The sequence below is a fragment of the Brachyistius frenatus genome, unplaced genomic scaffold, assembly GCF_029030835.1.
Source record: "Brachyistius frenatus isolate BFR_SWC_R1_liver_20210118 unplaced genomic scaffold, ASM2903083v1 Contig_168, whole genome shotgun sequence".
Classification (NCBI taxonomy): Eukaryota; Metazoa; Chordata; class Actinopteri; family Embiotocidae; genus Brachyistius; species Brachyistius frenatus.
The window spans coordinates 298,209-442,387 of NW_027210767.1; the positions used below are offsets into that span (position 1 = coordinate 298,209).

The 144,179-nt window shown below is 42.6% G+C and overlaps 4 protein-coding genes across 7 annotated transcripts in view; 2 read left to right on the plus strand and 2 right to left on the minus strand.

Annotated features, from left to right (window-relative positions):
• The first annotated feature begins 1,186 nt into the window (after positions 1-1,186).
• On the plus strand, positions 1,187-5,848 carry LOC138631895 (uncharacterized). Of its 2 annotated transcripts, none has more exons than XM_069717087.1 (8): positions 1,187-1,357; positions 2,215-2,336; positions 2,622-2,760; positions 3,802-3,923; positions 4,234-4,344; positions 4,428-4,534; positions 4,683-4,773; positions 4,895-5,848. In XM_069717087.1, the coding sequence occupies exons 1-8, from the start codon at positions 1,261-1,263 to the stop codon at positions 5,009-5,011; spliced, it is 906 nt and encodes a 301-aa protein (XP_069573188.1). In that variant the 5' UTR covers positions 1,187-1,260; the 3' UTR covers positions 5,012-5,848. The 2 variants fall into 2 exon arrangements, with proteins under 2 accessions (XP_069573188.1, XP_069573189.1); XM_069717088.1 differs by having other exon boundaries at positions 4,898-5,848.
• An 832-nt stretch (positions 5,849-6,680) lies between these two features.
• Positions 6,681-10,530, plus strand: gphb5 (glycoprotein hormone subunit beta 5). 3 transcript variants are annotated; one of them, XM_069717090.1, is made up of 4 exons: positions 6,681-6,894; positions 7,096-7,148; positions 8,387-8,585; positions 9,913-10,530. In XM_069717090.1, the coding sequence occupies exons 2-4, from the start codon at positions 7,120-7,122 to the stop codon at positions 10,102-10,104; spliced, it is 420 nt and encodes a 139-aa protein (XP_069573191.1). In that variant the 5' UTR covers positions 6,681-6,894; positions 7,096-7,119; the 3' UTR covers positions 10,105-10,530. The 3 variants fall into 3 exon arrangements, with proteins under 3 accessions (XP_069573191.1, XP_069573193.1, XP_069573192.1); XM_069717092.1 differs by having other exon boundaries at positions 9,916-10,530; XM_069717091.1 differs by lacking the exon at positions 6,681-6,894 and having other exon boundaries at positions 7,051-7,148.
• Positions 10,531-25,764: 15,234 nt separating this feature from the next.
• kcnh5b (potassium voltage-gated channel, subfamily H (eag-related), member 5b) lies at positions 25,765-119,291 on the minus strand. The gene is made up of 13 exons (XM_069717077.1): positions 119,059-119,291; positions 110,540-110,663; positions 107,070-107,176; positions 105,736-105,864; positions 98,874-98,989; positions 94,112-94,504; positions 83,618-83,775; positions 81,542-81,813; positions 68,772-68,971; positions 64,644-64,703; positions 62,872-63,064; positions 49,596-49,792; positions 25,765-27,672 (listed from the first exon to the last, which is right to left on the minus strand). The coding sequence occupies exons 1-13, from the start codon at positions 119,129-119,131 to the stop codon at positions 26,572-26,574; spliced, it is 3,123 nt and encodes a 1,040-aa protein (XP_069573178.1). The 5' UTR covers positions 119,132-119,291; the 3' UTR covers positions 25,765-26,571.
• A 16,157-nt stretch (positions 119,292-135,448) lies between these two features.
• The window catches only part of ppp2r5eb (protein phosphatase 2, regulatory subunit B', epsilon isoform b), a 34,256-nt gene continuing 25,525 nt past the window's right edge, over positions 135,449-144,179 (minus strand). The window contains exons 4-14 of the mRNA XM_069717055.1: positions 143,760-143,861; positions 141,409-141,501; positions 141,118-141,248; positions 140,119-140,178; positions 139,809-139,917; positions 139,479-139,532; positions 138,666-138,716; positions 138,459-138,578; positions 138,236-138,363; positions 137,337-137,438; positions 135,449-136,677 (exon numbers count right to left, since the gene is read on the minus strand). Of these exons, the coding sequence (XP_069573156.1) occupies positions 136,578-136,677; positions 137,337-137,438; positions 138,236-138,363; positions 138,459-138,578; positions 138,666-138,716; positions 139,479-139,532; positions 139,809-139,917; positions 140,119-140,178; positions 141,118-141,248; positions 141,409-141,501; positions 143,760-143,861 (1,050 nt within the window). The 3' untranslated portion in view covers positions 135,449-136,577. The remainder of the gene's footprint in view (positions 136,678-137,336; positions 137,439-138,235; positions 138,364-138,458; positions 138,579-138,665; positions 138,717-139,478; positions 139,533-139,808; positions 139,918-140,118; positions 140,179-141,117; positions 141,249-141,408; positions 141,502-143,759; positions 143,862-144,179) is intronic.

Here is a 144,179-nt window from a genome sequence, read left to right on the forward strand (position 1 = left end):
ACACCATTTCTGTAGTCTTATATCTGTTGAAAATGCTAGTAGACACTTTTCTGTGTGAACCTGAAGGCACCATCAAACCGGCTTTGTCCAGTCTTTATTGTAGTGGCAGCTTCAGAAGCATCAACAAAAAAATACATCTAAAAAATAAAATACAAAATTGAGAAGCAGTAAAAAGCTTGTGATCACGTTTTCACTGCAAGTGTGTTTGTACGTTGGATATGACATGTAGCGTGTGTGTGTGTGTGTGTGTGTGTGTGTGTGTGTGTGTGTGTGTGTGTGTGTGTGTGTGTGTGTGTGTGTGTGTGTGTGTGCATGTCTGTGTGAACTGAATCAGCAACTCAGCAAACTGCTGACCAACACTGAGTTTGGGAAACAACAGCCTGTGTGCGGTCCACTTCACAGCTGCAGGGACTCTTACATGGTAATAAACTCTGAAATAGCCATAAAAAATAGTGCTGGAGGAGTCCCTATATGATTAGAATCGCAATTGTATTATTTTTAGAGTTAAGATCATGATTTTTTTTGATAAATGTTTTAAAATATAATTGCTAATTGCACCAATTTACCAATACAGAAGACGAAACTCAACAAGAAATGTGATGGTGCCTGATACAGGACCGATGTCGATCACTGCCTACCCGCTGAGACTTGCATGCACCTCACGAGATGCACTTCATACTTTGTTGTTTGATCTTGAAAAATTCAATTTCATACATTTTATACTGACCCACTGTCACCTTAAAGTCAAGACATACAGTCCAACAAAAATATTTTTTAAAGCAATTTTCTGTTCATTTTTCAGATGTTTCTGAATAACATTTCATTTTTTTTAGTTAATGTAATCCTAATGTATTACAACAGAGTATTATATAAAATCAAAGATTTTTTTTAAAGCATTTTATATAAGTTTATGACAAGTAAACCATCATTTTTTTTTGTTATCAATAAAGTTTAGTGAAAAAAATTCCCAGTGTAAAGGACGTCTAAACGTTTCAGAGGGAAAAAAAAGAGCATTTTAAGTTTGAATCTAAATGTCTTTGGTAATTCACCTGTAGTTACGTCATAATTAAAAAGTGCCGTTACTATAAGAGGAGATTTCGCGTTAAAATCTCGCGTTGACGGCGAAAGTATGAAGCGTTAATTCTTCAGGCTCCACCTTAAATCGCGGGCACGTGTCTGTTGTGCAGCCTTGAACACGGAACCAGAACAGCTTGTTCACGGGTCTTCTGGCATCTCGCTGACTGGATTTCTGGCTGTAACATGAATTTTTCTGAAGCTAAATCCGAGCTGAAGCAGCTGCTGAGCAGAGTGAGTCCGGCTGAGCTCCCGAGGCTGCTGGACTGGATGAGAAACTCGGGTAAACATACCTGCACGTGCGCTGGCGCTTGTTGTTGCTGCTGATGCTGCTGCTGCTGACTGGTTTGACTAGGCTTCACTGGAGGACTGTTTATGCACATCGTGTGGCATTTTTTTTTTTTTAAATACGATTTCAAAAGTTATTGTCAACAAAAACGCAATGCATTCACCAAATTAAAGAAAAACGAAGGCATTTTTTTTTTTGCCGTAAACGTGTCTCCAGTATGTTATAATTATGTCTTACTACATCATAATTACGATAATAAGTATGGAAGTCTAATTTTAGGCACGTCGAATTAGCTCATATGAATTCCTTTTTTTGCATTACGCCTACGGATGTACAGACAGCAACAACTGGATTACTGTTACACTGAAGGAAACCTAAAATCAGGAAGGTTAACTCGCAGCTTCTGCAGCTTCTTTGCCTATGATTTTCCTGCAGGTTTATTTAGTACATCCTTGAAATAGTGATATCATCAGAAAGTGGGAGACACACTAAATCTGAACATACGTGTTCAGTATGTGAGTGCAGATCTGACAGAATTGACAATACAATTTTTTTTTTAAATGGAACCCTTGCAAGTACATCTGTATGGAGAGACATTGCAATCAAAATGGTCACAAATGTGTATCTACGAATAAAAAATAAGATTTAAAAACATCTACAACGATTTGTTTTATTTTTGGTTTTTCATAAATGCGTCTTCCAATATACACACAAACACCAAGCAATTTGAACATATGTAAAACTCCTAGAAATGTAAACACACGGTTTAGATAAGCTGCTGTGTGTCATTGTGACTACGTTACCCAGAAGGCTGTGTGTGTGTGTGTGTGTGTCTGTGTGTCCTCCTGCAGACGAGCTGGACAACGTGCTGGTGGACAACAGGAAGGTGATGCTGCAGAACATTGCAGAAGACCTGAGAGCCAGTCTGCCTCTGGACGCCATGTTGCCCTCGGAGACCGCCGCCCACCACAAGGTACTGCCTCGCACTGCATAAGACTTCAATAAAGACACAGTGTCATATGATTATGACATTACATTTAGCTGACACTTTTATCCAAAGCAACTTACAACACGCCGTTGGTACACAATCGGGAGCAATTTTTTTAGGGTTCAGTGTCTTGCTCAGGGACACTTAGGCATGTGGACAGGAGGAGCTGGGATTGAACCACCAACCTTCCAATTAGTGCACAACCCACTCTACCGACTGAGCTACAGCCTCCCATGATGATGATGATGATGATGCCCATGTCTGTTTCAGATGCAGCAGCGGTCGCGGCCGACGGTCCACGTGGACAGCTTCCTGTACGACGATGAGCAGGTGGACTCACTCTGTGAAGAGGGAGCCATGAGTCGGACCTACTGCCTCGGCTGTGGATCCCACCAGACCGCACCTCTGGGTGGGAACACACATACTTGTTAGTTTTTAGGTCCATTAGGATCAGAAACAAAACAAAATACAAACGAGTCAGAGTCAGTTAGGTCAGGTATGATACGGACAGGTAGAGGTGATAATATAATAATAACACAGAAAAACCTTATTTATATCACACCTCTCGAGGCACAAAGTGCTTTACAAAGAAACAGGGGAACAACTAAGATGATTAAATACAAATTAAGTCTAGTCATTTTGTTAAAGTGCACATATAAGTCAGGCAACAACTGCCCAAAGTGCTGCACAACATTAAACATAATTAAAACATTCAGGCTGAATTGAAACACTGAAGCCTTTAAAGGCAAAAAGAGCAACAAAACAAAATAAATGAGCAGTAAATAATCAAATTAAAATGAATTGGAATCTAGAAAGGCCATTGAAAACAAATACGCTTTCAATTATGATATGAATAAACCTATAAAATAATAAATCATTTAAAATAAAAATAATTGCCTGCAGCTTGATGATATAGCAAGCCCCTCCCCCAAATTGACAGGACTAGTTCTTTAGGTATTACATTACATTTCACTTAGCTGATGCTTTTATCCAAAGCGACTTACAACATACCGATGGTACACCATCGGGAGCAATTTAGGGTTCAGTGTCTTGCTCAAGGACACTTAGGCATGTGGGCAGGAGGAGCTGGGGAGGTGCATGTTTTTTTGGATGGTGGGAGGAGGCTGGAGCACCTGGAGAGAACCCACGCAAGCAGAGGGAGAACATGCAAACTCTTCACAGAAAGGCCCAGGACCGGATTTGAACCTGGAACCTTTTTGCTGTGAGGCGACAATGCTAACCACTGCACCACTGTGCCTCCCTATGTATGTGACGTATGAACCTCTGGCTGTCTGAATTTGTGTCGCTGCAGTTCAAAACAGAAATAAAATAATTAAAAAAAACACCACATTAACACGTCACCAAGGTCAAACACTGGACTTTCTCAGCCTCGTCCAGCTGCTGCAGGAATTTACCTCTGACCACATGCTGTCGTCTTCTTCTCTTTCAGACTTCATCTCTCACTCGTTCTCCGTGTCGGAGCTTCAGTTCCTGTTCCAGAACGTTCTTCCAGACCTGAGCGGTCGGACGCTGGTGGACGTCGGCTCCAGACTGGGAGCTGTGCTGTACGGGGTCAGACACACACACACGCACAATGACACACAATACATCAAAATTCATTTCTGAAATATGTACAAATAAAATAATCCAAAATAACATTAAAAACTCCTGAAATAAATAGAGAAAATTAATAACTGTTCTTTAAATAAATAATAATGAAGCGGTTGTTACAAAAATAAGAAATAATTAAAAATAATAAGAAAACAAACCATCTAGGCCTCAGAAACCTTTAAAGCAATGAAATTCGTTTTTTTAGTTACACGTGTTGTGTTTATTGTGTGTGTGTGTGTGTGTGTGTGTGTGTGTGTGTGTGTGTATTCAGGGCTACGTGTACAGCTCGGCCTCCCAGCTGCTCGGTCTGGAGCTCAGCGAGGACTTCGTCAGGCTGCAGAACGACATGCTGCACAAATACGGGATGGCCAACAGAGTTCAGGTTTGTCTCTCTGAACGCCGCTCGACGACAGCACGGTCACACAGTAGAACTCCTCGGTAGAAACCCATTTCTACTGTCCGCAGGTCCTCCACGCTGACGTCTGCAGGCAGGACGCTCTGCTGCACGGCGCCGACGTTCTGGTCATGAACAACGTCTTCGAGTACTTCATGGAGCCCGGCGAGCAAATCAGGTGACGATACGCAAAATCCACTCTGAAATCCAGACTCTACTGCACAATAATAACTTTAATAAAGTGAAATAAAAATGAAAAAAATAAATAAATATGAAGAGACTGGATAAAGCCCTCTGTGTGTGTGTGTGTGTGTGTGTGTGTTCAGAGCGTGGCGGTTCATCATGCAGACCTTCAGGAGGAGAGGATCTCTGCTGGTCACTGTTCCCAGTCTGCAGGACAGTCTGAGCGCTCTGCAAGTAAGACTCACCTGGATTCATAGCTTTTGTGTAACAGGTGATGTCATAAGTGATGTCATGGATTTGGCAAGGCACTAAATCACCTCCTGGATAGTCCTCAGCGTTTCCTGTTTGTGTCCAGCAGGAGGTGCTGAAACCAGGCTGGGTGGAGGAACTGCCCGTGGACTACAACGTTTACCTGGGCAGAGACACAGACCCGGACGCTCTCAGACAGATCCACCTGTACAGAGTCATGTGACCTCACGTGACCTCAGACTGATCCAGCTGTACAGAATCATGTGACCTCGGACAGATCCACCTGTACCGGGTCATGTGACCTCGGACAGATCCACCTGTACAGGGTCATGTGACCTCAGACTGATCCACCTGTACAGGGTCATGTGACCTCACGTGACCTCAGACTGATCCACCTGTACAGGGTCATACATCTGCCCGTCATGTGAACTGGTCTGGACTCGTTTGACGTGGACTGCGCTGGACTAACTCCAACCAAACAGATTCGCGATCTGGTTTGAACTGGTCTGGACTGGTTTAATTTAATCAGAGTCCTGGTTCCTATGATGTCACTATGGTCCCACTGTGTCATGGAAACAAGGGTTTTATCAGGTTCAAACCAGATTTAACTGGTACGAGTTGGTCTGAGTTTGTTTATTGATTATTTAGTAGATCGAATTAATTGTTTCTTGTTTCATCATGCTTCATTTCCCACCTGAGGATCAATAAAGTTTTTATGTTTTCTTTACAAAGTCTGTGTTTCCCAAAACAATATCCTATATACAAGGTGCAACGAGAGCCCGCATCCATAGCGACCAAAAACTACCTGATTTAACTCTGGTAGTAGTAGTTTGGAACAGAGCCAATGCTTTGCTCATGGATGTTTGCTCACGGAAAATATATATATCACAGGTGACCACCGGAGGTCAGCACAACATCAGAACACAATCAGGCCTGCAGGAAAAACCAACAGCAAGTCTGATGATCGGATCAATCCCATAAGCATGTTCAAGAGATCAAACAACTGTGTTGGAAATGATTAGAAACAGTAACTTTATACATCAATAAAATGTTAAACATTGTCGGGCTCCTTTTTCATTTGGCGTCAAACCAAAATGTGCCCACAGCGGTGCTGTTGCCGTTCTGCTTTGCAAATCAATCCACAAAGTTCCTGTCAATAAATGTTCATCGAGATGCGGTCGGTCGAAGAATTAGAAGTTAAACAGAAAATTCTCAATGTGGTTCCAGAACTTTTTTTTTACAATTGTAAACTAACACAAAGCAAGGAAACACAAAAACAAACAAATGAAAAACATTGATATAAAAAAGTGAAAAAAGAATACCCATCCAGGCTGAAGGCAGCATGACTGGCGACGTATTTTTTTAAGAGTAAAACCTCAAACGAGGGAGAACGTTTCGGTTAGTTTCATTTAGCTTGTTTTTAAATGACCGGAAACGTAATGATTGTGAAAGGCCTATCTGAGGGCCAAATATCTTTCCACGTGTTTTGTATTTACGGGCTCCTTCTCTCACTTGTGCCGCAGTACAAAGTGTCTCCCCGCCATCGCCCTCTTATGCAAGACGGAGTTCTGCTCGGCCGGCTGCACAACGCTGCCTTCAGGGCCTCGCCGACCGTGGTAATATGTTGATGAGGCGCTTACTCACCCAGATCAATTCAGCCACATCTTTCTCATGTCTCCACATCTCCCTCCTGCCGTCGTCTTCCGGGAGGGCTGAGTACTTCTCTGTGTCGAGTGAAAGCTGGAGTGATTCTGTGGGTGAAGGCATGTCATGAATGCCAAACAAAGAGAGAGTAATTAGACAAAGTGGCAGAAGGAGGCAAAGACAGTCAGCGCAGCAGCTCGGGGGGGGGGGGGGGGAAATCACTGCAGCCGGCGTGTGAGGACAGGAGCGAGGTCTGTTTCCTGGAGCCGGCTAATTGAGGCTCAGGTAGGAACCGTGTTTGAGTGTGTTTGTTCCCCTCTCTCTTCCACGCGAATGGCTGCGAACAAAAGGGCAGGCTCTTTCCCTAATCAAACTAATGGAGTGGGAAGAAGCCGGCGGCAGAGCGAGATGGGCAGTGGCAGGCAAGGAGGGCCTCCGGCGGAGAGGAAGAGGGAGACGGAGGTGAGGACTTTGACACGGGATGATAAAAAGCCGCGGCTCGTGCCGTCACACCCATTAAACAGATGGTCCCATCTGAGCCATCCGGAGAGTAACTTCGGAGGAAAAACTTTACGCCTGAGCGTTAAAAAGTACGAGTGGCTGCTCGTAAAACTGCAGATAAAACGCGCTAAAACTTACTCTTTTTTTTTTTTTTTTGGTCAGTTTTGATCCCAGACGGCGGCTGAGATGACCCTTCAGAGGAAAAGCTCCCAGCGGTGAGTGAATACAGAATAATCTTTATTGATTATAACGACTCAATGGGACATAATAAACCCTGAAGGTCGGCCTGGGTATTGATCCTCTGATGAGTCTGATCACTGATTAGTCAGACTGTAGGCTTCGCTTTATGACTGTTTGACTTACTGTTTAATTAGATAACTTCGATTTAGACTGACATTAGGACCAATTATATTTTAATTTGATTTTTTTCTTGAGAGTTTTATGATCACGTGTATCCTCATGTGTTGAATTGGCTTAATATTCTTTAACTTCTTCAATTCGGTTTTTTTTTTTGTTTTTTTTGCTTAGTTTGTCTTTAATATCCATCTGACTGCTTTAATTCTGTTTGCTGCTGTACACCACTTTATTAAACTTTTGTAGGATTTAGATATGGTCTATAAATAGAATAGACTTGAGCTCATTTACATACACAGTCCTAAAAGAAGATCAAGAGAATCCAATTTAACAAATGAGGCTATAATATTATACTTGGTCATTTTTTGATTGAGAGAACAATCCAAAATTAAATGAGGGGGCAAATATCTGTGAATTTCAAAGACTAGCAGCTAATTTAAAAGAGTAGAAGTGCTGTATTTTGCTTTTCTCGCTGCGGCTATGAGGAAATTGAACCTGGTAAATTGTGCTCATATGTTTCTGATCTTGTATAGAACGTCCTGATTGTGGTCTTGAGGAGTCAGATGGTCCATCATGATAACATCAAGACTGAAATTGGAGTCAGGTTATAAATAGGAAGTCCTCAGATTAAACAGATGGGGTCCATTTGAGCTGAGAGTTGAACGATTTTAACGTTAACAGCAGCCTCTATTAAAATCTACAACCTTAGATTAAATACAGGATTTGAATGAAAGTAGAATTCCTGTTTTTAAATTTTTTTGAAGGATTTTATAGGAAGCTTTAAATAATAATTTACAGCCACAATTTAAAAAAAAAAAAATTTTACATCTTCAATATGACTCCTTTACAGTGACAGAACAGATCTCAGCGCGAATTCACATAGAAGATTTGAATAATTAAGAAAGTCACGAAATTCTGAATATTGCTGATTCCACCAATATAATGTTCTTTCTTTATTGCTTCTGGCTTCATGCCAGTCGAGATTAAGCCTCGCATCTTTTTCTTCAGGCCTATCTGTACTTAGAACCTGAGAGTCTGCCTCTTTCATCTCAGTTTCCCCTTCACAATAAAAGACTTTCGTGCGCGTGTCCCCCCTCAGGAGGCTCGTGCTCGCGCTCGCCTGGTGTCTGCTGTGGAGCTGTCTGCAGCCGGACTCACTTTCGCGCGTGTCGGCCGTCAACCTGCGGCGTTTCATCGGCTGTGCAGTGCGGGAGTTCACCTTCCTGGCCAAGAAGCCCGGCTGCGGGGGGCTGCACATCACCACCGACGCCTGCTGGGGGCGCTGTGAGACCTGGGAGGTGAGGAGAGGGGAGAGGGGAGTGGAAACGTGATTACAAACAAATCTCACAACTTTACTCGAAAGAGAAATCCTCCTGCTGTTTGTATCAGCTTACATTTTTTTTTTTTTAAAAAAGAGAAGAAGATGGACGGACAGAGACATAGACGGACAGACAGACCAGAGATGGAGAGATGGGAGATCCCAAAGGAGAAAATTAGTTTTCCGTTTCCTTCCTCCACATGGAGGTCAGCGCAAGGTCGGATTGAGCTCTCAGACAGATACAGTAGACGCACAGGGCTAGAAATATGTGAGCTGTGTTTTGAAAGAAAAAGAAAGAAAAAAAAAAATTCTGTGCGTGTTTCCCACACCAAGATGTAATCACTGCGGTACACGCAGTAATGAGAGGAATGTCTGAAGTGTAAATCGTCCGTTAGGATGAAGGAAGACGGAAATTGAGTTAACGCTCTGCAGGAAAGGAAAGCGGGAGAGAGGAATCCGGAGATTGAAGTGACAGCAGCGGTTTCTCTCACAATGCCTCTCAAGTGCATAAAAAGACACAGTTGGATCTCATAAGTTGCTGTATTCTGATTACAAAAATAATAAAAAAAAAATAATAAAAAAAAGCGCAGTGACATCTCAAGTTTCATCCGGTACACTGTATTCAGTGACAGGAGGCATTAGGCAGCTCATGATTCTCCCTGCGCTTATTACTGCAGTGGAGCTGGTGTGTGTGTGTGTGTGTGTGTGTGCGTGCGTGCGTGCGTGTGCGTGCAGCTTTGCTTTGTTAGACTCCTCGGATCCCCCCTCAGGGAGGAGACTCATCTTTCTGTCTGCTCTACACCACACAGAGGTCAGCGGAGGGAGGTGATGTCTTGCTTTAAAGACAGCGGAGGACGGTTAAAGCTGTGAACTTTGGGTCAAAGGACGGTTTCTAACTACAACTTTAGGATTCATACTCTTGACTTCTGCGCATTCAGCTGAAGTTGTGATTCAGAGCGAGTTATATTACAGCAACGGAATAAGATTAAATTCCAGGAGGCAACGACAAAAGGCTTTGCAGACGCTTCACGACTCTTTAAACATGGCTCGCTAGAAAACAGAGGTTCGCTGGCAAACTGGATACAAGCTCTGACTGTAAGTAAAAATAGACGTAACCTCTGACTCAAATAGACTTCCATTTAAAAAAAAAAAAAGCATCAGCTTTTTTCTGAGACAGCCGAGCGGTTCTGTCAAAACAGTAAACCAAGTTGAAGATGTCCAACATGGCAACCTGGTAGATTTGAGTGAGAAGAGAAAGAGAAAAATACCAAATGTTTTTTTTTTTTTTTTTTTCATTTTTCTTCCAGAAGCCGGTCCTGGAGCCTCCCTTCATCGAGTCCTACCAGCGGGTTTGTACCTACAACGAGACCCGTCTGGTCACCGTGAAACTGCCCAACTGCCAGGGCAACGTTGACCCAGCCTACACCTACCCTGTGGCCCTGAGATGCGACTGTGGCGTCTGTCTGACGAGCACCACCGAATGCATCACCTCCGTGTGAAGCCCGAACAGGCGGATACTGATTTAAAAATACCTTTTGCTAGCAATAACTACATACTTATTCTTGAACTGGACACTGGTCAGCCGGCAGAAATGCTCTCGTATGAGTTCTCTGCTTCACTACGAGGCAAGTGACTCAATCCAAAGAAGCTGTTTATTCAGCCCAGTGTGATGCCAAAGCGTGTAATACCTCCAACAGTCCACTGGGAGGACACTGTCAGCGTCATGTCGACATTTATTTGGCTACTTAAAGGGTGCACAAGGGTTAAACTATTGAAATATGTCACCAACTTTCCTCTGCAACTTCTCTTTATAAACAAATCGCTAAGCCTCGCAACTGCTGTAATTTACATAATTGATAATTAAAAGCCAACTAGTGGTCACATCATCAAACACTTTTTTATCTGAGGTTTGAGGCCAAACTTCCTGCTGGTTACTCATCAGTGGTTGGGAATAAAAAAAATAAAAAAATAAAAATCTCTTACGAAGTGTTGTCGTTCATGTGATTTCCAAGCAGAACAGGGTTTAGCTCACATGTCCAAATATAAGGATATAGATAATAAGGATATCCACTAACAGTGAAGCTCGCACACATCCACTCCACATACAGACAGGTATGTTTACAGATCCTAAAAACAAAAAAAATGCTTTCATCGTCAATACTTTACATTTCCAAACTTCACACGGTGTTGGGTCACCTTTGCCCAAAACAAACTCCAAAAAAATGAAGGTCATTATTGAGGAGTGGTTATCTGAAATATTCATTATCATTAAAAATGAATGTTCAATTCAAAATCCATCACTTCATTAATATATATTATATCATACTCTTTCAGTTAGTTTCGGACACCGAGATTTCCTTTACAAACTGCGTGTTGTTACGGGATTAAACCTGTGACCTTCAGCCATCAGGTCAGGATATCACAATGTCTCAAAGATAATCATTACGTCGTATTACTGCTGTATTTTTAGAAGCTGGTGTCAGATTATTTCTTTGTTTGGTTTTCCAACACAAACTGTACGCTTACAAATGAAATCATTATTTTCGAATGGCTTTATTCATGCACCCAATTTCTGCTGTTTATTTGCATCCGGGTCAAAAGGTAAAAACTAAAATATGACGTAGATGTGAATTATGTACTTCATAATTAATTCTACGGACCTTAATTGTCCCTGCTGGTTTTCCATCATTCTTTAAAAGGGTCAAATACGTAGGATGTTTCGTTTAAAACATTAAAGAATTAACTATAATTACCCACAGAATATGAACACGCAGCAGTTTTGTCGTCTTGTCACAGATGTCTATGTATTGTGTTGCACAGGTGTCGACGGGAGTTAACCAGCTAGCCGCGGCCCGTCCGGTCTCGTAACACCACTTTGTGCCACAAGAGGTGATAGTGAGTCACTGTAACGTAAAAATAAAGAGAGGAGGAACGAGTGACATATTCTAACTGATGCGTTCAAATGGAACTCGTGAGAATTTTTTTTAAATTTTGTAGAAGCCCACAGGAGCAGTTTGCATAGCCATTCACAAAAAAAGAGGAGGGGGGGGGGCAAAAAGGCACAAACAAACAGCGGAGTGAGTGAGCGTGCCGAAGAGGCTTTCAACGGCGAAGATATAGTGGAGAGGTTAAAAGGAGAAGCAGAGGAGAGGCTAGCTGTCTGGGCGGCGGGCTCTCCTGAGACCTCTGTTATCTTCAACGGCCCTGACAGGAGAGTCACTCCAACGACCCCCGCTGTCCTAATGGTTCCTGACATTACCACTTCCTCCTCTGGCTGCAGGCGGGTGGGGGGAGGGGGTGCGTGGGGAGGCGGGGAGTTGTAACAGCACTTGGCAGGAGAACTACAGTATATCGCAGGAGCTGAGGAGGAAGGAGGAGGAGGAGGAGGGGGAGGGGGGAGGACCATCAACCAAGGTTCCTAAACCTGAGGTCTGCTACTTCCTGAGGGAGGCTCACTGATTCATTCATTATGAAACGAGTCGCCTAAACTGATCGTTTTTTTTTTTTTTTTTTTTTTTTTAAGGGGTAATTCAGGTCTTAACCAGCCTAGTGTTCCCAGACCACATCCCTGTGTGGATCATAGTAGACTGTATGTAAAAGCGGACATAGAAAAATGAAGCCACTGCAGAGGTGCCTTATACTGCAATACCGCCGAGTACCTTTTAAAGCGAATCGATTTTTTTTTTTCCACTTGTCATTTTGGTGTTGCTGGCTAAAGTCACTCCTTCTTATTAGTTTTCTGGCGATACAGCTGAAAATAATCCTGTCATTAATTTGAAAATAAGCCTCAAGTAAAGATGTGTTTTTGGGTACGTGTCTGTTTGATTGACAAGTCCGTGGTGCAGTCAGATTTCCGCTATCGGTGGGCGGGATGTAGTATCATCAGGTGTCCGATCAGATCGAGTCAGATCCACCGCTCGCTCCCTCCCAGCTCGTCCAAATAAGGTCACTTCCTGTTCCAAACTGCTCCGAACTAGCAAGATGGCGACGACCAATATCCAAACTACAGCCTCATAGGCAATTCAAATATAAATAATATAATATAATACATCAAATATCCAAACTAAATACTTTCACATACATTTTATCTTGACTCAAATGGTATTCATAAACTAGCATTTCAACTGATGTCAAATTGTGTCTGAAAAACATTTTGATTGACACCGTCTTGGCCAATCAGAAATGAGTATCCTCCCTGGCCAAGGCATCTCCAACAGCGTTCAATTTTTGTCACTCATAAGCAGCCGTTTGGGATAAAGAGCAGGTGAGCTGATTTTGCAGTCGAGCCTTCAGGGCAGTGTCTCCTCCATTGTCTGTGTAACAGCCTGACAGGTTCTGAATGGGGTTATGAATTATCCAGCGGCTCCTGCCGAGACGGCGGCGTTTGGAGGAGCTGTGATGAAGCTGCGATGGAGAGAATGTCAGAGCAGCTTTGTTGGGGTGAGGTTTTCCTTCCGGGATAAACTTCGGCTGAGGTCATTATGGCCTTTATTAACACCGACACGTAATAAAATGGAGGCGGCGTGATTGAAGGCTGATTGATGAACTTGCTTTTGCTAGAAAAAAAATACATCAGCGCACAGCAATTTTTCCAGCTGTGGAGTCAAGAAATGAATGACAGGAAGCGATTCATGTTTTTGCTTTCCTTGTTGGTTTTGAGCAAAGGAAATAGGTTAGGTTAGGTTAGGTTAGGTGGTTACTTTATTAATCCCCAAGGGGAATTTTTTTTTTCGCTACAGCAGCATATAGGAAAGCAATAAAATAATAATAAAATAATAAAAAGCAATTAAGTAACAGTAAAAAAAAACCCATTAAATATAAAATGCACAGTATATACAGTATATACAGTACAGTATATATATATAAAATACATTTGAAGGTACTGGAAAACCTTTTACTTTTACTCCACCGTATTTTAAAGGGTAGTGTGTTGTTCCGTACATGTGGGACGGATTAAAAGACAATCATTTATTTTCCAACAGCTATTTTGGAGAAAAACACTTTTTGAGAAAGGGAAACATGTGACATTGTTGGGAAAGTATCTCTGAAATCTCATCGTCTCTGAAGCAATTCAAAATGCTTTACGACGCATGGGGATTGAGTAAAGAGTAAAATATTAAAAAGCTGATATAAAAAGCTCAAGATATAAAATTCAGCGCGGTAAAAAAAGGAGTAATAAATAGCCACTAATTTAATAATAATTAAAAAAAAGTAAAAGTGCAGCTTATGTATTGAATCAGTAAAGGAAGGGCTGGAAAAAGACAGTTTTTGAGTGCTTTCGACGCAGCTCTTCCTCCCCACCTACCTCCCTACATTAGAGCCGCTCGCCCACTGGATACAGTCTGTCAGCCCATCAGCCCTAAATACCATTGACGTACACTGTAACTGTAACCGTGAGGGGCGGCGGTGGGGTCGCAGCACGCCCACCTCCTCTGCAGGAGATAAGACAATAACGCCGCGACAACATCGGGAGGTCACGCCACTGCCGCGACACCACTCTGTTAAACCATTACATAATCTCATTCAGACACAGATCGGCAGCGAAAGCAGTTTTAAAAAAATTTTTTTTTATTCATTTATTTATTTTATTATCTGTATGGAGAGTCGAGCTTCGTTTCACAGCTGCTAACAATTAAAAGCAATCAAAAGTAACACAGAACAAACGTGTTCTGGCAACATCTTCTCATCAAGTGTAATTTAACCGTGATAATAAATCGCATGCTGCTCAGTCATTGCGTGGCGAGTATCAGCTAAATGTATGTCTCCAGATGTGCAACAGCGTCCCTCCTCTTCCCGGCCTTTGCTGGTGCTTTGCTTGCTTTTCTTGGCGCATTACCATCACATGTAAATAGAGTGAAGTCGTTGGCAGTAGTGTACACTGTAGTGTCACCCCCGGTGCACGTGCACGGTAGTCCTTGGGCGTTGGCACGAGAACAAACAAAAAACAAGTATTCACTCATGCAATGTTGCTCCAACAGAAACCTTAAAGTATGAATATGGAGGCCGCAGGCGATTAGCCTAGCTTAGCTAAAACCGCGTAAGTTGGGGGTAAACAGCTGGCCTGCTTCTCTCCAAAGTGTCAAAATACATCTATCAGCGCCACAAAAGCAAGTACCAAATGTGTCTGTAAAAATTCAGGTCAGAGTCCGTGACCACACCAAGAGTTCTACCTTGATTTGTGGGGTTTTATTTATACCGATTAAAGCTGAGCACTGACTTTTTCCTCGCCTCCAAACACAATTATTTCAGTTAGCTCTGTTAAACTGAAGGAAATTGTTACGCATCCATTCAATGATTTGTTCAATGCACTTATTCAGGGTCTACACGGGATTATAGTCCGTTGCTGATGTGGTTATGTAAATTTGTAAAATTTTCCATCTGCATAATTACGGGAACATGTATTGATGTTTTCCATAATCTAAGTAGACGTTGAATAGAAGAGATCCCCACAATGGAGCCTTGGGGAACTCCAGATGTTATTTTTGACTGCTCAAATTTACAATTACTTATAGTCACGAAGTAGTCCATCTCCTCAGAGTAGGACTCAAACAGGTTCAGTACCAGTGCCAGCAGGCAGATGAACAAAATGTGAAGAAGAATAGTTACCACAGTTATAAAATGCAAATTGTTTACTTACTTAGTCATGTTGTTTTCCAGCCAGGGCTCGCGGAGCACCCCCATACTGAGATGACGGTGATGATGGCTCAGCAGGGTGAAAGGCTTTAGATCCTGAATGTGCCCCTGTCTCCTCTGTTTTCACCTCCTCCTGATGATGTAATCCACTGAAATCAGACAAACGTCCTTACAAGCACACAGCAGAGCCCGAACGCATGCAGACACCACAACCAGAAATACACACACACACTCACAGACACACAGACACACACACACACACACGCATTGTCTTTCCCACTCTCAGATACACACTCTCACTTCTGTCCAGTCCAGAGGAGTATCAAACCATCTTATGCAGTTATTTAAAAGGAGGAAAAAAATAATAATCAAAGCACCGTGCTTAAAATAACCACTTACATTAGTAAAAAGTAGATTTAAATTTTAACAGCAAAAATATTAGACTGTAACAACCCTATATTCTACCTGAATTTATCCTGTATTGCCACTTTTCCCCTTTGTTCCTCCACCTACATGTCGGTTTCTGTTTAACCCAAACTTCCCCGGGGATCAATTAAATCGTTACAGTACATCTCATCTTATGTGAAAGTTTGGATTTGTGAACGCGAAGAACTTTACATCCAAGAGACACGAGAGTCTCGTTTTCCTAAAGGTGTTTGTTTTGATGTTAGAGGATCTAAACAAAACAAGCTGTGGCATCAACCAAGAAAACAAAGCAACAGGATTATTTTCAATAAATGGAAAATTAATTTTAGACTCCAACATGATAGATGTTTTTGTTTTTTCTTCTTCTTTACTGATCTTTTCCTAGTCGTGCAAACCTTTTTGAAGTTGCCCAAATCAATGACCGGATTCAATTTTGAATCCGATGACCGGGTTCGCCCACGGGAGGGGGAGGAGGGGGGAGCATTTTCTATTAAAAGTCCAATTTCTCACAAAGGCTTCAATATCCAAGTGAACTCCGCAGGATTATTAAAGGTTATTTTATAAACCCCGGCTTTTACAACAGTGTTTCCTCCGACAGGAGCAAAAGGGGAGGGAACGGACAATCTGCATCAAAACACGTTTCCCCCTCATAAAGCTCTGCCGGCGAACTGCTTGTTATCAAAGTAATGTTCACGTGGAGATGTTACAGTGCCTGATAACCGACAAGTCGAGGGACAAAACGAGCGTGTTTGTAGCTTTGAATCAAAGCAGCTGACACGTTACGCCAAGCAGTGTTATCGTAGGGGCCGTGCAGTCTCGTTAAAGGTTCTCTTCAGGGTGAATTTGGACGACGAGAGGCTCTTTTTTTTTTTTTTTTTTTTTTTTTACCTCCAGGGTGTTCTTCCCTTTACATGATTTGAATTTCCGTCCTCTGTGAAAGAGGAAGAGATTGTCCCAGTTTGGATGAACTTGTTTTGTTTTGCATTTTTAATGTGAGTTTTCTGGCTGTTATTTCACAGGTCTTATCTCATGTTTTGGTGGCTGAACTTCACCTCAGAGGTTTTTTCTCCAGATGCTGCCTTTGCGAACTGATGTTTGGTGCCAGGAGCCGTCTGACGCGTTTCCCTCTCTTTAAAAAAAAAATCTCCAACAAGAATAAACTTTAAAATCATTCCTCAATATTTTCTTTATGTAAAATGTCTGTTTTATTACAAAGACTTTTGCCTTGTGTTGTTTAAGTACCAGGATGTATTACTTTTTTTTTCTCCATGCATCATCCAGTAGTTGTGAGGCTTCTTTATTAAAGCTTAAAGAATAATCTTTGGTGGCTCACAACACCAGCTAAATTAGATATGAGGTGTTATCAAAAAGTTTGGGAATTGTTCCTGTTGTGCATGAATGGAGTGCAGCACAGCAATGTGCATGGTGCAGAGGGAAGCTGTACATTTCACGAGTAAGTATTCCAAGTTATGTCACTTGATCAACATGAACACCTGAGTGACACGCTGTTTTTGTAATCGCGTCAAACTTTAGAGGAACAGGAAGAAGTCGCAGGGGGCCAAATTCGGTGAGTAGGGATGCAGGGAGCTTGACAAAGCATCGACAGGAGCGCCTACCATTGGAGGCATTCAACTCAACTCAGTTCAAGTCAACTTTATTTATATAGCGCCAAATCACAACACAGGTTATTTCAAGGCACGTAACACAGTAAAGTCCGTACAGCAGAACTTTACAACATCATACAGAAGAACCAACAATTCAACAATTCCCACATAAGCTAGGAGGCAAAAACTCCTCTTTAAGGGAGAAAAACCTCCAACAGAGGGAAGGAAAAACTCCCTTTTAACAGGAAGAAACCTCTGACAGAACCAGGCTCAGAGGCGGGCGGCCATTTGCCTCGACCGGTTGGGGTTGAGAGGAGAGCAGAGATTCAGAGCACATCTCACATCGGTAAGAATCCCTGGGATAGAGTAAAGAAGATGCTGATGGGATTATATGCCTCATCCAGCCTGGGAACGCCTTGGGATCCCCCGGGAGGAGTTGGAAAATGTTGCCCGGGAGAAGAATGTCTGGGCTAAACTGCTCGACCTCCTTCCTCCCTGATCTGATAGGCTGGAGAAGACGGATGGAATCAGACTTTTACTGGAAAACACTGATTTGGCTTTGGAAATATAGCTTTACAAATACTGAGTGAAACCAACATCTAAAGCTGCTGAGTCACACAAAGACAAACTAAAATCACCAACACATCATGACTGACACTGAAAAGAAATACAACTGCGGAGTAAATGAGCTTCTAACTACGGGAACTCAAGAGCTGTGAATTGGGAGCGCAAAGCCTTTCACACTTTGACTTCTCACCGGCAGCAATTAAAGATCTGTTCCAAGAGAATCTGCAGGAGCATCCCGAGCTGACGGGTGTCAGTGTGGATAAAAGAGTGCGTCTCCTCTTCTATTTTTAGGAGCGACGGAGGAGACGCTAATGGGTATAAGCATGTGCTCAGTCTTGGCACCAAATTGAGGCTCGGCTCTTAACTTTCGGAGACAGCGGGAGGCTTCGTGCGTCCGGGCGGAGCCGCAGGTGAACCGGCTGCAGCCTCAGCGCTGCCTCGACAGGCTAATTTCTCCTCTAGTGTTTCCTTTGGCTCACCGTCAGCACACACCATCCACAGGAAACTAACCGTGATAATTCTACTGTCTGTCGGTATAATTGGCCGGCGGCGATTCAGAGCCTCTCAGACCATGAACGGTCCCTGAAGTTGGAGAAATGCCTGATTGGATTAGTTGGACAGATTAATGGATGGGAAAGGAAGGAAGGAAGGCAGACTAAAATGTATATTTGAAAAAAGAAAAAAAAGCTGAAATAACACAAATCACAGCAGGCACTCATTGTCTGTCCACACCTCTAAATTGTCAAAGTTACCGTAATGAGATTCTGTGGCGTTAACTTGGGACTAAAGATGATTTCATTTTACATTGATCCTCTTAAACAGCATCAGCCCCCAATATGAATTCTGAGCACAAGGAGAAGAGGAGGAACAAAGAAGGAGAACAATGACTATTAACAAAGGTGTGGAGAGAGGTTAAACTGCAGGACAGGAAGAAACGTACAAGACTTGAGGTTTCCAAAGTCCGTGTCTGACTCCTGACAGAATAGTTAGCGTTGTTAAGAAGTGGAACCTGCTTGTGTCCTCTGATCTCTGTGTCTCACTGTGGGTGGAGCTCAACCTCTGCTGCACCGACCCTGTGCAGAGCAGACACCAGGAAAGGCAGCGAGGGGAGGCTATTGCATTTCAACATCAGTTAAGATTACATGTCAGGGATTCATTTGTCTCTTTCTGACCGGTTTGTTTTTACTCACCACAGCTCAATAGGACGGTCCGGGTGCTGAGAAGCTCCAACTCCTGCAGCTGCCAATAAAAGATCAGTAGAGGTTATTGATTACTTAAATGTTCCTGTTGAAAAGTGAGTGCAGAGTTTCTAAAAGCGGAGAAACAGACAGGAAGCCCATGTGAGAGTATCCCAGACAGATGTTTATTATTCTGACACTACAGCTCAGGTGTGCACCTGCTCAACAATACATGAGTCAGTGTGGGATTTCAGTGCTGCTCCGACAGTACGGCAGAAACTGTTCACATTCTGGCAGAGAAAAAAAAAATATTAAAAAAAAATCTTTCCCAAAGGGCCCTGTTTATTAAAACCATCCTACGTTTTATATGACTGAATCGGAGCGGAAGATGAGTTTGATGAAAAATTAATCCCGCTGAGGAAAATCCTGCAGGTTGATAAGTGAAACAATTCCACCGCTATCGAAGGAAATTACTTCCACTCCTTTTAGACTCATCTTGGATGCAATATGCGTAATCGAATCGAGCCACAGGATAATTTCAATAAATGAGGACCTTTGGTCGCGCACACCCGTCCCCAGATTGGTGGATTGGTGGTGTCGGTCGGTCGGGAGAGCGTGATGGAGTTACAGGACGGGAGATCAAGGAGAGGTGCGAGAGATCAGAGGGGCGGAGGTGGAGGAAACCCCAGAGGAGAAACACAAAGAGATAGACCGGGACCTCCTGCCAGTATAAAGGCTGAAAGTGATGAAGAGAAAGAAGAGGAGAGAGAAAGGAAAGGACTCCTCAGAAGAAAACTATCTCTGCTCCCAGTGAAAAGGCTTGGAGAGCAGAGGGGTCTGAGGGAAACGGGGTCGTTGTACATTCAAGTGGCAAAGCCGGAAAAAAAAAATCCTGTGCTGAAAGGTGTGTGCGTGTGTGTGTCTTCAGGGCTCCGATGACAGGAGGAGCTGCCCTTCACTCTTCACTGTCAAATTAATAAAGACGAGGATGAGCTCGCTGCTGCCCGTGTCTCCTCAACCTGACAGGTCACCGAGTTTCCAGGCGGAAATTCGCTGACAGGAAAACTGTCTAACTCTTTGCAACCCCCCCCCCCCCTCCCTACCCCCTCCCTTTCCGGAGTTTCATATCGGAGAACAGATTCGCTGTTTTTGCAAATCTAAAACTAAGAATTACTTCTTCAAGTCTAATTTTAGATTTTAAAGTTACTCAGAGCTCCTCCTCGAGGCTGGCTGCTGAATCCAGACTGAGAGAGGAACGTGTTAAAATGATCACTGTTCATTTTTAGGGAACTATGATTAACATGAAACTAAAAAAAATAAAGTGTGTGTCGTTATAGAATGGTTCCGATTCTTGTGGTGCAGAAGATGGAAAGTTTCTTCTAAGTAAAAAAAAAACAGTTTCTTCTTCATTTCTGACACTAGACATTAAGCCACAATGTCCTTTTTGATGCTACCACTGAAGGCGCCAAAGTACCACATCTACAAACAGTAGTTCAAATAAGAGCGCGGTGAATAATTCAGATCCCTCCGGGGAAATGCAGTCTTGCAATCGCCATAAATAAATCTAATTCAGCCAAATTTTGGCAATTTTTCCAGAACAAATTCTCTGAACAGAACTTCTGTTGATGGTACTACAGCAATAAAGAAAGTCTTCCAAAAATAAAACCTTTTTTTTTTTTTACCTCAACAATTCCTGCAATTTTCCCAGAACATTTCACAAATTACATCGCAATTTTTGAGGAGAGCCGCCGCAAAATCAAGTATTTTTAATCATTACAATCACAAAAAAACTCGGCAAAATCCTGGAAGGACCGATAATTTGCTCTTTTTATAAAATAATAGAAATCACCGTGATCCAATAGTACATGCTGATCCGAGGTGATTTACTGCCTGCAGAGTTTCTCCTCCTGTTCGGGTAGGAGCACCGTTCAAGAACAACATTACTGCTTGTTCCAGTTTTGCCAAACTACTTTTCCCTCAGCAGCTGATTATATTCTTTAAAATGTTACTTTCCAGCTACTGTTTACTGCAGCGCAAGCAGCGAAGGCGGCAGAAAACCTTTTTTCAGATGGACTCATCTGATGCAGATCTGCAGACTTCTGCAGGAGTTTGGGTTACACGTGTAACAAATCAAACCATTTTCTCCCGTAAACCTGAGTTTTTATGCCATTAATGAATTTGATTTCAACATTCACTCCTGCTCTTAATTAAAAAAAAAGAAGACTTAAAGCAAATTTTTGTTAGTTTGCGTGAAAACAGTGACTCGACAAATATGTGCTCCCAAAAGACAGGAAAGGTACGATGTTTTGCTGTGTTTGTACTCGTGTTGCAAAATGAGGAGCTGCTGTGGTGTTGTCGTGTTAAAACGGTTTACATGTCTGAACCGTGAGGCTTTGTGCTTTGAAACGATGTTCAGTTTGTCAAATTTGCTAGCAGCAGAATTCTTCATGCTGCCGACAGTTCAGGGGTTTAAAACAACTCAATAAGCTGGGAATTTATGACAGGACCTGAAACATCCTTCATATATATGCGCATCTCTATTGATCTCTCTCAGGCTTGCTAAGCTTGCTAAGCTGAACAGATATTCCAAATATTTTCACAGTTTTCCCACCTTGTATTGTGGCTCATATGATTTTAAAGGAAATCTGCAGAGACTTTGTGAGGAAATATATTATCTAAAAAAAAATTCTTTTAGAAAGAATAAATCTGTGATAGTTGGTAATTTGTGTGTCTGTTGCAGCCATAATTGCTCCCACTGTGTTAGAAAAAGTGATTTTTTTGGTTTCCCAAAAAGCTTTTTAACATCAGCAGAGAGGAGTCTGTTGGGGGGAGGGGGGGGGGAAGCCACCGTGAGCCAAAGTATAAAACCCTCAAACTACCATCTGCACATCTACAACAATACAAGCCGTTTTCGGCTCCATGTGGCTGAATGGACTGGTTTACTACAGATTTCCTGCTGTGTGATATTTGGTGGCCAAAAGATGGCCAGAACTTTGTGTTCCATGTTTAAGATTAGAAATCATTTTTGACTGAAGTACCCCAGTTTGATATGGTTAATGTCCGAGTCTGTTCCTGATTATTCTTTTATAGTTTTGAATACTCAAAGAATTGTATTTAAGCCATTCATGCAATTTGAATGAGAGAAAAAGTCCCAAGTGACTCACAAAACTTTGTTTGTTCACAATAAATCGAGTTATTTCTTCTAATATTAATTTAATTAGCCCAGGCAGCATGTGAAGGTCTGTTTGATCCAGACTGTTTGACTGCTGAGTCCGTGTTGATAATAAATTCAATAAAAATGACGAGATATGTCAGCTTCGGTCCGTTAGCATGTAAACTTTGAACATACAGTTGCTGATATGTTGTATGTTGACTGACGTGCTAAATGGGAGTCAATCTGAAAGAAAACCGAATATGTCCAGAATTCGACGTGAAGCTCATTGAATTTAAGGTTTGAAGGAGGTGATGGAACAACAGTGAATTTTGGTTTTATGCATTTAGCAATTTCCTGGAAAAACGCATCCAGGAAATGGACGGATCCTTTGTATCCGCTGCTGGGTCACGGTGGCAGCATGTCGAACGGGTTCGTCCAGACCTTCCTTTCCCTAGCAGAGTTTTCCAGCTCCTCCTGGAGGATCCCGAGGTAATCCCAGACCAGATAAAATATGTAATCCCTCCAGCAACTTCTGGGTCTACCTACGGGGTCTCCTACCAGTTGGACATGACCAGAAAACCTCCAATGGAAGGCGCCGAGGAGGCATCCAAATCAAACACCTAAACCACCTCACAGCCGGCTCCCTTCGACGCAGGGGAGCCGTCGGGCTCAGCCTCGGAAAATCTGATAAGGAGCGCAGATCAGCTGGTAAATCGAAATAAAGCTCCCCGTTCAATAAATTGATCTGTTAGAACGCCTGCTAGCCTGCTAACGCCGCACCGATCTGCCTGTAATCTGTTAATTTAAGTGTCCTGTGTGGTTGCCGGATGAGTAACTGATATATTTAAACGCCCCTCAAAACTCCTGTCTCCCTTATTGTCACTATGTAAAAATTCGTTAAATAGCGAGAATCAACTGTTGCATAGCTTTGCGTGATATTTGATATAAGTGAAATGTCTGTTATAAGTGATATGAAGCGTGCTGCTCTTCACAACTGCAGTGGTAGCCACCGTCAACGATCGTTCCTGCCGCATTGCTTTTTTTTTTTTGGGGGGGGGGGCAAATTACACTGAAAGTGCTGCTGAGGTGCCCCTGAGCAAGGCACTTTTACTCCCTGTTTCTCGCAAGGGCATGTGCTCAGCGGCCGGCAGCAATGAGAGAACAGAAAAAGAGTGCGGAGAGGAGAGCTCGCAGCGGGCGACTGACTGGGTGTGAATAAGGTCGGTGCAGAAGATGGGCTGGCAAAATTTTAAAAAAAACCCTCCCATTTAAAGAAAATGTGGTCGTTTGTACAATAGAAGCTATTAAATTCGGTTCATGACAAAACCACATTTACATATAGTGTCAGGAAGCTCACAGCCGACTTGTTTCAAACTGCCAATTAGCATCATCAAGTTATATTTTCTCATGATTTTCCCGGTCTGTTGACAGCGCAGAGAAACAGATCCGAGTGAGTCAGCATGTCTGACATCATGCGAGGCGACGGGCGGATGGAAAATAGATGTTTACATCATCAAAATGTAAATGACATCAATGTTTACAAGAATGTAAATCTCAAACAGCCCTCGTAATGTAACCAACCGGGTTCATTAGAGTGATAAAGAACTGCTGCCGTTTTCTATCATTATTCATCGCACCGATTCCTTTTCATGCACAGGATCAGACGGAGAGGTGCGCTGTGATTTTGTTTCATCGTGTTGAAACCAAAACTCTCAGAAGTGTCGATGGGCCTTGAAAAGTCCAGTCAGGCTGTAGGGTGCAGTTCTCCAAATGAAGTGTGTACCTTCGCGAGGATGGATCGAAGTTTAAAGACCGCTTCTGTTGGGCACGAACGGACTGCAGCACCTTGAAGCACGACGGAGAGGGAAGGCATAACCCTCACGAGCAAGTATACCAAGTTACGTCTCTTGATCAACATCAGCACCTGAGTTCCAGACGTTTTTGTGTACGTGAGCATTTGCAACTAAAACTCAAGCAGGGAAACATCAGATTTTGTGAGATGTGACTTGGAATACTTCCTCGTGGAAGTTATTGCTCCCTCCAGCTCGGTGCACGTCGCTCTGCTGCAACGAACAGTCACTGAACTTTGGAGTTATACATATTTAAGTAGAAGCTGATGAAGGCAACGACCCCGACGACCAAACTGTCATGCAGGGCGTCATCTAAACAGGGAAGATCAATTCTGACGTGTAACGTCTGAAGCGTTGGTTTAAAAAAAGTAAAGGATTGGATTCCACCGGGGGTCGGACCTGGCCGCTCGTGATTCCACCAGATGTTTCAGAAGAGTCTCTCTGCGACGCTTAATTAAAAGTATTTTGCGTAGTCTATTTTTGATGGAAGTCGCGTCAAGCTGCACCGAAGCAGATCGGACGGGCAGGAAGAGCCGAGAGGAGCCGCTCAATTTTCACAATAAAAGACTCGTATATATCGTATATTTTATCGTGATCGTATATTACATCATTTACAAGAAACGTGTTCCTTCTCCTGCGAACAGGCACTGTATGTGACTACAACACAGCAAACTGTGTCCAATTTTGTCTGCAGGCTTCAGTACAATATAGCAACGAACAATAAACAGGAAACAGACAAAAAGAGAAACAAAAAAAAATCTGGTGAAGTCAGGAAGTCGCCTAAATTAGCCGGACGAGAAGCTTTTCAAACACTTTGCGGAGAATGAAGGCGTGCGGACGGCATTGTGGACCCGAGCCCGGTGGAATCACTGGTAAAGCAAATGGTTGCGCTTCGAAAAAAAAAAAAAGGTTGTGGTTCCGAAAGCTCCCTTAAATCTACCGGTTTTCCATCCTGACGTCTAGCGCGTGTTGGATTCGTTTTTCTCTGATTGCGGCATGTAAAAATATAATCTGGTTTTCATCTTTTCGCCTTTTTAAAAAAAAAACTTATTATTTTCAGCAACACTTTCAGTTTGATACAAATGAGCTGAGATGAGCAAAACCTGCGTTCATCAGCCCGCTGAGCCCCGTTCACTCCCCCCCACACGGAGCTCATTTATAACCAAATGAAGCTTTCTGATGGCCGTTGTGTTCTTACCCTTATTATTGCTGCCGTATCAAATACAGATCCTTCGTGTGTGTGTGTGTGTGTGTTAAGCACTGCGGAGCATAGAACTACTCCTCTCTGCATGCGGATCTAGAAAAACTGACATCATATAAAGTAGCGTACTCCATTTTTTTTTTTAAATCACTCAAGCTTTTTTTTTTGCGGCGAAAGCTGCTGTCGATAATGGAGCTCGGAGCGGGCCGCAGGGAGAGACGCTCGCTGGTTAAGACTGCCGTGTGTGTGTGTGTGTGTGTGTGTGTGTGTGTGTGTGTGTGTGTGTGTGTGTGTGTGTGTACGCGCGTGCGTGCGCGCTGTGCCGAGGCTGTGGGATTACATGTCACTGTGCTGAGTGGACTTTTATGTGAACTAAACTCCCGTGTCACCCCCCCTTTCCCCCAAAGCTTTCTTGTCATCCCTGGCTTTACCCCCCCCCCCAAAAAAAAAAGTGCATCCTGCCATCCCTGATTCATGCAGAAGAATGGAAACGAAAAAAAAAAAAAAGAGAAGGAAAAACTCATTCACCATCATGATAAAGAAGGTAGAATATTCTGGCGGCGTACCCGAGCGATGCATAGACACAAAGAGGAGGAGTCTAACGAAATAAACGTTTCAGGATTTACCAGACACCGAACTGAGGCCGAGGGCGTTTCCGTAATCAAAAATATATAAATCATCATAAGAAGCGTTAATTAATACAAAAAACATAGCAGAAAAAATTCCCTCCCTGTTTTTAAGGGATGCTGCTTCATCACACGTAGGAAATCTGTGTTCATCGAGGGCGAAGTGAGAGCAGTCAAACTTCAATTTCATCTCACAGGCAAACAAATAAAAGAGCTTCTTCTCTATCTCTAAATAATCCATGCACGGTCCCTCTGCCAGGAAAATAAAAACCCTCTTCCAGTATTTATAGTGCTACCAGTATGCAAACCCTGAATGTCCACATAGTAAATTATCACTGAAAAATATTCATATGTACAGCGTACCTCGATAAAATGTCTCTTTAAATTCGATTTGCATGCAGTCAACTGCATATTATACAGGCAATAAGTACGTTCAGTTGTTTCTTTGGCAGGCCAGAATCCAGCTGGACATGCATAGAGAGGTATGTACAATCAGAAAAACGACAGGTCCAGATCACGGAGGAGCGCGTACTGAACTCTCACGTGATCCGGAGACAAAAATCAGTGTGCAAACGTTAAAGAAGCCAGTTTGTTTGTTTGTTTGTTTGTTTTATCTCGGAGAATTGACACCAGTGGTGTGACCGGTACGTGACGGAGCGGGATGCTTTAGAAAAAGTAGGAATCGTGAGCCACAGCTTCACTCTCGACACCACTGGCTCAGCTCTCTTCAAAGCCCGTCGTCCTTCTCTGAGTCGGGAGAGACGGGCCTGGAGACGGTGAAGATGTCCTGACGTTGGATTTTGGTTTTGGGCGTGGTCGAGGCGGGCGGCGGCACCGCCCCCGTGGACGGCCGCCTCTTCTCTGACAGCAGTTTGATGATCTCGGCCACCTGACCCTCCAGGGCGCCGAGACGGCCTCCCAGAGTCTGGATGTCCCCCCGGAGCTCCAGCCGGGTGTCGTGCAGCGCCGCCTGCAGGGCCTGCTCCGGTATGGGGCAGAACGGGTGAGGGGACCCCGCTCCTCCGGGGAGAGGGCTTTGGAGGAGCGGGGTGACGCCGGCGGGGGTCCGCGCCTCCCCCGCCCGGTCGATCCGCAGCTCGCTCTTTGTGATGCCGCTGTCGCAGGAGTCCGTCTTGCGGAGGGGGTTGCTGCTGGACACCCCGCCCTCCTCCGCGTCCCCGCCTCCTCCCGCTTCCTGACCTTTGCTGTCCTGAGAGAGCATCTCCACGGAGACGGCCTTGACGCTGTTGTTCAGCCCCTCCTTCCTGGCCTCCACTGGAGCCGTGTTGTTTTTCAGGCGCATCCAGCCGCTGGCCTTGGCGGCCGGCTTCGCCAGCACCGGGCTGCTGCTGACTTTGAGCCTGACAGTCTGCTCGCCTCCGCCTCCGGCAGAACTGGGCTGCAGCTCCATGATGTCACAATTGTTCTGCTTTGCAGGCGGCTCGCTGGGATGGCTGTAGGCCAGTGAGCTCTGCATGGGCGTGACCTGAGACACGGTCAGCACGCTGCTGCTGAGCGGCGCTCCGTTCTGCAGGGAGTTGTGGGGCCGCTGCAGGCTGAGCGGCAGCGAGTGCTGCAGGCTGGAGTGGCCCAGCTGCAGGGTGTGCGGGTGCAGGTGCTGGTGCTGCTCCACCTGCAGCTGGTTCTTCTCCAGGTCCAGCTGCGACGGCGCCGCGGCTCCCTGGTTGCGGAGCTCCTTCTGCTGCTTGAACTTCTGGAAAAGCTTGCGCACCGGATGGTCCTGCGGGATGGTGAGCTGCACCTCGTTCTTCGCCCGCTGCCGCTCCTCTTCCTCCTTCTTCACCTCGCTGATCTTGCGGAAAATGATCTGCAGGGAAAAAACACACAGAAATGAACAACACGCTGCTTATCAGGACACTTCATATGAATACTATGAATAATAATTATTTGCCCTGAGCATTGCACATTAATCATTGGAGATAAAGTCTTTTTTTTCTACAACAATGAGGAAAAAAAAAAAAAAAGAGATGAAGATTTATTATTGTGGAAATCTGTCAGTATGTCAAAACATTTCCAGTTGAGAACATCTGCATGTCACGTTCTGTCTGCAGGGCACTCAGGTACGGCAAAGTGGAGCTGGCTTCTGCAAATCTGTGTTAAATTATCCATCGATGCTCACACACCTCCCCCTGTGTTATTCAGCCTCAGTCTGGCGCCAGGCTCGCCTTACACACTAATTACATTGGGAATGACAGAAATCCCTGCCAGCCATCCAACTGGCTATTTAAGTGTTATTCCTGGTTAAAATGATAACCTCCCGATGGGTGGCACGCTGAGTCGATTCTTTGGGTTAAAGAAGGAAGCGAGGGGAGTCGTCCACCTCGCTGTCCGTCCATAATCCACCCAACCATCCACATCTTCCTCCTAAACTCCCTCCTTTCATGCGGTCGTCTGCTGAGAGCTGCACCGAGCCAACCCGAGCAGAAGAGCAGACGAGAGGAGGGGGGAGACCGAGATGTCCTGTCAATCATCCCGAATCTCCACGGCTACCTGGAGGCATAACCCGAAAGATTAACACTTTTAATTAAATCAAGTTTTGACGAGCAGAGAGTTGTTTGATGGAAAGTAATTGAAAAGTTATCACGGGTGTTTTTTTTTGTTGTTTTTTTTTCTTTTTTAACTCGTCTCCCGCAAAGAACAATGAGTCCACTGTCTCTGCATGCTAATCAGTACATGAATCTGTCAGAACATGAGCTGCCGACGTTGGCGGGATCAAATCTGATAAACCTCCAAAGTGCATCTAAACATCATGATGAAAGGTACAAAAAAAAACAACGTGCAGGTTGAAGAAACAAAAGAAGGTGAAGATGGGCCGGCTGAAGTTCTGGCAGGAGTTGAAGTGGCAGTCAGGATAGAGGTGCAGGAAGGAGTTGAAAGTTAAGAAGTGGAGTAATATTCAGATTCACAGCATTTTCACATCTTGAAGTCCGAACTCAGGTTCATGTTTTTATTACATTGTAAAAATATGATCCGGTTAGTTTAAGTCTCTCGCAGCAATTTTTTGAGAGCACCATATAACTTTGCATTAATTACCAATGTCCTGTCATTGTCAGTTATGTCCTGACATCATCCCCTACGTCTTGTTGTCATCACCAATGTGGCTGCATCTTGCTACACTTGACTTTAATTGGTTTGTTGACAGACGTATCTGAAATCGGCGTGTTGTCAGTCCGGCCGGGAGCCTTTTCCATTTGAATGGAGAAAAAGGAAAAAACAAATTCAGTTTGTTGCCACCATACTGCTATTATAGTCTCACTACCAGCACTTTTCCCTCTTTTTAAATTTTTTTTTTTAAGCTAACCTTTGATTTTTTTCGTCAGACCAAATTACAGTTAAATCTTTTGCCTCTCCGGCTCATTTTTACTTCTCTTGTGGTTCCTTTTCTTTTTTTCTTTTTCTTTTTTTTAATGGCTGACGATAGCCTGACTTAAATTCCTGCATCTGGTGTTACCAGACACAAATTCACTATGTGAATATTTTGGTCTGGCGAATCCTTCATTGGGAATCACTCGCATCGTTGACCGGAGACTTCGAGTAATGTTGAAACTACTGGACCAGCCAATCAGCATGGACCACCGCATGCACCGAAAATCTAACCACTGCTCCAACAACATTCAGGGAAAAAAACAACCCGCTTGACTTCAATGTCATCAAATCGAGCCACTGACGCTGGTCGCCGATTGGCATGTCGTTAACGCAAGTAGGATTTCCAGACTACAATCACAGTGAAGAATCCCGATTTGTGTGGTTATATTTGCACAGTTGGGGAAAATTCTAACTTACTTTGAACATGTGTGACTCAAACTAACATTCAACATGTGGAACCAGACTCGAGTTTGTAGGTCGGGACACGCAGTCGTTCAGCCAGGTAATTATTCAAACAATGGGCTTTGTTCAGAGTGCTGGAACACCATTAACCCGGTTCAGTTCGATGCCACGCTGCTGCTTTTCTCAGCTGTGAATCAGCTTTTCGACACATTAGTCATTTATACAAATCCATCTCTACACAGACCGACCTGCCGGGCACAGATTTTAAAAGGCAGAAAACGGGTTGGCGTGACGGCAACGGTTGGCTGAAAAGCTGCTAGGACCACGTGGCGGCAGGTCGAGGAGCCTGACTCGCTTCTCGCCGATCACCCCGATGACCCGCTTATTCAGGCAACATTATGTCTGTTTGACAGCCGGCGCTCACACACGGAGCCTCATTCACGTTCTAAAGTGGCCGTCCACCGAGACACATACACAGAGAGTAACCAGGCAGTTATGAATAATGCTGCTGAATGGCTGCCTCTCTTCAGTGTCAGCGAAGAGTCGTGGAAAAAACGTTGAGATGGATAAATGGCTTCTGCCGAGGCACTCGGCTGAACAGCTGTCAAATTAACCCGGGGAGGCCTTTCAAACGATCGCCCCAAAGAAACACAGAAAGTGTCGTGCGAGATGTGCACCCTCACAAAAATCTGGTATGCAGACTGGTTTCAGCTTTGGAAGAAAGTTTGACACGAACTAATAAATCAAATTACATCACTAATATGTGAAGCCCTTAGATGACATAAAATCTTTGACCTAAATAGGTTGTGCAATTAACATTTATTTTATAGTTGCTGCAAAATGAGCAGAGCTGGATTCGATTTGCTTCTTTGAGAAGCTTCTAAAAAAGCAGTCTAACATTTATCCTATATGTATTTTAGTTCAGGATTTTTGGGGGCATTTTCACGACATCTTTTGAAACTTTATCTGTCTTTAAAGACTTCTCCTTTGTGGTTCATTTTTTTTAATCTAAACTGATTAGATTCATTGCGTTTAACAGTAATAAACGCAGTGTGGTCAAAGAAAAGGCCTGAGCAGAGAGTTATAAGTCAATGAAGTCAATTTAATTCGATTTTCGATTGGTCTAAGTGTGATTTTTAGGCCCTATAGCAAGGATCTTGTACACCAGCATGTGTAGCTTTGCGCACTTCGAGTATAGATTTAATATAAGCTGTATTTAATCACTGATGAGGCCCAGAATGAAAGCACCGTCTAGAGACACAACAAATGCAACATTATGTTTACGAGGTGCCCTAATGCACGTTAGGCCTGATTAAATATTGAAGAGCAGACGGAGCGTGTCGGGGTTTGTTCAGCGTTTCACGGAGAGACGCTGGTCGGGCTGAGTAATGTCGTCATTTTCCTCGGGTCATGATATTCTGACAGCAGGGCAAGAATAAACATTACAAACTGTAAAACTACACAGACAAACACAGAGGAAAGAGAATGTAGAAAGAAGGAATATAATACATAAAAATAAAAGCAGAGAGTGTGATACAGTATATAACGCAGTATGTGCTAATTGTATGCATGCTGTTGCTTTGTTTTGTCTTATAAATGCTGATAGTGCACACCTGTTCTGCTGAATTGAATTGCGAGCATGATAATAAAAGAAAATTTGAATTTTAAATAAGAAAGAAACGCACAGACGTTTACACTGTTCGGATAGATAACGAGGTAGAGAAGAGGAGACGACGAGGACTAAAACTTAAAAAAAAGAGGACGATGAGAAGAAGAAAACGTGACAAAAAGGACAATGGGAGATAAATGGGAGATAAATCACTGCAGAGCAGCAAGAAAGAAATACAATTTACGATCTCATAAAGAAAGGCCTGAAGAAGCAGAGACAGGACAAGAAAATATGGACAAACAACACAACAAAACATGGAGAGAAATATTGAGGCAGAGACGCAAAGAGAAAAGGAAGCTCGAAGAAATTATCAGTAAGTTTTGGTTTCCTTTCGTTTTTTGTGTTTTGCACTCCAGTGACACCGTATCGTGTATTCTGTGTGTGCATGAAAGTAACGAAATTCATCAAATCAAGTTATTTTAAAGAAAAATGATCGAGTTATTGCTCCTCACCCCATTTGGAGGACATTTTTTGCTTGTTCGCAGAATATTCTATGTTGTTTCTTGCTGGGGAATTTAACTGTAAACGATGACTCCAGAAGCTGCAAACCTCTATGATGATTCATTTTTGAGCTCCGACAATAACGTGGGATCTTCAGCAGGTTGAGAGGCGTAGTGCGACTTTTCCTCTGCTTGTATTTTTCAAGGAAAAAAACATACGCGTTACACTGAAGATTGGCCTGAAGAGATAAAAAAAAAAAAAAAAAGGAAAGAAATCAGTGTGTATTACTCTGAATGTGACCAGAAGAGGAGGGAGCGAGGAGGATTTCTGCCTTCTTATCCACCAAACTCAATATCAAACGTGGCCTGCAAGGAATTTGCTGCAAAGCATTGTGGGTCATGATTACCTCCAGCCTTTTCTCTCGGGCCACTTTTTATTATTAGCTGATGTCATTCTCTTCCATCACTCTCGCTGCGCTCCTGAAGGAGGGAAATCTGAGCGGCCCCGTCACCGCTGATGGTTTCTTGTTTACGCAGAGCTGCCGGCCGTCACGGGGCGCTCTGCCCCGCTCATTCATCACCGTCATCACGTAGCGGCTGTGTGCAGGTGTGGTGTGTGTGTGTGTGTGTGTGTGTGTGTGTGTGTGTGTGTGTGTGTGTGTGTGTGTGTGTGTGTGTGTGTGTGTGTGTGTGTGGACGTGGCGAGAGCGAGTGACAGAGGAGCACCATTAGAGAGGAGTGTGACTCGTTTGTGTAAAAGGTCACATTCAGATAGACCGGTAAAAAAACAAAAAAAAAACGACATGGCGGCAGAGCAGAGGAACGCCGACGCACACTCTAACCCTGCAGCCGGTCTGACGACGACGTTTGAACCCAACTAACACAAAGACAGAACAAAAATGGTGATCTGAAGTCAAACTAAGGCACCTTTCTACTAAATGTTATCCGCTATTTCAAGGGACGACTACAAACTTTTACATCTATAAAGTACTCAGAAAAAAAACCATGTACAGTTGCACGACAATTGTGGATGAAGATCATGTGACAGGATCAAAATTCAACATCGATTTACTAGTTTAAATGTGTCCTCTTTCAGAAGTGAACTATAAATGAATTAACTAAATAATCACAGTCAAAGGTTTTCATCACCGTAACGAGAGACTTTCATTTCACGCTTCTAAATACAGATAGAAACTTTTTTCATTTCCACTTTATTGCCAAATGAAATGAGTTGACAGTCTTCGGTATGAGCCTGCCTCTCAGGGAGAAATCCTATTTGGTGCTATGAACATGGCAAATGAAGAAATAAAGACCATGTTATTGTAAAAGCATCACTTCTGCAATACAGTACTTAGATCTTTAATCGAATGCTATTTCAGTGTCTTATGAACTTTAATTGTAAAAATCAAGAAGACATTGAGGCTCAGTAAGAAGAAAACTTTTCGATCTGATATTAGAGGCAGCAGAAGAGCAAAAAAAAGGGACAACTCAGGGGACTGAGACTATTTCTGAGCTGTAAGCAGAAGAGAAGTGGAAACTCTGAAGGATTAAAGAGGTTGACATGTCTGCAGTTTAACTTTAATTCATTTAAAATTATAATTCCTTAGATTCTCGTGAAAAGCAAAGCTGTTTTTAGTTTTCTGGTGTTTTTCCATTCAGTACAGCACTTTCCATCGTTTCATTCCCACTCACACACACGATGGGTTTCCAGGAAGCAACGAGGCATTTGATGCAATTTGATCTTTCTGATATCACTCAGTTTTCACACTTCGCTCTGGTTCCACTCTGTCAGAGCTGGATGTGAAAGTTACTGATCATGTTCACCCACCCTGGTCGTCCAGAAACTGTTGAAACTGATGTCAGTTTGACCTCACTGTGGAAGAATGTATTGTTCGGTCTCACAAAAAAACAACAACCATCCATTAGTACATGAAAAATCTGATTATCAAAGTTCAAACAAGACATTTGTTTAATTCAAAACACTAAAACAAAAAGCAATACAAATGGTGACAGCTTCAATTGTTTTAAAAATGTTTATAAAAATCGTCTTCGTGCAGCATGAAACTAAAATGTTACAAAATATACATAGATTCCTTTGTACGAGATGTAACCTGCACAAGTTAAGCTCTTGTAAAACAATAATGCTGAAGCAACATTTGCTACTGCAATCAACCGGAGAAACACAGTTTGGCTTTTATTGTGAAGCAGTCAAAGGAAGAGGAAGTAATCGTCTCCAGGTTTACTGCTGACACAATAAATCTACAAAATAAGACGACGGGTTTTTCTTCAGTGGAGTTTTTTTTAAAAATATTGACAAAAGCGATGGAACTAGATGGACGAGCTGCACACGTCCAAACCCAGCAGCGTGGAGGACTTAATACTGACTGAGATCTTTACTTAAAACAGCAGTTTGATTGGCAGTTCTGTAAAACTGATTAAACCAAGCAGCAGCTCCAGTCGTGTTACCACCAGGAGCTACAGGTTAGCCACAGTTTTTTCAACTGAATGTTTGGCTCCTTTCAGCTTTTCAGAGCCCAATCGCAACTTTCAGCTCATTTGTTTTGATGCCAGCTTCATCGTGTTGTTGAGTGTTCGGCTACAGCGCCTGCAGGTGTTTGCAGAGAAAAAGCTCGACAAACAGACTTTACAAGAGAGAGCTTAAAAGGAACTCTCCACGCTGCACGTTGACGAGCACGGATTACATTGTAATGTCGAACATTTGTTTTCGACCTCTCGTTTTAAACCAAAGTCTGGACGGGAGTTGGCTTTGAAACAGGTGTGGGAGGTTTTCTCACCGGCTAACCTACCCGCCTCTGCAATCTACGGTTAACATCTTTCTTCATTTCATTTCATTTGCATGTTTTCAAAGAAAACTCTCTGTCGGCTGATGAATGTGATGGAGCGTTCAGCGGCAAAACTCGAGCTGGTAAATACAAAAGAACAGAGCTGAGAGACAGAGAATTGGACCCCAAATGAATGGATAATCCAGGGCTGCTGTGAGCAAGCAGCTGTTCGCAAACCTGTTGCTGATGATACGTGAATGTTGTGTGTTTCAGCTGCTGGACAATAAAGGCTGCTGCAACGCCCTGAGTCAGCGCGCCTCACCATTTAGGTGCAATGAAGGTGAAAGGTGCGTGTTTGTCTTCCTCCTTGAAGGACTCATTACGATCAAAATGAGAATCAAAAGCTCTGTTAAATCTCTTACTTTCTGCAGGTGCTGATGTAAAAAGAAATATTTATAATTACCAGCAGGACATTTGCATGAAGCCAAAGCCAGCTCAGCACGCTGAAACTCCAAACTCCGAACTCTCCCGTCTGCAGCCGCCAGCGAGCAGTCGGTCAAACAGAGTAAATTATGCAAAGCACGCGCGCAAGAGTAATAAAACATGATCTAAATGCAGCGGAGGCGTTTCTGCTTTGATCCCACATTAGCGGCGGCTACACAATAAAAAAAAATTTGAAAAAGGTTTGCGCAGCAGAAAGTGGTGCTTTAACAGCTCAGATTACAAGCCGCACACAGCCGGCTGAGTTATAGGCGGTTTATGTAACTCAAAAATCAATAAGCAGGTTTACGGCTGGTGGGACGGCAACGCAAATCTAAAGAGGCCGAGGCAGACACACATGAAGATGGATTACAGTTCTGATAATAAAAAATAAAAAAAATCAGAGAAGAAGTTTTTATAGTCTGCTGATAAACAGAAGAAACATGACGCTACAGTTTCTTTGATACGATAAAGAGCCTCTCCAGAGTGGTGGGTGGAGATAGAGGCGGGGCCTATTTGCATATTCAGAGATCAACACATAATATATGAAGGCGAAGGTGTCGAGTTACATTTAAGAGCGTAAAGGGGTTTCTAAATATGTCATTTTTGATAATCGGGGAGGAGTTTTGCAGATGTCCCAATTAGGCTTTTTTTTTTGGCACCGACACCAATCCAAGTCATTTAATATGGAGTATCTGTCAATACACTTTTAATTATGTAGATAATACAGCTGTACAGTGCACATTTGAAGTTCATTAACCTTTTAATAAATCAGTCTGATGAATGTGCCTGACATTTTTTTACCTGATCTGTACATATCTGTAATGTATTAGGAAACAATTACCAGTAAACAAACTGTTCCTAAATGGGGTTTTTTTTTAAACTATTTTTTATTTTAATTTTATTTTTACAAAATAACCTATTGTAAAGAAATGAATCATTTTCTATAAAAATTCATGTTGCAGCCCGGTTCTTTAGAAGTGGCCCCTTGAGACGCAGGAGTCACCATGACAGGTGGAAGTCGAGTAATTACTCAATACACAGTGTTTGTGTGTGCCCTTTAATCCTGAAAAGTGGAGGAAATAGGACGTGTGTGTGTGTGTGTGTGTGTGTGTGTGTGTGTGTGTGTGTGTGTGTGTGTGTGTGTGTGTGTGTGTGTGTGTGTGAGAGAGCATGTATACAATATGTGTGTGTGCACTCAATCCTGTGCTTGATTAAATTCTTTCTGTTGAGCTGTAGTTTACACACACACACACACACACACACACACACACACACACACACACACACACACACACACACACACACACACACACACACACACACACACACACACACACACACACACACACACACACACACACTTGCAGCAGCCAGAGTGATGGATAGACGCTAGATTGGCTCCTGCAACAATAGCTGGATTGAATAAAGGGATGCGGACCGGACCGGGCTTGTGTGTGTGTGTGTGTGTGTGTGTGTGTGTGTGTGTGTGTGTGTGTGTGTGTGTGTGTGTGTGTGTGTGTGTGTGTGTGTGTGTGTGTGTGTGTGGGCTGGATCTGACTATTGACTGCGGTCCTGCATCCACGAGAAAATGAAATAACAATGAGAGCGAGCGACGGGAGGCGACACAGAGGGTGAGACGTTCCAGCTCCGTTCTGGCAGCATCGAAAGAGCTCGAACCATAAAGCTCCTAAAAATAGCAACAGAGAGAGACGGCTGGGCAGAAAACAAGCCTGCAGAGGATCTGAGCTGAGTTTAAGAGACCGCCTGGTCTCAGTGTCAGGTACACACACACACACACACACACACACACACACACACACACACACACACACACACACACACACACACACACACACACACACACACACACACACACACACACACACACACACACACACACACAGGTAGTTATTATAGCCAATGTGAGCTTAATACTTCCAAAACGCACACATTAAATCTAAATCTCGTGTTTTCCACAGGTGGAGACTTATGAAGTTCCTTTTTTAATGCAGCATAAAAGACAGTTTTTAGAGCAAAAAAAACCTCCTGATTGTGTCACATTTAGACCTTTTTGGTATTAAGTCAAAACCTTTTGGTTGCGAGTTTGGTTTGACGTAACGGGCGGGATCTACGCTGATGGACGAGACAACAGTTTCTATTGGTCGGTTTGATTGGATCCACAGCATGGCTATACACAAACAACCCTCTCACTGCCACTGTCGAACCACAAGACTGTGTGTTAAGTGTCATGGAGGTCAGTTCACAATATGTCGGACACGGACGGCTGCCATCTTGACATGAAGCCCCTCTGTGGGTTTGCATTATGCACACTTTGTCAGAGACATGTTGGCTACGGTTAGCCACTCGTGTAACAGTGTGAATGAACTCCACCGAGGTACTTTAACTTGACAATGTTAGAGTAGAAAATAGAAAAATTATGAGAAAAAGCTGACATTAAAAGACGTTATTTCATCCTTAAGACTGTTAGTGGTAGCCATGTGTGGAAAATGGGCATTACATGAACTATTAACCAACATGGGACACGTTAAAAATATATCTCTACATGGGAAACCATCCGAGAGTCCAATCAGTACAAGTGCACATTTAAAGAGTTTTCAAGTTTACGATCCATCTGCACCTTTCCAAACACAGTTTCTCAGAGACTTTTTAAAAGGTGCAATACGTAAAAATTAAGCTGTCTTGTAATACCATTTAGTGCCTGCGGAGGCGATAGTGAGTCAGAAAGTGTTATCATGAGATGGGACGGGTTGGGGCTAGCTGGTTAGCATGCTAACTTCAGCAGACGTCTCTGCAACACAACACGGATGTAAATTTTGTTAATTATTTGTTTTAAACTGTAAATTTTACACACTGAACCTTTACGAGAAGTGTGTTTGGGGGCATCATCAAAACAAATTCGTAGTTGGGAATGCTGATCATACAAAATGACGACCCGAGGGTACGTTCAGGCTAATAGAAGCTCAACTATATTTTAAATAATTCAATGATCCATGACTTTCTTGGTGGACCTGTGTTCATAATATTTAATATGATACAGTACAAGATGACACGCGTATTTAAAATGCACCGACAATACAACAATGGATATTGTTGATACTGCGCGCACACAAACAAACATGTATATAGAATTATACTGCACAGTGTGTGTACTGTGTGTACATGCAGGTTGTTATCATGGCTCGGTCCCTCGCCCTCCTTAAGGGAGAGGAAGTCTCTCCCCGGTAATCTGTCATCTCCCTCCCAAACACTGTCGCCACAGGACAACCAACAGAGAGGGACCACGCACACAAACACGCACACACGGACTCCCACTGTTAACGACGTCCTGGAGACAATACGCAGAGCTGCACGTTACTGTTTTCATCATCGTTAAAGCCCAAAAATATTCACAGATGACTTCAAATATCATTTTACAAAAACAGGGCTGATTAAAGATCTTTTATGTTCACACAGATAAATCCTGCATACACGCAGACCTAAACGTGTGAAACATCAGCCTTAACAATTCACACATATAAAGAGACACCACAATAGAAAATCATCCTGCTGTCATCGTCATCCCACCCGAATTTAAGTAGTGACGTCATAAATCACTCAACTTCGCATCAGACGTTGATAGCAATAAGACTCTCTCCTAAAAAATACAAAAAAAAACGCTGGACTCTCAATCAAGAGATAGATTTTTGTTTTTTGTTCGGTAACCTTAATGATCTGTTTGAAGGACTTATTTTATCCCAAACTGTGATCTTTCTCTAAACTTAACCCAGGTCGACTTTGTGCATAAACTGAAAACCTTTAGCGTTTTAGTATGTTTATCTGTGGCAGTTTTCCTGCTGCCGGTATGTTCTTGTGGGCAAGAGAGTCTAAACAAATAGTCGGATTTCACATCCAAGCTGATAACAGATGAAACTGACTTATCGATACCGTAAAATACACAAAAGAAACATGAATCCAGATGAGAGCAGTGGATAACTACACATGCAAAAGTTAAATGAAATTAATGATTTCAATGATATTAATAAGAGAAAAGCATCAAATTTGTCATGTTGCAACAAATTTCTTAATCAAGTGGCCTCAGCATTAAAACAAAACCTCCACGTCGAGTCCTATTACCGAGTCCAATTCCTTCCTTGTTAGTTTTCCTCATTCTGGCAACTCGTCCACAGAGAAAATCCTCCCTCGTCTTCCTTTAATGCATCTCCGACTTCTCCGGAGACACAAACATGGGGGGGGGAAAAAAAAGGGTTACTTTTTCCCCTCTTAACTCCAGCGATTCATTATTTACCAGACAGGAGAGAGAAGGAAGAAAATGAGCCAGTGCACATGGATGACTTGTTCCACTCTCTGCTGCACCTCGGCCCCGATACTCCTGAGGACCAGCCAACCTTGTGACAGTCTCACACACACACACACACACACACACACACACACACACACACACACACACACACACACACACACACACACACACACACACACACACACACACACACACACACACACACACACACACACACACACACGTAGCTAATGTATACATGCACACAAAGCCACTTAATCATAAGACTCAGACACGCTTGAAAGCTCACATTCATGTCGACACAGAAACCCTTGAACAGGTACTGTACTGTATTTGCATGCTTCACCTGAATGTGAATCTGATTCACCTTTTTACTGCAGTGATTTATTAATGGAATTTGATTAATGCAAATTATTTTATTTTTGATCTACGATGTCATCTAATAAAAACACAGCCATAATTATGGGAAATACTCAAAAGCACAAAGAAGCTGCCTTTTGGATGATGTCGCAGACAATTCACACAAAAGGACTCGGGTTCAAATTCAAAGGCGTTTACGATATCTGCGTTGGAATTTGAACCCTCGAGCAAAGGATTGAGAGGCAAACTGCTTTCTGCTCAGGCTAAATAATGAGGTAAGTTATATTTTAGATGAATTTATCAAAAGAATAGATTAGAAAATCTTACTATGAGTCACTGTAACAAATATGCACTTTGTCTAAAAATTACCAGATGATCTTTAGTTACAGCTCCCCCTACTGGCCTGTTTATAAGAACTTTATTCAGTCAGTGTCCACTGATTAGACGACACAACCAAAACCTGATGTGATTCAGGCTCTTTCAGAGTAAAAGTGCAGCCTTTGTTCCATCTTTCTCCTGTTTTTCAAGAAGTTACTTATCATATTTATAACATCTCTGTGCTCACACGCTCCTCTCAGCTATAACCTCATCCTTCATATTTCAGAGATCCACACACGCGCCGAGAGCAGCGGCGCACACCGACGAGCAGTTTTCATCACACTCCTGTGCACACACATTCTTGTTTATTAAAAATCCAGCCTCCTCACACACTCGAGACTCGTGAGAGCAATGCAGAGCTGCAGAAGAGTAATACGTGGCACTATAGATTTGTACAGTCAAGACAAATTAATGCAGATGTCTGATAGCGTGACGTTGATCACAGCTCCTTCTCTGTCGGCGCCACAGAGGACGTCTCTGACCTAACCAGAGCTTCAGTTCAGGACTAACAGATAATGTGTTGCCCGATGACGACTGTGACACGGTGTCTGTGCCCTTCTGAGGGGGACACGTGAGGAAAGTGAAATAGCGAGCGCTGACAAAGAGATCAAATGATGTGACTTTTACTCTTGAAGGTTGTAGGTTTGCCTTTGTAAGATCAGGAGAGGTTAAAAAAACAAACAAAGCCACTCTACCCTGTGACTGAGCAGCTGAATATCCTTGGTAATGCGAGACAAAGAAAGATGTTGACACCCGGGTCACCCTCGAGTTCGTATCTTTTGTCGCACTGGCAGTGTGGCTCCATGTTGATTGGTTAATGAGTCAGTCAAGATTATGACGTATGGATGTAGGATGTTTTTAACTTGCGTTTAATGGCGCCGCTGACCAGTAATGGTTTAACCTTATGCTAACTGCTAATAGGCTAACTATTGTTTCCTTCAGAATAAAAGCGCCAGCGTTTCTGATTTGATTTATTTCGCTATAACAGCACTTGAACTAACTTTATTACAACAGTGCTTCATTTCACATACAGGTGGAAGACTTCTATATCGGTCGAAGGCCGACGGACCTCTTAAGTGGATTCCTAATGACAGAATTTTTTGTTAGCGTGGGGTTAAATAGCAATGATGCTGCTGAAATAAAACTCTGAAAGACGGACATGTGATGGGCATAATTTTAAATAGCTATAAATTTGAAATGTAACTCATATAGACGATTGAACGTTGTCTAGTGTTAAAAAGTACACAAAAAGTGTAATAAAGTGAATAGAAATTGCAGTACATCCCAGGTATTTTGATAGTTTTGAGTCAGTACTGCTGAGGACATTGGGATCATGGGATGAAAGTGTGATTGTCCTCGTGTTCTGAAAGCTGAGATGCGGCCTGCAGCTTCTCTCGCAGTACTCCAAGTTAGCCCGGGGTTACAATCTACATTTCTATTTTTAGCCCTGAGAAGTTGGTGCTAACTCTACTGCCAAACAAAGCTGTAGCCTAGTTTAGATTGTACTACAGTGAAGCGATGGACTACACCCCCCCAGGCCTTCGATTAACATAGTATGTCCCAGAATGCCTTTAGCCGGGGGTGGAAAAGGTACAATATAAAAAGTAAAACTGCTGCAGCATGCTGCAGCACCTCCAGCTGTATTGGTGCTGCAGATCCTGACCTCTGACCTTACACACAAGTGCTTCTAACTTACATGGTGTAAAAGCACAGTAGATATATCCACAAAGAAAAAAAAGAGCTTCTTCTTGATTTAATCATTTAGATTACGTCAATAAAGCCAATATTTTCAGTGTATAAGCTCTTCATTACAGCCGACTGAAATCTGCAGCGTGAGTGAAACGAATTCCTCTCAGCGTTCGATTAATTATCCTGTTAACTTCGCTGCGCTGTGAGAGAAGAGAATGAAGATGAAGCTCTGAGCCTGAGCCAGCCGCCGGTCCGCAGTCTGTTATGAAGAGCTTCTGACACTTGTGCTGTCTGCTCGCTAAATACATCATCATCATCATCATCATCATCAGTATCATCAGTATCATCATCAGGCTGTGAGAGTGAGCGTGTGCCATAAAAACAATGGGATACAAAGACCAATATTCAACCTCTTATGTGCAATGTTGACGTTTTATGATTTAAAGAACTACGACTGCTATGTCAACGTAGCAGTGGGCCACATCCTGTCACTTGTGATTGGCCTGGTCAGGCGTCACTCGGAGAATAGTCAGCCAATCAGAGGAGATTAGGAACGGCCACTAAAAACAGCTTATTCTCAGACGAGGATCCACTGAAAGGCTTTAGAGAGGTGGTTTAAAACAGTTATTGAAATGTTTTTTGACACACAAAATGATCTTCATAAGGAGTTCAAGACTGCAAATAAAACACCAGAGATGTTACAATATGGAGCCTTTAATATACAACAGGCCTATTCAAGTAGCAGCACGTTGGTCGGATATTTTCTAAGGCCTGAAAGAGGCTGCCTAGTCTGGTATTACCAGACCCAAACTCACTGTGTGAATATATGGGTCTGGGCCCATTGATACAATGGGAACAGATTTTAACCAATCGTCACTGACCACCAAATACCGTGCATCAAAACAACCACTTCAACATCACTGCTCTTAGCCAGTAGTGGCTGAGCAAACCTTAATGTGAACACGGCTTCTAGACTTCAATCACAGAGAAGACTGAAACTGTGAGCAACAACAGCTGTTTTATGATCTCATTGACTCTAAAATACGAATTTACAACCCAACATAATTCCAGCTATCAGATTTATTTTGTCACTTGTGGTGGTGTAAAAGAAAAGAAATGGAAATATTCAAGTAAAGTACCTGAACCTTGGAAACTGTACTTGTTCTCTGCATGTGAGGCGCCTGACTGGACTTTTTCTTCCCGCCTGCTAGGTGTTGAAAATATACCCTCCACAGTCACTTTATGCACATTTTACTAAGGTGAAACAAGACTCAGTCACACACACCAACGCTGCTTCAATGCACAATTACAGGCACACACACACATACACACTTAAGCACAAACAGCATCCAGCCTTATTGTGGGTCACATTAATAATCCAACAGAGGGCTGGTAAAAGCCTCCCAGTCTGCAGGCTTTTTGCCCCGAAGTTTGTCCCTCCCAGCACACAAGCTGTCCTGAAAAACTCAGCGCAGCATGTAAAGCCTCGCAGCAGACGTCTCCTCGTCAGGAAAACACACGTAATAGCCCTGTTTACTTGTTCATTTATGTTTCTAAAACTCTGCAGAAGAAGGAGGAATGTGTAAAAAAAACATGAAGCACAGCAGCCGGGTCTTCCCGCGGTGGTTTTACATCAGTATGTCTGCAGTCACTCTCTGCTGGCACTGAGGAAAACTAAAACTGAAACGCTCAACTCCCAAACAATAAAGGCAAAAATACTAAACGTGGTTTAAATAAGGTGAAAAGTTTATTAAAATTGATCAAGTATATACATAGACTGTATATAAAACTGGATGTACTCTCTGGGTCTATTAAGTGAAACTAATGCAAAAGTCCCTTAAAGTATAATACCACTGACGGCCACTAGCGGCTGGCTCAAAAAAACCTCTGGCTACAACAGACTCCCGTTTAAAAAGCATCAACTGAAAATAAGTCAATCAATGAACCTAAAAAAACCCGGCATGTTTGGTTTGATTGACAGGCCTAAGGTGCAGTCAGGTTTCTGGCATAGGTGGGCGGGGCATAGTGTCCATAGGTGTCCAACCCTAGCTCTTTCCCAGCTCGTCCACATATGGCCACTTCTGTCTTCAAAAAACCAAGATGGCAACGCAGTTTTAACATTTTAAAGATTTCTCAATCAACTTTAATGAAACAAAGCGTTTACAGTGCCCGCCTCATGAATAATAACAAGTCTGACAGCTGCTTTGTGCTTCCTCTGTGTGTAACTCGCTCTCTCTGCTGCTGACATTGAACCAAACAGGATATGAGCTAAAAGGGGCAAATGATGAACCTCTCACCATCAAAGGAACCACACATCACAGATATTTGATTCTATGTTCGGATAAAAATATGTGAATCAATGCTGTTTTAGGTCATATATTCAACTTAATACTTGCCCTACCCCTGCACCAACATCACAAACAGTTTGAAGTCGGTCATTAGAGTGACTGTGATGAAGAGTCATTAGCAATTCCCCGGCGAGTAGAGACAAAACTTCTAACAAAGAGAACACTGCAGAGTTTAGGATAACAAGCCCTGCAGACACCCTGAGAGCAACACCACAGCAACAGCAAATGTGCACTTTTTCTTTTTTTCGGAAGGTAATATATCTGTATTAGACGGGTGAGGAGGTGTTTAACAGCCTCGGGGAAGAAGCTAAACGAAGAGACACAGAGCGCTTAATATGAGCTCTGGTGACCGGAGGTTTGGTGTACGATGACGGCGCTGCATCATACTCGGGTTCACGTTGGGCTGTGGCATCTCTTTAGTTTATTCTCACGAAGCTGGAAACAACAGAGATCCTCCCACAATGTGAGCAGAGTGTAACCAACGCCATGTTGCTAAATGACCGTTGCAGACTTTACATACAAAGAGAAGTGTTCTCGCTCCGGCTTCAATAGCTCGATATATGCTGGCATTGCGAAAACACTTCGTCTGGATTTACCACCGCCACCGTTGTTAGAACTACATCATCACACTTAGCCACATCCACTGGTTGCAGAGGGAAAACTGAAGTTATGAGCAGCAGTTGGGTGGAGCCAGTCTAACATATGGTAAGGCGAAGCCCAGTTTTGATCCGAAACTCTGGTTGGTGCTAAAGTGGATCCGCCGGTGGGACGCTCTTCCTGTAATTGTTACATTGGGAGGGTCAGAGATCATGCTTACGATTAGAGGCAGGGTTAGTAACCAGTCAACTGACAGTGAAACAAAAAAATTCACAGCAGCATATTAGAGTTTAGAGCGTGCTTCCCTCCGGCTGATCCAATCTAGCACCAACCTATTTCTTTTGGGTCTGGCCATTATCAGGCTGATATCGTGTAGCCTAAACGCAGCTGTGGGTGCAAACACTTCATACGGTGGATTTGGACCAAATTAAGAGGCAGCAGAAAAACAGCCGGTAAAGTTTTGGTTTGCGATTCAACCAATTTGGATTAAACCGCTGATGTGGTTGAGTCAGCCAAAGCTGTATCTGGTGTAATTTGCTGTTAAATATTACAGCTGTCATGTCGTGTTATAACAAATTTAGGAAATCAATTCTTCAGTACTAAAAGCCACTTTTGGCCACTAATGTTAAATTTTTCATGGAGGAGTTCTTATATGGATGAATGGACAAGAAAAGCCAATGTTTTTTTGGACTATATTTATTTTTCTATTTTTAAATTGACCCAATGATTGTCACATTGTAAAGAAGCAGACTTGTAGTAATTCTTTTGCTCATGCTGTATCTCAAACAGCTCAAAATATCTGGACAGCAGAGCCTATCATCAAAAACTCTAAATTTGCAGTAACTTCAAAGAGTCGAGCACCTAAAAATACCACCAAATGTTTATTATGAGCAGAATATGTTCCTCCGGCTTCGCTTGGCAGCCTTCTTTTTTGCATCTTAAGGCTTCCTTTGAGAGTTAGACTGCAGACTTGGCCGTAAATCACTCAGCGGTATTGAGCTGCTGGCTGAGAGTCTGGAAGTGACTGGTGACAGAAACAAACGTTTCCCCCTGCTACACTTTCCAATTACATCCATGAGTGGAATTTAGAAGGAAAACACAGACAGGAACGAGGCTGTGAGCGCTTGCGCTGCACTACTTACACATGTAAACAAACCGTTGGTAGGTACAAATGTCATTAAATGCATTGTGTTGTTCTACATTGTGCTGCTCCTCTCCACCATTGATGACTTTTATTTTGAAAGAGAGGTTCATTAACATGTATATTAGATAATTTATCCTGTGAAGTCATTCCAGTGGTTATTCATTGTCTGCTTAAATGTAAAAAAAACCCAGCTGAACTGGTACAAACAAATAAAAACACATACAAATTATACTGCATTATAGGTTCATATTTTTAGGAGTGTGTGTGTGTGTGTGTCAGTTTGAAAAATGTTTGCCCTTTCATTTATTTATTAATTATAAAGTCCAGTTTGGACCAAGCAGCATTTGTCTGACCTTTTGTGATGTCTGTTGGAGGGATGGGAAGGAATTACTAGAAAAACTCAGCAGCTTGGGAAAATAAATAAATAAATGAAGAAAATATCAAAACTTCAGTTGAGTGGAAAAGAGTTCTGTATACAAACCTGACGGTCTGAGTAAAATGTGTGTTAGTAGTTAAATACACTATCCCACAACTGGAGGACAAAGTAATACCTAAAATGTAAATAAAAAATATAGAACATTTCACCAAAATGGTTTAGTTTTCATTCAAAGTTTTAAAAAGGTGTCAATTCACCGTTATAATCCCAGACTTATGAACGCAATATCTCAGGAATGCCTTGAGGGAATTTCTTTAAATTTGCCAAACGTTCACTTGGACTCAAGAAGGAAATAGAACACTGTTGCAGGTCAAAGGTCATTGTGACCTCCCATCTGTCCCAATCTCAACGTGTTGTCTCAGGACCGCTTCGAGGGAATTTCTTCAAAATTGGCACAAATGTTCACTTGGTTCCGAAAATGAACTGAGTCGATTTTGGTGGCCGAAGGTCACTGTGACCTCACTACAAGTCTATGCTCATGAACAGTATCTCAGGATCCTCGACTCTGGACAAACATGAACATAAAAATGCAACTCTACTGGTTGGCGGAGGCTGTAATTCTTGTTCTCTCGGACGCAGTTTGTGCTGTAATAAATTTTAAACCCCTCAAACAGTTTCAACAACAACTGATCATTTTATCCTCCATGGAGGTATAATTTACCTGAGTGGCTCTTCTCTGTTTGTGCAAATCATTTCAGCCATCCCCATTTATCTACAATGACAAAGAGCCACTTGAGCCCACCTGACGGGGCTGTGAGAATCCATCAGAAACTAATCTGATGATTACCGTCCAACACGCAGTTTTAAAGAAGATATGAATACTAACTGCCAAAGAGCAGGAAAGAAATGGAGTCCGAACAAAATGAAGAGACAAAATTATACCCACAGTAAGACAGCGGAAGAGAATCATAAGGAAGAGAGAGAGAGAGAGAGAGAGAGAGAGAGAGAGAGAGAGAGAGGAAAGTGCTTCAGGGGAGCAGATTGGTCGCCGTCTAGTACTGCATGAGTGACAGGACGAGTTAGGGCTGACACGCATTCTGGTCTCTTCTCAGTGTCCCACAGGCCCCGTCTACAAGTTCTTTATCTTCTTCGTGATGGCGCCCGAGCAGCTGCCATGCACACCGGGAACAGACGAGCTAACCGAGGAGAGGGAGCTCCGCCCACACTGTTATTTCTGTGCTGTGTTTACATGTGTGGACCGCTGGGTCCGATTACTGCTGCACACTGCAAAAAAAAAAAGAAAAAGAAAAAAAGAAGTGTCCCTCTTTCTCATTTCCGCAGTCAAAGAAAGTGTCTGCACAAAGATATGAAATTAGTTCACTTGTTCCTCGTGCAGCTGAACTCGTTTAAAGACATGTTCGTGAATGAAGCTGGTAAAAATGCCGACACATGAAGACGGGAGATTGCGTTTAAAACAAGAATCATTATCTCACTGTAATGGCAGTGTCACTTTGCAACTCATTTTAACGATTCACTGGGGAAAAAAACAGCATCCTGTCTTTTTTCTAATCAACATGTTCTCTTTCCGAAAGTCAGTCCTTTAACTGAACCCAAAGCTTTACTGATGAAGCCTGTCAGTCAAATCTCATGTTAAGCAATGAAAAAACAGGCTTCAGCCTCAACCAGCTCTGGAGCAGCAGCAATGAAGCCAAAATTTATATACTTAATGCAAAAACGAGTTTATTGTAGGGGCCCAATCACTTCCCATAAAAGAGCTACGCACGCGTGTGTATGGAGCTCGAAGCCAGACTAAAGCTGTGTGCACATGGAGAGCACCGTAGGTAAAAGGCTGGATCGATACGCAGCAATGTGGACAAAATATCTGCAGCCTACATTAAGATAATTTACTTTAATTGAGGGTGATCAATATATTCAGTGTACACGAGTTTTTATTTCAAATGAATATCTGCTCTTATTTAAGCGTTGGAGCCAGAATCAAACCGATGCAGAATCAGTGCACCACAGGTCTGAGAGAAAACACAAATATCTGAGAAATGATATTCTCTGGTTGTGAATTTGACAAGTTGCAAATCCATGAAAACAAACAGCAGATACACACATAATTAAAATCTACAGTACAGCTGGGAAAATAAGTCAAAGTAAAAAAGCATTAGGAGGAAGGTATGAAGTTAAATTAGAAATTCTAAATAACAGTTTTATTGTGTCCGTGTACAGAATATATGTGCATGCGGTCACACACATGGACCTTGTTGCAGGTTTGGTAGATAAAAGACATCATAAGGCCATCAATAAATTATAATCTATTAACTATGTACTCAAGGGACGCACATAAACAAACCGCAGTGAAGGAAAAACTGCTGCTGTGAGTCGAGACTGCCTGCGAGGACGTCAGTCAGAACCGGCAAAAGGGCGCGGGACATAATGAGGCTGCCGGTTTAATATGTATAATTTATTGTGTTGGAGGCACGCTGAGAGAAAGACCTATTGCACTGAAGAATATGAAGTATGAAAAACAACGAGTAAACAACAACAGGCTCGTTGTGAGAAGAAAGCAGACGACAGGACGCGTGAAGGAGGAAATAATGGTCAGAGAGTCAGCCTGTGTGTGTGTGTGTGTGTGTGTGTGTGTGTGTGTGTGTGTGTGTGTGTGTGTGTGTGTGTGTGTGTGTGTGTGTGTGTGTGTGTGTGTGTGTGTGCGTGCAAGTGATTATGGTTTGTGTGCTCAGGCCTGCACTTTTAAAATACACTGTTCTCATAAAGGTGTAGAACTGTAAAAAACATTCCTTAACAAGTTGAATAACACGCTTCTTCTTCATTGAAACTCCAGCTAAAACTTTGCACAAACACCGTGGCTGAAAATATTCTGATAAAAAGTCAAAAACTACAAAACTGCAGATAGAAGTTGAAGAAAAAGAAACCAACTAAAGATGTCGAGGTACCTTTGAATAAGCAACATCCAAGTCGAAGCATAAAATCCAGAATCCAGTGACAACTTTCCGAGAGATTAATTAGCTGCATTCAGATGGAACTGTTTACGCCATGGAAGGTCGTGCCGATGCTTGGCGTTCAAGTGGTAAAGTCACAAGAACACCGTTGCTAGGCAACGGCAACATGGACGACGTCTAGAGGCCACGGGGGCTGACAAATTAGCAAGGTACAGCAGCCGGGTAACGTAACACAGGAAAGAAAAAGAAACAACTATAAAAGCAGACTAAAATGTTCAGAACCAAATAAATTCTTCCCAAACAGAAAAGGTCACCAGATAATGTTCTGACTCTACAGTGGAGTGCTTAATATCCCTCCGTCTGTGTATTTGTGCGTCTGTACCGTGTTGAAATAGGCGGATTTCTTACCCGCTTGCGCAGGTTGCAGGTGAGGAAGAGGTTGCGGGAGAAGGAGTTGGCGAAGGCGGTGTAAAACTCCAAAACTTTGAGCAAGGCTTCCCTCTTGATGACGTGGAGGTCGCAGTACGTGAGCGCCCGAACGTTAGCGCACGCATGTGCAAGGGTGGTTTCTTTCCAGAAGACGTCTCCGAACACATCACCTTTACCTGAGGACACAACACGGCAGATTAAGAGTTTGATCGAGCAGAGAAAAGTGTTTTATCGATGATCAATGATTATTGGTACATCATTTGTTTGATAAACTTGTCACCTAAAGTCAAACTAACAGGGGAAAGGACTCAAATCTAGGACGAATTGTAAGGTTCTTACCGCAGCGCCACACCAGAATAACAATTGTCCAACCATTACCCCTTCACTGATTATAACAATTAATCTTTGTTTCCAATATAAATGCTGATCATTACCAGTTCACCGTGAGGATTTGCTGCTTTTCTTTGTCTTACGCAATAGTGAACTGAATATCTTCGGATTCTGGTCAGTTGGTCGGTCAAGACAAGAAGTTAAAAATGTAATAGACGTTTTCTAAAAAAAAAATGTCCACGTTAGACAAGAAATCAAGTGGCAGATTAATAGAAACTGCAAATCTTTAATTGCAGCCCTTCAAAATTGGCAGTTTTCTACGAGGTACGATCAAAAAGTTCAGCAACTGCTGCAGTTGTGCGCAAACAGAGCGCAGCAAAGTGACGTGCACAGACCAGGAGGAAGCAGGAACTTTCATGAGTAAGTACTCCAAGTTATGTCACTTTTTTAAACATCAGCACCTGAGTTACATGTGTTTTTGGGACCATTGGAGATTTCACCATGGGCCTTAATGTGTGCAAATGCTGGATTGTCTGTTACAAACAAAAATCCCTCCTGATTCCCCTGAAAAATGGTGTTCAGGTGCTGTTCGGTTAAAATTAGCATGTAAATGTAAAATACTGAGGCCTCAACACACATTTGGCTTCTACGATCCGATATGAGACATCATACAAGTATATCAAGTCAACCTTAGAGAAATGTCTTGGATTAAAGAGTTATTTAATGTGTTGAAGAACCAATCTTTGCATCTATGGCTACCTGGGAAGTGGTTTTCAATAATATCTTTATAAAGGCATACATTTATAACAGGGTGATTCTCATCTAGCTCCTTAAAGACCAAACTATCATCATACAATGAAAGTCAAGATAGAACAGCAGACATGTACTAATTTAGAGAAGAAGTGGGAAGTGCTGGAGATACCTGAAAAAAAAAAAAAAAAAAAAAAAGGAAAATGTCTGTCATGGAGCAGCACAGACGTCATCACTTCTGCCGTATATCTCGCTCGTACTTGAGTGTGAGCTTACATGGGAGGCTGTTTGAAGTGAATCAGATGGAAGTTAAGTGACAGCCACTATTATCATCTTAATGATACAATATTAAAAGGAAGCACGGAAAGTGGCCTTAATGCATCGCAAGGGTGATAGTGATTAGCTATGCGCACCTACACCGGCAATAAAACATTAAATATAAACCATCTGCATCTCAGCATGAGACACCTCCTCTCTGACATTTGCACTTTTCTTTCCTTAGCAACAGTTTCACCTGACTAAATCCTTAGCAACCAGAGCTGCTGGTTTCACCGTGCACACCGGTCCAGTTAGTTATTTCAGATCTGACATTATCCAAGCAGAATGAAAGGGAGAAAAACCATTGCAGAGAAAAAGGAAAAATACTTTTTAAAACGTTAACTCTCTTTTTACCCTCGACTGTTAATCAGTGATGGAAACAAGCTGTAATTCAAAACATATATTCAAAATCTAATTCAAACACATATAATGGTGTTAAAACTGAGGACCAAAACACATGCGGTGCCATGCAAATTAAGACAAAACTGCCTTTGGAGAAAGATTGTCCACCGAGTGGATCAGTCAGCTGCAAGGAAAGAAAGATGAAGAAGCACAAAAATCTTTCCTTCTGAACTTGCAAAATCCAACAGGCATGTCACATTATATCTTGTTGGTACAGTTTCTTCCAGTCAATCAAACAGTGTTTGCTGCAATATTATGAGTTCTGTTCAATTCAGTCTGAACATTTTATTTGTCGTTCTTCGGTGGGTTTATCCTCGATGGTTTTCTCTGCTTGTGGTATAAATTGTTTTTGAAATATTTAGAACCATCTCACATCCACAAGATGTTCATTCTCGTTATTTTTCCATTTTATGAGTGTAATAACTTATGATTTATAAACTGACTGCATCTCAAATTAAGATTTTTTTTTTTTTTTTTTTTGCCTGATTGCATGTCTGTGTAAGTATGGGACAGAAATGAAAGGATCTATGTAAATTATGTCATGTGAAAATGTGTATGCATTTAATATTGTACTGCCATTATGATGTAATATTAATGTAGCCGTCATACGGATATTCTGCCACTCCCAGTTATTTATGATTCGACATATTCTTTAAAGATTAGACATCATTCTTAACCAATTTGTGTGGGATGACATCACAGCCCACTTTTTTTTTTGTGGGAGACATTGGTGGTCAATATGCTGTCATGTTCATGTAGAATGAAGTTTAAAAGTGTCTTTAAAATTATTTTACATACAAAAGTTGTTATTTTCTTGGAGGGGTGGGGGGAGAACCTCAAACTTGACTAAACTCTTGATGCTGTCCAGCAGCCACCTGGACACTCGATTTATCAAGTGCCAGCATAAATTCCCCATGCTAATCACCCACAGCAGATGAATACATGTTTACACTTGTGAGCGTCTCCTGGGCAACGCCATGGTTGTTTGGATGGTAATAGGACGATGAAGAGTCATAATTACAAACAACATCAGATGGGCCTTATGTCATCAAAAACAGTTAGTGTTATTGAAAAAAAAATCTAATCTGAGAATATAACTTTTTTTTTTTAAATTAAATTGATTAATTCGAAGTTGGTTGACTCCGAAAAGGCTTTAACAACAGCAAAGATAAAAATAGAACTTTGTTAATAGGCAGAAAATGAAATATATGGGTGCGTCTACTCTTCCGAAGAGATCCAGGTGCATTCAGGCTGTCACAAGCACACACACAAAAAAAAAGTAAAAATCGACACTAAACGAGACTGAAATCTGTGTCAAACCTGCGGCGAGTGTCAGTTCAGCATTTTTCTGACAGCTGACCCCGATAAGACGCGATGAAAAGCAGTCCATACTGTCCACCAGCTGTCACAACACCCTGACTAATGGACATGCACCGCTTCCAACATGCCGACAGAGAGTGTGAGTGAGTGAGTGGATCTCATCTTGACAAACCCTCCTTTGCACCCTGGAGGGCCTTTTCCCCTCTGAACATCCAACAGAGGCTCAGGCAGCAGGAATCTGGAATGAGCTCCCCGGAGAGCCGCAGCTTCTCGCCAATTAGCTGTCTGGATGTGGCCGCGGCGTCGGGTGGAGGGGGTGATGTTTGGGAAGAGAGCGCAGAGCATGACACTTACAACAGGGTTAAAAAAAATCACAGCGGGGACTGTTATGATTGGGCGGGTGGCGACGGATGGTGATGGGTAGTTTGGTGCCGTGACCCCGATCGCCGGGGCAGTGTAATGCTACTGATCACTCAACCGAGGACATCGCTCTTAATATTGTGACTCAAGTGTTTGATGCCCACTGTTACACACAGTATGCGTGGTACAAAAAGGTCCTTCTGTGAGTCGAGTATTTTTCAGGTTTATGTGTTTTAAGTGTTTCTATTTAACCCGAGTGTATTTGCCGAGTCGGTTGTTGCTTCTGTCTGCTTGCAATCTCTGTTTAAGATTTTATTTTTCAAGTGTAATGAGATAAGATTACTAGTTACCTTTGTAAAAATGTAATATGTAACTATTTTAATCACTTCAAAGTGATGTACCTTTTTACTTTTGATTACTTTTCGAATACGTTTTAAATGGCAAAATAAAGCTGAAAAGTACTACAAAATAAAGGTAAACTCGGGAGTTAAAACCTCCCAACAGTGGTCAACACTGTCAAACTTTAATTCAAAGTTCTTCAATATAAGTATTGAAGAACTTTTTCAATTAAGACTGAACTGTTTTGATTTTAAAAGGCAACCACCACAACAAATCAGAAGTATGTCGATCGCAAACTGACTGCAGAGACAGAACATTTTTCCCATAACTTCAAAACAAGACTCCATTCAGGTCGATTCCATGCTCAGTGATTATAGAACTATCCACAGGGTTTAGTGCTGTTGTTATGGAGGATCCAATTATAGAGCAGGACTGAAAAGTAAAATATTTTGCAGGTAATTTGCTCACCTGGAGATTCAGTATGGTAAAATTGATATCCACGTAGGACACCTCTGACCACTGGAGGGGGGTTATAGCACCAGTTTGATACCGGCTGAGGGACTGAAGGCAGAGTGGACATATATTTACTTGACACGATATCTTTGGATCATCTACCAACTAATTAAACAGTGGTGGTTTTCCAGAAGTTTGGTTTTGTACCGCTACTTTAACTTAAAGCCTATGGCAAAAGGTCACTTGCTTTCCCCCAGAAAGGGGCGGGGTCTGATCTATTACCGAATGAACGGAGCCCATCTGGACACGGAAAGAAAACATTCCTTCACAGTTCGAAGATGCAAAGCAACGGAGTGAATATCAAATTCTACATATAACCTTTTTCATATTCAGATGGGTGTCTTCAAATATCAGCAGTTTTTCTCCAGAATCACAGACTCCACATTTTAAGACAAATGCAGTGTTATCCAGCGCTGTTTACTCATATAATCTTACAGGTTTCTGAATGAATCACACTGGAGATTAGCTCACAGTTAACGTCCTGACAAGTGTGTGGATGACACTGACCGCTTCCTTCGCCGCTATCCCCCCATCAGCAGAAAACGAAATTGCCCGTGGGTGGGTGCGTGTCCTCCATATTGCTTTATCTCGCAGTCCAGCTCGCCAGGCGAGGGTCCAGTAAGAGGCATTTCAGGCTGCTTACAGCTGGTGTGCTGATGCTGCTGTAACCTCTGTCAGGCCATTATCCTGAGCCGAGGAGGTGGAGACGGTTATACAGCTGCTGTGACAGTGATATCCTCCCAACAGCAGCATTAACAGCACTTACAGTGTTAGAAGTACTGCTACTAGAAGCACCCTTTCTTCTAATTGTAGTACTCCCAGACTTTTAGACAAATACTGGTTCTGCCACAGATAAACAGTTACGATGCAACACTGTTCTAATTTTTTCCCCTTTTCAGACATGAATTAATGAATGATTAACAATCTCAACTTGAGACATCCACTGCAGAAAAAAAAATGAAGAAAGAAGTTAAATGAAGCTCCTTCTGTTCCCAATGAGGGGAACTCGATCTGCCTAAAAGTCCCAACATGACCAGCATGAAATCAATCAGAACCACTTATGCTAATGAGACCGTTAATTATAATAATTGATGCATCAATTCCGGAAAGCTGCTGTGTCGAGTCTTCACGACCCGAGGGAAGTATTTATACGAGCTTTAGATTGCAAAGGCAGTTGGTTTTGTAAAGTTTTATTTTGTGAAAGTCATGTGTTAACGCATCAGTAGCGGTTTGTTTTACGCACATATTAGAATCAAAGTACCAAGCCACAAAAAAAAAAAGCCAAAAATGGAACACTTTACTGTCGGTTTTTTTTCCCAACAACCCAGCTACACATTGTTATAATCATCCAATGAATCATTCAAAAGTTTTATTGGTGAATACCGATTTAGTAAGAAATTAAGGACTGTGCATTCAAACCACTGGCGTAGTGATATCTGTCTAAGTAGCAGCGCACACACAAGCGCACGGTCAAGTTGTGTTACCACTGTTCCTACGGCAACAAGTTTATGATGAGCACAGAGCAGGAGGAAGCTGAAACTTGAGCGAAGAAACATCGAATTTTGTGTGAGGGACCAAAAGAAGTCACAGGGAGCCAAATCGAGGTGATGAAGAGCGACGATTAAGTGGCTGGGGACAAGAAACTTGCGCGTCTTTGCTATGAACTCAACATGCCATTGCGCCACAGTTCAGGTCACTTACGTTGAATGTTTTCCCCAAGATGCTTCAGAACCTCACAGCTCATTGCTTCACTGCTGTAGACTTTCTGAAGCATTTCAAGGGTCTCTTTTGTCGATTTCCAAAGTTTGGCACACAACTTGACGTGCTCTTCTTTGCTCAAGTTTCACGTGAAAATGCAAAATTTGCCGATTTCAGCTACAAACAACACGTTTCTGCACATGTTTCACAATAAAAGCCTAGAAATGAAGGGCTTTTTAAATGCTAGAGGGCTTTTACTTTTAAACAGATACAGGAAGTGCTGAGTTTGTATCAAAGTTACTGCATTACGTCGCTAACGGGGCAAACAGGAGCGGTTCAAACAGACAGTTTATTTCCTCACTTGGAGAACAAAAAGGGGAGGATTCATGAACAGGTGGTGCAAAACCAGGATGTGTTTACGGGACAACAAGTAGATGTAGATGTATGCATTTCGGGAGTAAAGTATTAAATGTCAGTACTTTTACAAGGACATTATGTCACATCAGTCATTAAAAGCAGCTCCGCATTAAGACATTTTACAAGAAGCTACCGCGGCAGGTTGCCTTTCATCAGAGTCGTTTTAACCTGCACTCTTAATGTATTCCTCTTCTAATCTTTTCCACATCAAAACAGCCCTGCACGGATTCTTATTACTGGATCTTGTGATGCAGCCAGACTCATATGTGGTTGGATGATCATCTCCCCTCGTGCCCACTGCTATTGCTCTCTGGGCCAGAACATATTGCTGTGTGAACAGAAGTCCAGACCTAAATCCCCTCCTCATAACCGAGCATGAATAATGGATTACAAAAATTAATCAGCTCGTCGTATTGGCGAAACAAAACAAAAAAGGAAGAAGGGGCTGATTGAATTTTCTGAGTGACAGGAGAAGAAAAATCCTCTCGATAATAAAGGCGAAAGGGATGATGACGTGTGCGCGTCTATTTAAAGACCGACAATTAATCCAAGTTTTGATACAAGCAGGCGACGGTGTGTGGAACATTGAGGTAAAAGCATACTTTTAACAAAATATTAAACTTCGTGAGAAACCAAACTACTAGATTTGAAAGTGATTGGATTTATATTTTCTCAATATGTTTTTCAGACTTTGCAATTGCTTTGATTGATGGGTATAACGGTCCAACATATTGTAGCACAGGATATAGACGTGGATATTTGAAATGTAACAAAGCAGTGCAGCTGCTTTGGAGTACTTTTTTAGCTGTCTTTTTTTGGGGGGTTTTACAAATATTAAACTGCCCACACAAATGCAGGAATTAAAACAAGGATTTCGCCATTCTTACAGCTGTACTACTAGTAGGGCTAAAAATGGAAAGTTTAAAGTAATTCACCTTCTGTGTGAAGTTTTTATCTTAACCTGAATCCGAGTTGGACCATTCGCATCATCTACAAATAGCAATCTATTGAAACAAAATAAAAAATGGAGTAAGCTATCATTTTAGCGCATTTATATTCTGCTACTTCATTTCGGTAAAGCCGTGCTACGAGACAGTACATCCATGATGATGATTATCTACTCTGTTTTTAGTTGGCAATTCCTGGTGCAGCGGTTAATGAAGTAGCTAACTAGCTAATCAACTTAACAAAACTGTCAATAATCACAGTGAACAAGGATTTACACATAACTGCATCCTCCATCAGTGAATGTTTGCTGTATCTGCTGAGGACGGATGAAGTAAGAAATAACGCAAAAATTGAGTTTCAAACTATGTTAAAAAAAAAAAAAAAAAAATTAATTCTTTGGCCTACAGCCCAGCCTCAAAAACTGAGCTGCCAGCCAACATTTTTCCTTCCAGATATCAATTGCTTCGTGTCAGGGGATTTAAAAAAAAAGAAGTTTTTTTTAAACTGTTGCAATAAAAAAAAAAAAAAAAAAAAAAAAAAGCTTCATTTTGCAGCAGCTTTTCTAAATAATTGGGATACAATTTGTAAAGTAAGGTTTGTCAGTAAATTTGCAGGACTTTGCGAAAAAATATATAAATGAGTTTGTTTCCTGTATGTGTGCTGGTGTGTGTGTGTGTGTGTGTGTGTGTGTGTGTGTGTGTGTGTGTGTGTGTGTGTGTGTGTGTGTGTGTGTGTGTGTGTGTGTGTTTCCTCATTCTCACTTGTGTTTGGAGCATTTAGATATTTTATTATCCCCCCCAAAATAAAACTCATTTTCACAGCCCGCACATTAAAAAGTCTCTATAAAAATACATACTCTTATGTGTGACTTTGCTGCTCGAGAGTGTGTGTTTCTGTTTATGTGTTTGTGTCCACCCGGTGCCCGTGACCTCTAATGAGAGCAGCGCGTGTTACAGCCTCGAGGAGCAGCCTCTCTGCTCAGCCTGGGGAAATCACCGGCTTTAAAAACACAGCCAACACACACTCGCTCCCCCCTCTTCCTCCTCTTCCTCTTCTGCCCTCCATTCTCCTCCGCTCCTTCCACTTTACTTAATTGTCCCTACCTTCCATTCTCTCTCCCGTTCTCTCAATCCCTTCCAAGACCCCCGCCCCTCAAACATTTCCTTGTGTCTCCTTCATTCCTTCATCCTTTACATCTCCTCTGTCCTTTCTTTTCAACCTCTTCCTAAACCTCTGTTCCTTCATCCTTTCCTTGTCTTCATCACTTGTAAGTTGGTCTCCACTTTCTCTAGTTTCTGTTAAAACATCAACAACTCTCTTACCTCTCCATCTGCCTCCATCCTCTCCACTCTTCATTCATGTACAGTATGTTTTACTCTTCCTCTTTTTTCTATCCTCTCCCTTCTATCACCGTCTTTCTCCCTTTCCTTTCAAAACATTCTCTTCTCTGAATTCAATTTGTCTCGTTCTTAAAGTGCCACCACTTTCCTAAACCCTGCTGTTGTCCTATACCTTCTCGTTCTTTCGTTGTACCTAACTATCCCTCTTTGTTCTCTTTGTGTTTCCTAACATGGTGCTGGCACGTCTTCCTTTTCTTTTTCACCAGGCGAGAAAAAGGAAGTTGGCTGAGGATGGCACATCTGAGGACAACTTAAAAGAGGGAAGTGATTTTCAGAGCAAAGCCTCCTTTTGATGTGAAGACGCACAAACACATTTCGTCTTGCTTTCCTTCAACCTCTATCTTATATTACAGCTCCTCTCAGTCCTTCCAGCATCTTATCTTTTCTCCATCCATCTCCACTGACCTCCTCTTCTTTTCTCCTTCCTCCTTTCCCTCAGACAGCTACCTTGTTCTCCTGCAGGTGTAATCATCGTTGATAATGACTCAAACATTTTTCCTGGCTGCTATGCAACAAAAGGTTCGACAACAACTTGTAAGCGATCCAATTAAGATCACAGAGTTGAGTTTTTTACCCAACACGGAGCCCTTGTGAAATATACAAGTGTTTAACATAAATAAGCAGTCGTGTCGTAGACAACACGGAGAGAGGCTGTTCGGCGCAGTCATTTTTCACTGTCCTGTTATCTCCTCACATACAGCTGGAATCATTCAGACTTCCAAGGCATTTTTATGGAACAAAATCTTTAAAATTTGCAAACAAAACCTCCAAAATACTCGTGGTGTGTTTGAATCTATAAACAGACCTAAAAAAAAAAAAAAAAAAAAAAAAGGTGACAAGATACTTAAACTAAGGCGACGCAGGGGGATTGAGGGACATTTTAATTATTTAATGACGCAACTGAATCCTTTCATGCTTTTTGTGAGCAGAATCAAGCAAGAAAATAGCATCTTGTTTTGATGACGCACATTTAAATCACGTGAATTTTGGTTGTTTGATTTACTAAACATAGATAAGTTCCGTAATTAGTCAACAGAAATATTCGTGTTATGATGGGAAATGAAAATTACCAACGTGATTATAATTCTAAGGTCTGAACTAAATTTGATGACAATCCTCCCAACAGTTGTGGAGACATTTCATTCAGAATCAAACATGTCAACCAGCAGGTGGCGCTAATATAAAAGCCGGCTGATCATTAAAGTCAGGAGGATTCATGGCAATTCATCTGACAGCTGCCGACATGTTTCAGTCAGGTCCAAAGTTGGATCAAGAGATCGCTGATAATTCTCAAACTATATCTAAACTCGGCATCATCTTCATTCACACAGCGGTGATCCAATCAGCACAACACCATTGTCATCTTCATGCCTTGATCAGCACTCAGTCATGACGATGCTAGTTTCTCAACTGGTTCGTTCGTTCTCATCGACACATATTTGCTGCCGTCAAGCTGCTGTTAATGAAACTTGACGTGTCAGACAGATGTTAAACGAAGACCTGACGCACGATTCAGATCCCTGAAGCAGCGGTGAAGGCTTTTAATATGAAACAGATGGAGCGAGTGTTGACTCGACATTGACAGCAAACTAACACAACAGACAGGAGCACATCAGGAAAAAAAAAAAAAAAAAAAAAAATCATTTATTATTTATTTATAATATAAATATAAACTTATTAAAAAAAAAGAAAAGGGGGAAATTAGAAATAAAGACCTGATTCTGTTTTCAGTTGAGGTTCAGTTTAAAATCCAAAACAAGATCTGCTCTCTAATATTCACATATTTAATAGAAGTTCAAAAACTTTTTTTTGAGTAACATGAAGTAAAGTTAAAGCCACCAGAAAACCAAATAATTGCTCTGTCTACATGAATTTGATGAGTCGGTTTGAAAAGAAACTCCATGTGAAATAATTTGCCAGGTTTAAAAATCACACTTTTACCTGTAACTACGTTTAGGGAGCTACGGCAGCAGATTCTCTCCCTGTTGAACCGGTCCGACCCCGATGGATTCAAAATGTCACAAAGGAACCACGTCGGAAATAAAACGGCCGCAGGTGTGTTGAAAAAAACCCAACAATCATCTGCTTATGACAACTAGCTGACAGTTTATTGATTAATGTCCTCAGTGAAAAGAAGCAATCCGTCAAATATCTAATGTGATTTTTATGAACCTCCGACTGCTGCCTCGTCTCATCTGTCGTCATAATGAAGTTAAGGAGGTGGAGAGGCGACACAAATAAAGACTCTGCAGAGACGAAAAGTTCCTCGTTCTTTTATTCTTATCTGTTTTGTTGTTAATTTTTCTTCCTTTCCTGTGCATTTCTTATTTCGTTCATCATAAACTACGGCTGCTTTTCCCCATCCGTTGCAGTGGATCTGCAGCTGGTGATTTCGGTGTTAAAGCTGCTGCAGTTTCTGTGGTCTGGGATCACTGTCGTCCATAACATTACGCTAATTTATCATAGACACCGTTCTTCCTTCATAACATCCGAGAATAAAGCAGCAAAGTTAAAGCAGTCGAAGTGGCGGGCAGAAATATCCATTTATAGTGAAGCATGGCATTTCTGAACATTTTTTATTAAAAACAGACACAGATAAGTAAAATAGCCTATGACTCAAAACCAGGAGCGCTCAAGGTGGTAAATATATCTATAACACATCACCTTAAGCTTTTGTGCATAACAACATGAATCGGTCTCTCTTGCTCTCTCACCCACTCACTATCTGCTGCATCATCTACACCGGTATGACGTGACACTGCTCCAAACTGTGAATATTGTTGTTATTTTCAACAGATAGTGGGATAGTATCGTTATCCTGGATTCTTTTAGCAAATTCAATTAAAAAGAATCTGATATCAAAACTTCTACTTACACCAAAAGATGTTAAAAACACCCATCTGCTGGGCACTCAATTTTTAAATTTTAATTTTTTTTTTTTAATAATCTTTCCTTCTTGTTACTCGCCGTCAGTAAACTCTCATCTGGGAGAACAAGCGCTCCACCGGCTGCTGCAGCCATTTCTTTTCTTTTTTTTTTGCCATCAGCACTATCTGTGCCTGTCTCAGTAAGAAGGAGTTTCCCTGACATTATCTCCGTGAGCCTCTCATTCTTCCTCTCCCGTCGCTCTTCCTCCTCCTCCTTATACATATTAGAGTGCCAGGCTGCACAGAGCAATATGCACGGCGGCAGATAACACTCTGTTTGTGTTTAACACTTGAAAGTCACAAATGACGTCAAATCAATGCCGGTTTTCAAGTGACTGCCCTCACACTTACAAACAAGCTTTTTGTTCAACCGTTTACATTTTCAAATATCAAGTTTAAACATAGAAATGCTAATTATTGTTCAAGTTTGAGTGATTTTTTTTATTTTTATTTATCTGACCGGTTGGCATCGATGCATCACCATCAACCAAAATGTTGGGTTTTCATACCAAATAAAAACATGAAAACTCAACGGTCGGCTGGTCAATCTTCTATCAAACTATCAAAAAATCCCACTGAATGAAGTTCTTATGCTTCCATGCAGGAAATAGCCGGAGGAATTGTGTTTCCATGTTTTCCCATCTCCAATTCTCATGAACGCGATTGTCTCAGGAATGCCTCTTCAAGCGTTCACGTGAACTCCACAATTAAGGGACTTGATTTTGTGGGTCAAAGGTCAATATCACTGGGCCCTCACATCCGTCCTTTTCTCCTGAACGCGAGATCTCAGGAATATCTCCAGGGAATTTCTTTAAATTTGGTATAAACGTTCATTTGGACTCAATGTTCAACTGTAATTTGACAATTGGATAAGGCAGTAATTGTAGTTGAAAAATGTTGGGGAGTGTTTGGTTTGTTTCACCTCCTCTTTACTCCCACATATTTTAAGTCTCACATGTTCTTCCTGTCTTCTTTTGTGTGTAACCTGATAAACAAACTACATATTCTGGTTTGCTACGATTACTTTATTCCCAATATAATAATCACTTGAGTTGAGTATTTACCTCTCGTACACAGAAATCTTTCCACCAGTCAGACCCCTTTTTTTTTGTTGTTCTTTGTCTTCCTTAGAAGTCTTCACTTTTCCACTGTGGATGTCTTCATGCAGCACAATAGTCAGTCAACAAAAGAGGCTTAATTTCTACCTTCAAACACGGCGTTAAATCCCCACTGCAGCTGCAGCTGATTATTTTAATGTCGAGGGAAGGTCAGAAAAATCCAGGAGGGGATGCCGAAAGATGTCTCGTTTGTTCAACCAACTGTCCAAATCCCACCGTTATTTACTAAGACGTAAAACTAAGAAATTGTTGCTGATTCTCACATTTGTGCGACTGGACTAGAAATCCACATGCGCTCGAAGACGCACAGATTCTGGATAAATCAAGGTGCTGAAACTCCATTTAAAAAAAAAAAAAAAATTGTTTATGGAAATTTGATTCCCAATGTTACACCAACACTTGCTTGGCCACATACCTAAGATGGCGATGACCTCGTCGTCCTGGATGACCTCCAGTGACCCCGACACCACGAAGCAGAGGGTGTCGACGCTCTCCCCGGCGTGGAAGATCAGGTCCCCCGGCGCGCAGTGGGTGGTCTGAAACTCCACAGCCAGCGAGCGCAGGCAGCCGTCGCTGGCTAACCTGAACGCCGGATGTTCGTTGAACACCTGAGTGAGACGGAGGCAGATTGTTATGTTGCTACGGCAACAGGAGCTCAGTGTTAGAATTAGTCAGCACAGGTTGGAGACGTTTGTTGACGAACAGGAACTCAGATTTTACACTTTAAAGTTCACGTTATTTGAACTTTACACTGTAATGATGATTGCTCGGGTTTGTGTGAGCTATATTCTGATGTGTTACAATATATAGAAAATAAATAAAAACATAACTTAAAAAAGATGATCCATCAGAGCAGCAAAGCGTTTTTACATCATTTCCTTCTGTCCTGAAGCGCTCGAGGAGAGATGCGAGTCTCTTTGGAGCTTGCATTTTAGATCATAAATGAGTCTCATTTTATAAGAAAAAAGATAAAAACTCTGTTAGTGGGATCAGAATTTTTACTTATTATTTTATTGCCACATTGCTGATAATTTTTGATTTATTATTTAAGAAAATATTGCAAATCTTTCTGTGGTTACAAAACTTCACCAAACTTAATTAAAAACTGTGACGTTCAGATTGACTTTTACTGTTTTTTTGTCTTTTAATTACTTTTGAGGTGCTTAATGAACAACACATTTGTATTTTGCTCTCACTTTTTACTATTAAGCATTATTTTCTAATTAATCAAATATTGGTGAAAATGTGTAAAAATCGATGTTTTAAAAAAAATCCACATCATTTGTGAAACTAAACCCTGAGAGTGTTGTCGCCGTCTATCTTTACTGTGTTGTTACAACTTTGTCACAAGCTTTTCTTGCTCTGGTTTAAGGGTTGTGCGGCATAGTTCTTGTCATTAACACACACTCCTGTACAATCACTGCATTTGATAAATAAAAAGCTTGTACGGTGTTCGGGGTTATTATTTAGAGTGAGACGCTGAAAACTAACTGACTAAGTTTAGTCACTTGTGTGTCGTCGTCACCGGAGACCGTCATTACACAACCGAAGGTGTCCTCTGATGGAAACAGTTTGGCACTTTGAGTCTGCCAAAGTTTGGGAACCAATATCGGATGTGTCGAGCGATGCCTGGAAGCCTCTGAGCAGACTTAGGCTCCATTTAGTTATGTAATGAAAACATCAGAGGGGGCTGGGACTCTGCACAGTTGGAGGAAACACGAAATGAACCGTCCACTCCACTAAAGCTAAAAATCAGTTTGCGTGAAGACAGTTCAGTGTGGGTTCAGATGTTTGGAGAATGTCACTGCACTCAAGGGCAATAAGGACATTTCTCACACTCTCAATTTTTATTCTTTTTGTGCGAGTAGGTACAGAAAGTGCTTCCACTAAAACGGACTAAAAACTATAATTAAAAGCAAGAATAATGAGAGTTATACAGTTTATTTTGACATTTCATACCCAAATTCTGTACAGTCGCAGAACAAATGAAAACTTCTGTAATCACAGTTAAAACTTTGCACACAGGGACTTAATGTATAATTAGATATATCATATTAAACATACTGTGAGCCCAAAATTGAGACAATAGTCACTCTATTAGTGTCGTTTCATTTATTATTTGGTGAACCAGATTAAGTGTGGCGACAGGACTGATGCAAGAATATAAAAAACACAATGGATACGTACCTTCCTGTTGAGGTGGACGCAGATGTCGGCCCGCATGTCCTTGGGACAGATGGACAAGACCTGAAATACCGGGAGAGACGTAAAGGGATTAATCCCGCGGAGGATTCATTGCAGCAAACAGGATTTGAAGGTGTATTAGCAGCAAGATGATGGTTTAGACGGGTTGTCTTTAGAAGATAATGAGGATATATTTTACACTTTACACTTTTTCCAATTCTTTATATCTAGAGATATACAATCTCCTTTAATTGGAGCAGAAACTCACTCCTTATCTGGAGACTCAGAGCTTCAGTCATTTCATCCCCAATGCTTCACTGTCAGCTGCAACCGCCTTTGGACCAGCTCAGAGCAAAGATTGCTAATTTTAAACTTGTAACTACTTTCAGTTCTTCGGTCTGCATCACGAAAGCAACCAGACAGACAGTGTAACATCTCCACGGCAACGACTCAGTACTTCTGTTTTAACTGTGTTACTTTTTTAAATAATTTGTAGTGTCTTAAAACATGAATGAGGATAGTGGGAGTGAGTGACTTGCAACAGTTGCATTTTCAATGGCGATGACTTGGCATCTCCAACCGTCATTGCACCACATGGTGTGAAAAACCTCATGGTGAGGGTTATGAGAAAATAAAAACTACTCGGGGCGACACGAGTAGCTCTCGGACACTTTTATTTGATCAAAGTAGCTCTCAAAGGAAGAAAAAAAAGAAAAAAAAAGGTTAAAGACCCCTCCTTTAAAGAAATCCACATCACTATTCACAAACTTAAACCCTGGTATCCTGGCTGAAGATGCTGGGTTTGATCTATCCAACCACCCAAACTTTCCTCCTGGACTTTAACACGCAACCCTGACAAGATGTCTTTTCGTGGACGGACGGGTGTATTACACACTTTGGCGTGATACTAGGCTGACAACAAATATCTGATGAAAGTTGGACTTTTAGGTCATTCATAGTTTGGTACTAAAACTTATCCTAAAGGCAGCGTGTTCCTGTCAAGGAAAAATGTTGGTTATATCAACTCTGTCTGTGGTACCGCAGACCAAAAAGCCAATCATCAACTCAGTCTCTCACATGTTAAGAGAACTGCATTGAGTCTACACAGTAACAATGGGCGAGTTTTTAGGAGCCCAGTGAGAGAGCCGTGCAGTTTCTGAGATGATCTGGTGAGTTTCTCTTTCGAGCCCTCTCGCTGTCATGACTTTTACAAATGTGTTGAGTGATTGAAAAGTTTGGCTTCCATCTCATTGTCCTCCAGGGCAGCGTGTACCACACATAATCTGATGGTGTTGGGTCGGAGAGTGAGGTCAGCTGCAGAGACACCAGAAGGCTGTTTGTTGCTCAAAAATACTTCAGCAGAAAGAAGCCATCAGCGACATTCAAAGATTCGACTTCCAACTGAAGGTTTGTCTGTTGCAGCTTTACTGCAGCTCATGGCTTGTGTGTTACTAAAGTTTAGAAAATTGAGCTCGTTTTTCTAACATTCATTAACTCCCTCTGGAAAACAACTGTGAGAAAAACATCTCATGTGAATTGTAATCGCTTTGTCCAGCTCATTACACAAATTCTAAAATCCAGTCTAATTAACTGAAGAATTTACGGGAGGTAAAACAAAAACAAAATATTATCTGATCCCCTTTAATCCTGCCGTGTTCAATTTGAACTAAATTGACTTAGGGGAAGACAATAAATCATATAAAAGCCCCTGCAACTTGAAAACACAACACAATGGTCTTTGAAAATTGTCTTTGCTCCATTTAAAGTGGAGGATATTAGTGGTACCAAGATGCTTTAGGGAGCCTCTAGCCTTTTCTGGATGTGCACTCGCATAAACAGCTGACTGTGTACAGTATAACAGCTCCCAAAGTGACAAAAAAAAACTAATTGGCCCCAGTTCTGACTGCAAGGTATTTATACTGTGGGCTGGCACAAGACTCCTCAAGACTCTGTAATTACCTCTACATACACTGGGGGTATCAGGATAGAAGGGTGATTTAAAATGAAAAAGGAGGAATATAAATGGGAAAATAACAAAATTCACAGAAATCACAAGCTGCCTTGTAGCCATCCAGGATCAGGATGTTTTGATGGGTCAGTTCCACAGAGCGGATATAAAAATGGACGTAGTCCTTGGTCACCAAATGTGCCTAAAATTGTAATTCCACTGAGGGCCACTAGGGGCGGGCTCCAAAAAAAACCCCACTCCCATTCAAAAAGCATCAACTTCTCCCATAAAGTACAAAGTCATTAAATGTTTTCCACAAGTCATTACACTGTCATTAGCTTAATTAACTCCTTCCGATCAGTGTTGTGGTTGTCTTTCTGAAAATAATTACATCATTAATGAGATATTAGGTATCAAAGGGAGGCATGTTTGGGGGCGTTTCTGCCTGACTGGAGGCTTTAAAGCAGCATTTCACAAACCGATGGCTGACATCACAGTGAGGTCGACACTCAGTTAGTTCCCAGGTCAACAAAGAACAACTTGACTCTGAACTGCAAAGGAAACTGCTTTCATTAGGTTTCTCCAGAGGTAACATCCAAAACAATATTTACACTGTATCTTACAGCCGGCACAAAGCACAGCACAAAGTGTCTTTACTTGTTTCAGAGTGACACGGTTGTCATCCATGCAGCGTTCACTTTGTTTAAACAGCAAATGTTCTTGAGCCCCTCTGAGCTCCTATACAAGTGTTAAAATGAGGAGTGGACAGCAGCATTGTTGGTTCCCTGATATCTTGAAGCAGCAGAGGGATGATTGACTAACAAACAAACTGGTCTTAAGTCAATGATGCAGTGTTTTACTGTTATTCTAAGGATGTTTTATTATGAGAGTAATATGTGCCTACACAATGCTCGTACACTGTGCTTTGTTACACACACACACACACACAGGGACACGCAGCAATGCATAATCATGTAAAAGAATAAGATTACCATGTGAGAGATTATTATTGTGAATCTGCACACGAGCAGATCTATTTCCTCTGCAGAGAAGAACTCCTCTCTACTACTTGGTTTATATAGCGTTATCATAGCAAACCATCAAGGTGCAGACACAGTTGGCTTCTAAATGGAGATGACGCTGGTTTATTTGATATAACGCTTAAAACACACCTGTGATTAAATTCAGATGTTAAGTACAAACCCTTTGAACCATGCGCCTCACTTTGTGCTCAGATTATCTGCCGTCGAATTAGCAAAAACAGACTTGAACAATCTGTCGCCAAAAATGATTGCTGCTTCAATTATTTGAGATTTCTGATCATTGTTTTGTGGTCAGTTTAGTAGTAACTGAGCTTTTCGAGTGACTTAATTTATTGTTGATCTAATTTAATCTTCTCTATATGGACAGTGTTATTTTTGTATTGGTTTGTTTCTTCCGGCTTGTTCAGTTAGTCTGTACAGTTTTCTTGTCGCCATACTTTCATTTACATCTCAGTCCTGTGGAACCTCTCGCATATCTCCTTTTTTCCCACCACCATCGCAGAATAAGCTTCTTTGTTATACAACACAGTTTTCACAGTTTAATAACTGCTTTCAGTAAAAATAGTCTTGAACTCGTACTGTCTACAGCCCCCCGTGTTGCTGTGCTCCTGCGCAGAGACGGCAGCAGATTCAGACTCTGACGGGGCCGCCGCAGTTAGAATTCTCGCTGAGATATTTCTGCAATTATTTGGATATGATATCATTTTTAAATGTAAACCGAGTGTGCACCTCAGCAGTGTGTGCGGTTCAGAGGGTCAAAAGTTCACCTCTCAGCGTGTGTTGAGAAAATGAGGTTGTAACAGTAAGAGACATCACAGTGGGCCACTCTGCTAGTTTTATGTTTTCTGCTTTATGCTTCTGTCGTGTTTTAATGTTTTGTCTAAGGATTCCTTATTTGTCTTTGGGACACGGCTGTCTTGGTAAATGAGTTTAACAAATATAGTGTTTTTATATGGTGTTGTACGTTCGACTGCTGCATCTAAAACTGTCACCATCCAGATTTTGCTTCCTCTAATGTAACTTGATGTCTTTGTTATCAGTGCGAACAGCAAAAAGCTGCGTGTTGTCTGAGTTTTTCAGCCCAGGCATTGATAATCACATCACAGCAATAACAAAACATTACTTTAAAAAGAGTCTCACCTTCTCCGTGTCGATGCCTTTGGACATGGACCAGGTGGAGACGATGTAGTCCATTACGCGTTCGCTCAGGCCCTTGGGGACCTGGTAGAGCTTCAGGAAGTCCCTGACGTTGTTGAGCATCTCATGGTAGCGGTTGGTGTTGGCGTACATCTGCTGGAAGATGGTGGTCACGTTTCCAAAGATGGTGGCGTAAAGCAGAGCTGGACGGGAAGACAGAGAGGAAGGGATGAAGTGTAGATACCGTGGATTGCTCTATGTCTCATGGTTCATTAAAGAAAGAAATTATTAATAACACACACACACACACACACACACACACACACACACACACACACACACACACACACACACACACACACACACACACACACATCTTAAAACTGGTAGTTGAACACAAAAAAGCAAGAGAATGGAGAATATGGAGCCATCCATGGGTTCTTCAACAGAATATTCAAATTTATGTCGTGAACAGGAGATGTCCCGTTCTGTCAGTTTCTCCAGTCTTTTCCATCCATCACTTCTTTTGCAATCCACAGAGCAAAATAATTCTTCAGCAACACAAAGCAGGTTTGGTTCAGGCGACAAACTACTCAAAACTGGACTTTCTGGTTTGGATTTACCGCACTAATCACCCAATTAGAGCTACCCCTTCTAAAAATTCCCGTCATCGACAAATGCTTGTTAGTTCAAGCCAGTAGCCAAATTCGGTGAGTAGCAGTGGCGGGGAGGAACGAGGCGCTGCGATCGGGCATGTTGGAGAACCAAGGTGTCATTGTGCCACAATTCAGGTCATTTACTTCAAATTTTTGCCCTCAGATGCCTCAAAATGTCACAGTTGAACTCAGTGTTGACAGTCTGATTCTGAGGGACGAATTCATGGTGCACAACCCCACAAATGTCAAAGAAAGCCCACCCGGTTGGCCAGTGGTCACAAAAACGTGTGTAAACTTGGAATAGTTATTTACAAAAGGCTCTAACGTCCCTCTGCTCTGTGCTGGTCACCATCGGCAGAACGTTCACGCAAAACCTTGAGCAGTCCATGAGCTTTTTTTTTTTAATACACCCTCGTACACGTCATCACTCGTCAGATTAAAGAGGGGTCCAGAGAAAACTACACAGTCTCACACTTCTGATGTGCAAAGTTAAATAAGTAAAAAAGACGTTGCATAAAGGTGACTGTTATATGTACAGTATCTCCTTTTGAAGTTTCCATCATGTGTCGCAGCTGCTGAGCCGAGCTTCAGTCTACTCTGTTTCCATAGAGACCAAAAAGTTCTCCCTACTTTTCTCCTCCTCCCAGCTACTACAAAAGAAAAAAAAAAAAAAAAACCAGGGAAGAAATAACAAATTCAAAGACTCCTGAATAAAATGAGGATTGTGAGTGAGTTGCAGAAATGGACGGACAGAAAACCAAAGAAAGTGAAGCAGAAAGAAAAGGGTGTGTTTTCCCCTCCAGACCGTTTGTATCTTACAGAAGCAAGTCTGTGGAGACACAAAGAAAATGAGTGAGTTTAGATGAGAGTAAAAGGAGGTGTCGGCGGTGACAAAAACCCTGTTTAGTTTTTCAATGTGTGCAGTCTTGCAGGACCCTCCAGGACCTTCCAGGACCTTCCCAGCACCCCGTCAAGCTGCTTGAAGACAGATTCCGACAACTCTAGCGAGCTGGAACTGAAGGCTCAGAGACAGAGATCTCAACTCCTCCAAACACAACACTGCTAATTGGTAGACCTGGTTGCCAGTGTCACCTCAGTGCAACGTGAGCCAGAGGTTTTTTGGTAAAACACCAAGCGCATGGCTGGACCGAGGGTGTACAGCTCTGCTGCTACAGAGGTCAGCCACACGGGAAAGAAAACTCATTTACAGCGTTTTTCAGCTGTAAATAACATCTGGCGATCAGCTGTGATGTACATGGAGGTTGAGACAAGCGACAGAGCTCAAAAGAAAAAGTGTGCAGAGTTAGTCCTAAAATTACTGCAATTTGCATTCAGATAAACAGACCACACATGCAGAAAAAAATGTGCTCTACGCAGATCTGCTTGGTCCTGACTGTGCTACAGAGCTCTGATGTTGGTCCCTCGTGAGTTTGACTTTTCAATCAATGTCGTCGGGCTGCAGTTTGAAGCTGTCATCTCAATACTATGTTTGAGAATCTGATCTGTCCCCCAGGGCTCTATCTTCTTTTCAATCTGTCTCGGTTCTACCTGTCTGCTGGACAGAGGAGGAGGAGGAGGAGGAGGAGGGGTGGGATATGGTCAGGAGTAGATGAAGAGCTTTATTTCCTTATTTATTTATTAGCTGATGGAGCAGACCCCAGGGAGCGACCAAGATGCTGTGAATGTACGAAAGAAACAACCCCGGTCCGTGAAGTGCTTGCGTTGCTTCTTTAGACGCCACCTCCTTCCCCTGTCATGTGTATTTTCCACTTCCTGTTTGTCGAACTATCTGCCGGAGGAGTTGGGGGATGATTTGTCAGAGTGAATGAGAGCGAGGGACAGAAATCTGTCAGTGTAGTAAGAGAACAGAAGACACAGAGTCACCTCCCAACCAGGACCTATCAATCACAGCAGACCTGTGAGGCGATAACCCGCTCACACACATGCTCACACACACACGCACGCGCGTACAGTAGTACTCACACACAGAAGTCAGAAATCATGCTGGGAAAGGATCATTTATTTGTGATGTGTCATGCGGGAGGGGCATTTGGGCCGAAGGAAAATATTTGCACCAGGGCCAATTTACAGTTATGTTTCCCTGTAGGGGAAAGGTACTGGACCGATTTGGTTTCAGTGTCTTTTTAACAAACGCCTTTACGACAAAACTGAACACACCTCTCTTACGCAAGCTAGCATAAATAGCAGCACAGGCTCAAAACAAAGCAGCTAGTGTCTTTACAGGAGCCACCGAGCCCATTTCCTGCTCAGCGAGCCAAGTCGGCATCCAGGCCGCATCACAACACATTACACAGTGACAGACCGCCGCACTGCGCTCTGCCGGCCGATCACCTAGAGATCCAGTCAGCCGCATCGCAGCCCAAACCCTTGAAAAAATAAAAAAGCAACAACCCTGACTGTGTAAATCTGTTTTGACAAGCAGTAATTGTACATCCAGTGCTCTCGGGATGAGTAGAACATTCTGGCTGATTGTTTTCAAAGAAGTATTGACTGAAAAATGTGCAGCGGCATCGCAACCCATCCCTCTCGTCAGGCCACCACATATCATCTCTCAAATCTCACCCGGTAAATTAGCGCTCTCATTTCACCTTTTTTTTTTTTTTTTCTTCCCAATTCTGCATTGTTTACTTCACATTATGTTGACTTAATAGACCACTTAATATTGTGCAAAAATTATAATGGGTTTTGGAGTGATTTGGGCGGGTGCTTTAAGCGTGACAAATGTCTGTGTCCACCAGAATAACGGACTGAAAAAGGGTTTTTGCAGATCATTATGATGACAAAGTGAAGTTGACCTTTGACCTTTTGGATATAAACTGTCATTACTTCATGATTTGCTCCCGTTAGACATTTGTGTGAACCTTTGCCATTATTTGGCCACAAACATGTTTGACCTTTGACCTCCAAACTCGAATCAGTTCATCCTCAAGTCCAAGTGAACATTTGTGCCAAATTTGAAGACATTTTCTCGAGCTGTTCCCAAGATATCATGTTTACGAGAATAGTTCAGATGACCTGAAAATATCATTTCTTTAATGACTGATCAATTTCACACAAAAATAAGTCACTTAAATACTGCTGAAACTAATGTTACACAGTTAAACATGTTCACTTCTAACCATATGATGACTTCCAAATTTCTTTCGACCTTCAAATCATCACGAGAAAGAAAACGGTAAGAAAGGTACAAAAAGGAAGGAGCGAAAACCGTTTTGAAAAACTTAAATTACCTCAGCTACCTCTCAATGGGAGAGTCAATCAGAGATATCAGAGACTTGGTGAAAGCCTGCTAATGACAAAACACAGAGATGAATTACCACCTTCAGTCTTGTAATCACGCCCATAAATCATGACCTTGAATATTGGCACAAACTTGGAGGGAAATTTTTTTAAATAAGGGATTATCCTGTATGTCTCTGTTGTCTCGCTGAGTGGAAATCCCTCTGAATGTCTCCTAAACACAAACAATGAGCACCGATGAGCTCTCATCTCGTCCTTATTGTTTGTGCACAATTGTTTTTATCTGATCGAGAAGACAGTGTTGCACTTTCACATTTGGGACTAAATTAAAAACGCGACGCTGAGGTTTCAAAGCTGAAGGTAATGAGGTCGTCAGGGGTCGAGCGCCCCGCTCGAGCCCCTCCCGGTGGTGGGCTCTCTGGGGACCGGGGCCAGAGTAATGAAGTCAAAGAGGATGACTCGAATCGAAACCACGAGCGCCTCGCAAATGATGGGATGGCTTTTGTGAGGCGGGACGAGAGAGGACTGATGTTGACTAGAGGAATAACAGTTTATATGTTGATAGTGATGTGTGGACGTAGCTTCCGGGTCTGAAAAATGAAGTCTTAAGCTGCTGTACCACCGAGTGCCACTAGAGGTTGGCTCCATCGACTCCCATTCAACTTCTCTCATGAAATACGAAGTCAATACATTTTACCATGAGTCATTTTGGTGTTGCTAGCTAAGGTCACTCCTTATTAGTTTTCTGGCGGTTCATCTGAAAATAATCCATCATTGATTAGAAAATAAGCCTCAAAAAGCAATGTTACTGGGGGCGTGTCTGTTTGATTGACAGGCCTGTTTTAGGGCAGGCTAGGGCTATCGTTGGGCAAAAATAGAGCATACGCTCTCATGTTCAGAGCTGACTTCCAGTCCTCACCTTGTCAAATCTCAGAGTTCATGACCTGCTGCCTCGTACAAACACTCTGTGCAACTGTTCCTCTTTGATTAGTCCTTGATGCTTCATCAGTAGACTCCAGCCTGCCCTGAGCTGAGCGCTGGCATCAGATGACACCTGCAGCCGACACAGATCGACCGTCCAGCTCCTGGTTTTGTCTGACTTTGGCTCGGGCGGTCGGGTCGAGCAGCTCGTGGGAGGATCCGAGGTCACACTGGCAGAAGCTCGCAGACTTCTGCATCTGCCCTCTCTGCTCCATGAAATGGCTCTTTAGCTGCGATGACTGGGATCAGCAGGCGAGACAGGTACAGCGTGACCGTGGCAGCTCGCGCTAATCACAGCTTGGTCCCATTTCCCCCACTGTCAGCAATTATATGTGAGGAGGACCAATGTATCATACCTGACACCTGCTTGATTCAATTATCCCCGCGCTGCCCACCTGACTGCAGAGGCGTCCAGAGTGTCCACACACACTAACCCACTGGAATAAATTACCCGAGCAGAAATAAAAAAAATTATAATAAAAATGGGAGTGATTGCCCTCTTTAGAGGCTTTTCACTGTGGGAATAACTGAGAGATTGGGTTCAGAAATGAATGAGTGGGAAAGATTCACCATGAGGACGATTGCAACTAGTAATGATTATGGAAATGAGGTGTGAATCACTACAAAACCCAACCCCGCGGTGATTTGAAACGGCACACGGAAAGTAAAAGAAACCGATGTTAATTATTTATGATGCCGCTCTGGTGTAATGTTGTGAAATACATTGCTGCTACTAAAGTATTATTTTTTTTCAAAGGCTGTACTAACAGCCTGCTGAAGCCTCGGCACACTTTCAAACACGTGCCGATGACTCCGCTTTAACAGTCAAGTCTTTGCCCATACTGTACTTGCTCAGGCTCTCCCTGTCACACACGCAGATACTAATCCATATCAGGACACATACTGGGCACGAATCTGCAGATATGCACCACAGCAACAGCAGCATCGCAGATACTGAACTACAGCTGAGTGAACAACCAAAGGAAAAACCCACAGACAGTCAGGTGATAGTCTAGTCCAGAACCCTTTCAATGCTCTTTCCAGTTCTCTAAAAGTTCAGTTCAGACCAAAGATTTGTAAAAGGTCAGGTCGAAAAGAAAAGACAGAGCTGAAAGTGATTCATGTTTTTTTTGTTTTTTTGTCAAAAATGAATAAATAAAATCGTTTCTTTCTGTATTTCTATCAGGTTGACTTTAAGCTCCAAACTAAATACGTGGTGAGATTAAAAACTTCTGATTTCCTGAGTTCCTGTTGCTCATGAACAGAGCGCAGTGACGTGACGTGCTCGGAGCCGGAGGATGCATTTAGTTTTTATTTATTTTTTACACAGCGTCACAACTTCTTTGGAAACATGAATGCAAGACATTTAATTTGGTAAATTATTCAGAGAAGGCATCACAGCTGCTCTTAGATATTTATGCAGGTGCTTATTATAATAAAATATTGAGCTCCGACTCTAATGTGTTATCTGCACAGAGCAGCCGTTTCTTTACATGCATAAGGAAAAAAACTGAGAATATTGCTAATGGTTTTTGTGAGGATTCCCTCTGGGCTGAGATCACGCATGCCGGAGGTGTAAGGGGCCAAGATGCCATGACAACAATAAAAATATGCTACAGCTCGCTCATGCTATTATGTAATTAGAGCTAATGGCATTACATTATTATGAGCTCTTATGCTAATTATTCTTTAATCGTGTAGATCAAAGTTTCATGGTGTGTCTGCATGTGTGTTTCTTCTTGTGAGAACACGGAGGTGTGTGCGGGTTCAGAGAAGACACTCGGCTCTGTGCTGATGGTCGCAGATACGGTTAAGTGGCCCATTAATCCTGAACCGTCTCCTGACCAACAGGGTGTGAGACATGTGGGAAGACAGCCGTCGGAGACAGACAGAGGGAGCAGCCGGGGAGGAGACCCTCTGACAAAAGGACAGAAGGAGAGGTGGTCGCATTTGAAGCGGACAACTTGGGTTTGGTCCAAACTGTCCGTCTTGTTCAGAGTCAGCAGAGCGTCATACACGTCTGAACGATGCAGGTGTATTGGTTTTTATCAGTCTGTCAGAAAACAAGGGATTACGTCCTTGAGCTGACGGGTGATGGACGGATAAAAAAAAAAAAAAAAAAACTGCCAAATCTACAAGCATCTTCAGAGTTTTATTTTTTGAGCCATTCAGCAAAATTTCACTCAGAGGTCACTAAAGGCTTTGAACTGTTGAGCTACAAAACTAAGACAAAAAAAAAAGGTGACAGAACGTTCAGCATTTCTCATTCAAAGGTCTATCCTTGTAGATAAAGACCCGCTGAGGTAGATCAAATCAATTGGTTTTCCACTTATGTAAATCTCACATTAAAAAAAAAAACACGTTTTTTTGCTCTTTTCCAACTAATTTTTGGCCACACACCTGACTTGGGACTTTTCTTTGTAGCCGGCTTTGTAGCCTAATCTAATGTCTCTTATAGCCAGCGTGTGAAGTGTTCAGGGAACATCTGTAAATCGTATCATCGAAGAATAGTCTGCATGTGAGGCGCTTCGGGAACTTCTGTAAACTGTAATGTCTAAGAATGGTCTGCATGTGACATGTTTAAGTGAACATCAGTAAATTGTAACATCTAAGAATAGTCTGCATGTGAGGTGTTTAGGGGGCACAGGTAAATTGTAGCAACCAAAAATAACCCGAGTTGGACTCTCCCCCCTTCTAAACTGAGATACGTTGTACAATCACATGGTTTGCAGGTGAATTGTAATAAAATCAAGTCATGAGTCCTGTAAAGATTCACACCTCTAATGACATATTTTATGTTAATCTTGTATGAGTTTCAGTTTTCTCTATGTGGATCTTTCTCAAGACATACGAGACCTATAGCATCGACCTTTCACTGATCAACTTGATCGATTCTCTAAATGCCACCTCAATCATTGCTTCCAAATTGGGCATGTCAGTGCTTCACCACAGTCAAACACGGGGCAGATCGGGGCTCTCCAGTACTTAGCCGTTTCCCCCCTTAAGGTAAGACATCTGTGTCGCGCTCGGCCTCCTGTCACCAACACAGACAATTTGTCATGAGGGATTAACTTTGAATAAACGGCAGCGATGGGGTCAGAGAGGAGTTTAAACCGGCAGATGAGCTGACATGCACCACTTCACCCAGACGTTGTTTTTGGTCTTCTCCCTCTGACAGACTATCCTTATCGAAGCTAAACTCAATGGGACATTTTAAACTAGTGATTGAAATCTCCAGAAAATGTGTTTCCATTAGGATGAGCCGTGTAAACACGACTCCTGTACATTTAAAAGTAGTCCGGTTTCCAACTTTTCCTCTGTCACTCAACTTGCTGCTTTAATTAACTGAGATAAAACAAATGTATTAAATGTGGCCTGATTAATTCATCACTGTAATTTGCTACATCTGACAGATCATTCTAAGTTTCATTTCGCTTTTAATGGCTTCAAAAAGCCCCGACTTCTATCAACCACCGCATATTGCATTATAGTACAGTTTGTTTATTCCTCCGCCTAAAATTTTGGTCAACTCAGTTTTAAGGGTTCTGTTTTTAAAAACTGCAGCAGCATCTTCTCACGTCTATTAATAAATCTAAGGAAAAAGGATATTTTGAGAAGAAAAATCAAATAGTTCAGAGTGAATTTCGAATATTAGTTTTGCTTGAAATACGCATCCCTACTATTTATAAAGGTGTCCTTTTATGAAGTTTAGGGGTTTATGAGATGCATCTTTATGCTTTATCACATTTTGATTGATTTCTTGATGCTTGGCTTGCGGACTGGTGCTTGTGGGAGTGGCGAGTTATGAAAAATCTCTTCCTCGGATGTGACATTGCTTTATCTTCAAAGTTACCTCTTCATTGCATGTGAGGGGTTTAAGGAACATCGGTAAAATCTACCATCTGAAAAAGGCGTCCGTTTTAGGCACTGCACCAATTAGTAACAGCTTGCATGTGAGGCATTTAGGTGACATCTGTAAATTCTAGCGCCTACTGATGCATGTGAGGTATCGAAGTAAATCTATTGGTTCTGGTGCCAGTACGGAAGATTTTTTTAACGACACCCAACCCTGAGCACGAAAGGCTTTATCTTTTCTCCCTCACTGTTACCGATATGACAGAATAGTCTTCTGGCTCAACTTGTGATTAATGGCCAGATGTGCAAGAAAGTTGACCCAACTTAACAGCCTGGTATTAAGCTCCTCTGTAGTGACTTGATAGCTTATTAAAAATATGACAAATTCATACGTGTATGTCTTCATTAATAACTGTGCTCATATTTATAGCAGCGAAGGGCTTTCCGGATCATTGAAAGAGCAATAAAGACAAAGTAGGTGTCATGCGGAAGGAGGATAAACACCAGACAAATATATTTTTCACTACTAGGCAACCAAAAATTATCATTAATGGCTTATAACTGAGCTGGAAAGCATCAGCTCATGATTTATGAGCCATTATCACAGTCATAATATTCATAAACCGTTCTTAGATGGTGGAAAAAAATGTGTTTCCTTCTTGCAGCTCTACAATATTGATCGTTTATATTTTCATGCGAAGGGAGCAAAACGAATGCACCCCCCACATCTGTCTGTCTCGCTATCTGCACTGAGATCAGAAAAACTGCCCACACAGCCTGTGTGAGGGTCCGACATGCCAAGACAGAAGAGACACTGAAGAGCGTGTCCTGTCTCTGTATTGTTTACTACAGAGACGAACAAACAATATGGAAAAGAGCCCGGGGAGGCTCTGGTTTGGCCCGGATCCTAAACTCCGGGGCAAGGACAGATCGGTTTGAGACAAAAACATAAAAACACCCTTGTTCCAGAAAGGAGATTCAGCCATTTTAAAATGCCTGCTCTCACAAAGTGACAGATAAACAACGGAGACTTCGCACCTTCTTCTAAATGGCCAAACCTGAACACTTTTCACAGGCAGGAGCCTCTGGAGTTTTTGGCAACCTGAAAATTGGCTTTAAAGTTTTGTACAACGCGAGGAACACCGGTGTATCTTGCCAAAGTCTCCAAGGATAGATATGAAAACATTTAAAAATAACCAGTGGCCACATGCTTTTGTAATTCTGGCCAAACAATAAGAGAGATTTTTGTCGGGTCTGAGAGCACGAAATGTTTCATCGTTCAAAAACGTCAACTGTCGAAGATCAGGGACTTCTTTCGGAGGGTTACTGCGCACTATAGTGTTTGTAGCCTGCACCCCATACCCACCACCAAAACCAAAGCTTTACACAATAACCCAGAAATGTTTCACACTCAGGTAAACTGCCAGAACAAGAACAACTCCATCCCTGCAGTACAAAAAGCAAGGATCATGGTTCAGTCCTCCAATCAAAAACTAAACAACAATACTGTAGGCATCCAATACCAATGTTTTTAAAAGCCCCATTAAAAAAAATTGATGTAATGTCCGGGTCAGAAAACAGAAGCCAAAGCAGAAGCATATTAAAGTACAATACCACTGAGGGCCACCTGGGGCTGGCTCCAGTCAGAGAACACCGCAGTCTATGCTGTCCAGTCCACTGCTGACAACATGACTGCACATTTTCTGTTGTGTACGAAAACATTATTGCTGACTGCATATATTTATTTAACCTTAATACCAGAACAATTCTGCTATTTCTCCAATAAAGCCTCCAGGAGACCATTTGGTAGAATAAAAGTACTCCGAGTAGGAATGTGGGCGCTCAGTTTTGCAGACTGTGCATACAGTTAAATAATTGATGACCCGAAAGTAACTTTTCCTCCAAAATGTAGACATTGTTACACAATCGCCGTCAGGTCAGCAGAAGCGTCAGGAATAACAGATGACACATTTGCTGTAAAAAAAACGTACATCGTCTCAAACAGACTGAAAGGTTTTAAGACCCGAGAATGAATTTAAAGCACAAAATAGCGCAAACCACAAACAAGGATATTACATCAAATTGTTCCATTAAAGCTGCCCAACATCCTCGACCATCTGAACTAGCAGTGCATCGGTACTCTCAACAAAAGCTCCTTCAAATCTTCGCACAGACAATTAAATTGTATACAAAGTGTAGAATAACTGTGCAACATGGTCCCACTTTACAAAGGAACGTACAGCAAGCAGATAAATTAATAAAAAAACAAACATTAAAAACAGTGTTAAAAAAGTAGCAGCCCAGGCCAATAGCAGCATAACATCAAGGGACACCCAGGCCTGCCCCAACTAAAAGCTTTATCAAAAATGCAAGTTTTAAGCCTAATCTTAAAAGTAGAGAGAGTGTTGGCCTCCTGAACCCAAACCAGGAACTGGTTCCACCGGAGAGAAGCTGCTGGAACCCGGTTACTTGCTGTAGTCAAAAATCGGATTTTCCTCTGAAAAAGCAAGTGATGCCGACCAGTAGATACAAAATCTGATGACACTTCCATGTCTCTGTGCCTCGCTTGCACAGAAATGAACTACTGAAGAAGAGAGAACAAAGTTTTGTGGTTATGGTTAAAGAATAAAAAGAAATAATTTACTGCAGGCCTCAGACGGGACCCGGACTCCAGTCCCACTGTCACCAATGAGATTACTTGTGAGGCTGTGCTACAGACTGAAAGATGTGATCAAGCCTGAGGCGGTGACAGTGTGAACACCTTTTGTTCACGATGCAAAATACTGAAACGTTAATTGTTCACAAAAGACCACCCTGCAAGCTGAACTGCAGTAAACATGATAGCTCATTATTGACCATAAATATCTTATGGCTATGTCATTTGTTCAGATGGTTCCTGGGATTAACCACAGGGAGTGCAGTTTGCCATTAATCATCTGCGCCACATGCTGCTTTTTATTATTTTGTTCAGTTATCTCCTGCTTCATCTTCATCTGTGGTGTTTCCTGCAGCCTCGAACGCGGTGAGAAAAACAGACATTTTCCTGTCAACGCTCTTCATTATTGTAACTCCATCGGGATGTTCTGTTCAATAGTGACCTGAAAGTTCGTTGCTTATGAGGATTATGAGCAGCAGTCGGTACTCAACAGCAATAATGTGGAGGCGGTTATTGGCAGGATAATCTGTGAACACGAATGGCTTTTTAAAAGATGAATACGGAAATATTTTAAAAACACTCGCTGCAACACAACATGATTCAATCAAAGCCGTGACGATCTTTGTAAAATCAAACAAAACCATAGTGCTGATGAGAACAAAACATCATCCTGCCCTGATATCACCCAAAATAAGTTTAGACATGTTCATGGTTTTGTTCCTCAACTGCTCGGCACTTTGTCAGTGTACTGAAAGGGGGACAGGCAGGGCTGAGCTCTGCCTTTCATGAAACACACAGAGATCCCAGGACTGTAATGCAACCTGCAACATGCCTGCAAAACGCAACAGAGACTCTCACGCTTAGCTGGAAAGAACCGGGTTCTCAACACAGCAAAATAATTAACCAATGCAACGAGAGCATTTCAACCTGAACTTTTTCATTTAAGAAGAAACAGCCCAGACATGGATGTTTGGCGGTAGTCGTACCGACGACCAAACCTTCGGTATCGTGACAACCCTACTACATCTTATGGCGATTTTATTCGGAGCACAGACAAAAGCATTGGACCAACAACATTCATCCTCGGGCGGCGCCGCTAACAATGCAAGAACCCACTTCAACGTTCACACAGCACATCACGTTGTGTCAAACATTTATAAAAACTCCACCAGCAGCGTTCCCTCAGAGCAGCTCCTCCACGCCATTCTCCATGTGTGCTAAACCCACAGCAGCGGTAGGGTGATATCCAGTCATTTCACTCCAAACCCACAACAGTAGAAACAGACTGACTCCCAGAAGGCCAGCGGAAAAGCTTTGAACACCCTGCAGTTAAAGTAAAAAGCAGCAGTACATCTCACACTTACATCCCACCATCATCATGGCCACCGAGAAGATCTTCTCGCCGTCCGTGGTGGGGGCGATGTTGCCGAAGCCGATGGTCGTCAAGCTGGTCATGGTGAAGTACAGAGAGGTGATGTACAGGGAGTCCTTTCCAGGGCCGCCCTCCCATTGGCCAGAGCCGCTGGCGTTGTATCGGTACGGTGAGCCGATGCTGATAGCCAGCTGGTAAAGCCAACTGTCCATTTTGATGGTGTTGGTGGCCTCGTCGATGACCTCGTAGTCTCCAATGCTGTACCTGTTTGGGGCCAAAACTGGAGTTTCAGTGGGTTTACCAGGTACCACAAATGAGCTTTAAACTAACTGATGTGTCTGATTTCCAATCCTGGCGATATGACATCCGCCAATAGCAATTAAGTACAATTAATCCTTTTTAATGGTTATGTTTAGGACATCTCCGCATGTGTTTTGGGAAATATTGCTGTCCTGAATGAATAATGGTTTGAAGCATGAGGCAAGTCTTGCTCACTGGAACTGAAACCACAATCTAACACATAACTAAATAGAGGACGCACGCCAATAGAAGACAAAATTCTCCTTAGAGATATGTCAGATGTCTTAATCCTTTCATTATTTATGCAAATTTCCATGAACATAAACTCTGTGTCCTTAATGTCTCTGAATTGAATGCCTTAAATGAAAAACTATTCATCAGGCAACTTCAGTAAACCTTAATTATGTTTATTAAAATCATTCATCTTTGCTATAAAAACAGACTGAGGAGCACAATAAACATTTAGAGCTTCACGGTGGTCTGTTGAGGCTCGTGTTCACTTATTTTAGCCCTTAAAGAGACATTTTGGATTGTTTTTGAAGTGGGGTTGTGTGAGGAGCCTCTCCTCAGTACGTAGACGGGGTTCTGCGTGTTCCCAGTTTGAAGAAGCAGGTAGCTGTATAGCAGCTAAGCAACATGCTCCTGTAGACGTCAGCAAAACATAATTTTACCTTATTTTACCTTACTGTCAGAGAGCTCGTTCTGACAGGGAACTGAAGTCGTTGTATCGCTCTTTTCAGAGCTTCCAGACTCCCTTCACAAAAACAGGAATTTTACCTTTCAGAGCTTCTAAAGCTGCCTGGATCAGTTAGTTTGTCTTATACTTTGACTTTGGTGTTACATAAAAGAAATGAAAACATTCTGGATACAGTGTACACTTGTACTGATATTAAGAGGTGACTAAAACAACGTTTTGTTGTTGACACCCTCCTCAGCAGCACACAGCTTAGCTGCAGTGTCGGTATTCTGCTGAGTTGTGCCTGCCCGCTGAGAATTGCATGCACCTTGCACGATAAACTTCTGCCAAATAATGCATCCACACTGCAAGTTTATTTCTAAATAACTATGAATTAGAAGGCTTTATCAGCACATACTTTGGGCCATTTTGTTTTAACTAATAAAAATAATACAGTTTAGATATTGAGATGAATCGAGGAAACCTTTCAGACCATTTGCGTCAAGGAAATGCTGCTATTGAATGTAACCAACTGTCTGACTGTGGATGAGTAAATCATACATCACCTAAAACAACCCGAACTAACCCTTTAAAGTGCCTAACTTTATGCCCTGTTCATTGTCATCTTAATATAAAAAAATGACTGCAGCTTAAAGGTATAACTTTACAGTGTTTTGCTTGCTAATTTATGTGAAGCATAACCACAAAAATGTAAACAGAACAGTAACGTGTCAGAAAAATATTTCTGTTGTGTTTAACGTTGGGGAATATTTGCAATTAAGGAACAATCTGAAAACAGATTCTTTTTTTTTCGGGTATCAGGAGACTATTAAAAAGCCGTCTCGCTTGCTACGGGCCATAAATAAATTAACATATTACTCGATATTGTATGGCGGAAACTAAAAGGTTGTAGTAAGCAGAACTGCAGCAGATGCTTTGTAATATATAGACAGGGAGGAGAGAAGCGGTGTTGAGCACACTTAAACAATTAGGAGCAGTTAGGGCAACGGCAGCAGGAGAGTTTGATAGGCACTAAACTGTGTGTCCCCAAGTGACTCTCACTACCATAAAAAAGAAGAAAAAGTAGTGTACCAGATGCAGGCGAGCCAGTGGGCCACCAATCCGAACACGCAGACCAGCAGGACCAGAACAGCAGCACCGTACTCCAGGTAGTGGTCCAGCTTCCGGGCCACCCGACCCAGACGCAGCAGGCGGACCACCTTCAGAGAGCTGAACAGACTGCTGATGCCCTGAGAGGGAGGCGAGGAAGATAGGAGACGGAGGAAGACGACAGAGAAAAATGGGGAGGGACGGAATGAGGAGGAGAGGACGGGGTAGAAGATGAGAACAAGGAGAGAGAAATTAGTTAAAACGGGTGAAAGTTTGAAGGATTTACCAGTTACACGTTTTATAGTGATAAGGAGAAGCCCATTGTTTTTTCCTGAAATAAACTTCTACTAGTTTGGACTCTTCTATCACCGTGTTGCATTTGTAATGAAACACTTGGATGGAATAAAATCCGGCCCGTGTCTATGTAAACAACAGTTTTAATTGCTGTTGTAGGCGGCAGCAATTAAAACTTTTGTAAAAGTTTGTTAGACACATTGTATGTGGTTACATAAGAGGTAGACCAGGGAGGAAATAAAGTAGACGGAAAGACGAGAACGATGTGTTTATCATGTTTCCAATGCATCTATAAGTTATCAGGTCCATTCAAAATAAGTGCTTTATGTTCATCTCTCAAAAAAAACACTGGAAATAAACAAATGATGATAAATAAATAAATCAAAACAGAAAATATTTCCTTACAACCACACTAAGAAGCATAGATGTTAAGATGCTCTGACAGTATACACAGCATAATGGAAAACCTCATTTTCCATGACTTTACATGAATAATTTTTTACTTTTTTTATAGACCGAGTCAAATATGTTAAGTTGAACAATTTGGAGCAAAACTGCAGCAAGTATGATTATATTGGGAGCCATACTTCAACATCCATCACAATTAATTCTAAATTAAATTTTGTCATTTAGAAAATAATTTGTTCTGCAGCTCTAAGCTCGCGGGAAACCAGGAGAAAATAAAATAAAAAAAAGTCTGTGCACAAAGAGAAAACGCAGTTATTTGCCTCCATAATCCATCATTATCTTCCATAACACAGTTAGAAACTTCAAGGATTAAAGACATGATGTTTTTATTTCCCAGTTGGTCAGTAAAGCGAAACAAAGACAGAAAAAGAGACGACATGCGCTGTTTAAAGCGTCAATAACAGAGTGATACGCTGAACTCTGACAGACTGTTTGTATCGGATTGGATCAGATCAGTGGTGCGCTCTGCATACATTCACTTTAAAGGGGTCGAGCTGGGACACGCAGATTATTCCCACGCTGCTTTTAGTCAACACCAGCTTGTTGTCACCTGGTTCGCTCCCAGTCTTTTCACAACATGACCGAGATACAGTTTATATCCCCGTATTACTCAGGTTCTGTTCGGCTATGGTGATCACTGGTTAACAACTGGTGGGTTGTGACCCAAAAGTGGGCCGTAAGGCCTTTTCGAGTGTGGCGGAAGTGTTTGCGTAAAAAAAATACAAAAAAATAAAAAGTTGAGGTGGGGGAAAAATAACTTGTATTTTGAAGTCTTTTGTACTTCTGCTGCTGTGCTTTTATTTTGATGGCCGTTTGTTTCACACTAAAGCTGCGTTCTGGATCGCGTACTTTTTTCTTTTTACTTTTAGTATGTACTGCAGCTATGCTTACAAAGTATGCACTGTTACATGTAGTATAATTTGGACATACTACATCATAGAAATGCGCCTTGAACTTTGACCCTCTTCACCATATCCGTCACGATTTGTAGAGCAAGATTTGAAGTAAAAAGAAAAAGAATGCAATTTGGAACGAGGACATTTTTCTTTTAATGCCTCATCTTCTTCCTCTCCTTCCTTTTTGCAAGCTGCAACCAACTTTCTTGGCTGCTACTACAGTGTGGCCAAACAACTTCAGCAGTTCACAAGTTCAGTTTGTGAAAACTTACCAGAAATATTTTTCACTTCACTAGAATTTACATACACGACTACACCCACTATTATCAGACTATATTCTAGTGCCAGGTCGGGTGGAGCACAGTGCGGTGGCGGTGGTGTGGGTGAGCAGCCACACAAAGAGGTCCAACACTCTGTTTTTGTTTTTCCTTCAAAAGGCTGTGACTGCACTAATATCACTCACTGAGTCTGGGTTGAACACAGGTACTGATGATGAGCCTCAGTCACACTATGGGAAGAGAGCAGTGGAAAAACCTCTGAGCATGAAAGAGGGCTCGGAGCGTCAACAACACGCCGTACTTTTCACGTCATTGAGTGTGAACTGTGCAAAGTAAACAAAACAGCAGTGTTGCTGTGCGTGTCCACTTCACAGCACTTTAATGCTGCATTGTGTGACAGACAAAGGTCGGTCTAAAAGCAGGAACATGGTTTCAGGGGTCAAACTCACAATAAGACTCATTCACGTGTTTACAAAAGACACAAAACCTGGAGCCTGTTTGTCACAGCGTTTGACACTATAAACGAAACTCACTCTAAATAATAAATAACTAGAAATGTATCTGTAGGTTGTCCCTTAGGAAAAAAACAAGAGTCTCCCATGTTTTCCACGTATTGACACGTTTACCACATGTTGCAACGCATGATAACGTGGGGAAAATATGGGGGAAAGTTTGCACATGGGAATCTTCACATTTTACAGTTTAAAGTGTTCTAAAAACCAAATAAATGTTTCACATGGGCAAAATCCTACCAATGTCTTGGAAGGGCGGGCTGCCCTGCCCCCGGGACCCCCCCCCCCCCGAAAACAACAAAAGGCGAATGTACTCGGAGAACTGTAGTTACGTTCAGTAACTACTACATATTTCCTTAGTTCCTGTGTATCCGTTTCATTTCAGCTCGACCCATCCCGCCCTGCTAAGGCTGTCCGACAAGACGAAATGCTGCATGTGTATGTGATCACGCATAAGCATTTGCACACGTGAAATTCATGTGTCTTACTGTAAAGGGTTGACCAGAAGTCACACGCATAGATACAAAATGCAAAAACGTGACACAGTACATTTTCTTGGTCACAATTTTTCACACATTACTGCGAGGGAATCCCTCTGAAAGACAATATCAGCCAGCCTCTATTACTCATGCACGATTTCTATTAATACAGAGCCTTGACATAAACAGTTCCTTGTCCCAGAGTTTTTTTTTTCCCATGCACTACGCCGTGAGCCCCCCTGGTGATGCTTGGCTTGGCTCCTGACACCTCGTAAACACAGCGACCTGAGAACGAGGCTCTAAAAAGAACAAAAGTGACTCTTTCCAACAGCAGGAGCAGCAGCCAGGACCCCGAGGTGTCGGCACGCTCCGCACAATCCGTCTGAACACAATCAACATCGGAGCACTCGGAGCAGCGGAGGCCGAGGCGGCACGAGCTCCAGCTGAATATTTACCGACACGATTTCCTTTTGAAGCAAAAGAGACAAAAGAAGCAGATGAAGTCAGAGCCAGCAGGGTTATCTAACGGTGCAGGCTACGATGTTATGTAAGAAAACAGGAGATTGTTGAGTGGATGATGTGAGCTGCTAGCTGCATCTTCCTCCCAGCTCGTCGCCCTCAGCTCAGCCTTCAGCTCCAGCCTGACGACCGTTTTCAGCCTCAGTCTTCAGCTCCACTCAGCCCTCTTCTTATTCTGAGCCTGTAACAGACCGAAGCGCCGCTCTTTCGCTCATAATTGGGATATAATTCCACCCTGTGGTCTAAATGATCCTGTTTCCTGACTGTTTTGCACTGTTCAGCTCCTCCTTTCTGCTCCAACTAAATTCTGCAGTTGAGGTAAAAAATTTAAATCACAAAGCAGCTCGACCTTCTTTTTCTTTTTACTGCAACACTTTTCAGGTTGAATAATGCACTCTAGAAAAATCTCCGTCCATGTGAATTCAAGTAGTCAACGCATGACACAGTCCGACAAAAAGGAAAAGTGCTGCAGAAGTTCAAGTTTCTCAAAATTCAGAAGAACAAAACTGCAAATCTTTCACAGCTACAAATCTATGTGTTAAATTCTCAGGAAAAAGAACAGCACACGAGTAGAGTGCAAAATTTTATACAACACATCAAATAATATTTCCTTCACACCGTTATTATCTCACTGTTGGCAGCGATCTGAGAAAATCCCTAAAAAGAAAAATAGACTACCGCAGCTTGGACTAAGATGAGGCAGACTTGCTGACTGAGTGTTTCCAGGGAGGTTACTGGGTCGATGGCGTTAAATTTTCCTGATTGGAGGTAATTTGGCAGTCTATCACGGACGGGGAATTGACCAGTTTTACAGGGAGCTGCAGTTTTTATTATGAAAAATGCCTCGATAAAAGGGTGCAAAAAAAAAGAAAAAAAGAAGCTCATTACAGAATAAACCAGGTACAAAGAACTAAGAATTTTTGAGGAGGGAAGAAATTATATATTTTTTTACACTAGCATTTTTGTAAATATTGTATTGGGAAAGAAAACTTAAAAAAAAAAAAAAAAAAGTAATAATGATTGTCCTATGTAATTAAAGCCGAAAGAAAATGGAACAACAACCACACATCACGTTACAGCCCGCGTAACTTATTTTTTCTGTTGTGTTTCATTGGGAAAAGAAATGCTGCCACTTCCTCCGAGTTCATGTAGTTTCTCTTTTTGAACAGATACAATTTTCAGCAATCCATTCGAGTCCAAATACTTATTACCAAACTTGTTTTAATGCACTGAAAGAGACAATTTCCTTGATACTAAAACTAATTCTGAAGTACAATTGCAAAAGTTCATCTACACAAGGTATCTTGGACCACATGAACAAAGCAAGTTTGGATTATTCTCATTAAATTAAACTTTGATCTTGAGATGTAATTTTATGCTGGAAATATAATTTAAATTATTCTCGACATTTAGACTTTTTTCAAGAGCAAAACTTCCTCCTTATTTTTTTACTTGCTTAACGTGGCCCTGTAATACTCAAGTCGTATTTATGTGTGGACATTAAAGATTTGTTGGTGGGTGCTCAGTTTACAGGTGTTCCCTCGACAACCTTTGTTTAACAAATATGTTCCTCACGTGCACAAACTTGAGTTTCTCCTGCAAGTTGTATTTTGTAGGTTTACAGCTGAACTTTGGAGCCATTTGTAAACACCACTTTACGAGCCGGAAACCATTTTGGCTCTAATTTGAGCTCCAGTCTCACAAATAAAAGACAGAAACAGGTCAAACACAGGAGCTTAAAGAAAGTTCCTACAGACGGATCTTCATCTGCGCATTTGTAGAGAAAGAATTTTCTGTCACCAATCCTGAAAAAAAAAAAAAAAGACTCCTTTCCTTTGATGTTGACCCCTTCTCTACTTGTGACTCGACCGGACCTGATTCTTACCTCCTCAGCTGCACCTTCGCCTCAGCTCAGACTGCTGTGGGTTTTTGGTCTCTCCTCTGTCGGATGCCACCGTCCCTCCCTCCCCGCCTCTCTCCAGCCACAGCTTCAAAGGCCTCCCCCCTGGGACTTGTACGGTTCCCAGCTCATATATGTAAATGCCTCTCAATTAAGTAGCCACAGGACACAGCCACAAAGATGAAAAGAGCATGAGTCAAGAGAGCGTAACGCATGTAAAATCATGGCTAATAAGCACCTGTTTATCCAAAGAGAGCCTGGCGGAGGGAGACGGCCAGCGACAGAGACTTCGCGTCCACCGAGAGGCTCGTTCGCTTTAAGTTTCCGAGCACCACCGGGAGGTTCTCGTGTGGCGTTTTTTGTAAAAAAAAAAAAATTAAATTATTATTATTATTATTTTTTTTTAAATCAGTCGATCCCACAAGCGTTAAAAATTTAAAATGCCTTAATATAAGATGTAACAACGGGGTTTTCAATTTACACCGACAGGAGCCGGAAGCGAAGCGTTCTCTGAGCAGCAGGAAAACCGAGACGCCGAGTTTCTGTCCAGTTTTTAATCCTTTGAACAAACATCTGAATGACTTTTAGATATTCTGCTGCATAAAATTTAAATGAGAGACTTGTCTTTGACTTCTGCTCAGACAGCAAGTCACAGAAAAACTGCGCCCGTTCACTCTTGCGGACCTGTAGACATCCCCTGCAAGAAGGCCCGTCACAATTATTACATCATCACTTGATCACAATTATCTGAGCTGACCGCAGTTTTTTTTCAACCACTTCCGTCTGGACGTCACCTCAAAGTGCCCCTTTCTTCTTCTGTGGTTTAAAAGAACATAAATTGTTTATTTTGATTAATGTTACCCGTCAGTTAGAAATTTATTTGTATATTTGAGTAATAGGCTCTCTGTGATAAAGTTGTCACATGAGCCGCTTGCAGATTATGTTTATAAAATCTAAAAGGCAAACAAGACATTTTTACTGATATATTTCAACGCTGAATGTCAGTAAATGTCTGTTCTTCTTCATAAGGTGTATTATTAAACTATGAATAGGGTTACACTAACAGTAGCATAAAATGAACAGAAAATAAAAAATGTTAGTTGTAAGAGAAGTACAATTTCCCGATTGTGACACCGCAGACGTAGCCATGACCATGAAATAAAGCACAGTGTTGAGTGAAAACAGTTAAAACAGCAGAAATTAGACTTATCCAAAAGAACAAGCAGCGGTCTGTCGCTTCCTTCTGACTCCCATGTGCCATCCTTCACACAACATTGCTCCTATTCGTGGCATCTCCAGTCTACGCGTTCATCTACATTCAGGCCTTCAACGCTCCTTTACAGTCCTTCTACATGTAACCGTAGCAGACGTGTTCAGGCCCAACCTTTCCATTTCCTCCTTCCCTTTCGTCTCTTTCGTCTTAACATGCAGCGTTAACATTTCACCCCCAAATGCACAGCGCGCGCCCTCCTCCCGGCTCGATTGGCCGCGGCGGCAGCTACATGCACGCCACACAGGAAAGGTCAGGCCGGATTAGAGCTCCGGGAGCGGCCACGGCACCTGCAGACGCCCGCTGCATCTCTCCCCTCACCCCCCGCCATCGGCCTGCTGGGCGCCTCTGTGTGACAGCAGGTGGCCCGGAGCCCGCGGGGAGTTCCTCCCTGCCTGAATCCAACACTACACATCCAACACACACACACACACACACACACACACACCGACCCCAACACCAACTCTGCAGCGACCTGAGGGAGCGTTGGCACAAACTCCTCGTGAGGATGTTACATCACGTTTCGCTGCAGTTGTTTTCACTTCACATGTTCTGCTGGTGTTAATGCTGACCCGCGCCTGTCCTCGTGTAGGTGTTGCTATTCTTGAGTTATCCAGAACCTTGGATCTCCAAAATCTCAACAGGAACAAACAGTACAAGTATAGTGTAAAGTCCTTTGCAGCTTCAAGGGAAAACTTTTTTTTTTTGTTCTGGTGGATTTAAACACCTTCAATCTGTCAGGAAAACATTTTACTAACTTATTTCACTGCTGGGGATGTGGAAACATCACTAACAGAAGGAACGGCATCAACAGTCAAATTAAGGACAAAAAAACAACATGAAATCATCATTAAAGCCCAGAAAGCATTCTCTTCTCTTGCGCTTTAAACTGCAATACCAGAGGGCCAGTAGGGGCTGGCACCAATAAACATCTGGCTCCAGTAGATTCCTATTTAAAAACTTCTCATTAAAAACAAAGTCCATAAATGTTTTCTACGAGTCACTACAGTGAAATTCACTTTTGAGTTCTGGTGGTCCTCCTAAAAATAACTCCATCATTAACTAGATATTAAGCCTCAGAGAGAGACATGTTTGAGGGCGTGTCCGGTTTGATTGACAGGCCTGGTGTGCAGTCAGGTTTCTTGTAAAGGTTCTCAGGTTCAGATCAACTCCTCGCTCCTCCGCAGCTCGTGAAATAAATGTTCTTGAGAGAATGAGACTTTGCTTTTGATTTTATTGAATATTTCAAACAATAAAACAAATGAAAATGGCAATGATACAATTGATGGAGCCCTTAACTTAAATGACTTGCGTATCTCTGAGATTTCTGCACCTGTCAGCAGGTAGTTTGGTTCACTCTTGCAGAACAAACTGCTCCTGCTGTCTCGGGTTGGAAGGGGTTTCTTCTTCAGACTGCATGTTTCAGCCTTTTTCCATTCATGTTTGACAGGATTAAGATCGAAGGCCACTTCAGAACAGTCTGATATCTTCGTTTTCCCATTCTGGGTAGGATTTTAGCTGTGCGTATTTTGGGTCATTATCCTGTTGGATGACCCTCGACCTGTGACTGAAACAGAGCTTCCTGACACTTTAATAGACCTGGTTATGTTGAATAAAAGAATATTGGCATCAACAACGCTGAATAACCTCACGCAGTCAGGGAAGAAAGTTCTCCAGACTCGGAGAGAATTTTTTGTTTGGACTTGGTGCTGTATTATAAGTCAGGAATGTGTGTGTGTGAGTTGGCAGCGCCTGAATACATGTCCGCAGCAGTCTTGAAACCTGTGTTAAAATACGACTAAAAATACTTTCCCTGCTCATTTTCAGCTGTCAGACACATCAACAGGCGAGTTCAGTCTGCGACGAGCCCATAATAATCTCTGCAATTTTTCTCTCACACTGCACCTTCAGCCACCCACACAATGTCCTCAGTCAGCATCCATCCATCCTAACAGGCTGGTTAATATGGGAAAGCAGCAACAAAAATGTCTAATTGAGCAAAGAGGGGGAAGAGAGACCTGACTAATGTTAATCTTTTGTATAAAAACAGCTGCGATGACAAATTAATATTACTTTCATTATTTTTAACCAGGCAGATCTCCGTTTCATGGGTTGTCATGAAAAACTTTGGTGATCCCCTTATCCTTCTCCTCCAACAATACACGCATATTATCTGTAGAGACGAGAATATACGGATGCTCCGTAAACGCCTCACATGCATACTATCTGTAGATGCTAACTAGCCGCCTACGCTGAGAAAAGCCCCCAATTAATGCAGCACATGCAGCTCAGACAGGTGTGAGACTGAAGATTTGTTTGAAATGTGTTTGGAAAGTGTTCCAATTTCTGATTGATTCAAGTTGAAGCCAAGTCATTTTATCTACCTGGGCAGACCGTCCAAAATTCATTTTGTCGTGACTTTAAGGAAAAAAAAACCTAAAAACTACAAGGCTGTGTATCGGGAGTTTTAGTGAGTCGTGTTGGTCCAAATATTAACAAGAATAAAATGCTGAGGGAGGTGTGGAGTTGGTTTTTTTGGCATGAAAAATGAATAGATGTAGAAAATCCCGCTGCTGGCAGCCTGAATGCACACATTTATTATAATTACTGGCATTAAAGCAATCGTGATTAAACCCCCACTTGGCAGACACACACACACACACACACGTATACATACTCAATAATGAAGATTGTGCATTGTGTTCACAAAGCTTGCACATGCCGATACACAAAGTGTGCCTTTCATAACCCACATATGAAAAAAATAAACGATAAAAAACTCAGACCTGCAAGGGCAGACCACCAGCACGTATCTTTCATTCTTTTTCATTTTACATTGAATTAATTTTAGCTTCCACTCACGCTGAGGTTTAATTATTTCAGTGGGAAATCAAGTGGAAAATCACCTGTGATGGGCTTGAGGCCATATTGATAGAACGCCTCGATGTCTGGGAGGGGTGGGGTGGGGGTGGAGGGGGTGTAAGTGGCCGTGAAAAATACCCCGAACAAGCCCGATCTCATTATGATACATCATCCAGAAATCAAACAACAGAGTCGGCATCTTAAAACTCTCATCGTCAGGGCAGACACGTACGTCAGCAGTGTTTTCTCAAACTAATAGGACACCAAAATAAAATAGCCAAAATGAATGTTAATCCCTGGTGAAAATGGGGTCACTAACAGTCACCTGAGACTCAGCAGCTGGAAACTGAACCAGTCAGCAAACTGGTGACTCGATGAGTCATCAATCTGACACTAAAAAAATTTCCCCTCGGGGATTAATAAAGTATATATATATATATATACCTACCTACCTACAGTAATCTAGGCACTTCAGATAGAGCATGAAGCTCAATTCTGCAATGTCATGACATCTTTCTCATTTCGATTTCAATCATTTTCTAGAGACAGTCTAAAGCTCGAGTGTTGGGTTTAAGAAGGATCCATCCAGCTAGTAAAAATTAGCACCATCACACTTTCATCAACAGTCACAGACAACATTTCTAATCAAAGCTAATTCCCCATAAACCCTGCTGGAAAACAATCAATAAAGTAATGCTGGCAGTAAAAGACAGAGCTGGTTTCACCATCCTGACATCTCACAGTCGCCATCGTGTTTTTGCAACAACGTCGACCTCATGCATGTTTAAAGAGTGTTTGAAAGGCCGATTTTTTTTTTTGACTTATTAAAGCAGTAGAGTCCAAAGAGTAAAGCTCTGTGCAAACACTTCAGGCCCTTTCGAGGTTTAGATTTCTATGATTGAACAAACTTCAGCTGACTGACAACCGCACACACCTTCAGTCACACCTGAGAAAAGCATAAAAAAAATTAAAAAAAATTAAAAAAAGCCCGACCGTACCTCATCCACGTTCTCGAAGGCGTTGATGATGTCGTAGGGCAGGCAGGACAGCAAGTCGATGACGAACCACGTCTTCAGGTAGTTCATGCGGATGAGTTTGGGATCGGAGATCACCTCGCCGCCGGGCCCCACGAAGGTGGTGTGGAAGTTGAGGACGATGTCCACCAGGAAGATGACGTCCACCACGCTGTCCAGCACCAGCCACACGATGTTGTTCTGCTTGGTCTTGAAGGAGACGTTGTAGGGCACCATGATGGCCGTGTAGAAGGTGAGGATGAGGATGACCCAGTCCCAGGTGGTCTTGAAGGTGCAGTAGTGGAGGATTATGTGGGGGGGCGTCTTGGGGGCCTCCTGCTTGTACTGCGGGAGGATGTCGGAGTTGAGCTGCAGCACCTGGAGACGGGAGAGAGCGGCAAACAGCTGCTTAACGAGTCTTTATTGGGTTTCATTTTACCTGTCATCTTCAAAGAGTTCATTAAAGCACCGTTTAATCATTACATATTAAAACACACAGTCAAACACACAAATGTGTCAGGAGTCCAGTTTTTTCCTCCGTTTTGCCCCCGATCACCTCTCCTCCTGTCTTTGTCTGTGGCCACGCCCCTCACCTCCCGTGGCCACGCCCCTCACCGGTCCCAGCAGATGTAACCACTCACCCCTGATCACCACCTGCAGGTGTGCTGCATCTCCCTGATCACCTCCCCAGACTATATGTAACCTGCCCCTGCACAACTCTGGTTGTCTGTTCATTTTTATTTAGTCACCCGTCCGTCCTCCGTCTGCTCTCTGTCAGCTCTCCGTCAGTCCCGTTCCCGTTCCTCCGGCCTCTGTGCCTCCTGCGGATATTCCCCGTCAAAGTCACCAGTCGGTGGAGTTGCCCTCCCGGCTCGGAGGATTGTTGACGTCGTCCCTTCCGCTGGTCTGCCGGCTGCCCTGTCAGCCGTGTCCCCCTGGAGCTGTCGGTCGAGTTGCCCTCCCGACTGGAAGTAAGTGGACACGATAGGTGCCACCTTTTGGTTCGTTGTTTTTTGTTTGTTTTTTACAATAAAGACTGTATTTTGGAACTTGATACCTCGAGTCTGTGAGCTTGCATTTGGGTCCTGGAAAAACACCCACCACATAACAGAATGAACCGACCACCAGAGTTGTGCAGGGGCAGGTTACATATAGTCTGGGGAGGTGATCAGGGAGATGCAGCACACCTGCAGGTGGTGATCAGGGGTGAGTGGCTGCAGCTGCTGGGACCGGTGAGGGGCGTGGCCACGGGAGGTGAGGGGCGTGGCCACAGACAAAGACAGGGGACACAGGAGGAGAGGTGATCGGGGGGCAAAACGGAGGAAAAAACTGGACTCCTGACAAAATGAAGAAAAGCACTAATCTTTTTTGTACAGGGTCATGGGTGCTCAGTGTTTAGACAGTGTGCATTTAAAGAAGTGATTTAAATGATGGCACTTTTATCAGTCCTTTAAGCATTTTGCAGTTTATGTGACTGTTGCAATCAAAAATGCTTTATTTTACAGTGGATTTTCTGAAAAATGTTGATGTAATTTGCAGAGTTTTAAAAAAAAAAATTTTCTGATAAGATTGCAGGAATTAAAAAAGAAATTGCAAATCCAGGAAAAATTTTTTTTACATTTTATCAAGCACTACCTAATAAAGAGCAATACGTAAACATTTACTTTGATGATAATGCGGCACATCACAGAAATACTAGCATGTATTACCACTTCTTCTACAACATGTCTTACTACTTGCACCATTACCACCTGCACATCTCCACTTGTCGTACTGTTACTAATACCACTAGTGTTACTTCTTGTTCTTGCACTTGTACTGTTACTACCACAACAAAAACTGCATCTACCTTGTTACTACAAGCACTTCTACACAACCACAGTATTTCTACGACAACGACTGCGACGACGAGCAACTCACTGCAACTAATAATTGCAACGGATATTACTAGTTCTGTTAATAGTACCATCGGGTGATTAACAATATGCCCATCATCATCATGATGAAGACTTCCTGTTCTTCTGATAGAAGTTAGCCTCGGTGAGCCTTAGTTAGCCTCCGCTGTCCTCGCACTGGGACACAATTTGACGCCGAATAACAAAGCGGCGCGGCAGAGCCGAGGATCAACAGCGGGCTTCATAACGACGGATCTGCATCTCCACTAATCCCTTTCATCAGAGCTGCCAATCAAACAGCTCAAGGTCTGGAGCAGGAACAAATTAGACAGCCAATTAGCCCAAGAGCACTGTGTGTGTGTGTGGGGGGGGGGTAAATTTTTTTTAGAAAAGACAAACCATCAACATCCCTGCTTCCACTCATCTTTAACAGAAGACGCCAGCTGTGCCTTACAGGCTGCAGAGCAGATGGATCACCTGCCAAACCGAGTGAGTGCGCTCAGGATGTTATGCAAGCCTCTAACATCCACCACCAGGGCGGGAAAATAGGGTATATTAGCTTGTTACACTGATTCTGACTTGTTTCCTTCCTTCCTTCCCTCCCAACATGACATCGGTCTTATCTTTAGATTTCACACCTTTTCCCCTCAAACTGCTCCGCCCTTCTTTGCTTACGACTTTCCTTCCTCCACAACTTCTCCTTTCCTTCACTCCTTGACTCCTCAGTCTTCCTCTTCTGTTTCTTCCCCCCTCCTCCCTCTCGTTCTTGGGCCGCCCCGGAGGAAACGCTTTCACTAAAAACCCACACTGCCTCTCACCTCGCGCACTAAGCGGGGACGCAACCCAAACAAACTCTGATTAAAGGCGATACACCTCGCTCAGACCTTCATGAATAAAACAGGTGTGTGAACTCTGGCTAAATGAGACATGAGCAATCTTCTCCCCCACACACCCATATCCCTTTTTATATTTTTATTTCTGGTAGCAGTCACAATCATCCGGAGTGCCCGTGCCACCCTGCTTCTGTGTTCTCCACCGGCATGAAATATTGATGACCTTCCGCAGCAGGGAGTGCACCGCTCGCTGGGTCCAACAACTGCAGTTTGAGGGAAGTTGGAATGTGAGTGTGTGAAGAAGGAAAGGGAGGGTTGGGGTGGGTGGGTGGGGTTGGGGGGATGGACATATCGAAGATGGGGTTTTTTGTGTTTTGCACGCCAGCGTCTGTCAGTATTGAGAAAATAGTTTAAATGTGCCTGTTAATGTTTTATATGAGGAGTTTATTTGTGCAGAAATAACACAAAGAGCACAGAGTTGCTGTGGCGGCATATTTTTGTGAAGTGTAAGTAAGTAAGTGTGTGTGTGTGTGTGTGTGTGCGCGCGCGCGCGCATGAAGAGCCTTGCAGCTACACCTCCGTCCAGGTGACAGGTCAGCAACTGTTGTGGCACTGTTAGTATCTGAATGAGGAGCAAGAAGTTTAGGATGATTTTCTTGAGCAGTGAAAAACCATCGTTTTCATCGGTGCTCAAAGCTGATTGGTTAAAGGCTGCACCAATGATGTCAAATTTAACAATCCTTAAATGGAGCTTGGCCAGACTCCTACATTCACACGGCGAGTTTGGATCTGGGAACATCATGCTAGAAAACATAACCATCAAGTAAGAAATTGTACTTTTTAGGATTTTAGTAGTTTAATATGTAGTTTAGTAGTTTTAATGTTTAATATTTAAAAAAAAAAGATGATTGTTTAATATTGTTAATAAATATATCCTCAGTGGGAGATTCAGTAGCAGAATAGGAGCAGAGGCTGGTCCACTAAACTAAAAATAATCTCTGCGTTATTAGATGATTAAAGCAGCTTGCCTGCAGCCCCATTAAGTGCCAACAGTCATAATTCATGTTGGAGCAGTGTTAGCGAAGCCATGCTAATGTCAGTGTTGTGCATCGTTAGCCAATGTTGGTCCGTTCGCTAATACTCGCTCATTATTACAGCTGGCTAATGAACTCGGGCAACAATTCTCAGGCGACGGTGAAAACAACGTGAACAACACGGGCCGCTGGTCGTAAAGCATCTGCGGCGTTTTATCACCTGAATCTGCAGCTCCCTCCGTTTCAGCTCATTGTTTATCTTTACCAGGCTGCTTCAACTCTCAGCACCCTCGTGGCGTTTCAGCCACCGGCGGCTGTTGTAACAGAGAAACGCCGTGTTGGCCAGGCAGTCCGACACAGCAGGAGGCCACTTGCTGATCATAGTGGAGCTATAAGCAGCTGATATTTTCCTCAGGAGCTGCTAGCAACCGAAAACGGAGCTAAAAAGAGACTTCATATCTTGTTTTATGACAATGAGATGGACACAAACACGACTCCAGATGTTTGCTCTTATATTCCTGCTACCGCTGCAGGCGGAAATGAGCACGAGTTTGCTATATCGACTTGAAAGGAGATGTTTTTAATGTGTTTGACACCCGTTTCCATGGCAACCAAGTGGCCTTAAAAAGATGAGGGGAAAAAAAATCACACTGCATTTTTAAAGGGCAATTTATAAATATTTGTTTTAATATAATTTGTAAATATACATTTCAATGTTTGCTTATAATATGTCTGACCTGAGATCACTTTCGACAGCGGGAGCACAGTACGTTGCTATGGTTACCTCCCGGTTAACACACACCAGTTTAAAGCAGTGGCCACAAAGGTCATATTTAATGATAATGTGAGAGTAAGCATGTGCTCTGTGTGTGCGTGTGTGTGTGCGTCTGTGTGTGTGTGTGTGTGTGTGTGTGTGTGTGCGTGTGTGTGTGCGTGTGCGTGGGTGTGTGTGTGTGTGTGTGTGTGTGCGTGTGTGTGCGCTCACCTCCACCAGTCTGGACGGTTTGTGGCTGACTTCGTGTTTGCTTATGGGCGCCAGCTGCTGCAGCGTGTTGCGGTTGTTGGTGAGAGCCCGCGTGAGCCGCGCGAACTTGGTCCATCCTGCAAAGACGAGACGTCAATCACTGTCAAGATCGCAATCGTCACATTAACGCCAGCCGGCTCTTAATGATCCACACAAACACAAATCGGGGCCCCAGTCGGCACAGCTCCGCTGTTTATCCGTCCGACGGGGGAAACACAAGACACGCAAAAATATTCCCACAGCTTCTACTTCTGCCCCGAGAGGACGGAGAGCAACAGTTATTCCCGGTTCATCAACAGCCGGCCTGCAGAAAAAAGTCCTTGAACACAACCGAGTCTCTGACAGTTGCAGGGTTTCTGCTCTGCAGCCGTCCGGCGCACTCTGACCTCCACACGGATGCAGCTCTGTCCTCCAGGCCATCAGGGATCGCTCCATATTTTACACATGTTTGTCATGTTTTGTTGTGTTAAAGTTCAGCTCTTATTTATGATTCCAGCCGTTTTTTCTTATGACAAAGCCGTCACGTGGAACTGCTAAGAGCTATTAATCTGTTAGATATCTGTTCGTTTGTTTACAGCAGCACTATGTAAAATTAGGATTTAAAAAAAAAAAAAAAGGTTATTTCGCAAAAATGTATAAATAGAAATGATAAAAAAAAAAAAACATGAAAGAACAGCTTGGATTCAGGCCATTTGTTGCCAATGCATTACAGACCTGTTTAATACGATGGATTGATTTTAAGAATTTTAATTAACTTGAAGTGTGCACTGAGCAGCTGGATTATCCAGGGAAATACAAGTATCGGATCAGGACTCATAATCAATTTTAAAAGACTCGGATCAGTGGAAACAAAATCTATAGTTTTGGTCCTTTAAATTGAACTTTAACTTCTACATTAACCTTTCTATGTTTCATCTCATAGCCATTGATTAATAGACTGTTCCTTTGGAGGCAGATAAGCATTTCATCATGCTGCTTTAAATAAAGTATGATTTTCATATAGCGCATTATAAATGCAGAGAAAATGCAAAACATGCAATAAAGAATGAAACAACTTTGTGGGTTCATTCCTCATCCAGTCTTGTTTTTACCCTCAAACAGTGGAAAGTAAAACACTGCTTCTTTAATAACTTATTACATTAAAACCCAATCATTGATCAACATGACACCGTGTAGGTCTGAACAATCCAGGCCAGTCCAGCAGCGGTCGTTTTCTTGGCCACGCCGCGAATGGGAGCTACTGTACTGCTCTAAAAATAAAATAAAATGTTTCAAAAGGCCAAAGGGTCGCACAGCAGAGGCCCACCACACACAGTCGTCACACATCGACCCTTTGAAGGGCCCATTACCATTAAAAAAAAAAAAAAGTGCACTTTGAAATGGCTTTTAACCCTGATGCCTCCAGCTGTGTGAAACCTCCCCTTTCAAATCCAACCATTCACTTCTCTGTGTGAAAACAGCTGGACACAACGCTGCGCCGAGGTCCATGTGAACATCAACACAACATGCCGAGTTTTATTCTGAGCGCTGAAACCCAAATCACTGGACTTCGCTGCAGGAAACGCTGTTGTGTAATTTATTGTTCGTCTTCAGTTTCAGAGCGGATTCTTTTGTGCAGTTTTCTATATGCTAATACTTAAGGTTGGCGCTGTACAGTCACAGATAATAAGCCGGGGGGGGCAGGGGGGATGGCTCATCGCCAAAATGGATATTTTTCAATATATTTCCTGGCAGCAGAAGCGCTCGTGTAGCTCGCTGCATTGTACAGTAGATTGCTGGCAGTTGAAACAGTTTAAAATATAAGGTGGCCCCCCGGTTAACAGACAGATACAGTGACACTGTTACACTTCACATTTCCAAAAAGAAGTTTAAACTGAGTGAAAACTTGTGCTGCGTTTCAAATGGCGTACTTGCATACTAACACGTATTATGAATTCCTGCGCTACACAAGTAAGAGTCCTAACATGCAAGAGCACTATTAAAAGCGCAATGTGCAACGATGAATAAAATATAATGATCAAAATACAACAACAAAAAGCAGACAATAAAACAGACAGTGATTCAATAAAAGTGAAATCAACAAAAAGCAAGTCTAAAATAGTGCGTCTTTAAGAGTGATTTACAATAAAAACACAATCTCCCATCACTGTCTTTAGGTGGTTGGAAACAATGTAAATACAAGCGAACCACAATAAGGAGGAAACGTGTTTCTTACTAACAAGGAAGTGGCGGACTGCTTGTTTACTTTTACAGAAGCAGGAGTTTGACTGCATGACCTTTCCTCTCTGGTGTTATTCCTTAAGTGCTTTTTTTATACTGCCTTTCGAGGTTGCATCATTCCCCGTACAGCGTGCATGCATTATAGAGCCGCACCGTGCATTAAAAGTGTTAGGGAATGATAGCAAACCACTGGCACATTAAAAAAGAGCCCACGTGTGTTCATTTTTTTCTTACCCAGAAACACTTTCGACGTGCAGCCGAACGGAGGAACATGTCCCGGCGGCGTTTGTGCGAGTGCGCACGGACGGCCTGCAGGCGTCCACTGGACACACGGGCACAAAAGGACAAAAGGGCCTCACGCAGAGCATGAGGGGGAAACAGCAGGGCGGGTAAATAAGCGGTCCTTTTTCATGGTTAATAGTAAGGCTCCTGCTGTGGTTCCCCCTCAAGAATGCAACTCCGCTTGATTTATCAGACTGGAGCACAATGGAGGTGTGAATAAAGAATCCAAAAAAAAGTAAAGGCCCGGGCTAAAAATAACACGGGAGCAGAACTGGTGCACACACGACCAAAGTGAATTCTGGAATGAGATTTTGATCAGCAGCTCCACACACACACACACACACACAACTCACTACAGTGCAGGAAACGATTTGAATTTATAGACAACAGAGAGACTTGTCCTGCAGCAGAGGGACAGACACGTGTAGGACACTTTATAAGCACTGCAAACATGTATCCAGTCTGAGCATCTTTTTTGGGTTCATCGGTGGAGATACTGCTTGCGTCGTTTTGAATGGATGTGCCCTTACAAACACAGCTTGGATGTGAACAAACAAATGTTTAAATTCACTGTGGAGGTGCGCACACACTAAATGTTAATTTACTTGTTTGTTGCCAACAGGCGAGAGCGTTTTCTTCAGTTAGCATGGAGCTGTTCGTATAGCAAGTTCAGGACGGCGTCCGACAACGCTGGAGACGGTCAGGGGCTCAGAAAGAGAAAGGTCTGCAGGGGAAGATGGAGTGAGCTGAACATTCACAAAACCAGCCAGTTAGTACCCATTTTCTGTTTTCCCGTTTGAAAACTCGTCCAATGAAGTGTAAATGTCCGCGCTGTCTTTGTAACCACCTCTGACAGATCATGAAAGGTTCGGTAAATCTGTTTAACTGCTTCCTCGCTGTTTGAGGGCAGCGAGCAGTAGCTTCCCCAAGCGTAGACCGTCTCCCATACAGCACGAGGAGGTCCCAAACTGGGCCACGGCCACCCCTTCCTAATCTACTGTATCGATTTGTGCGCCGCTGAAACAGTTCCAACCAGACCTCCAGACGTCAGTTCATCCTCGAGTCCAAGTAAAGTCCAAGTTTCTTGAAGTCATTCACGAGAACGAGATGAGCAACCTAAAAACTTTTCTGCCGTCATAAGGAGGCATAAACATAATTCACGATAACCAGGTTTAAAATTTGCAAGGTGGACACTGTGAGTCCAGCTACACCTCTGCAAAATAAAAGCAGCAATTTCAAAAGCTGAAATGTCGGTTTACTGCCTGAGGCACCTCGTCACTCATCCTGAGCAGCTGTCTACCTGAGAAGTTGTCCTGCCTGAGGCCGAGCTAACAGCGAGCTGTGAAGGCGTTGCAGCTGCTGACAAAGCAAACAGTGAACACGGCAACAACACGACAGCATGTTATTCATCATTTAATAGTTCTGCCCTGCTGCATGTTTTTGTTCATTCCTTTATGTCCTCAATGTTTTCCTACACTGATGTAGCAGAGATAGCAAAGTGAACTCGGTCTGTTGCCAGCGGTTCATCCTCGATGACCACAACAAGCCGTGCACCGAGCCGATGGTGTCCAAAATGTTCCCAAATCAAAGAAGGGTGTCAGTGAGGATTATACATTTAAAAAAAAATAATAATAACAATAATAATTCGTTTTTGGAGTCGATGGAGATCCTTAGCAGACTGGGATCTGTGATGCTGACGTGTTCTGGCGTGTCGAGCCGTGGGAGCGGCCGGAGACGCGGCCGAGGGCGAGTTTGGGTCTGCAGCACGAGTGAACTCTGCAGACGCCGGCAGCGGCGAATATCCCCTCCTCACCGACGGCCTCTCCCACCCCATTGTATCAGCAGCGAGGTTAAACTGCAGCCCTCCGCGTGCTGCTCTGTGGCACGGCAGGCTGACGCTGCAGCCTCACTGTGGCAGTCAGTTTCCCCCGCTTCGCCAGACACCACGAGACCTGGTAGCGTCCACATGCGCTTCTCACTTTTAGGGTGTCATTGATCCTTCGTGATGAGACGAGTAGGAGCACGAGAATCATACGAGCATTTGTGTCAACATCTGTTGTGACGAAGAAAGATCTTCATCGGTGGCTGCTGGCTCTGGTTTCTAACGAACACTAGCCGTGTGGACACGTCGAGGCCAGCGACACACAGACCTCCGCCTCCTCGCTTACACAGACCGCTGTCTTTTAAATAAAAACATTTCTCTGAAGTTGGATTCTGGGTTCGTTCTGTAAATAGTTTTCTAATAAATTATCCATTTTATGTCAACCCGCATCAATTTCAGGCTTATGTGAACAACTTCCGGTTAGTTCCCGCCCACTCCCTGATTAAGCCCCGCCCCCTCCAAGTACAGAGACAAATCATGTGTACTCGCTCATCGACAGTAATGATCATAACACTCATGGAAAACCGTTTCTCATAAATCAATAGCGTTCATGGTGCTTCTAAAAGCAGTTTATATTTCGCCTCTACACATGCACACACAAAGGTTGGAGGTTCAACTTGTGGACCGGAGGAGGCGGAGACTGAACCACCGACCGTGTGATCAAGTGGATCAAGATGGACAGACATTTTCTGGGATGGTCTTTTTATCTTGTGGAAAAATGTGACTCAACTGTGTAAAAATCAACAATAAAGGAAGAAAATTGCAGACAAAATGCAAAATCATGGGTATTTTTTTTTAACAAGTTTACAAGTAAATTTAGCTGAAATGTTTAAGTGCAAAATATATCTATGAAGTAACCATCTTTGTCTGAAAATAATTTATTTCCACCTGTAAAATATTCATTCTTTCAGCAAACTTTTGGACAAGGTGGAGTCTTGGACAGCGAGCGTCTGATCGCAGAAGTAAACCTGAAGTTTGTCTCGGCAGCCACGGTGAATCACGGAGACGTCGGCACACTGACGTGACAGTATTTGTTCCGCTCGGCCTCTAATGGCATGTTCGACCCATGTTTTTCACGTGTCGCTGGGCACACATAATGAACATGAACGAATGAACAAAACAAATCACACGACGGATCCCTGCAGCGGCGGGTGGGAGGCGGGCCGGCGCTGCAGCGTGTGCACGCGTGTGTACATGTGCGTGTGCATTAAAAAAAAAAGGGGGTTGTGGGTGAGAGGGGGAGGTTGAGGGGGGGCGCTCGTCAAAGGGCAAACACGCCCGCTCAGCGCAGGCCCCGGCCGATTCCCTGGGCGGGAAGCTGACACCGTGCATCAGTCAGGGCACAGAGGACGACACCGCCACCCACATCTCCTGCGTCTCCTGACAGCAACACAACCTCCTCAAACCCAACCTGACAGCTGGAGACACTCCGGCATCGCAGGAAACGAGGCGCGACTTGTTTCGGGTTTTATTCAGCCACAGCTTGGGATGAAATAAAAGAGGAGAAGAAAAAAAAAGAAGAAGAAATGTAGCGCAGCTCGAATGTTCGGAGATGTCTCGGTGCGAGAGGAAGGACAAGAGAAGAAGCAGAGAGACGAGAGGAAGAGTGAAAGGAGATAAAAAGATGATGAGGAAGGACAACAATAAAGGAAGAGAAGATGGAGTTAAAAACTATGCAGGGAAAGAAGAGAAAAGAGGGCATAAAAAGTGACGAGCAACAAAGACGATAAGAAGTCCGAAATGAAATATCAACGCAGAAGATGATGCGCGAGAAGGAGAAAATGGCAACATCATTAGTTTTGGAGATAATTAGATGATGGCGCTGGAGGAGAAGCCAGAGAACCAAAGCTATTACAATTTATCCTCTGAGGAACATGAATTAAAAAACCCAGAGTCATGGCCATCCTTCCTCAAAACCACAAATGTCAACCTCCTTTTGTTGTTTCAAAAAATTCCAGTCTGGACCAAACTGGTGGTGACCAGAGCAAAAATAAATTAATTAATTAAAAATCACAAAAACGTCAGGGGAAATATAAAAGAGGATTCAAAGATGAAGGTGACAGAAACTGACGAGAAAAAAAAATAGGACGAAAGGAAGAAAAATGTGTAAAAGTTAAAATATTAATGAAGATGACGAGAGCGGAAGAAAAAGAAGCTGTTTAAGGAAGAGGAGGATGAAGACACATAATTATGTGTCCAATCAGAAGCTTTAAACTCCATACAGTCATGTTGTCACGACTCCCTCTCTGCTACACGAAGCCGAACGCACCGTAAAATTTCCGCTTTTTAAACGCACCAAAGACTTTCTGCCGCTCATCGTTTCTTCTCTCAGCTTGAAAAAAAAACACAAAAAAAACAACAACATTCTGCTGTGAATTATCTAAAAATAAAACAACCAAAAATAACCTTCAACGATGCGGCTGCAGAGGAAACACTCACCTTTGGTGGTCTCGTCCTCGATGGGCTGCTTGAACAGCGTGATGTCCTTAAACGTGCAGAGGAACAGAACCACCTTGTCGTTCTCGTTCCTGATGGGAGCCACTTGCATGTAGAACCACACCGGACTTCCTGCGGCCGAGCATGTCAACAAGCCAAAAGAGGATGGAAGACAAGAGGAAAGCAGTGAATTCTCAATGACTTGTCATCACAAATGTACTCATTAAATGTACCATCTGAACAGCCGACTGTGTCAGGATTTTCACATGAATAATAACCAAAGACTTTGACTGAGACCATTTCTGTTGCACGTGGACTGAATTTAGCAGAGTGATGTACATGAAGCAGGAGGAAGCAATAACCCCCAGTTACGTCTCTTGATCGACATCAGCTCCTAAAATGTGAGCGGGGTCTTCACATTAAACTAAAAAAATATATATATATCTGTCGTGTTTTCATGTAAAACTGGAAATAATGAAAAACTTTCAAGGATCTCGAAACCTCTAAAAAGATGTTCTGGCCTTGTAAACCAAAGAAGAAACATGTCAGTCAATTAAAACCGAAGCGGATCGGTTTTCACACCACCTAGCTGCTCTCTGAAGGCGACACAAGTCATTTCAAACTCGGACCACTAGACTCTTTGTTTCCCCAAAACCACGCACACCTAATATCCTGCAATAAGATCATTAAACTTATCGCTGGATGTAGAATAATTCCAGTCCAAGTGCAACACTTTATGTGTGCCATAATATCATAATCCTATTTTATGTCCGATATTCTCACTCAAAAATCTCACTTCCACTTTTTAAAGTCACCTTACGAACCCGATTGTCTTTGTGCAGAATGGTTTGATTCTGAACGTTAAACATGCGAAGGAACTCGCTGTTCTTCCTGCACAGACGAGCCTCGAACCAGCTTAGCTTTTTTTTGGGGGGGGGGGGGGGACGTTATTACCTCCGCGCGAACTTTCAGGGCAGGCGAAACTTCCAAGAAAGTTGATTCGCTGTCGTCGTCTCGTCGAGCCCCCGACGAGGACCCCGCTCTCCCGATTTGTCAGCACATTTCTGCCACTTTAAAATTGATCTTTATACTCTTTCTTCCTCCCTGCCTCGTCATCATCCTCCCCTCACACTCTGCCCTCATGGGCGATCAATTCTCAGAGAGACGGGAACATTTTTCGTCTGCACACTTAGTCCGCTGTGCTGATCCAGTATTTAACATCAGTTACGAGTTACATTTCTATTATCTGGTTTAACATATTAAGACGTGGTGTAAATCTTTCCCACCTCAAACACAATTAAACAACAAACGTGATAGAAGTTCAATGGGCAGCTCACTGTTCTTCCTGTACAGCAGGATTTCGAAGCAGTTGGACTCATAGTTGTCGAACGTCTGCCTGACTTTGTCGATGTTCTTCTTGTCCGTCAGCTCTCCGTACATAAAACTGCAAAAAAAAAAAAAAAAAAATTTTTTAATTAAATAAAATAAGGAAACGGGCAGTTTGAGAGACAGCAGCGATCAATAGTGACTTGACCCTCGGCAGCTTCCCCCCCCCTCCGTGTCACAGTAGATCATGTATGTAGCGGTGCCGTGATGTTTTGGGGGTTTTTGGGGGGTTTTTTTTGCACTGCTGGCGATGGATGAACTGAGCGCACGGTGAAAGACTTGGATCGGTGCAGCCTGCATTTCCTGGCATGGTTGTGATTAATCCTGAGAGGTTCTGAGGACATTTTAATCTGCGTTAATATAATTACCCAGAGTGATGACTTTCTGTTCCCGCAGCCGCAGTGTCTTCAAGAACTAATGAACACAGAGCTGTGCAAAGAAACGGTTAATTCTAATATAAATATGACACCGTTAGTCGTTACGTGTGGAACTTAATTGTCGTTATTTTCTTTCACTTAATTGTTTATTTTGCCTTCGAAGACTTAAATGTTGATAGTCTATCTGATCGTTTTAATTGTGTTCGATGTTGAGCAGCACTTGTTTTGGCTTATGTCGGTTTATAAATGTAACCGACTTGGTCTCGGGAGAAAGACCTCAGCTGTGTAGAAGTTACAAAAGATCAAATGGACAACAAGCCGGAGTAAAATAGTAGTTTTTGTTGAATATTCTAAAGCAAACGGTTGCGTTCATGCTGCCGTATAAATGTGCAACACTTATTTTTCAGTATTTTTTTGTCATAATCATCAACAACAATCAGACAACTTCCCTGAAATATTGTGATTGTTTTCTGGGCCGTTAGATTCTTGTAGGACCGAAACAAAACAAAAAAAAGTATTCTGATGGTGTAAATGCAAAAAGTGTCTGATGAAGAGCCTTTCTTCACATTACAAGATGTTTGAATTAAACTTCAGCGTCAGCAGCCAGCGTGGACGTGACGTTGACTTGATGAGAGAAGATTAATGCTCTTTGAATGGGAGTCTATTGGAGCTCGAGGTTTTTGGGAGCCAGCCCCTAGTGGCCCTCAGCGGCACTGCAAGCCTTCACTTTTCAGACCCGAAGTCTGCCTGTTGGTTTGAACTTGAATGCAGCTGAAATGTTCTTTTTATCTTCCAGCTATATCTAACATTGGATATACAGTGACCCCTCGCTATAACGCGGTTCACCTTTCACGGTCTCGCTGCTTCACGGATTTGCATCGTGCATTGTGTTCTGCATTCTGATTGGCTAAACAGTCTCTCCGCTTCTTCTCTACCTGTTTGTCAATAACGTTGCGGTTTAATATGTACACGTACGTAAAACAGCTTGCCAAATTAAAAATAATCGATGGTGGCATGTCGGTTTATAAGAATCTTTTTGCCCAGAAGAAAAAAGAGCGACAACAACTACCGATAACTATGTTCTTCTCTCGAAAAACCACACCTGCACCGCCGGCTTTAGAAGAAAGAACCGCTGCAGAGCGGAGTCAGGATGCAGCGGCTCAGTCAGAAGAGCAGTGAAATACACGAGTCACTATTTGTCCTACTGTACTTTGTATTTGTTTTCATAATCATTTTTCATTTTCTCCCGTTCTAATTTAATGACTCGGGTCGCAGTGGGGCGGTGCCGATCTCAGCAATTTGAAGCCTTCAGTTCGTATTGATGATTAAAATTATTATTTTACAGTACAGTAGTTATTTGTAAAAAAAAAACATTTATACAGTACTTTTATTTGTTAAACAAATGCTTGGGCCTGTAAAAAGGTTTTGTTCTTTGGTTTCAATGTATTATGGAGTATTTCATTGTATAATAATTGTAAAAAAAAAAAAAGGTTATTACTTCACGGATTTCACCTATCACGGTCTCTATTTGGAACGTAACCCCCGCGATAAACGAGGGTTCACTGTACAATGAAAAAGGTCCTTATGGGTGTGACTTCATCAAATACCGCTTCTGTCCCCATGGAAACACGACCTGCATTAACAGGAAAATGCTAATAAGAAAGAGCGACGTAAGCTAACAACACCCAAAATAACTCGTGGAAAAAATTGATTGAATTTGAATTTCAATGAGAGAAGTTCAATGGGAATCTGTGGAGCCAGAGTTTTTTTTTTTTGGAGCCTCTAGTGCCCCATTGTAGTATTGCATCTTAAGACACTTCCGCATTGGCCTTGTTTTGTCGGACCTGGATGCTACGTTCACCTTTCGTATACGCTCTATGGTGACCGGCTGAAGGTTTTTTTTATATATAAAATGTCGATACACCCCGTCACAAGGTCTTTTACAGGGTATCAAAAAATGACCTCCTTTTAAACACTGGACCTCATTACCAGGCTGCTGTCGTCCACCACTCTGGCAGCAGCCTGTGAGTTTAAAGCTCTCAGCGGGCTCCTCCATCTTCTCCGCGTCACGTCACATCCGAACACATTGTCAGTCTCGGTGGTCCTCCTCGGCCCGGAGCAGCCGGGGGAGTGGACGGATAAATGTCTCCCGTCTCACTCACTTTTTTAGGCTGCTGGCAAGTCAAGGGCCGTCACCCCCTCCCCCCCTCCACCCCTCCCAATCTCCTCCCTCCCCCTTCGGTCAGATGGGAGAGGAGTCGCCCTTTGGAGTCGGATTTTAAAACGCCCTGACTGACAGACGAGCAGGATGCCGTCCTCGAGCTGGACCGGGCCGAGCTCTCACTGGCAGCTCCAAATTGGATTCATTTCAGAGGCTCACTGAATGGTGTGCCACCCCCTCGCCCTCTCTACCCCGAACCCATCACCCCCTCTCTCTCTCTCTCTCTCTCTCTCTCTCTGACAAAAATGAAAATGGTCTTGCTTTGAAGGAGTGACTCTGCTGAGCTCCACACTTTTCTGAGCATGATATCAGAGCGGCTCTGGAGCGCTAAACGAAGATGGGTCTCCTGACGCGTTTATTTTGTTGTTGTTGTTTTTTACTGATCAATACGGCAGGACAGAATCAGGCAGGTCCGAAACAATCGGCAGTTTGTAATCTTCTCTCTTTCTTGCACTTAGATTAAAAATCTATATAAATAGATGAATAGAGAAGTTTGAAAGGGACGGCGACGAATCGTAGCAACTCCGATGTGGTTGGATAAATACATTGCTTTTAATGAGTCCCACTTTCTCTGAAGCATTTAAAACATTACAAACGCATCAACCTTGACGCTAAATAAGACGTGTGCCTGTTATACATTCAGCAGGAAAGTGTGCGCAAATGTAAAGGTGAAATGTAATGCAAACAGTTGCACTGCGAGTGGATTACAGCACCATTACCACACTGGGACCGATAGCACCTCGTTATACACGGATATTACTGCAGATTTACAATGTTTGAGAGTTCAAAGACAAAATACGAAGAGAAAAATCGGGCCTTTTACCTGCATGTGCTGCTCTTCTGCATGACCTCTGCCCTGTGGAAGCCAGACAGTTTGCAGAATCCGTCATTGCTGTAAACTACAGGCCACTCCACGATCTGGGCGTTTCCCAGGAGAAAGCTGGTCTCTGCACAGAAGAAGAAAAGATCTGTCAGCTGCAGTCACAGCATCAGACATGAAAAACACTTAAAAGGCTGCAAAGTTTCTGCAGAGAACAGCTTTCAACCACTTAAGATGTAAACTAATAGAGAGAGAAATTGACTGATTTTGAGACTGACGGGCTTCGTCAAGTTCCGTTAGTGGTCCTCATGGAAATCATTTCAAGGAGACTTTCTGGTTCGGGGACGTCAAAACCGCATCTTTTCTTTCAAAATGCCGACCCAGTATGTCATACCTGTTAAAAAAAAAAAAAATCCAGCATCACACCAAAGTGTGAAATACCCCCGTCAGTCCACAGCAGGGCGCCGTGTCAGTGTCACATTTCACCCCATTTAGGTGAGAAAATGTCCTGGGTTTGATCCAGCCAACTGCCCCGAGTCTTCCTTCATCACTCTTTGTACTTGTCACGTGACCTCCTTCTCAGACTCTGCTCTTGCATGCGTGTACTTCTCACACGGAGGCGAGGCAAGACGTGAACACGGACACCGTTTCCTCTCGTGGTCGTTTAAAACTGCTGGTTTACTTTGATCTAAAAATCAATCAATTTAATTTTGTTCAGTTTAAACACAACAGCCAAGTTTTGGGCCCGCCTTATTTGTTTGGTCCTCCACGGCATTTAACAAGCTCTTATTATTATTATTATTATTACGTAGAGTTTTAAAACAATGTACAGTATAGTACTGTTAAGATTTTCTATTTCTATTCAAATACATTGGTCATCTAATCTAAGAAGAATTATGATATTCTATTTCTCTCAGGCTGATGGTCAGGTGCTGTTAGTGTGTCCTGAACACTGACCGAGCTGTCAATCAAGATGAGACATTGAGGCACAGAACAGACACAGAGCTGTTTTTCAGTCAAATATATTTTTTATTTTAATGAAATTTAATGTAATTTCACATAACGTAAATATTTATTTTTGGCACTTCACACAAATCCATTTTTGGTTCCTCACAGGAAATATTTTGGGCATTTCAGAGTTAAGAAAAAAGAAGAAAAGTATCCAATCTAACTTTAAATTGATTCTTGAATTTTTTTTTTTTTTTTTATAAAGACAGAAGAAGAAACTGCTAAAAAGATGTTCTCAGAGAGAAGTCGCGCAGTCGATATGAGGAGGAACGATTACAGCGAGCAGCGGCTCCCTGAACGTACACGCGGTGCATATGAGAGTAAGACAGGCTTCAAAACCTCTGAAGTGATCTTTGAAAGCTGCAGCCTCTTGTGTGCCCTTTGGAGTAAAGAGCTGACTAAGACCAACTTCAAGACAGTTGCTTTAAATCATCTCGACCTTTCTGCTCTCTCCTTTTCATTCCAGCCAATCTGGATTTTCAGCAAAAAGTCGTTTCTCCCACACGATGACCTTTTTTTTTTTTTTTTACCAACTGGAGATGCTGATGTCGTGAGCACAAATGATTCTTTACAGTTTACTGTCAGTCGGTTGTAATCGAGCTGCGGAAGCCAGAATCAATTACACTTTGTAGGTGATCAAATCTGGAAGATATTATTCCCTCTACCTCAGGGGTGTCAAACATATGGCCTGCGGGCCGGATCTGGCCCGCCAGGGGGTCCAGCTCGGCGCGCCGGATGACTTTACTAAGTGTGAAAATTACAGAAAGACATAAATTGCATTTCTATGAGAAAATGGAGGTTTATGAGTACAAACGTTTTTGTTTTTTTTTTTTAATCGATCCAGTAATTGCTTTAAAAACAGCGTAAATGCGATGTCTGAGTTTTTGGTCTTTATGTTTCTAGTTTATTGTAGAAAGACCTTAAAATAGGGTTTATCATCTAAAAACCTTCACCAATGATTTAAACAAAGAGAAATATTGTCGTTATTATGCTATGATTTTACTGGTCTGGCCCACTTGAGATCAAAGTGGGCAGTATGTGGCCCCTTAACTAAAATGAGTTTGACACCCCTGCTCTACCTGAATGAATATATATATATATATACATGATATACCAACACACAAACATATAAAAGACATAAAAGGCTCAAGATTCAGCTTCCTCATCTGATCCAGGGGCAGCCATGTTTGTTACGGCCTGTTCAGAGCTCCGCCTGCTTATAGATGAAGCCCCGCCCCCTTCTTACTAGCTCCTGCTCCATTAGCGTCTGTGTGCTGATGTATTTTCTTATACTTTGGTGTTTTATGACCTTATTCCAGGAGAAGTAAATGTCTACTGTATCTACTGGGATTTCTTGATCTCAACACAAACGCGATGTGGTTCAAAGTTTCAGAAAAAGCTGGTAAATGGGCCTTGAGGTCAGATTATGTTCATGATCTAAGGTCACGAATTCATAGTTTACTCTGAACATGTAGGCCGACAAAAACACGACAACGCAGCTACGAGTGAAAACAGCTGCACAGCAGCAATTTTTAGGCAAAAGTAACAAAATATGTAAAATAAGAAACAGCTGAAGTAGTTTTCAAAATATAAAAATAACTGCAGATAAATGTTGACTTCTACTAAATGTAAACGGCTCCCCACCATTTCCTCTTTGATTTTACATTATAAACAAACTGAATTGAACAACCAAAAGTAGTTGAGTCCCACTGACTTGATCTGAAGCCGGCCGCACTTGTTAGCCTACAAAAAGAGGATAGATTCATGCAGCATGAGACAGTCTGCAGGCTGATGATGAAGAGGATGAGGTGGGCGTCACCTTATTAACAAAAATGATCCCAGTCCCCTGCAGCGACTTAATCATTTACCTCTCCATCAGCCACACTGTTTAGTCCCAGCAGCTCCAGCCGAGCAGGAGAAATAAACAACAGTGTAGGGGGGGGGGGGGGGGGGAGGAATTACCACCTGCAACTTGTTGCTCTTTCGCTCTCCCTTTCATAACCACACAGATATTAATTATTCAGTTGATATATTCTGCATGGTGATAGCTTGGCCGCTAGGGAGAACAATACATGCGCTTTTGAGTGTTTAACAATTAGCTCCAAAGCTCATAGATACGTCACAGTGCTGTCAGCCAGTCTCCACGATACTGCATGTTTTAGATGGAGACCAGCTGACAGACACATAACAGAATCTATGGCAGTGAAACCTCGGTATCGCTTGATTAAAGGAAGACAGAGGTCTTGTTTCTGCAACTTGACCATTAATTATGGTAACTTTGTACATATTTAAGAGCTGAGAACAAAGTGAATGACAACACTCTTGCTCTTCAGCTTACTTGTGTGTGAAGGGGGCGCAAGAAGAAGAAGAAGAAGTAGTAGAGGTAGAACAAGAACAAAAAGAAGAAGAAGAGGTGTACTGTTTTGTTCTGTCTCTGTTAGCATTGTGAGTAAACGGTTACTATGGCGAACAAAAAAATAATTGCAGACGAAACTTTAAAACCAAATGCAAATCTAAAGAAAAAAGAACCGTCACACTCTTTGGGGGAAGTAAAGTCCAGCAACACAGCTGCAATTGCTGCTTATCGCCACAGGCGTCGCTAAAGAGAACAAAACAACAGTCTTTGAGATTTTGACTCTAAACTAAATTGGGTTCACATCCGTTTTAACTTCAGTGAAATGACAGTGTGCATTAACCCTTTAAAAACAAACCTACTTTTTAGGCTTCTGCTCGAAAATTGCAAAAAGGATATATCTCTGCAACCACAATAAAAAATAATTTAAAAAAAGATATATTTTTAATTATAAAGGGAACACTTGTGAGATTTGTTCAGATGTGTAAATATTAGTATATATGTCCATATTTTAATAATGGTTTAGTCCCCGGCCCCCAATTGGCTTAAGGGGTTAATAATGTCTTATTGCACAGAAAAACTTTGAGCTTCATGTACAGGCTGCTGAATACGGCCGATATTTACATGTATTGTGACCAAGACGCTGTTTGTGTCCCGCGATAAATAACAAGTCAAAGTCATTCAAAACTAACGTTTGTTAGGTAACTTGCGTAGCTAACGTGTTTATTCAAACCGAAACCATGATATCTGCCTAAACATCATGGAACTGCAACTGCATCATCCCATTGTTACCATGACAACCGGGGTACGGTAAGGTCACAACACCCGATCTGTCATTTAGGAATAGGGATTTGTTGAAAATGTACACTATATTGGACCTCGGCTTAAAACCATCATCCTCAAAACTTGAAAACCCAACATATGCAAGTAATTGCAAACTCTCCTTTCTACATCCAAACATCCAAGAAAAGATGTCAGTCATTGCACGGCAGCAGATAACCTGGAGCATCTCCGGTAATGTTCAATTCTTGCAAGTCATTTGTTTTTAAACAGGCTGGTATGAAGTTGACTCTACGTCTGCTGTGTATGAAATGTCAGAGACGTGCTGCAACATCATGCAAAGTATATACAATGTGTACTTGAGGAGCTAAAACATGCAAAGCTGCTGAAAGTTCCCTTCATCGCTTGCCAGAAATACTGTAGTAGTAAGAATGGCAGTTAATGATTCAGAGCACCTCCTCTCCTCCCCCCAAAAAATTAAATAAATAAAAATAGTAGGTCAGTGAAAGATGCTGTAAGAGCAAATCAAATGTGACTGTGTTCATGCCCAAAAACATTACAGGAAGGGAGTGCTTCCCTGAAAGCAGGGAGGAGGGGAAAAAAGAAAACCTGGTGAAACTATGAAAAGACTAAAACATTTCTGCAGTGAAACACAAGCGGATGAGTGGCTGACGCGCCGTCAGCAGCTCTCGGGCAGGTTTTACAGACTGATGCCTAAAAGCTCACAACGCCGTATTCCATTGATTTCACCGGTCGGCCCTCTGATGGGAGAAGAAGAAATATTAACTGTAATAAAAATGTTCTCCATAACGAGGGGGGGGGAAAAATCACTGTTACAACAGCGGTGGACGTCACTGACCGGGTGATATCTGACTTTAATAAAATACAAAAATCGGTGTTATTAAACCACCTTCTAATAGTCATGGGACCACATACAAGGTGCAATCAAAAAGTTCTGCAGCTGTTCCCGTTGCGCTGAAACGTAGCACAGTGATATGCACGGAGCAGGAGGAAGCAATAACCTTCGTGAGTAAGTATTCCAAGTTGCATATGTTGATCATCATCAGCACCCGAGTTACACACGTTCATGTGACCACTGGTAAATGTGCACATGGACCTGAAACTTGAGCAGAGAGCGCACATCAAGCTTTGTGTCACTTTTTCGGGAAAAGAGAAAGAAGTCGGGTCAAATCCAGTGAGCGAGGAGGGTTGAGGAGCTACATTCAGAGGTTAATCCAGATGTTTTTACATAGATTAATGGAAACAAGTCCAACATTTATGCAATAGGTTGCAATACGCAAATTTGTGATGAGACAGGCCTGCACCGAATCAGTAGTAGCAATGATAACCTCAAGGTGGCGCTAGCTGCTGCTTTCCACAACATCGGGGCATTATGGGAAACGTTCCGCTGATCCAACAGCCGATTGGTTCAGATATCGAATCAACAATATGATGTTTTACAGCAGCTTTGCATTAGATTTTGATTTCATGAGCTGATTGAAGGTTTATTCCGTGAACACGGGAAGTCTTGTGGCAGCTCTAGCCTGCAATATGAACATCACTGACTTATTTCCATAAGTAAAAACTTCTCAACTCGTGTTTTGAATTTATTTATGCAGATCTTAAGTTCCAGAGAAATCTAGTCTGTGTGGGAGCAAACCGACATGACAGCTGCCTTACACGAGAGCTCCCTAAACTTTCATGCAAATTAATTGACTAATATACAGGTCAAACCATAAATGCTTTCATCGTGACCACACAGAAAAAAACCTGGTAATTTTCACTACAGACTTTCGTCACTGCTCTCGTCCACTGTCTATCATCTCCAACGAGTCTTTTTTCCGGCTCCTCCCACAGGAGAAACTTTACACTCCCACGAGTGGCAAGAACACACAAAAAAAAAATCCCTTTTCTATATTTCATTCATTCAACTGTTTGGTTTTAAGGAAACTTTCCATCAAATTAAAAGTCTTTCTGTCATACTCACCTCTCTTACTGAACCGATTACAAAGTGGTATTATGGGTGAAGTGTGAGAGGGTCACACCTTTAACGTGGAACAATCCAGAACAATACGAGCCTCATCTGTTCTCCACTCCTCTTTCCAAACAATTACCGAAGTCATTTTTCAGCACACGAGGGAATTTTAAATGCATCTTTTTTTTTTTTTTTTTTTTTTCAAGCCTAAAACCTCACAGCTGCTTTCTCCTCTGTGACCTTTGAAATTAAACAGCTGACTAAGACTAATTCAACACACGCACAAAAAAACCCAACAACCTGGAATCATCTTGACCTTTCCTGCTCTCCGCTTTCATCACAACCAACGCAGATACCAACAGAAGCTCTCTGAAGAAACATTAAAGAGTCACAGAGGGACTTCGCGTCTCTGAAGAAACCCAGTAATGAGATTATTCTGGTGTTAACAGCTTTGATTGTCGGGTGATTCTCTGATCGGCTACGTGAGAGGTTTTACTTTCAAATTTAATTGACAGCAAAATGAAAAATCAGGTGAAATATAGAACGTATCTACAGAGTGTGCTGCAAGTCAACGTCCTACCGACAAAATCTTTAAGAAAGACTAGACGGGGCCCCAAAAGCAGCAGGTTAACTCTTATATTATTGAACTAAAGACAACAACAACAAAAATCAACTATGACACATTCTGCATCATGTTGTTTCACTTTAAGTCCTGAACTGTCTTTATATATCTCGTGGTCAGTTGTTGATTTTAAGTAATTTGATGAAACGGAACTTTTTCACAGTCAGAAAACCAAATGTCCCTCATTATATCTTGAAGTCTAAGATGTTCCAATCGCTCGTTATCATTAAAAACGCCAAAAGATGTTGAGTTTAACATTAATAAAAACTGGGAAAATGTCCACACAAAAAAAACAACCTTATTGTGATAGAACAAAGTTAAAGCCATAACAGCAGAAGATGCTTCAAATGTGGATGTTGCTGCAAAGAAGTTACAAATTCTAAAACGTGGATGCTTCACACAGCTTCAACTCGACAGCACAGAGATATACGAACAGTTTCACGTTGGACACCAAAGATTAGCGTCATCGATTCCGTATCCGACCGCACGTTAAATATGGTCACAAATCTGCTCCTCAGTTATGGTGCTGAATAATAGACAGACAATATGTTGTCACTGTGAAGTTGACCTTTGGGATGTAAACCGTCATCACTTTATCTTTTCGTCCTATTAGATAGCGGTGTGAAATTTGGTCATAATTGCCACATAGATCATCGAGTTGTGTTATGCTTCGTGGGGTCATGGTGACCTTTGACCTTGAACCTATGGGCACTGAACAGTTTCAGAACAACCAGGACATCTTCTGCACTATATCAACTACAATAAATGTTTCTCCAACTGGAGCTGAAGCCCTGCAGTCAACAGTCCGGAGGCTCCTCCTGACAGAACCAGATTTCTGGACCTCTCCACCTCATCTCCACCTGCCTGAACCCCCCCCCGTCCACAACACCGACTTCCACTCCGGACAATCAGTCCGCTGCCTTTTCTGGGAAAATAGAGCAAAGCAATCAGTCTAATAGAGAGAGCGCAGTTTCAGGCCGGTGCCAAGTCCAGGCGCAGTTTCTGAAGACGATGGAGAAAAAAAAATACAATAGGAGCTGCTCACGGAAAACAAAAAAAACAACAACAACAACACCAATCATAAAGCTGAATAATACTGAGCACATTTAGACGATGATAAAACAAGCAGACTTAATATTTACCCTAGCAGATCCCTTTACACATCCACAAAAAAAAAACGCAGCTCTACGCAGCATCCAAAAACAGATTTGTTTCCTTCCTCATGGAAACAACTTGCCTAATAATAATAATAATATCAAGAAGAAATTAAGCGTAAAAATTGATCAGATGTCAGTGTTTATGAAAATAAATAAAACGAGTTAATGACCAAAATAAACTTTTTATCTCCTAATAATAATACATTTTGGTCTGGCATGATCTTCCATCTTTTGGGGAGAAAATTTACATAATTTAAAATCTAGAAAAGTCAGCAGGGAATATCAACTGTGCCTCCCAGTGAGCATCTTTAGTAGAACAACAGCCAACATCAACAAAAATGAAATCAATTCTTTCCTCAAAGCAGCTAATCGGTGTTCTTCTGGTAGAAACAGTCCCGCTTTGACTTTAACGCTGCTTATTGTGATGTATAAAACGTTCACGCAGCCTTAGAAAAAGGGAATAAACTCCAAATAAATGCGGGTGTAAAGTGACTTCATGGGTTAAATCCTCCAAGACCCTGGTCGCACTGATAAATGAGAAAACACAGTATTCCAGTAAAGTCCGGGTCCAAGCCGCCTGGTTGAAACCAAACCCAGAACCAGCCTCGCTCCGACGCGCGGACTCACCACTTGAACGCCGGACGATGTTCTCCAGAAAAGTGTTCTGCGGTGCCACAAGCCCTCTCTTTCCCCCGGGCATCCTGCTGCGGGCGGGCGTAGCTGGTGTCGGCGGCGGTGTGTCTGCGGCTCGGAGCTCGGTTCGGACGCTGGCTCTCAGTCGGACCGATGGAGAAGCTCATTGTAACCGTGCGCTCTGGCTGCTCGAGGCGCACTGAGCCACAGCGGCGGCGCTGCATTCAGCTGCCTGCCCGGAGCAGCAGGACGCATGCGTGTGGAGGGAGGCTCGGTCCTCAAAATAATGACGTTCTTCGATATGTTTCATGTCTGTGTATTAAACTGTATCTTTCAATAATAATTTCTAACACGCAGTTATAAATTCAACAGTTTACTTTGATTGGGCATTATTTATTTATATCTTTAGTAGCCCAGAAACAAACATCAAAACATTAAAAAAAACAAATCAGATTTTGGTGTCAGACATTTGTTTTGTTCTGCCTGTTTCCGGAAAAACTGACCAGTCATTAGTCATAGATAAATGCTCAGTACTTTGGGACTTTCTAATAAGTCGACGAAACAGTAATTAATAGCCTGTCATTATTTTTAAAAAAGATGGTGAAAATGGTCATTATTGAGGGGATTTTTAGAAATCCATCTCAAGTTAAATAACTTATTTGTTTAGTTAGAAGGTCAACTGTTCCAGAGGAGCTGTTGTCTACCTGTTGAAGAGCTGACAAAGTGTCAAACTGGAGGATAAAATCCAAGCCAGGACACCAAAGCTGTTCTTAAGGATTTATAACGGATCTTTTAAATCACTTATTTAGCATGAAAACCGCCTTTACTATGCACAAACCAGCTTGTGAAATTGTGGTACCAGTGACAATTACCAAGGGTTTTTTTAGGTTTCTAGTTTTTGTACCGGTTAAACAAACCAGATAACATGTTAATCAGTGAGATTTAGAGGCGCCAGCTTGCCGTTTCTACTTTCCACTTAACGCACAGACAGGAAAGAGCCGTCAGTCTTTCCATCTAACTGTCGGAAATAAGTAAATATCGTAAATCTGAGAAAACAAGTTGCCTAAATCAACTGGCATAGTAAACCTTCAATTAAAATCATATAACAATGAGTTGTCTCAGTAAGCAGCATTAAAAACAGCCTCCCCCTCTGCAGGATTCCCTCAGGGACGCTCACTGTGATTGGTTAATGGGGCCCCTGGGAGCAAAAGGCCCCAGCCGAGGCAGCAGCCGGTGCTCCGTGCGGGGAGTCTCGTCTGCTGGGACCCGGCGTCACCGTATTTTGTTACATTTGGTGTGTGGACTCAAAACAGCACTGAGGCTGCCTGTAATGACTAAAGCACGTTGAGGGCTTCTTGAGTGCCAAGCGACCGATCTTCTCCGGGGTTTTTGAAAACGCTGTCGATTGAAGGACTATTTTGCATTCATATGCTCGTGCTGAAGGCAATGTAGGACAAGTGCAATTTAATGATGCATTTTATAATGCTACTACTACCTCCATGCACAGCAGTTCCAGCAGTTAATACATTTTTGTCCCTATAACACATCTTCTGACGCCCCCAGGCTTCTCTCATGTCCCCTTAAGGAGTACCAAAATCCCCACTTTGAGAACAAAAATAATGTAAGGTTAATAAGACTTTGGTACAATATAAAATATGAAAGTGGCTGAAATACAATGAAGTGTAAAACTAAGTCAAATCGACGACTAAAAAACACATTTTAAGTCAATACAGGAATAATACGAGATTTATAGTGTTACTACTGCGGACAAAAGGTGAATTGATCAATATACATTTACCATAAATGCCAAATATTTGCATAAGAGTGTTTAAATAATACTAGAAAACTTTTCTGAGCACCCTATAGGGCAAAAACAAATCATAAACATGAATATTAAAAGATATACTAGCAGTGATTATAAGTTCCAGTTAACACTTAAAAATGAGAGTGCATGTCAAATTTCTGAACACCAACTGACGCCGTGATATATTCTGTCAAAATCACTTCACGTATGACAGCAGCGTGTGTGTGTGTGTGTGTGTGTGTGTGTGTGTGTGTGTGTGTGTGTGTGTGTGTGTGTGTGTGTGTGTGTGTGTGTGTGTGTGTGTGTGTGTGTGTGTGTGTGTGTGTGTGTGTGTGTGTGTGTTGCCAGTCAACGCGCGCTGTGCCAAATGCTCCTGTGGGATGCCCTTAATTGGCCCACTTGCGTGGTGTAGAATCAAACATGTGTGACAGCGCAGGTTGGACAGCCGCCGTCTGCTGAGCTCTGCAGACTCCCTTCTCACACGGGTGTAAACATCTCTCTGAAACCATACGAAGGTTCATTAAAAGACAAAACTGCTGCTGGAAAGGACTCAATCAATTCCTGGAGTTGGCTTTGAAACTGAACTGGCAGGATGAGTCCTTCTGGGTCCCCAGTTATGGGAAGCGGCAGGCATGTCAATTTCAACTTAACAAAAATACTTGACTGCATATGAATATCTGGAGTATCAAGCACTTTAAAAAAAAAAAAAAAAAAAAAAGAAGTTAGGTAGCTGTAATGAGTTTGTAGCTAGTTGTTGCATCCTTGTCAGGTGTCAGTTCCCATCTGTATTTGGCGAGGTTACAATGACCTTTGACCATCGACATTTTAATTGGTGCATCGTTGAGTCCAATTGAATGTTTGTGCCAAATTTGAAGAAATTTGCAGATGTTCTTGCGATGGGACGGACGATGTGAAGACTTAACTTCTCCGGCTGTCGGCGGCACCGAGGCCCAGTAGATCTGTCGAACATAGTCCAGGTACATCAGCTTCCAAGAGTGTCTTCTGTGTTTCTCAGTGCGAAACTGCATTAAAACATCAGTGGGAGCTTCTTAAACCCCGAATAAGTAGAATCCACTTCAACATTGTCCGGACTGACTTGCAAACTGATTCCATCCATCCTATTTTTCCCGCGGTCATTGTTCGTCCAGACGTTTCTCTTCACGGCAATGTTTCCCAGCTTCTCCTGTAGGATCCCAAAGAGTTCCCACACTAGATCAAATATATAATCCCTCTAGCGTGTTCTGTACCCTGGTGTCTTCTACCAGTTGGACGTGCCTGGAAATGAAAGGCGTCCTAATCAGATGCCTTGAAACATCTCAATTGGCTCCTTTTGATGTGAAGTAGCAGCAGCAGCAGCTCTACTCCGGATTCCTCTCGGTTGTCAGAGGTCCTTAAATTATATCGAACGCTGAGCCCAGCTACCCTTTTGGGAGGAAACTCGTTTCAGCTGCACTTTCCTTCTTTCGCACACTGCCAAAGCTAATGACCATAGGTGAAGGTCTGAACGCAAGATCGACTGGTAAATCAAAAGCTGTGCCTCCCAACTCAGCTTCCTCTTCACCAAAAATCGGTCCGGTAATGCGTCTGGTGGATTGATGCTGCAGAAATCTACCTTTAAATCCGACTCCGAGATACTTAAACTCCTACACTTGTAAGCAGGAACTTTATCCAAACCCAAACAATTGCTTTGAAGTCATTTTTATAGCTTTGTCATTATTAGACCCCCATAAATTGTTTGGAGTACCGCCTTTGGGAGGAAACGATGAGTCAGCATTGGTGCATCTGCAGATAGACAGACTGAGCAGTTTATTAGGAACATCTGTGCAATCTAATGCAATCCAATACAACAGCTGTGTTGATAAAGTCAAATGAACACCTCACTGGTTAACTTTAGTTTTTTTTTTTTACAAAGTATAAATCTGCTCCATGTTCATGGCATTGTTGCACATTATTTAGTGGGATAAGTTCAATACATGTAGTCAACCAATTAAATACAAAAACAGTACATGCATCAGCTGAGTCAAGTGCACCTCAGAGATTTTGCATCTCACCACTGAACTGCTGCTGGACAGTGAGGGGAGTCTCCGCAGGGATCTGATGACTGTAATCACCCTAATTACATCGCATCACTAACCCTCAATTATGCCTAATCAGCATTCAGCGGGCAGGCCGGCTGTGTTCACGTGGAACGGGCGCCGAGGGCCACCGGCCTTGGAGTGAGCCGCCCGCCACGCCTGACATGTATTTCTGGACGCAACGGGTCCGCAGAGACGCTGCAAATCACCTCATCGACTGCTGACGGAGTTGGAAAAAGCGACAGAGAACCTCTGTTCTGAGCAGCCCAAAATCAGAGCATCGGTTATTTCTAGCTGCTCATCGAGTAGAAAGGAGTAAAAAGTCACGTGGTGGAGATCAAAGGCATCAGCGGGACGACACCGAGTGGATGGGGGGGGGGGGGCAAGTGGGAAGACTAACTGATGGAAGTATCGAACCGCCCCCCCCCCCCCCCCCCCCCCCCCCCCAGCGGATCAATGCACTGCCTGCACATCTGGAGCGGCATCGCCGGTCCCTCCGTATTGAACTCAGAATTAATTCGCCCCGGTCGCACCAGAGGAGCTCGTCTCTCACTGGCCCCCAAAAAGGGGAGCGGGTCATAAAAAAACAAAAACAAAACAAAACAACAAAGCACTGACATTGCTACCCAACCACCAACAGCAAACCTCCAGACAGTTTGGGAGCTCCATCAAAGGTGAAACTGGAAAAAAAAAAAAAAAAAAAGAGAAGAGCACGTTTGGTGGTGGAGAAGTCAGAGTTTAACGAGTGATGGTAAAGCCGGCCCGGGCGAGGGGGAGGATGGGAGTCGTACAGCCGAGGGACGTGGTGGTAAATGGGTTTCATCCCGTATACCCGGGTCTCCGTTGTATTGCCAGTCTGCTGCCTCAGGGGACCTGCACGAGGTCTAAATTGCTGTATTGGTCAATAAAAAATAAATAAAAAAATAGCCTCGCTAGACTCGTTGGATAAAGACTCTTCTGCAGAAGAACCTGCTAAACGGGCGAAACGACTCTGTGTGACATTGTGTTCGCGCACGTCGACTTAGGTTTACTCAGTTTAGCATAAAATTAGAAACAACTGCATTCTACACAGAAATGAAAATGTATACAAATTAAAGAAACTACATCCCATGCTGATATACTACAACTTGCATCTGGTTTTCTGTGTCCTTTGGTTTTTAGGAACTTTAATGACTATGCAACACACAAACACGGTTATATTCACATTTAGGAGTAAACTGTATTTTGGTGTCGAGGCCTAACAAAAGCTGAATGCATTTCCTTCCTCAAACTATAGGAGCTTTTTAGTCATTCGTTTGCTTGTCGGCTTTTCTCACATTTATTAGTTTGGATTATTTCAGGTATTTGCTTCATCAACTTCAGATTTTGATCATATTTTCTTTTGGTTTAGTATTAATATCTTCTTGTTTAGTTTTGGTTCGCAAGTATGTAATGTGGGTCTGTTTTGCACAATTGAGATCTGAGGTTACTCGGGTATGTATTTATAGGCAGGTGTAGGACTGCACCTATATATCCCATGAAAAAAAAAAAAGTCAACTTAACTCTAATGAAATGCAAACTTGAAAATGTTGAAATAAAAAAGTCATTATTGTGTGATTCACTAAATTCACTCCTTCTGATCAGTGTTCTCGTGGTGCTTCCGAAAAATAATTGTATCATTAATCGGATATTTCGTCACACAGAGAGGCGTGTTTTGGGGGTGTGGATGGTTTGATTGACATGCTCGTGGTGCAGTCAGGTTTCCGGTATAAGTGGGCGGGGCAAAGCATCCTCAGGTTTTTAGTCAGGTCCACCGCTCGCTCCGCCCCGGCTCGTCCAAATTTGGTCACCCCTGACTCCTAAAATCCAAGATGGTCATGGCCAAAATGCCAGACTGGAGGCTTTAGAACAGCAGTTTGTCCCTTGAGGCCAAACATCAGGCAATAATGCCATTTTCAATATTATGCAACAGTAGTGTAGTACAGTGTTTTGACTCCGGCAGTGGGACTTCCTATTCCTCGGTTTAGCCTCTTTAATAGTCACGTGTCACCTGGTGGGTGCACAAACAGCTCGCTAGGGCATTTGCTAAAGCCTCTTCCGCTGCAGTTTAATTGCAGACTAGTTTTTGAATAACAATTGCTCGAGGCGGACAGTGTGGAAGCTTTCGGAGGAGGTCTGAGGTAACCTGCCCGTGATCCCTTTGTCTCAGTTATTGCTAATTACAACTGCCTCGGCTCCTGCTGCTATTAGCGTCTTCCCCTTCTGAATCTCTGTTCCTCCAGCCAAATGCTACAGCTTCAATGGGCTTATTTTAGAGTGGTAATTTTGTGGCTTTTGGTTAATCGCCCCTCTCTTAATCTTGGATACACAGCAGCACTCGCATAAAGACGTACACAGCAGGAAACAGAAGCCCGACATAAAATCGGAGCGGCGTACGACGCCCGTTAGAAAGAGGACAGAATTCTTCTTTAACTGAAAAAGTAGACAGGCCTGCAACTTTTAGAGTCTCTAGAAGCATTGTTTTCGTCCATTTTTTGCACCACACAAAGTATTTTACAGCTCGTGTAGGTGTGTCTGCTGGGTGGCAGCCAAAGTGAGTCGGGCTGCAGAACAGAAAGATCAGAAAAATAAAAACAAAATAAGAAAAGCAGAAAGATGATAAGTTATTAGTTTGACTGTTTTTTTTGGTCCTTTTGTCTGAGGAATTCCAACGTCCGTTTGTCTGACTTTGGTTTTTGGATCAACTGCTGGCTAAATTGCCACGAATCCAACTGCATATTCATTATTTCCAGAACAATAATCAGAGTAATTGTATATCTTTCATTTTTTTTGTCACAGATGCGGACGGTGGAATTCAGGGGAAAGATTTACTGTACAGCCCGTTTCCAAAAACGTTGGGATGTTGTGTAAAACGTAAAATAAAAACCCTCATGCAAATGATGTAAACCCATATTTAATTGAAAATACACCGTCAAATGTTGAAACTGAGAAATTTAGTTTTATGCAAAAAGACGTGCTCATTTTGAATTTGACGCCAGCGAAACATCTCAAAAAAGTTCAAATCATTGTATTCCGTTTTTATTTACATTTTGTCCCAACTCCTTTGGAAACCTGGCTGTACGTTATTTCTTTAACTTTCGTCAAATACATTGGCAAGCCACGGTGCTTGCTTGGGACTTTGGATGAGTCAGCATTTTGCCATGCTTCCCCCACCGGCAAACTTTTTCTTTAAAGATTCATTTTGATGGCTTTCACAGCGATGGTGGATACACGCAGTAAACGTTCAGCCACTCAGGAAGTGAAGCGGGGATTTGCTGCTCGGGTTCATGTCCCGACCACTTGGTTATCGGGTCGCCCCGCACTGACAAACTCATGATACAGAACGGGAAAAGCTTTCCAGTTTCAAGACAAGCCTACAGTCACTTCTTTCTGAGATTTCTCGGAAGTGCTGCAGCGTAGAGACGAGTGAACGCTGCTCGGCTGGCGACACTCTCCCGCTCGTCTTGAGGCCAAAAAAGACCAAATGAACTTCTCCGGGCTGGTTGTTAACAAACAACAGGAACAAAAGGTTTGGTCATTAGGAGAAAATTCTTCAGGAAGAAGTGCAATGAGTCACCTTGTCACCCACGGTGGGCTATTAGCGGCTTCGGTTTCCATGTCAACCGGATGACTTGTGTAGCTTGAATGGACAGCGAAGGAAGGTGCACGACGGTACGGAGAGAGAGAGAGAGAGAGAGAGAAAAAGCAGCCCGGAGTTCATCCAGTGAATGCGAGAGAGAAACTCAACTGCAACACGACAGAAGTGATGCAGCATAAATGATGCGAGACAACACGACGCAGCGACACAACAAAAAAATCGGAGATCGATATTCATCCACGGCAGACGGAAACGGACTGCAGCAACAATTACAAACAAAAGGTCATCGTCGTGCCGACACGAGTGCGCCTGTCCGTGCGCATCCGTGCGTGAAGGAGCCGCTGCGTTTTGCGGGTCGAGAGGTTTTGTGTTGGTGTTCTTCCAACTGCAAGTGGAGTAAAATCACCAGGCTATCTCAGGAGAGTTAAAAAAAAAAAAAAAGATTAAAAACATAAATAATTATAATCAGGCTTTTAAAATGCTCCGACTCGCCACCCCGGTCGCGGTGGCCGTGCGAGGGCGAGGAGTGTTTTTTACACTAGCCGACAGTCTGTTTCTCAGCACGCTGCATTAAATCGAGTTAAAATATTTAGCTGCGCCGCCTTCGAAACGCACAAAATGGATGTTTTCAGTCCTCGGTAGATTTCCGACCTCCCCTGGCCCGCTTCCTGCTTTCCTGCCTCCAAACAAACAGGCCGAGCTCAGTCAGAGCGTCTGCTGCGTTTACTGCCATCGATTACCACCACAGAAATATCCAGCATGAGAGCCGGTATAAATAAACGCTATTAATTATAGATTTAAGAGAGTGTAAAGACGCAGAGGGCTCAATGTTTAACTTCGCAGCATTTTTTAAAAAAAAATTTCTTCCTGCATTTGCGATAATCATCTCAGACGATGAAATAAACCGAGCCAGTCGTCCGCGTACACAGCTGGCAGAAATCCAATCTAAAAATACTCGAGCCTCACAGCGTCTCATCTCAAATAACAGGTTTTTACAATGTGCGTGTATTCTTGAGCTTTCAGCTTCCGAATGCCGCGACAGCACGGATGGATTCTGAGACCGCAGACCTGGAACACCCCCCCCCCTCCCCGACCATCCCGTACGGAGACAAGACACCCAAACCGACAGACGTGTTTCTGAGTCTGTGTGTTTTGTTGTCATGTTTTCAGGTTGTTTTGCCCCGCTCTCGTGAACGTGATCTCTCAGGAACGCTGGGAGGGACTTTCTTTTCAATTTGACACAAACGTTCCTTTGGACTCGAGGATGAACTCAACTTATCCGATTTTAGTGGTCAAAGTTCAACTTCACTGTGACGTCACAAAGTTTCATGTTCAGTGTTCAACACCACTGAGTCCCAACATGTAAGAGGACTACATCTTAGTGCACTAAGGGAAGTGAGTCATTTTGAAAAACATTTTAAAGCTGTATGTTTGCATCTCTCTCGTGTTGGTTTGTGTCTCTACATGTTTCTGTGTTTATCCTGTTCACCATTTATTTGGTTCCATCCATCTGCTGCGTTGTGTTTGCATCTCTTTATATCATTCACTGACCGTCACATATTGACAGTATTTTTATTTCTATAAAACAAAACAAAATCTGTGCGGATTCCTCGCGGCTGAAACGGCTTAAACTCCGCGGGAGGTGATATATTTCTATTAATAAAAGCGCGCTATTTGCTAATATTCAGCTCCAAACCAGACTCAGACCTGCTGTTTGTAATTGTGTGGGAGTTTGTTTTGACTCTATGTCTCCTGACATCTGTGCAGCTCTCACACTCTCCAGATCCACAATCACACTAATGAAATGTGTAGGAGGACATTTATATCCTCCTCTTATTCACTCTACATAAACTAAAATAATACCCAACCTCTACTAGTTGATGTACACAAATCATCAACAGTTATGGTGAAATAAATATGTACTATTCTGAAGACAGGCTGTCTACAGGCCGTGTCTACTTTTATACTTAAATACAAAATGTTGACTTTGTACACTTTTACTGAAGAGCTGACTACTTCGACATCTAATAGTCATTGGATTTATTTTGATCATTCGTTTTGAAACGTGCAGACAAATAGTAAAAATCTGAACCCTAGACTGTTGTATGATCCTCCCAGAACAGACCGATCAAAAAACAAAAAAAAATCTATAAATACAGTTAATAAAGTGGCACTGCATGTAACACACCCATTAGGCCACTAGAGGATACTATGTCAGTCTCACGGTTTGCCTTTCCACGGAATTAAAAGTACACATACATAAGATCGGGGTCAATGAAAGAGGTCATGTGACAAACGGTCATGTGATGAGGGACAACGTCCGAGTAAAGTCGGGCGGGAGGTCGGAGGTCGTTGGACAGATAAAACCCAGGAGACCAGGATGGGAGTCCGAGAGAAAGCAACGTGGAGGCGTTTCCAATTTTGTACAGAACTAAACTTATTTAACTCATGGGACATTTTCTGTGTTCAATTTGGAACTCGCGGTTACGTCGTTGCTAGGCAACGTGGATGAAAAAAATTAGGCCGTTGGGAAGATGAACATTTTCCTCAGCCGTAGGCTTTTATCTACATTATGACTCTACAGTCTAAAATTACAATATATTAGCTTAACATCCGAATTTTCCGTTTTATAGAAAGTTTTGAGTCCTGACGTCGTGGACACCACAAGAGGGCGCCGTTCAGACGGACCCTTCTCGTGCACGCGGTAAATACGACCCCATTTGAACGCGGCAACAAACACGACCAAGGATCGGCATTTCTGGCAAAAAAGATACTATTCGGGATTCGCTCCGAACTGTTCGACTGGCAGCAGAAAGCTTTTAGGTGATTTACCGCTGAAACTTAAGGCGCTTTCTTTTTCCCGCCGAGTCGAGTGCAAGACATAACAGAGACGCGGTGTTCTGTAGCGAACCGATGTATTACACGCTGTAGCTGCAATGAAGATTAGAAATAACAAAACAAAACAAAAAAAAAGGGAAGCAGTCGAAGTAACGGCAGCGCTTTTACAAAGCAACACTTTACTGCTGTGTCGGCGTGCAGAGCAGCGCGCTGCATTCAGAGCTGCGTGTGGGCTCGTCGCTCCTCCAGCAGCAATATTTCTGGCAGGCGAGTGGGAGGCTGCGTACCTTCTAATACTTCTGTCTTCACCGATGACAGAAAAGATTAAAAAAGCGTTCATTCCATTATCGAATAAGCGGAACAATGAGACTTTTGGATCTCATTGACATTACGTTGGCAATAATGCCGTCACATCACAGTGTGCCTAATGTGGACTGAACTCTTGGCTGCGTCGCTTGTTTTTACATCGCAAAACGTCGAAGATTAGCCCGAGGCAATATGGGATTATGAGATTTATATGAATATACATACATTCATTACTGCATGGGGGATTAAGGTGCAGGGAGAGCAGAGAAGAATCCAGACAGAGGGCGGGTAGAGAAAAGACAAGAGACCGCTGGAGAGGAGGAGGAAGATTAAAATAGAAGAAAAAAAGAGTAGAGAGGAGGAAAAGACAACAGGGAAAGGAGAGGAGGGAAGAAGGGAGGAGGCAAGAAAGAAAAGAGCAACAAAAATTAAGAGGAGAGGTGAGGAAGAGTTACGAGAGAGGAGGAGAGGAAAGGATGAGATGAGGAAAAAGAAGAAGAGAAGAGAAGAGAAGAGAAGAGAAGAGAAGAGAAGAGAAGAGAAGAGAAGAGAAGAGAAGAGAAGAGAAGAGAAGAGAAAATGAAAAAGAGATGCAGACAAAGTGGAGATGGAAGAAGAGATCAAGGCAGAAAGATAACTGCAGAGGAGACGAGGCGTAAGAGGAGTCAGAGGGGAACTGTGTGAACGCCAAAATAAAAGCGTGAACAGAGAGGAAAAGCAACAAAAAAAAAGGGAAAATTAAACAACCAGTCGGGGTGGTTTCCCGTCAGCGCGACTTCTGTAGTCTCCTGCTGAGACAAATGTGTATATCTAACTCACAAATCTGGATTATCGCAATAAGATGTTAATAAATTCAGGTGGAAGTATGTTGGCTTTTCAAAGTAACAGTGGAATGATAAAACAAGAGCGCATAACTGTGCTAATAAAAGTGACACAAAAAAAAAAAAAAAAAAACTCACCTCAATTTTCCTCTTGGTGTTACAGACAGTGAACTAACCACAGACGCTCAACTGTCCCGCTGTTATTACAGACATTGAACTAACGCAGACGTGTTAATTTGAATACATGTATCACAGCTGATTTCTTTGTAAAAAAGCTACGTCTGCATGCAGGACATCACGATTTGTGTGGTGCTGCTGCTTTTGTTGTTTCATAATATCACAACAGAAATAAAAGGAGCTCCTCAGAGCTGGTAAGAACTCAGAGATCAGAGGTGGGACGCTCCAGCAACACAGCAGAGAAGCAGAGAACAAATATAATAATAAAGTACCCGGAGGAACACACACACACACACACACACACACACACACACACACACACACACACACACACACACAAAGCCTGGCTGCAGACTGCATGGGCAGAAAATTGTTCCCACAAATTACCAATTCATTCTCGCTCATATGACAAACCATTGACATACATTGCAAACATGTGTATTCACAACGTTTCTGTAATTCCCCTCAATTAGTAATCTGCAGCCTCACAGAGCCCAGTTGTTTCCTGGAATTAATCCTGTTCAGCCTCCGACTAAATGACGCTCCTGAATTTTGAGGCCCGACTTCCCCTGCAGACCAACACGTGTCATCGCATGCAGACACCTTCTGTATGGAGACTGAAGTTGAACTGTTCACATTGAACACATTGATCCCTGACGGCACCTGATTGAGGCACATTGGTAGCTACCCCCCCTCCCCCCCAACCACCACCACCCCCGTGACCGTTTGAGTAAGAAGCTACTTGTAGAGCCCTTTATATCCACACAGAAAAAAGGGTCAAATACAGAAGTACAATACCACCGAAGGCCACTTGGGGGTGGCTCCAAAAAGCCGCTGGCTCCAATAGACTCCTATTCAAATACCAACTTCTCTCATGAAATACAAAGTGAATAAATCTTTTCCACAACTTTTGATAAAAGGAAAGCGTTTTTTGTGATAATCACATGACAAATATTGTGGAATCAGAGCAAACTTTGCCTATTTTTTTCCATCAAAACTTGTAAAATATACGTGTACATTTTTAATTAGATTTCACAAAACATTTCATGTAATTACAGATTATTGGATTAACATTTGGGGGGGGGATGGGGCGGGAACTAGGACTGTATATCAATCAGCTGTTAAGTTTGTCCTGAATTGAGAGGCCAGCATCTTGTCTGTTGGTTTGTTTGACGTCTACCAGCACATAACAAATGCATCTAAAAAAGCTACACTAATCCTCTCTGAATTGTGGTGGAGTAGAAGTACCTAAAAACTCAAATAAATGTCTTGAATGAAATTGCAGTAATCAAGAGAAACATAAAAAAAAAAACCACAGAATAAACCCGAGTGAAGAGGTTTATTAGGCAGGAGGAGGCGGCTAATCAGCAGTTATCTGCAGTGTGGGCTCTCAGCGTGTCACAGCCTCTTTAATAAAGAGCCCGGAGCCAAATGTGCACCGAGGCGTTGGGGACCTTCCAGTAATTAAACCTGCAGCAAACACGGGGCTAAAGAGGTGGACTCGGCCTCCAACAAGCCTCCTCTTCACCGTCAGCTGATCCCAATTAGATAAATGGCTCCCAGCTCCGCACCGCCAGCACACGGGTTCCCCACAAACCAATCTCACACAATTTTCATACAATTTTATTCATCCATTTCATTGGTGAAGATATATATTTGGTAATAGCATTGATCAATAATTAGAGTAATGTTTTGCCTTTAAAAAAAACAAAAAAAGAAACATTCAAATTTGAAAGATATTTAGTCAAAATTATCAGGAAAAAAAAACCCCACATTTTATAAAATGAGTTTTGTAAACTCCCTGCACTAACGATGTTATTTAAAGTGAATTATTAGCTAACTTTTAAGTATTCAGTGCAGATAAATGGCTTTTTCTATTATTATTTTTGACACACACAGATGAATAGTTTTACAGTTGAGGATTTCATCTGTAACAACACTATTTATGTTAGTTTATCATGTGTTTTGGATGTAACTGTGGCGGTCAGATGAAATGTTGCCGTGAGGAAAAAAACATCCATAATCCTTCTGAAGTTTGGTGGAGGAGCAAGAATCTATCTTAAAAAAAACAACTTGAAAATCAAAGCTTCTCAATAATGCAACATAAAGCTTTAAATATTCTAAATTCCCGAATTGAATCTCTCTCCAGCACCTCATTGATGGCCACTAAACTTGCAGACAACGAGGTTCATTTAGTGTGAAATAGACCTTTAAATAACCAGCGGCCGAACTGCGGGGACCTGATGACCTCTGGTGGCAGACTGGAGTACTGCAGCTGCCACAGTTTTGGCTCGATTTATTCGAATTTCTGTGCTTTAGAGGTCATGTCCTCGTGCTTTGTTTCTAAAGATGATTAATCAGAATCCGTTTTACCAAAACATTATAAACTGACTGATTAAAGGCTCAAATGTAGCAGCTGTCCCTTAATTATCATATAAAAACACTCACGTGAAAGTCTCGGTCCTCACGAGGCCCTGCAGAGCTCCTCGGTCCACGTGGGCTGTTCGTCTCTGAAAGGAGGACAAGCCTCCCGACTTGAATCTTCCGAGTTCCACTGCTGGTTTGATTCGCTCTCCCGCTCGTCATCTTTACTTGTATTTGCTCCCTCCATCTGCTGTGAAGTTCCGGGATGTCTCGGTGTTCTTCCTCGTTTTCCCTCTACGAGAAGTGGTTTAGAGACGCTCCTCATCCTCCCCGAGACAACGACCTCCTCCCAGTGCAGCCATGATTTGACGCCGAGGGGGGGGAAAAAATTAAAAAAATAAAGCCCCTTTCTATTTTTAATTACCATGCCATGTCTCCCACCGTCACGATGTCCCGCCGGTGTTCCTGACAGGTGATCCATAGCAGCAGGTGGATTCTGATGAGTCGATCGAATCCACCCGAGAGGTCATCGGAGCGCTGTTTCAATGGAAGTGAAGGGAATGTTGACCTTTTGCACAAAAGGTCAATGAAACTGATCCGCTTCAGTTTGATGGATGCCAATGTGAAATGTCAGAACTTCTTTTCAAAGTTTCTAAATCCTCAAATTGTCCCGATTATCCGCAGGTTTACACGGAAACACTGCAGATATTTGACGCTCTCTCTAGTACGCGATTTGTTTTTTAAAGAGTTTTGAGACACATTGGTGTTTTGTGTGTGTGTGTGTGTGTGGTTTTAACTAAGAAGATGAATTAGTCCTTTCTTCCATTGTCAACAGGAGGGGGAGGGGGTATTGTTGAAAATCACCTCCGATTTTTGTCCAAAGACGGCTGGTTTAAATAAAAGCTTTAGTTTGAATCTCCAAACGGCTCACTCTCATGCATTCATCCACACACCCTGCGTACCCAGGAAATAAAGCAATTCAGCATCTGGGCTTTATCACAAAACAGGTTTAATTTAATATCTCTTTATTTTTTAAAATAATTAAACATTTGTATTTCTCCAACCCTTTTTTATCTTTTTTTTTTTCAGCTTTTAAATCATATTATATCTGGGCCATTCTAAAGCACACATGAACTCTGCTCGGGAGGAGGAGGAGGAGGAGGAGGAGGAGGTCCTCTGTCGAAAAAAAACAACAACTCCCCGCCAGGACAAAAATGGTCTGCTCCGTGCCTTCCCCTCTACTCTCACCTCCTTCCCTCCCTCCTTCTGCCTACCTTCCCTCACCCCTCTCCTCCCTCCCCCAACTAAAATAAAAATATATCCAATGGGCAAAAGAAACTTCATCAAAATATTCAAAATGAGATAAAAACCAAGAGAAGAGGGAGGGGTGAGACAGAAAAAGAAGAAACAGACTAAAAAAGGGGGTGGGTGGGTGGGGCGGGGTGGGGGGGGGAAACACTATCATAAATACCAGGAAGTCTTGTTCCATAATACCTCTTTATATACTGGATACTCCTCTCCACAGTTTCCTAAGCAAAAAACATAGGCTAAATTACTACGAGATACAAGATTATCAGTGTACTGCATTCAATAACAATGTACAGGGTTGTCTTTTTTGTCACTGTTGTTGTTGTTGTTGTTGTTGTTGCTGCTGCTGCTGCTGTTGCAATACTGTGAAGTCAACGCGGCGCCCCCCGGTGGGCAGAAGGAGGGTGGTGGGAAGTAAACGGGTGAGGTGAGGCGGGGGCGCTCGTCTTTTCACAACAGGAGGAAGATTTTTTTTTTTTTTTTTTTTGGCGTTCCTCTCGAGACCTTTTTTTTTTTTTTTTTTTTTGTCTCTGTGTGTGTGTGTGTGTGTGCGTGCGTGTGTGTGTCCCCGTTTATGGCCGAACGGACGGTACCAGTGCCAGACTGATACCTGCGGTGGTAGGGAAGAGGAGGAGGACGAGGAGGTGGAGGGGGAGGAGGAGGGATGAAGAGTAGTCCATCATTTTCAGAGCAGGGTGGAAATAAGCGGAGTGTGTTTACATGGATGCAAACTGGGCGACGCAGATCAGTCAGATCAACTGATCCGAAAGAAGCGGATCATCTTTCGAAGTGGAAAATACTCAGATCACGAGGCGGGAGAAATATCTTCCAAGTCACCATCACTGTAATCAATATACAGATTTGTGTAGGTTTTTTTTTTTTCTTCCTCAGTTATTACTGCGTAGAATATGACTATGGCATATTTAAGTTAGGGTTTTTTTTTTTAGTCTCTTTACTCGCTCCTGATACGACCACCAGATGGCACTAAAGTAAAGAAGAAGAAGACAAAAAGCTGCTGAATTTGATAAAATTCATAAATTTATGTCCACAAAATAAGGGGATATGATGCGTCCTTCTGCCTCCCCCTTCACATTAACAAGTGCGGGACAAATTGGCAGGCTTTTACTGTGAAGGAGCCACAGGAAATGGGATGTCCAAATGGTTTAAGACTCGGGGAGTGAAAATGAGAGATATTCTGGCAGAATTTGTATCAATCAACTCCTGCCGGCCTTTTTGAAGCACGTGCGACACATGAAGTAAAAACTTCAAGAGTTTCTCCCTTCTGTCCATGACCACGCATGTAAACACACTTTAGTTTAGGTTTTCCCGTTGGTCTTTTAATGTGTGTCTGTTCAGTTTAAAACAGGAAGGAGAACAGTAAGGGGGGCGGGCGAGGGGCGTCCGTCAGGAACCATTGGGAGGGAGGCGGAGAAGGGGACGAGGTGGGGGACGAGTATGATGAGTCCACGTGTCCCATGTCGGGGCAGATAAGACAAGAGAGGCGGGCAACAGGGAACAGAAAGATGGAGGCAACAAGAGGAAAAGCGAAGAGGAGAACCAGGAAAATAAAAACGACATATGGGACCGTACTGAAGAAGAAGAAGAAGAAGAGCGGGATGAAGAGTTCAAACCAATCTATCTGCTCTTTTTTTTTTTTTTTCTCAAGAGTTCATTCATGTTCTACAGTCCAAGAAAAGGTTGTTTTTTTTTGTTTGTTTGTTGTAGTTTACATCCCCCTCCCACACAAGTCATTTTCTCATTTTCTATTTTTTTCTTCCTTTTTTTTATTATTATTATTGTTTTGTTTTTTCTGTTTGCAATAATATCAGTTGAAGGGAAAAAAAAAAAAAAAAAAAGAATTATTTACAGTGCTGTTGAAATAATGAAAACAGACGTGATGAATCTACTGTAAAGTAAGTCGCACAAACACAGGAAAGAGAAAAAAAAAAAACATAAGAAAAAAAAAAAAAAAAAAAAAGAAAGAAAAAAAAAGAAAGAAAACGATTAAGAAACCAGCGAGCGCTCTGAGTCGATCCCGAGACGACGGCCTGTATCAGGAGCTCTGGGCTGACATGGCTGATGTGGAGGCGGAGGAGGGTTGGGAGTCGGGTGGGTCAGGATGGAGGGGGTGGGGGGAAGGGTGGGGCGAGTCGGACGGGGAGAGGAGGAGGAGGTGGGGGGAGGGGAGCGCGGCGCTGTCTTCGTTAAGTCGGGATGATCCCGTCGCTCCTAAGGCCCCGCTTCAGCTCCAGGTCCTCCAGCTTCTTCCACAGCTCCTCCCGCTCCTTCTCCTTCTTCTTCTCACTGAAACACAGGAGACGACACGGACGCACTGAGTTTTTTTTTTGTTATTTTGCTTTTCTGAAACCGGCTGTCTCAAGACGCCGGGCGGCGACCTTCGACCTTTCGGGACAACAGACGTCCGCCGGTTCGGCACTCGGAACAACCTGACAAACGTCTAACGACCTAAAAATGAAGGTTGGGGGATTTGGGGATTTTTTTTTTTTTTGGGGGGGGGGGGGGGGATTTGCTCCGTCGCCTGCTGACCAACGTGAGCATCAGCTGATCGACTCGCGCCGCAGCACGTCCTGGAGAATAACCGATCATGTTTCGCGCAGGGATTTGGAGAACTTTTCCGCGCAGGGCACGAGACTCGTTCCGTTCTCCTTCCCACATACGTGTTAACAGCGAAGCTGGTTCGGTAAACTAAGACTTTTTTTTATTTTGTCATTTTCATAAATATGAGGAAGCTCCCCCCCCCCCCCCCCCTATCTGTAATTGGTTGCTTCGACAGATCGGAAAGCCAGAATGAGATCTGTTGCTGAAGCTGACGGCGCGTTAAGCTCCCACTGAACCGACACGCGATTATGAACCCCCGGTATTCAGTGCGACGGCGGAGTCGCCGCGTATCGATCTACCGCGTCGCTCGCGTGACTTCGACGTGCAGGTGGGCGGCTCCTCACCGCTGGCGGTCCGACTTGTAAGTGGCTGTGAGTTCGTCGAATAAGGTACTGTTCATCTCCATGAAGGCCTTCAGGACGTTGTACACCAGCGCCACGATGGCCCTGGGGGGGGGGGGAGAGAGAGAGAGAGAGAGAGAGAGAGAGAGACAGCACGTCGTCACAACCCAGAGAAACCTTCACAGAAGCAGACGGCGGCGGACGAATCAACGCTACGCTGACAGGACGTGTGACATCACGAAGGTGAAGGTCAGAGGAGGATATATTGATTCACGTTGCCTGACTACAAGTGAAACAGAACTTTGTGTGGGAGCATTAAATTAAAAATCCACTTATAACAAACCTTAAAAAAAAAAAAAAAAAAAAAAATTGAAATACTTCTCGCTGAATATTAAAACTTAAAAAGATTTTAATTGAGTTACAGATATTATTAGTTGCGTACCGGGGATGAAGAAAAAGAAATGTCTTTTTAAGCATCAGTATGCAAAGACTACATTAAATATGATGTGTATTTCAGTTGCTGCTGATGTAAAAGGGGGTCAAAATATCTTTCAGTTCAAGAAAATATACAGAATTATATGATGCGTTTCCTTAATTGTCAGTAATGTGTTGTGAATGGATATGGATTCTTTACATTCATATATTATTGTAAGTACCGGTGGTGAGAAGCTGCAATTGAACAGTTTTCTGTTGGTCATTTTCTGAGTAAGAGGCAGGGGGGAAAAAAAAAAAAAAAAAAAAGGATGTTTCTTCAGTCATGAAATGTGTAAATAAGAGCTTGAGTTTTGATTGTGAATCGCCGTTTTTGTTTTTTTTGGATCATTTTGTGCATTACCGTGAGCAGAATAAATCAAAATGATGTCAATATTTCCGGGTCTCGGTTTGTTTTTGAAGCCACTCACGGGTTCCAGTGCTCTTTGGAGATCCTGTAGAGGCTGGCGAACATGATGGGCAGGATGACGCTGGAGTTCTCCTCGATCAGACTCATGATGTACTCGTTGTTCCAGTAGTACAGAGCTCGCTCTGCGACCTGCGAACGCGCACACACAGAACAGGGGGGATTAAATCAAACCGGGCCCTCTGGGGCGACGATGAGGTGCCGGGGTGCCGGGGGCCGTCACTCACCTGGAAATGTGGGCTGGAGACGCATCTGGAGATCTGTTTGAAGAGCGGCTCCTGGATCTTGACGAACTGTGTGGGCTCGATGACGTCCAGGATCTCCTCCAGCTCGCCGAGAAACATCACCTGCGGCGCCGCACGACAGGGAACATGTTACTGCACGCGCACACGCACACAGTTCGAGCAGAAAGAAGTAACGCCCCCCCCCCTCACCTCTTTTTGACTGCAGGTTTTTGGCCAGAACTTCAGTAAGCCTCTGATGACCTGAGGATGAGGAGGAAGAAGACGATTGATTGTTTAACTGCTCCATCTTTATTCAGAGTAACCCCCCTCCAATCCCCCCAAAACAAAAACAAAAAAACCAACAAAAAAACATCAACTTTTATTTTAAACTACCGAATCTGTGCTTAAAGTTTTATGTTTAAACTGAGAATCTACTCGACAACTCAGCTGGTGTGTAAAACTCTTTCACAGGAAGTCAAAAAGTTTCAAATTCATTAATACAAACTCACTGCAATAACATATTTATGCTAAGAAAAGGAGTGTTTTGCATACAGTTCCAAGTGCTTTAACCACAAAACCTCAGATTTTTTTCTGTTATTAAGTTTTAAAACACGCATTTCTGTAATTTTTATGTCAGAATAAACGCAACAGTTTGTCTCAAATATTCAGACAAGCAACAGGAACTTGTGTATATGAAGTAACACGTGCAACATTTGTCATCCCGTTAGGCCGCGTAAAAGTATGATAAACGTTACATCAACAAATCAGAATATTGCCACTATCACGATGATTTAAAAAAAAAAAAAAAAATTTTATCCAATTAAAAATACTGAAAAACGGATATTTTCGTGAACGATACGATATGTCACAGGACATAAAAGATTTTTATCAGCGTTAACAGACACGACGACGGAAATGTAAAAAACCCAAAAAGAACATGAAGGACAGAAAGCTTAAAAAAAAAAAAAAAAAAAAAAAAACCCACAATAAATCGAGATATAAACAGGTTTCACTGATACTTACTGGTTCTGTTAATGTTGGGTCTTTCTCTAGGAACTGTACAATGCAATACGCCAACTGCAAGAAGAGGAGAGATGAAGACTTTACTGATGGCCGTTTATTAAAATCAAAGAATTTCTCAGTCGCTATAACTTTTATGCTTGTATTTCTGTATTTTATTACTTTATTTTTTTTCATTCCACCTGTAAATCCAGATTTAAAGACGTTTTTAATATACAGGCTAAGTCACACAAGCCCAACTTTAAAAAGCCTGTTAACAATCCCCAGTAATTAAACGGACTCAGTTTGTGATCTCGGTGAAGGTGTTGAACATCAAAGCTTGTTTGTTTGTACCTGTGCATGGAAGAGGGACAGACTCCTGACAGTGTGGAGGGGGATCAACACTTTGACCAGAAACTGTTTATGCTCCGCTTTCAGTGGCAGAGCGAAGCCATTGATTATACTGGAAGAGAGGAAACGGGAAGGCAAATTAACGAAAATCAAAGCGCCGCGTTCATTCGGTCTGAAGGTGTCCGTAAAAGTGTTTATTGGGAGTGGAGTTCGGTTTTTCATGCTGCTGAGGTCTCACTCGGGTTAAACAGCCTCAGCTGGAACAGAGCAGAGTGTGTGAATGCGTGTCTGAGGCGAGGAGGCCTCCACATACCTCCCCAGGATCTCCAGCAACTCAGCCACCCCGTTGAAGTGCTCCGTCTCATAAACAAAACTGCACGGCAGACAGAGACGGAAGAAAGGGGGTGGGGGGGACAGGAGACAAGAAAAGACATTAGCGACTCCAACACAATTCACAAAGCTGGCAACGAGAGATGATGTTGACGCTCGGCAGTAAAATAACAAAAGACGCGAGCGCAACTATGCGGAAACCAGGAAGTCTGACAACCTACTAAGCACCAAAACAACAACAACAACAACAAAAACACTCCAGAATGGTTGTCAAGCTGAATTCTCTCCACCTCAGTGGGTGAAGATCTAACTAACGTCCTCTTGATCTTTTGATCAATTGAGAATATTCGGAGAAAAGTCCGGGTCAATTCTCAATTGCTTTCTTAGACGGAGATTATTATTATTTTTTAGATCATGTGTTTGTTTGCAATAAGTAAATATACCTTAGATGGCATTTGCCCGGCTTCCAGCACCGCCGTGAGAAACCTTGGCGGTAGTTTCGACGAGGACGATGTAAAGCGAGTCTCTTAAGTCTGCCTTCTTTCAGCTGACCTTCAGTGAGCTTCTGATTATGCCGTTATCGGCCCGGATTGCTATTCTTTATTTATTTTTTTAACAGATGTTTAAAAAAAACAGAAGAAGAAGATTGTTTTTGTAATTTGTTTCTTTGCTGTGGCTATTTTGTGATTGTAAAACATGTAATTGGCCACTTGGGGGCAGCCGTGAACACGCCGAGATATTCTCACTTTTAGAACTAACATGTTAAAAGGGTTCCAAGCAGCATTGTGATCGTTCAGTGGTGTCCACTTTAAATCCTGAGGGACATCTCTGACTGCTCGGCAACCTGCTCGTTTTCTAACCGACTCTCTGCTGTTGTGATGCTGAGCAGGTCCGCGTACACAAAAAGATTTCAGAGCTTTTTTTTCTTCTTTTTTTTCCCCCCTCTGGCTGAAACACATCTGAAGCACCGGGGTCTACTCACCGTAGAAAAATATTATTGATCTGTTTTCGTATAAAAGCCCTCAGCCCCAGGAATTTGCCGTAGATTCTATGCAAGACTGTCTTCAGATAGTCTCTCTCCCGAGGGTCCTCGCTGTCGAACAACTCCAAGAGCTGGGCGGACGGGAGGAATCCAGACAGAAAGAAACAAACATCAAAAAACAGAAAGTAACGGAGCAAAAACATAAAAGCCGTAAAAAAAAGTAAAGCGCAGAGACAGAGTGGACGACAGGGAGCTCATGTTAAACTGACAGCAGCTGACTCAGCAACTCACCTGTAGGACAAACTTCTGGTCTATGTACTTTTTGGCAATGCTGGGCTGGAATTCCTGACTCTCCAAGAACCGAATGAAGAACTCGTATACCAACTGGAGAGAGCAACAGCAGAAGAAGAAGAAGAGAAGGAACAAATAAGGTTAATAAACCAAACAAAAGTTGTACAACGTCTTTGATCAGCCGAGTCCTGTGCAGGATGACCGGTTGCAGTTTGACCCGTGGGTGAATTCACCTTAAAACCTATTCGGTAAATGACTACTGTTAATTTGAGACCAACTAGAACAGATCTTTGTGCAGCAAGACGTCAAGCTGATCAAAAAGAGCAAAACAATTATAACAATAAGCCCAAAGATTTGTGTGTGTTCCTCTCAGAAACGAGAGCCTTCAACTAACACCGGACCTGGACCGGGTTGGGTGGGGGGTGGGTGTCAAAGGGGTCAAAGGTCACAAAAGGCACAGTGTAATGTCGGTATAGCAGGGTTAAAGGTGCAATACGCAAGATTTTTTTTTTGTTTCCAAATGAAAATTGATCAAAATTATCCAGAGAATATTATTGTTGACGTTTTTTTCTTTAAAGACGTCTACTTGTTTGTGTTGCACAGACGTCTCCTAGTTAACAGTAATACCACTTTGTACCACGGGAGGTGACGATGAGTCAACTGTAACGTAAAGTCTGCCCTCAGTGCAACATGAGAAGAAGTATTTGTCCAACTTCTTGTTCTGATGAACGGAAGCACGAAAACAACATGAACTGAAACTCTCGGCAAACCGAAGCAGAAGAAAGAGTTAAACGCTGGTGTTGCTTCACAATACTGAAGAAAGCTCCGAGAAAGGAATGAAGTTTGATGCCGAACTCGTAACGTTCCTCCGAGACGGCTGAGGAATAGCTGGTAATGCTAACAGCGGCTAAGTAGCTTACAGAGGCAGCGGACGTTACCGATAGCGACGATGCGTTTAATTTGCTGTTGATGTGCTCTCATAGCCAAGGTGATGGCCTCAATTTAGCGCGTCACCCAGCTAGCTACCAAACGGAAGCAACTTTACGGAGCAAACGAGCCCGACTTGTTTGGATAATTCAGAACGGATCTTGAATGCAGCTAATGATAAACACAAACCAAAAAAAAACAACATTCACAATGAAGTCTATCTGGTTTTACAGTGGCTGTTTTCTTGCTGCTATGATCACGCTAAAATGGATATAAGTAAGCCATAACATAAGTTATAGGTCTCAGGCTAACCAACTATTGAAACTCAGAGCCGTGACTCACTATCACCTCTGCAGGTACAAAAGGGTATTACAAGATTTTTTTTTTTTTTTTTTTTTTTTTTTTTTTTTGGGTTGTTTTTTGTGTGTGTTTACACATTGCACCTTTTAGAAAAATGCTGGAGTCAACGATTGGATTTGGATGAAATGGAGTTTGATCGGATAAAAATGTTGTTTATGACTGCCTATTTAAATTTCGGCAAACAAGACAAAACAAAAGAAGAAAAAAAAAAAAGAAAAGAAAAGAAAGAAAGGTTTTACCAGGAAGCTTCTCCTTGAGATTTGCATCTCATTTCTAAAGGAGTCCTGGGCAGCGGGCACACAGAGAAGGAGGAGGGGAGGTGAGAGACTAGAGAGCCTGGCTCTAGACCTGGACCCACCTGCCCCCCCACCCCAAACAAAAAACCCACCCCAACCAACAGGAGCCACTTCAACCACCAGGTCGAAGGCAACGGTAGTACTGATGCTTCTTCGGGAATTGTTCGTATTCACTTTCTTTCTAAGACCGAGATCAAGACTAGCCTAGCACAAGACCGGAAGCCAGGAGAAACTACGAGTTTGGTTCTGAATTCAACTCAAAAATAGGCCTGCTTACACCTCTAAAGTTCATGCCGTATCGTTGATGTAATTTGCACTCAAACAGAAATGTCCAATCGACAATTTTTAGTGCGAGACGGAGTTCAATGGAGAAACTATTTCCCGGCAAACGACAGCCGGGCGTCGTGACTGCGCGCGGCATCACGGGAGTCTCGTCGCAGTGACGTTCGACAAAATCCATTTAAATCAACACGTTGTCACAGAACTCCAAAGCTTTTTGGCTGCCTGATGGAAAACACTTGAGAGGGCCTTTGTGATGCCGGTAAGATTCCCCCCACGAGACGAGCCCCTCATTGTACAGCAACATCTGCACGGAGACCAAAAACCAGCTGCTCCACCCAGCTCTGTCTGAGCTGCACGGACAAATCAATAATCAATCAAAAACAGCATTGAACTCCTGCTCAAAAGTCGGCGATTTACATTTCTGTTGGTGCACCCAAAAAATAAATAAATATTGAATACACAAAACACATTTTCCGCTGTGTTTACCTGTAAGTGTGGCCAGGAGGCCTCGAGTGTGGGCTCGTCCTCCTCAGGGTCAAACTCATTACTGTCACTGGGCGGAAGGGTCCGGAATATGTTGTGAGACACCTGGAACGAAACAAAAAAAAGACGACATGGGTGTTAGTTTAAACACACAAAACATATATCTATTTTTTAAGGCCTAAAAAAGCCGTTTAAACGAGACAATCTGAACATTTTAGAGGTGATATTTGTAACTCACGGGTGTCTGACGCGCGTGAGCACTAGTGCGAGTTTAGTTTCATGTTATAAAGTTGATGAAATGATCTCCATTTTAAGATATTTTACAGCCCAGCGTTTGGCACCAATAGTTTGCCAGTGAGGCGTTTAGGGGGCATCTGCAAAATCGTGGACTCAAATCGTCAACAGGTGAATCGCAAGGCCCGA

Coding starts and splice junctions, on each gene's coding strand:
- LOC138631895 (XM_069717087.1), top strand. CDS start 1,261: ATGAATTTTTCTGAAGCTAAATCCGAGCTGAAGCAGCTGCTGAGCAGA. Junction 2,761..3,801: donor CCACCAGACCGCACCTCTGG/GTGGGAACACAC, acceptor CTTCTCTTTCAG/ACTTCATCTCTCACTCGTTC. Junction 4,774..4,894: donor ACAGTCTGAGCGCTCTGCAA/GTAAGACTCACC, acceptor GTTTGTGTCCAG/CAGGAGGTGCTGAAACCAGG.
- gphb5 (XM_069717090.1), top strand. CDS start 7,120: ATGACCCTTCAGAGGAAAAGCTCCCAGCG. Junction 7,149..8,386: donor CAGAGGAAAAGCTCCCAGCG/GTGAGTGAATAC, acceptor GTCCCCCCTCAG/GAGGCTCGTGCTCGCGCTCG. Junction 8,586..9,912: donor GGCGCTGTGAGACCTGGGAG/GTGAGGAGAGGG, acceptor TTTTTCTTCCAG/AAGCCGGTCCTGGAGCCTCC.
- kcnh5b (XM_069717077.1), bottom strand. CDS start 119,131: ATGCCCGGGGGAAAGAGAGGGCTTGTGGCACCGCAGAACACTTTTCTG. Junction 107,177..110,539: donor CAGAAGAGCAGCACATGCAG/GTAAAAGGCCCG, acceptor TTTTTTTTGCAG/TTTTATGTACGGAGAGCTGA. Junction 49,793..62,871: donor CGAGGTCATCGCCATCTTAG/GTATGTGGCCAA, acceptor TTGTGTCCTCAG/GTAAAGGTGATGTGTTCGGA.